General features: G+C 37.5%; 2 pseudogenes; both read right to left on the bottom strand.

Moving 5' to 3' along the window:
- Positions 1–86,180: 86,180 nt before the first annotated feature.
- On the bottom strand, positions 86,181–87,111 carry LOC149221768 (ubiquitin-conjugating enzyme E2 35-like; annotated as a pseudogene).
- A 619-nt stretch (positions 87,112–87,730) lies between these two features.
- LOC149221767 (uncharacterized) lies at positions 87,731–134,799 on the bottom strand (annotated as a pseudogene).
- Positions 134,800–144,179: the final 9,380 nt, after the last annotated feature.

The following is a 144,179-nucleotide window of genomic DNA, read 5'->3' as shown; positions in this document are numbered from 1 at the left end:
GTTTGGTGACAATTGACCCAAAGTTAATACCCAGAAACCGGCTGAAGACTTTCAATGTGGTTTGATCAATTGTTAGGCAAAGGATTTCCTAACCCAGGTGAATAAAAGTGTCATGTTCAAGAGTGGTTACAAAGTATGACAAACAGGCTCATTTTTCTCTCTTTTCCCCCACCATTTCTGGCAACTACCTCTTTATTTTTAACAAGCTTGAGGAGGATAACATTTGCTTGATTATAAGCTCATCCTTCGGATGAGTCCAACTTAGTTTAAATTCGAACCCTAAGAAGGAGTGGTTCATTCCTGTTTGTAATTGAACAAGTCCTTTACTGTTAAATTTTAACGAGTCCAGTATAGGAGAAACTCGGCGTTTTTCAATTTTAGAGAGTCTGAAAAAACTTAAGAAGACTCCATGGTTGACCTTTTTCGTAAATTTGTGTCTCCCAAGCCCGAAAAAGTATAAAATAATACCTGAGAGAACCGCTTGACCATTACGACCAAGGAGTAATTTTCGTAATTAGTGCCTCTGATATGAAAAAGTAAAAAAGCAATCAATGACACGTCGTTTTATAACCAATATCGAATTTGAAACGACAAAAATCCGGAAATATTTTCATGTTTTTACATTCAGGAAAAGAGCTGTAAGTGGACCGTCTTTTTTAGTTCCGTTTTAACGAGCTTAAAAAAGAAAAACTCAGCAATATTTTCATGTTTTAGGAGTCAGAAAAGAGCTTAAAGGTGACTCTATTGACCGTAATTAGTCAACGTATACCTTTTTCGTAAATAGTCCACTTCAGTCCGTAAAAGGGGTAAACTTATACTGAAAGGACGATTATTCATTTACTTTAACGAGTTCGAATAATCAAGTACTCGGCAATCTTTTCATGTTTAGAGAGTCTGAAAAGGGCTTAAAAGAGAACTCCAAGGTTTCACTTTTTCGTAAGTTTTAACGAGTTCAAAAAAGGGACAAAAATGTACTCATATGGCCGACTTTCAATTTAATTTACGAGAAGGAAAAGACGGAAAGAACTCGGCATTTTCATTTGTTTTACGAGAATGAAAGATAACAAAATAATCTCGGGATTTTGATGAGTTTAACGAGTCTTGAAAATGACCGAAATTGACTCGAGATAGATTTCATTTTTACAAAAGCTTGAAACAGAGAAAAACTATGCTTCAAAGTAGTTTCATTTTTACACAAGCTTGAAACAGAGAGAAAACTGTGCTTGATGCCCCCTAAGCGTAACTGCTAGAGCGCATGCCCCCCAGATTCATTTCATTCAACTAAGTACACTTATGGTAATTATTAGCTGGATGGAATGAAGGTTCAGTTACGAGATCATTTGAAAGACTCGACCTAAAACTGTAAGAAAATTATGCAAAAAAACTGAAATAACTAACCTAAATATACAACTTAACATTTATGAGATCTAGTCAAACTCTCGACTCAATTAGAGGAGGATTTGCTTCATTTTTTAACGAGCTTGACACAGGAAAAGAACTATGCTCGGATTCGGTTTCATGTTTACGCAAGCTTGAAATGGAAAACTATGCTTGTTATAAGTTCACATGCCCCCAGCATAATGACACAAATCAAGGTACATGCCCCCCAAGCTTCATTGCATTCAACCAAGTGAATGAAATGAAGGTTTACTTTTGAAATCTTGGAAAGACTCATGGGAGTTGTTTCATTTTTTAGTGAGGTTGACACAGGAAAAGAACTATCCTCAAAACCCTGTTTCATTTTTTAAACGAGCTTGACACAAGATAAGGAACTATGCTCATAACTACTCTCTACAATCTACCTATATAACCTATCCTTGTTTCATTTTTTTAACGAGGTTGACACAAGACAAGGAACTATCCTCGATTTTGACAAGTTTCACTCTCTTCCCAATGAAGCCAAAAAGGTATGTGATCTCTCCTCTCAAGCTCAACTAGGAAGTCTCAATTCCACCAGCATTTACCCTAAAAAATGTTTAGCTTCTAACCTCCATAGAAACCAGCCCAATGCCTTAATTTATAGTGCAATGGAGGGAAGTTACTAGGTCCACCTTCAAAGGGATAAAGCCCTCCTTCAAAGGGATAAGCTCCTCTCATCAAGGGATTAGCTCCTTCAGTTTTGGGATGCATAAACCACCTAGGAGCAAACCATCCACATGTCAAGATTCCTTCTAGAATCATCTAGAATTAACCCAAAGTGAGTTTTTAAGAATAAACTTGCGCCTTTTTGACTTTCATAGCGGTCCGCACCCACTCCTTTAGAGACAGAGCGGGCAGGTCCACAGGTAACATGAACAAAGGGTGCGGGACCACAAGCAACAGTGAGAGAAAGTGCGGAACCAGAGCTTTATTGATTTTTAAGGTCTTTCTCTCATTTTCAAAGCTTGACATGAAGAGCTGAGTTTTGAGACTTGCTTAGGAGGAGAGTATAAGTGATGATAGACCCATACTGACTGCAAATAGTCATGGTGACGATATTTTTGTGTAACACAACTGATGACGAATTGATCATGATTTATTCACATAATTTTCATATTTTCATGACATCAAAGGTTTCAGAAGAAGGAAGCTCCAGCACTCAGGAAAGCAAAAGCACACTTGTAATGGTAAAGGTAAAATCTGTCTTCAAAAAGTGAAATCAGTTCACAAAGGAGGGTTGGTTTCTTTTATTTTTTTGAAAAAGTGAAGAAATTATCCCTATATAAACTCAAAAAGACTCATAACCTTTTCATTCATATCCCATTCACTCCTCATCATGGAGCTCACTCGCCCAAAAAAGAAAAAAACTTGTTTCCCTAGGAGAAATTGGCAAAAAATTGAAGGCGATGTGCGTAGAAACACTACGTTGCACTTAGGAGGCAGGTGCTGCGCGTAGGTGAACTGCGTTGCGCTTTGGCGCTGTGCATAGGAGAACTGCGCTATGCGCAGGACAGAGTACCCGAAACTCACCCAAATTTTCCCAAATTCCAAATTTTTTCTTACAAGCTCGGTCAAATTGCTTTCTAAAGCTAAGAAACAAGTAAGTACATCATCTCCCTCTATATTTTCTTTCTCAATTCCATTCCATGTCAATAATTTCTCAAGCTAGGGTTTGTAGCAAAATTTCCATGGGAAATGTTAGGGTAGAAATGGTCATCATAACTTTTCATCTCCAAAACATGTAAATTGATATTCTACACCTACATACATGTCTGATGAGTCATTTTGACTAGTTTATCCACCTCCAAACAAAGTTTAAACACTAAAAAAACAAAACCTAGCTCATTCCTAGAGTTATTTTGGGCAAATCTCATCATAAACCTTCTTGGTCTCACTTACAAGAAGCCACATTTGTTCACTATTTTCCTCACTCATTTCCATTAGTTTTTCAAAGCCATCTCATCTTTCATAAAACCCTCCCATCATTTTGTCGAAATCTCTCACATATCATGGAGGTTGAATCTTCACCAGAAAGAAAGACACAACACAAAGGAGGGAGGATTCTCAGATATGAACCATCAGATTGCAACCAAATCAACTCCTATCCTTTCATCAAGCAATGCTTTGAGGATGTTCACTGTTTGGAGTTTTGTAAAAGAGTAGGTGAAGCAGAGTTTTATGAGCAGCTGACAGATTGGGTAGATACACAACTGAAAGGAGAGATTGCTGTCATTGCTGGTATTGAGTTTAGCTTCTCAGTGGCATCCATCTCACTAGCAACTGGTTTACCAGACAATGGCGAATATTGGTTCAAGCGAATGATTCTAGATCTTGAAAACTACAAGCCCTTCTTAAAGACTCCATACAGAGATACACATACTCACCTCATGCCTTTCAGATATTTTCTTGAGAAGTATGCCCCTTTAATGAAAACCATCACGAGGTTCTTTACCTGTGAAGGTAGATTCTCCAGGTTGTATGCCTATCATATTCGCCTCTTGATGCACTTCACATCTCAAAAGCCACTCAACATGTATAATTACCTGTTCAGGAGCATTTCAAAAATGTCTAAAAATTTATAGTTAAAGGACAAAGAGCACTCTCCAAGCTTGTTTCATCACAATCTCATCAAAATCATTGTCCTTCATCAGCTGGTAGAGAGGGGCATGGCTTGGGAAGCCTTTTTAGAAACAAATTTAATATGGCATGAGGAAAATGCAACATCTCAGTCCCCAAGTGCACCAAAACAATAAACAGAGATGGGGTCATCTAGCAAAACAACAGAGAAGATTCAGCTACCTAAGCCAAAGGTGACCAAAGTGTATAAGAAAGGGCAGAGGCTTGTGTTTTCTTCTCACAAAGAGAAAGGGGCCAAGACTTCTTCATCGACAAGGCAGGAATCGAAAATAAAGGATAAGGAGACAGTTGAGCACGAATTTGAGCTTATTGATTTAGAGGAGGAAGACGAGACTTCAATTATGAGACAGACTATCAGGGACAAGGAATACTAAATCAAGGAGCTGGCAATAAATATGGAAAGGGCAAAGTATATTATATCATTCCTTGAACAGGAAAACAATCAAATCAAAGCAAAAGAGTTGATCCTAGAAAAGGAAAAAACTAAGTTAATGCAAAAAATTGGCAAAGGTAAGGAGGTTGTGACATCAAGCGAGCCTGAAGCATCATAGGTGAAAGGGAAAAGGAAAAGACCAAGAACCAGAGGTATCAAGGAAGCTTTGCAAGAGGAACAAAAACAAATATTGCTTAATGAAGACCTTGACCTAGAAGAAAGGATTGCCCTATAGGTACATAAAGATAAAGAATATTGGTTCAACAAGGTAAATGAACACTTAGAGAAGCTCCTGGAGAAGGAAAAAAGAGATAATCAAATGCTCAGACACATGGCACATCATTATCAAGCTCAAAACATGATCACCAATGTCAAAGTGAAACAACTTAAAAACAAGCTCAAGGAGGCCAAAAAGTATCAAAAGGATGAGGGAAACTTGGAGATGCTTTCTGAAGCATCCATGAAGCTATAACAAACTCATTTTTACACCTTCCCTCCAATTTTGAGCTAATTCTAAGCATTTTGAGTTTTTTGGAAAATTTTGGTCTAAATTCAGAAATTTGGCCTTTCCAAAAGGTGCTGCGCCTTTTCCTTAGGCCTCCATTTGAGGAAAGGTCTACATTTTTGGAAAGGTATTGGCATCCTCTAAAAACCCATTTCCTTATATTTTGTAGAGGTGGCTTAGTTTTGGAGAAAAGTGCAAAAAAGTGGCGAAAAAATAGCATTCTGGACCATTTTTTGACAGGCGTTGCGCTTTTGGAGTGACCTTGGGATTATGGAGTTTTGAAGGTCTTCCCATGCTCCAAATTTAGAAATTAAAACTATTATGGAAACTAGACTTTAAGGACTAGTTTACTGTTCTCTCAGATTTGAATTTTGACCCCTGGAAGACACCTAAAAATCATCTCAAAGTCGGCGTTGTGCTTCTGCACTTTCTATGTTTTTATTTGTAAAAATTCATTGTGTAAAATTTCTAGTTTCTAGTCTGACTTGGTTAAAGTCAAGATTCTCTATGTAATGGCACAAGTTACGTGGCTAGGTGATGTAGGCATGAATAAATGTATATCATAGGTTGTTTTTGATGTTTATTAGGCCTCATAAAAGAAACAAACTCCTAAACAAACTCTTCATGAGGTGTTTGAGTTGCACCTTCTCACTCTCACCTGTTGGTTGAGAGAATCTTGGAGTCAGTTCCTCCACCAAGGAATTCGACTCCTGAAGGTGGGAAAGTGGTATAGGAGAGTCTATAAGTACTATTTCGCTTCAGGAGAAGAAGGTTGAACTTTTTGTAAAGGAGGCTTGCATTGTAATCATCTTTCAACTAATACAGATACAAGTTGCAACTATTTTCAAGGAACTCTAGCCCAATGAGTTCATGGTGCTTGTACTTAATTTTCTCATGGTCTGAACATATTTATCTACATTATATCTCTTCTTTCTATGAATGCCTTGTGATAAAATACTCAGAATTCTTGTTTTCCAAGCTCTGTTATCTGGTTTTCATAGTCATGTGTTTTGTCTTCCTAAGCTAATGAAATCATGTTTATTTATTCTCAATAGTTTCTTCCACACTATATCCTCTATACTACACTGGAAAATACTCAAAATTACACCATGGCTTCTAACATCTAGCTCCTTCTTATGTTTTCTCCTGTATTCCCACTGCCTAGACCTACTTTGTGGCTCCAAACCCTAAGTTCCACAAATCCTTAAAAAACCAAATTTTCACAAAAAAATACACATATCTAGCCTAAAATTCATTTTCTTTAAAGTCATATCACTGATAAGAGACTTAGAGAGATCCCTCTCATGCTCAGTAGGGATAGCTACTAAGCTGAAGTGGTTTGAGGTTACCCTTGTCGATTTCCTTTTCAGCCTAGGAGATTGTAAGGACTAACAAGGTCAGCGCTAATAGAAAAATGGACACCCATGGAAGCCTATAAATAAAAGTGACCTCAAGCTCATTTGGACATCACCAAGCATCTTCTTCTTCTTTTCTTCATTGATTGGTTTGCACAGGTCTGAGGTTGAGTTGAGGAAATTGTTTTCTAAATGTTTGAGATTGCAGGGTCTGAAGCTCACACATGTGTTAGGGCTTTGATTTTTGACCACATGCTTGACACAAGTAATTTTTGGCTCTAAATGTAGTGAGGCAGGCACATCCATGTGGTCGGAAGCTCTCAACCGCATGCACACCTCTTCCTTTATGCAGTTGGGCTCTAGGGTTACATATTGGCATTTGACTATAGTTGACCGCCAACAAGAAAAGGTGTCTCTGATCTGGATTGATGTTGGGAACATATTTTTGAATGTCGTTGGGATAATTTTGTTGGATGATTTTGTATTAGGCTCATTTTACTCTTTGCTAAGCATTTTATGACAATCTAATAGAAGAAGAATTACAAAGGGTTTTCCCTATATTGGGTTTTTCCTTGGTCATTGACCAAAATTCTAGTGTCTCTTGTTGATGTGTTGATTGTATCCTTTGTCATTGCATTTACTATTCTATTTTTAGTTACTATTGATAATTGGATATATTAATTATTGATGAAATATTGCTAATTGAAGAATTTAATTAGGCTAAAGTAATTGAAACAACATAGAGCAATTTGAAATTTAACATAGAGAGTCTTATTATAAAGGCCATTTCTAGATATGGGAGGATACATCTAGACATTTAGGGCTATGAGAAGCTAGGCTTGATGGCATGTGAGTTGGGTAGATACAAGTCATATATAGATTTGATGACATGTGAACCAACTGATTACAAGTCATGCAAAAGTTTCATGCTCAATTATAAGCTTTTCCTAACTCACTAAGAACCTTCTTCTCAATTATGAGTTTTTTTTCTCAATTATTGTAATTATTATTTAAAAATTATAAATTTGTGACAAAATTATGAGAAAGTACTTAATTATGTAATTTGAACCCTATAACATCTATAACTTCCTTAGAAGATCCATATGAGAAAAAACAAGGGTGAAAGGGGATGCATTCTATCAAACATTGTAGGTAAGTTGAACTAGGGTCTCTCTCACTAAAATAAAGTTGCAAATAGGGCTATAATATATGCCTCATAATGCATGAGGCTAGAAGAGAAACTGATGGCTGAAATTCATTACAATCAAGTATAAAATTACAAGGAAGGAGTCACGATTAAGGTATCAGAGCAAAGAAACTCTGACAAGTCAAGTCTCAATCACAAATATATCATTCCTAAAGTAGAAATACCCATGCTTAGCATAAAGAATAGCTGAACATGGTATCCAACTTAGACACTGTAGATCCATGACATGAAATGCTAGTACATGGCCATGAGAAATATATAGTGGCTCCATGCAACAAACCAAAATATCATAGCCACCAACATATACATCGTGGATATATGTCATAATATACATTAGTAGGACAATGGACACATAAAAGAGTGGTGCCATAGAGTAGTCCTTAAAGTACATGAGATGGTAAAAACTCCAACAGAACTTGGGATGGGTACCATATAGGAGTGAGATGTCAGTAAACCCAAAGTATTCTACTCAACCTAGATGGTACAAATCCATAATAGGAAAATAAATGAGCTTATGTCAAGCATGGTAGAAATCATCTTATTACTAGTTATTGAGGTATACCAATAACAGATGCAAGGGGACCCAACGATGATGAAAATTGACCCCAAAGTACCTAGCACAACCCATAGAGCGTGAATAAATATGTTGATGTTGAACACTTATGGATTTGACTAATTAGGATTCAATGAGGTAAATCCCCTGTCGACCATGAGGAAGCCTGCCAATGAGGACTACAAGCTCCAAGGTACTATTGGTTCATAGATCAATCTCTTGGATAATGAGTTCATGAGGTTGTCAGGAGAAGATATATTGAAGGAGGGCCTTAACGTATCACCCATCATTTGACACATAATATATTGAGAGATGATGTGAGTGGATGAAGTTACCAAGTACAACTAACACAAATATGGCCGACACAAAAATGTCAACAAGGACTACACATGGCTGATGAAGGTTTAGAATTCCCTTAAAGATATAGTGGCATGACACAAACATGAATTGGTAGCATTGATTAATGAGCACCAAGTGATATCATGCAACAACATAGGAGGCATTGAAGCATGCTCCACAGTGACTAGAGATTAACCAACTGGAGAAGTAGAAAGACTCATATGTATGGTTTGAATCCTAATAAGCTAAATCCCATTTGTAAGAAACTGACTCAAATAGGTGCCATGTTTAAGGGATGCACGACTAATGTTTCCATATTGAATTATAAATGATTAAGATGATTCCCCTCCTATCTTTTTATTAGTTGGTATCTCGTTTATAGTTTAGGGAGATTGGGATAAAATACAAGTATGCTTGATAGTGTATTTTTTGTTTAGTTTTAATGAGCCTGAAAAAAGGTAAAATTATACTTGATAGGATGACTTCTTCATGGTTCAATGAGCTTGAAGAAGAGGTGGTAGTATGATTGATATAATGTGTCTTTTTTGTGAGGTTTTAATGAGACTAAAAAAGATAAAAGGATGCTTGATACCCTTTAATGTTTAAAGGGCATGAGAAGATAATAAGGAATCTCGCCCTAAAGAAACACATGATATAAAAGGTAGCAACTTGTTTTAAGCTGAAGAAACTACCATAAGCAAAGTGAAGTAGAAAAGCTAACAAAAGAAGCACACTCATCATTAGTGGCCTCTCCAGGAAGGGCAAGAACATGAAGAAAAATATAGCGGTAGGACCAAGGGTAATGTGATCACAATGACAAGAAACTAGGCCAAGGCATATCAACATGCATAAGTGAATAGGGCAATGCATATCAATGATCACAAGGTAGATTTTTTTTGAAATCCTCCTGGGGTATAGCTAGAATGTGATGGAGAAGAGAAAATGAGGCTTAGATTTAGAGTCATGGCAAGTCAAATGGAGGGATTTCAAGTATGTAAAGAGATGTAGCATGGACACCAACACAAAAAATAGGTGCTAAACTAGGGCATCCATGTAAAGGAAGGCTCTACCATGCAAATTATGATGTGAAAATAAAAAAGGTTTGATGTTGCAACCCGATAGGATAAGACCTAATTTGCAATGAAGATGAAAATGCCAATTAATAATGCATCAAAGATGACAGGGAAAGACCTATCCCTACATGCCAAGGTCAAGAGGAACACTATAACACCCTTCTCCCACATCTACACAAGTAACCATGCCAACCGGGGTAAATATGAGATGAGAGGCTACTATGATGAGGTTCAACCTCCTATGTGATCTTAAGGAAGTGGAATCAATGAAAACATCACACATGGTCATCCAACATCAGCTTCAGACCCCTTAGGAGACATGTTATCCACTCAGAAAACCTATCCTTGGGTCCCACTATTTTGTTGGATCTCTTAGGATATAGTCGCTCTCATGCTATGGCAAAGGGAGCGACAGAAAACCCAAAGTCACTCTCACAGGCTTGCCTCCCAGCGACCATAGACCAAAATTGCTAGTTTTGTGCCAGTAACCTCGAGATTTAAGCCACTTTTTCAGGCCCAGAGCCCAAGTCACTGCCCATAATGGAGTGATAGCTTAAAATCAGTAAAAGTACAGGGAAACAATGATGCAAAAGCAATAAGCTGAACAAGACCATAGATAGACCCCTACTAACCATGACAAACATTTCGTCAAACATATCATCAACATGTACCCTATAGGTGTAAACAACATAATTAAGTGTAGGGATCTCATACTTATCTGAGAATCACTATGAACCATTGTTCCCTCATGTCAATTATTGCATTATCATCTATTAGGTCATAGACACATTATCCATTCATATACAAGTAAAAACATGTTGAGAGTCATGTACAACTACTGTCATAAAATATACATATAACCAACATAATAGGAACATAAATACCATAAACATATTAGCCAACAAAATCCACATATATATCAATACATTTACATATGAAAATCAAGGGAATGAATTTCTCATTAATGAATGCAATGAATCAACCAGAGATGGGACTACCACGTTCCACCCGACCATAGAATCGCTGAGCCAAGTCTCTCTTAAGCCAATCACCCCTATGCCATATTCCAAGCATGAATGTGGGACTCAAACCAAAAGAACCAACTAGGGCATACTGAGGCTAAACCACCTCACCCTCATCTCCTGCAGGACACCTCAAGCACCATACATCCATAAAACAGTAGCACCAGCTCACTTCTCATAGATCTCCCAAGTTATTTGCAACATTTCGCCAATCTGCCCTAATTTCTGCGTTTTTTTCATAAATTTCCCTCTTACCATTTGAACAACTCCAACCATCGTGTTATTTCTTGATCTTCCTTGACAAGCTCCAGACACCTCAACACCTTCACCTAGCCTTTAGTTACCCTTTCCCATCATTTTTCCACCTTCAAAACTCCAAAAATAGCTCTCGGCCTCCTCTTGTAGATCCTCTTGTAGATCCCCTGCAGCCTCCTGTAGAATTTCTTGTGAGTGATTTTTCGAAGTCCGATCACTATGAAAGTCTTCATAAGGGTACTAGGAGCTTCTTAGGACCTCTCCACACCTTCCTCACCATATACAAAAGCCAACTCCATCATCCTTCGGCACCAAACCTCTGCACAGTCACAACCGGATAAATCACAAGAATAATAATTTCACATAAAAACACTCAAAAGCACAAAAAGATATTTCCTTCTCATTTCTTTTCAGAAGTAGCTTGAATAAATTGACCTTCTTAGTAGTCAATGGTACTCATTTCATCAGTTTTCATCTCTTTTCTTGCAAAAGTAGGGTTAGTAGGTAAATTAGGGTTTGCTAGGGCTTGCATTACATTTCAGTTTTCCTTCTTTTTCTGCAAATAAAATAGTCCTTGTAGAGTTAGCCTTATTTCATCATAGTTAAAATCTTCTTCTGAGAATTCATAGAAGTTGGCTTAAGCTCCTAGCGAACTTGCGTCAGTTGACCAAGTGACAGCCAGTAGTAAGAGCTAGTACTTGTGCATACATCATCGTCACTTCCAAGTTTGTTACGAACTACCGGGTTGATAAAAGTAAAGTAGGAAGCCCCAGGAGTTGCAACATTATTGCTGCAATACTGGTGCTCACCACTTTTTGGCACCGTTTCCAGGGAAGTGTCAGAGTATTTTGTGGTTACTGCTTTCTTCTATTTTCTACTGCAACATTCTGCTAAGTAGTTTATTTCAACAAAAGTAGAGTAGTTGTTTCATTTCAATTCTGCAAAAGTAGATTAAGAATTTCCTACTTTCATTTCAATTCTGAAATTTCCATTTCAACAAAGTAGATTAGGCATTTCTTTCTTTCATTTCAATTATGCAATTTCCATTTCAACAAACTAGATTAGGCATTTCCTGCTTTCATTTCAAATTCTGCAATTTCATTTCAGCAAGTTCATTTCAGTTAGTTGCAATTTGTTGTTCAATCCATTTCAGTTTTGCATGTGCAAGTAGAAAAAAAAAATGACACAAAAAGAGATTTCCTTTCATGCCTCGTAGGAATAGAGATAATTCAGGAAAATTCCTACCCAACACCCCCACCACATCACAAAGTCACCCTTCTCTCTTCTTCGGTGGCAGTGATCCAGAAGAACCTATAGGTGTACCACCAGAGATATATGAAGATCCTATAGTAGAAGAAGGGCAAGAAACCATCCCTCCTGAGACCATGGCTGAAAACATAAATGTTAGAGGGAATGGGAAAGAGTAGAGGGTACCTTTCCCATCCGAGAGACCAATGGGGACACTAAAATGAAAAACATAAGTCCTTCAGCCTTACCTCACTTCCATGGGCTGACTACAGAAGATCCTGATAGCTTTTTGTTTGAATTCGCTGTTATCTGTCGAACCTATGACTATGCAGAAGATGAACAGAAGTTGGAACTGTTTCCTTCTACCCTCAAGGATGTAGCATTGCGCTGGTTCATGGGGTTACCTAGAAACAACATCACAACTTGGGCTTAGATGCAGCAAGCCTTTAACAACAAATACCGGGACTACTGCAAGTTAAAGGATACCAAGGAAGAAATCTTCCGAATGACCATGTGAAGAGATGAATCCTTAGAAGACTATGAAGAGAGGTTTCAGCTCAGTTATAAAAGGGCCAAGTGCACACTTGACCCTGAATCTCTAAAGTTGGTCCTACTCAGAGGGGTCCCATAAGACCTTCTAGATACCCTCCATTTGCTGGCTGGGGGGGGACATCTACCAACTACCTTACGATGACATAAAGATTGTGTTTAGAAACCATTCTAGGGCAACCAAAAAGAGAGGTAGGGTAAGTCAAACCTTAGCCAGTACATCCTCATCCAATTCATCCCTCAGAGGTGAATTTGAAAATTTGCTGGAAGATTTCAAGATCAAGATGAGGCAGACTCTTGCCATGCAAATGGATACCTTGCACATCAAAAGAAAGCAAGAAGAAGCATAGAGGGCTTTGGCCATATTTTGTCTTAGGTGCACCAGAAGGCATCCTAGGAACGAATGTCCATTGAACTCTATAGAAGTGTGTTCAGTTTGTGAAGAAAACCATTCTATGAATCAGTGCCCTTCCTTGCCCAGACTTAAAGCTGCATACCAAGGGGCCAAAGGAGCCACTGAACCACTCTATTTCATGAACCAAAGGAGGCCACATGGGCCCAAACCTTACCAGCAGGGAATGCAAGGGACATCCCAGACATATTACAACCCCAATAAAGCCACTTCCATGCATTCTTGGGGTCTCCCTGCTCATCCTTCCTGGTCCGCACCCCCTCCTTGATCATATCCATCTCAATACCATGCTAAACCAGCTGCTCATTCATTTCACTCTTATGCTCAGCCACAGCCTCAGTGGAATGCACCTCATCAGGGGTGGAGGCCCCAGTACAACTCTCCTCCTGCTCTTTTTCCTCCATCACATGCTCAACCACAACCATTGCCTCTTGCTCCACCAAGGTAACCCCAAATACCTGCTCAAACGAACCCGAACCCGAATAACAGACAGGCCCAACAGGTATATAGTGGGGAAACATCATGCCCGACCTATGTTGTGGATATTCAGGAGATTAACCTATGATCTAGAAAGGTTCTCCCAGATAACCAACCTCCCCTTAAGGAGGATGAGGAAGAAAAAGAGGAAAGTGAACCAAAAGCCACTCCACCCTTTCCTGAGAGATTAATTGGAACAACACAGCCTACCCCAGAAGAAACTGAACTTCTGGGAGAATTGAAACAATTATGTGTAAATATACCACTTCTCCAAGCCATAAAGGATGTGCCTATATACAACAAGATGATCAAGGAGAAGTGCTTCAGGCACCCAGGCAGGCACAGGAGAGATGCTCCAACTATCAATGTCATAGGACAACTGTCTGACCTGATGTTGGGGTAGGTAATCTGTCCAAAATATCTAGACCCTGGAAGTCCTATAGTCGATGTCCACATAAATGGCACCATAATCCCCCATACCCTGATTGATCTAGGGTCTGCCATTAATGTGATGACCAAGGACACTATGCTCAAGCTCAACCTTCAAGGCTCCTTGAGAAAGACCACTACAGTACTACAGTTAGCAGACCGCTCCACTGTGACCCTTGAGGGGATTGTGGAAGATGTAATGGTCTCCATCGATTCTTGGAAGTACCCTGCTGATTTCCTGGTTCTCCAACCAAAGGCAAAGCTCACTGGGTATCCTCTCATCCTGGGAATACCCTGGTTGGCTACTGCATATGCCTACATTAGTTATCGAGCTGGGAACATGACAATCAAGAATGGGCATATGTCCAAATATCTAGTTCTATATCCTCATGCCCAACTTTTGTTAGAACATGATTTACCTCTCTGGTTGGAGGAGGAAGATGAGGATGAAGTCTATTCCACACCACTGTGTGCAGTAGAAGCTACCATGGGGGGGCCCCACAAACCAAGGACGATCTTATTGAAAACTTGATCCAGAATCCACCCCCCAGTGTGTTGCCATTAGAAGAGCTGGTGGAAGAAACCCAAGCCAATCCTTTAGTTGATCTTTGTGTGGCTGATCCAACCTCTCTCCAAGATAAGAATGTGGAATTTGGCCCAGAAAGAATCTTGAAGATCAACTCATCCTTATCCACCTCTCAGGAGAAAGAACTGTGTAGCTTATTGAGAAACCACTTGGATGCCTTTGCTTGGAGCTATAAGGAGATGAAGGTAGTGCACCATTCAGTCTGTACTCATCACAATTACATTAAGGAAGGTTGCAAACTAGTCAGGCAGCCTCAAAGGAGGATGAATCCAACCCTTAAGGACATTGTTAAAGAAGAACTGAAAAAGTTACTGGATGCAAGATTCATCTATCCTATCTCTGACAGCGAATGGGTCTCTCCTTTGGTGCTAGTGCCAAAGAAAAATGGGAAGTGGAGAATCTGTGTCAATTATCGGGAACTAAACAAGGTCACTAAGAAGGACCATTTTACTTTGCCTTTCATAGATAAAGTGTTAGATGGCCTGGCAGGGAAGAATTTTTTCTCCTTCCTAGATGGGTTTAGCGGGTACTGTTAGCGCCTAGATTTACCTCAGGCTGAGAAAGGTAGGATCCAGGGCCAACATCAAACCACGCTTAACCTAGTAGCTAGCCCTACCAGGTCGGGAGAGGGCTCTCTCTGGGTCAATCTCAGCAAATTATAATCAATGAGTGCTCGAGATGACTGATAGAAATACTGATCTTAGGCTAGGTATAGGTGTGAAAAAGTTTGATTGAATAAAATAATGTTTTTTTTTTTCGCTCAGATGGAAAGGTTGATTTTGGGTGCAGGGATTGAGGCTCAGTCTCGCAGAGGTCTCAATGGGGCAAGGTAGGCAATTGTTTTTGGCACTTAAAATTGAATGAGATGGAAAGAATAGACAGGTGAGGTGTTGAAGAGGGTAAGAGAAATCATGGATCCTCTCCAAACAGCTAAAAACATCAAGAAACTAAAGAAAACCTCAAGTAGAGCACTGCAATTTCAATGGATTCTACTTACACTCTTGTTTGTTTAGTTCAGAAGAAACAAGATAGAGAATGGCATACATGACATATAAGAAAATTCACAATTACAAAGAAAATCACTGTACCAAGACAAATTTCCACATGGATCCCAAAGAGTGCTGCAAATCCTGGTCTCAATTCCTTAGCCAAAATGCTGATATGAGTGTACAATGAAGCTCAAAGCTTTTTCAAAAGTCCAACCATGCTAATGACTAAAAAACCACATAATATAGACAAACCATAGCTCATCCTAGCCTCTAGGTGTCGAGCTCACATGTTTAGGAGCTGTTCCAACTAATTCTAAACTGAGAACTAGAAATTAGGCATTGGAACAACATGCCTCTAGAAACAAGGGAACTGATTCATTCAGTTTCAAACAACTTTTTAATAGATGAATCTACCCCCACAAGTGAAAATTTTACATATTTACATCATGATCCATAAATGTATATTAAATTATATCGCAATTTGACATTAAGAAGATGAAAAAGTCAAACTGGCCAAAGCTGGGCGAAAAACAGAGTAATACTTGGTCAAACTGGCAAAATTTCCTCTATGCGCCGCGCCTGATTCTCTATGCATAGCGCCTATTTGGACCCACTTTTGGAGGCCTTCCTGGTGTCCAAATTCACTACAAGTGTGCTTGTTGGAAAGGTATGCCTGTCTAATTTCCAACCCAAGTGGAATTTTTCAATTTTGCCTCCATTTTCCCCTCCAAAATTTAGTTCTCCCAACACTACTTCCTGTGTGTCAAAATAGGGGCAGTAAGGTCATTTTTTGAGTGTTTTTGACCCTTTTGAGGGCTCAAAACCAGCCCAAATTTCTTGGCCATTGGTATGAAAACATATATTTTCATGCCAAATCCAAAAATACTGAGTTTTTGTGCTTTGGAGGCTCCTAGAAGAAGCGAGCGCCACGTGGTGCGGCACATAGGGCAGAAAATTATGTGTTAAAAATTTATATGCGTAGCGCCATTTTGGAGACCAGTTTTGAGGGCCTTCACAGTGTCCAAATTGGGTGAAAAATAGTGCGTTGGAAAATTTCCAACCCAACTAGAATTTTTCAATTTGGAGTTCATTTACCCTATCAAAAATCAAATCTCCCAAGACTGGTCAAAATGTGCAAAGTGAGGCTGCGTAAAGGCAGAGCGCTATCGCAGTCAACTTTTTAAAGTCTTCCTTAACTCCAAATTGAGCTCATGATAGCTCATTGAAAAGATATTTGTGTCTAGTTATCATTTGACTCATCAAGAAAGTAATTAGGCCAACCAAGCTAGAAGAAATCTTTATTTTCCCAAGGTCACTTCAGAGGTGCATCAATTCTCCTGAGGCAACTGTACTTTTGGCATTTCTCTAAAACCATGAAACCTGTGTAAAAAGTGAAGGAGTGTTTTCTTCCTTGGCCTATTATGGACAAAAACCTCTCTCAGTTTTTCCAAATTCATCTTTCCTTGCTCATAAACATCATTTGAGTAAAACCTACGCCGATGTGTGGAACAATGGATTTGTCGAAATGAAGGGAAATGAAGGAGATAAGGGGATTCTAAATTCTTGAGGAAATTTTGGGAAGTAGGGAGGGATGTTAGGAAGTATGGGAAAGTGGAATTTCAAATATTGAGTGAGGGGAAGAAGACCAAAAGGGCAAAACACAGGCCTAGCCTAGAAAATTGTCAAGTTGTAGCAAGAAACTAGGGTTTGTGCGAAAATGAGGAATTTGAGGGATATCAGTGATGGGAAGTGTTTGATAAGGTACATTAATTATAGGGGAAGGTGTATGAACATCAGGATACAAGTTTTTCTGATGATTTGACCATCCAAGAGAAATTAGCTTCAAAACCCTAGGAGGGGGAAATGAACCTTACCTAGGCACAAATGAAGCATGAACAAGGTGTAAAATGACCCATTGGAACCTGACATGATGATGAAAACCCTCTGAATGATGGTACACACAGTTTAATGGTGATATGAAGCTCTTGGGACAATAATTAGGGTTTGGGGATTTATAGTTAGGATTTGGGAAAAATGGGAATTGGGGATAGGGATGACTGAATATGGAAGTTGGGGAATGGGGGAATACGGTGAGAAAATGAGTGAAGGAGTGAAAAGGTGAGGGAATGGGAGAATGGACTTGGCAGCCAAAATAACCAATGCAAACCCTAGGCAATAGTTTCTTGAGAAATGGCAAGAATGTAGGGTTTGATTTTTCTTTTACATAACCACCATAAATTGTATGAAAAACTCCTTCACTAGCAAGGAAGAGGCTTAACTTACTTGCAAATTAGAAGACTTAAGTGATTTTGGCAATTTGAGGGAAATTTTAAGAAAATCAGGCTTGGCAGCTCTATGCGCCGTGCCTCAAACCTAATGCGCCGCGCCTGCTCTATGTGCCGCGCTAGTACAAAATAACACTGAAAATTGCGGCCTTATGCGCCGCACCTCTTGTATGCGCCACGCCTCTTACCCAATGTGCCGCGCCTCCAAAACTGGAACTCTTTGCTGCGATTTTTCTTCCTTTCTCCAAAATGACCTTCACTTTGCTCAATCTTTCTTCTTTGAGTGCTAATGAGCTTTTGGATTGTAAAGATGATTTATATACAAGAGCTTTTGATTTTTCCTTCATAAAACCCACTTTTACAATGTTTGCAATGTGACTTACTTTTCAAACTTTGTTTTTGGGCAGTTTGCTTTATTTTTGCCTGTGATGAACTGAATGCTTTGATTGTTTGTTTGACTTGCAGGTGATGGAGATGCTGAAGCTTGGCAAGGTGACCACGGTTGCCACTAAAGTTATTACATATGGAAAAACTGAAATTACATCAAATTTATATAGTAAAAACCTAAAATACTTTGTTTTTCCTCAAAACTCTGTTTTGAGGAAAAATACATTTTTAAGTGAAATTTATTGGTACTGGAACTTTATTCAACCACCTCATGCGCCTACTGACTGTTATTGGACATTTTGGAGACCTTTTTGATGAAACCGTAATGAAACCCTAGACTTAATGACAATGAAACCCTAGAAAAGACCCTTGCAAACTTTAAAGACAAAAAGGTGACTGTATATGATTTTGATGAATAAACATGGGCCAGCAGGTAAAGGACATGAGGGAAAATGTAGGAGAAGCCACTACCGTCAGATGATCCATGCTCCTAATGGAATGCAGCTGACTGGGCGGGACACTTAATATGCAATGCAACAAGAGGATTTGATCTCTGAGAGAGGGATGAAGATACCGACACTAACAGGTACAACCAGATCCAAATCAGCCCGGAAGACCAAGATAAGACCACTTTCACTTATCCTTGGGGTACCTTTGCATATCGGGTCCTTCCTTTCGGACTGTGCAATGCTCCCACCACTTTCCACAGAGCAGTATTGAGTATATTTGCTGAAATGGTTCATGATGCAGTGGAAATCTATATGGATGACTTTACCCCTTATGGCTCTAACTTCTAGGAAGCTTTGTCTAACCTGGGAAAAGCTTTGGACAAGTGTATTGAAATGAACCTGTCCCTCAATCCTGAAAAATGTGAAGTCTTGATGACTGAAGGGACTGTGCTAGGTCATGCAATTTCTTAACAAGGATTATAGGTGGACCCCAACAAAATTGCCATCATCCAAAGGGTCCCACCTGCTCAAAAGGTAAGAGATGTTCGAAGTTTCCTAGGTTTAGCAAGGTATTATAGAAGACTCATTAAGGATTTTAGTAAGCTAGCCTCTCCATTGTTTGGTATTTTGGGAAAATATGCTGAGTTCATATGGACTGACAACTGTCAAGAGGCTCTGGATACTTTGAAAAGTAAATTGGTGACTGCCCCAATTTTGAGAGGTCGAAACTGGGCCCTACCCTTCCACATCCATATAGATGCCTCGAACAAAGCGATAGGAGCAGCCTTAGGGAAAATTGATGAGAAGCTGCCTTATGCCATATATTTTGTAAGTAAAAACTTGTCGAAGGCAGAATTAAACTACACTGTAACCGAAAAGGAGCTCCTAGCTGTAGTCCATTCCCTAAATAAGTTCAGACACTACATCATCGGCTATCAAACATTTGTACACACTGATCATGCTGCAATTAGGTATTTAATGAACAAACCAGATGTAAATGCTCGTATTATTAGATGGTTACTTTTATTGCAACAATTTGATTTAACCATTGTTGATAAGCCAGGTAAGGAAAATGTTGTTGCTGATTTTTTGTCTAGAATAGATCTGCCTGCAGGTGAAGAAGGAATGGTGGATGATCAAATGCCAGACAAACACCTATTTTCTATCTCAGTACTCTCTCCATGGTTTGCTGATATAACAAATTACTTGGTTTCAACATAGTTCCTGCCACACTTGTCCTCAAAAGAGAAGAGCAAGATCGTGAGGAAAAGTGCCCAATTCACTTGGATTGGGGGCAATCTCTTCAAACTTGGCCCAGATTATATTTTGAGGAGATGTGTCAGGGAGGAGGAAGTTTTTGACATTCTCCTAACTTGTCATGATGGGCCCTGTGGGGGCCATTTTGCAGCAAAGAGGACTGTCTACAAAATTCTACAAGCAGGTTACTATTGGCCCACTCTTCATCAAGATGTAAGGAGATATATTAGCGAATGTGATCGATGTCAAAGGATGGGGAAACCTACTCCAAGGGATGAGATGCCCCTGCAACCTCAAGTGACTTTCGAGCCATTTGAGAAGTGGGGCATGGACTTTGTGGGTCCTGTCAACCCTCCTTCAAAGCAGAAATCTTACATCATCGTGTGCACTGATTATCTGACAAAATGGGTAGAAACAAAGGCAATCAAGGCAGAAACAGAAGAAAAAGTAGTTGAGTTTTTGAGAGAGAATATATTCTACAAGTTTGGATATCCAAGAGAATTAGTCACAGATCAAGGGAGTCAATTTACCTCCAATCTGATTGAAGACCTGCTCACACATCACAAAATTAAGCACAGAACTTCTACCCCTTATCATCCGCAAGCAAATGGATAGGTGGAAGTCACTAACAGAGCCTTGGAAGGGATTTTGACCAAGGTAGTGAGCAACAACAGAAAATATTGGGTAGATCAATTGGTTGAGGCCACCTGGGCCTATAACAACACCTGGAAGACCACCACAGGGTTCACACCCTATGAGTTGGTCTATGGGAAGAAGAATTTGCTGTCAATAGAATTTGAATATAACACACTAAGGCTGGTAGCTCAGCTGGACCTAGATCTCAGCCATGCACAAAAGAAAAGGTTACTTCAGCTAAATGGATTGGATGAACAAAGATTGTAGGCCCTTCTCCACTCATAGGTAGTCCAGCTTCAAAGGAAAATATGGCATGATAGACACTTCAAATAGAAACAATTACAGGAAGGAGATTGAGAACTGCTGTATGATTCAAGGCATTAGGATTTCAAGGGCAAACTAAGGACAAGATGGCTGGGACTGTACATAGTAGAAAGGTGCAATGCTAATGGCTCAGTTTTGATCAGGACCATCAATGGAGAAGACATCCCCATGCTTGTCAATGGGCATAAGTTGAAGATCTATAGTAAGCCCCTCTCCAAGAAGAATTCATTGAGAATATGAGTAAAACAGTGTTGGTAGTGGATCAAGCCTCTGTCTCCACTCCAACCACACCCTAAAAAAAAAAAAAAAAAACAGAAAAAAAAAAATGAGGAGAATAAAAGATCCTTGGGTGAAAACCTCCCCTTGGAGGCGCCCAAGGTAGGCAGTGAGGGTGAAAACCTTTTGGAGGTGCCCCAAATGTCTCATAAAAAAAAAAAAAAAAAAAGAGAAAAAAGAAAAAACAGAGAAAAAAGGAAAAAATAGGAACATAAAATTAACTTCTTTTTGAATGCATTGCGGATTGCAGGAGGGCCACAGAAGAAAAAGGGACACGGCCAAGCTGAATACACCTCTGATATATCATTTCTCCATCGCCATTGTCTTTTCCCAGTCCCTAGTCTCGCTTGTTTTGGAAATTATGCATCCTACAGGAGGCTCTGTGCATTCTACAGGAGGCTCCTATAGAAATCACAGAGAGCTCGAAATCAAGTCCAGAAAAGGATCAGAGGGCTAGAAACTTGTTCAGAAGACCTGTGGACCCCCCTGCCACCATTCATCCTCCTAACTCTCCATTCCATACCTGCACCATTGCATTTCCACTCGCTTCTTTCTTCCCTACACAAAAAACACAGAAATCCTGTTTCTTTTGTTTAAAAAAAATGAAGAATAAAACAAAAACATCCTTAACTTATTTCTTACCTAGTGCATACCAGTTACTTTTCCTTGACCGACAGAACCTTCCTCAGCTACCTCTCTAGTCCCTTCTCAAGCCTTAGCTAAAAGTTTTAGAGGGAGAAGTAGATACAAGAAATCCTGCAGGATTCCTGTAACAACTGATCCCCTTAAAAATCGAGCTCCAGAGGCAGGGCCAGTGCAGCCACAGGTGTATAAAACGCTCAAGGAGCTGGTCCTGATTAAAGATCACCAGCATGAGGTATTCAAGCCACCAATTCAGAAGCCACGAGTGCAAGCAACATCAATCCATGAACAGAATGCCAAAGTCTGAGCACACAACAACACGATAGCAACTAACAGGTAAGTGACTAAACCCGTTCCTCTATTGCATGAGTATAATTTAGAAACTGCATGGGCAAGTGAGATGGTTGCGATTAAATGAGATTGGTGGCCAACTAATTGGCCACCCTCATCCAGTTCAAACAACACCCCTTGTCCAGTTCAAACAACGCCTCATCCAGTTCAAACATCGTTTAGTGGGGGCAGTCGGCACGTGTGTTCAGTCAACTCGGGAAGAAAACTCAAAACAGGTAGTAGTGGCGGCGTGTAACGGGAATGATGGAAGTGATTGTGGGCAGGCGGCATGAAGATTCATAATGGCACTGAAGTAGGAACCAATGGTCTGGATGGGGATAATGTACCCTTCCTGCCACCTCACCTTGGCACCGCATAACACTCCCGTAAGCTTAAGTACGTTGCAGTTTAAGCCTCCACCACCTTTTTTTTCATTTGCATTGATGAGTTCTCGACTGTAGCGACCTACCTACCACCTCCAGAGCCTCAAAACAATTGCTCTCTATCAGTTTCAGAACCCTTCCACTTATCGGGCTCTACAGGAGCATTATCACACTCTACAGGAGCGGAAACATAGTCCTATAGGAGGGCCAGTGAATAGCACCGCAGGGGGAAATTTGGGATTTTATGAAAAATTCGAGCTCGAAAGGTAGGCTCAGTAACACCCACTTTGCATTTCCATATATCTACAAAAGGTGGTGGGATTTTAAGCGAAGAATTGAGTTGAGAAGAAGGGAAAAGTGAGAACAAAGTCTGCTTGTGTTTTTTTAAAAAATATATACAGTTTCTCCATTTGCTCTTTGCACCAAAAAATTGTCTCTTTCTCCTCCATGGTATTCTCCTGTGTAAAGAGATGATGCAACCCTGGGAAATTAAGCTTGTAAAAGAGTGAATTTGCATTGGGTAGTCTGCTTATTTTGTGAAAGAAAAAAAACTGTTTTGTATACTCTCTGTATTTTTAAGATATTGTTTTCCTCAAACAGACTGAGGAGTAAATTAAGTTTAAGAACAAAGTTTGAAGGGAAGGAAAGTTGCAATTTGTTTTTGTTAAATAGAAAAACTCTCTCTCTGGTTCCTAAAAAGAAAACCTCAGATGTTCCTCTGTTTTCAGGTTTGAATTTTTCTGCCTTCCTCCTCACCTGAAACATTCCAACAGTCTCCAAACATCATGACAGGGGGTTTTATGAGGAAGGAGCCTCTGAATTCAACTAAACTGCATGAACACCTAGAAGTGGTAGCCCTCTTTACCAGGGCAAATTGGATGCGTTTCTTTGAAAAATTACATGGGTATGATGAGGAAGTCACAGAGGAACTTTTATTGTCTTTAAAACCTCACTCAAAAACCCATGCCACAGTCAGTTTCAGGGGTCTAACCATAGAACTTACACTGGAGTTTATCAGCAGGATTACAAGCCTCCCACTTGGACTCCCCTGGAGCAAAGAAGAAAAACCACTAGGACAAGTTGCTAAGAAGACCTTTAACTAGCCTGATGAACATCCTGTGGAAGATAAGAATGGCATCAAGAGGACAAGTATACCTTATCCATGGGGTGAGGTCAGCTATCAAATCATGAAATATATCTCCCGTGAAGGAAGATACAACATAGTCTATGGGTATCATTTCAGACTGTTACATAACTAAGATATGGCATGGACCTTCTTGTATCCGAAAAATCATTTTTCCATATTTTCTCCTCTAATCCCTAATAGAATCTAGCACCAAACTGAAGACAGGGGTTCCAGACCAATTGGCCCACCATGGGATAATTAAATTGCTAGTGGAGGATGCTCTCCACACTTACACAATCCCCATAGCTTGGGATATTTTCAGGAACATGACTAAAGAGGATGATATAAAAACTCTCACTGAGGACCTTAGTCCATCTGGAAGTGAAGAGGAGGAACAAAAAGGGAAAGCTGAGAAGGAAATCCATGAAGAAGAACAGAACATTCAACTGGAAGAAGAGGAAACCCACACAGAAAAAGAAGAAAAACAAAGAGGAGAGGAGAAACATGACACCACCAAAGATGAGCCTAAAGTAGAAGAGAAGACAGAGTCAAAAGCAGAAAAAGGGAAAACCACAGAAAAGAAAAAGAAGAGGACAAGAACTGAAAAGAAGGAGCCTAAGTCAGCTCAGAAAAAGGTTGCCACAGGAAAGGTAGAAACTCAGCAAGTAGAGGAGAAAACAGAGTCAGAGACAGTAGACACAAAACCAGCAGAAACATGCAAAACATTAGATGAAGAAGAAGAAACATAGCAAGAAGAAGTGTCTCCTAAGACACTAGCAAGAGAAGTAGTAACTGTTCTTGCTGCACTTAGTACTCCAGCCAAGCCTAAAGGGAAAAGGAAGAGACAACCATCTATGTACTTCAAGGCTCGAAAGAGCACCAGAATCAAGATGGGGAAGCCTCATCCACCTTCAAAGGAGCCCATCATCATTGAGGAAGTCCCTACTACAAAAAGGGAGGAATCTCCCTCCAAAACCCCCATCATTTACGAAAGAGGAAGTCCTAATACCTCTACTTGGAAAGAAAGGATCAAACTAATGGACTCTAAAACAGTCCTACAGGAGGCGTAGACCTCTCTACAAGAGACATTGGAAAAGCTCCAAGAGACTGAAAAACTTGAAAAGAAGGTAGAAGAATATACCAAGGAGGAAGACAAGGAAAAAGAGATACCAATGCCTGGACCTTAGCCTAACTTAGGTTCTTACTACAACCTTCTGGAAGGTGGGAAGATCATCCCACAAAAGTTTGCAGTCCCTCTTTTCTTCGAGATGGAAAAGGAAAGATTCAGGACCCATACATGGATGCAGATTGAAAAATCAAAAGAGGTGGAAGACATTGGGCACATGGAAAACAAATTGAGGGAGATGGGCAAAGAATTGAGCATGGTCAAGCATACAAAAGGCATTAGAAGAGCTCAATTAGAGGCAGAAAATGAAATGTTGAAGAAGCAGCTGCAAGAAAGGGAACCTCAAGGAGGAAATGACCTGTCAATCTTAGAAAGACAGTAACAGGTAGAGGAACCCCAGGCAGATAGTGAGACATTGATAAAACAGCAACAGGAAAGGGAATCCCAGGCAGAAAATGAGGTGTTGATTTTGAGAAGGTAGCTACAGGAAAAGGAAGCCCAGTTAGCCTGCATGGCTAGTTGGGCTATGGAGGCATTACAGTGCAGGCAGCCAGCCAAATCATATGCAGTGTACCTTAAGGATCAGTGGCTCCAATTTCAGATCAAGACACTGGCCCAGAGGGGCACAATACCTTTTCAGGATTATGGCCAATTCATGCATCTATGTGATCACAGTTCAGCTGAGGACAAAGTGAAGCTAACAGAGTTTTACTTGCACAACATGGCACTTACTGACATGAACTTATGGGATCCAAATGCTACCTTGGGAGACTTGCAGCTGATGGCCATGGCATATTGGATGAGCCATGAAGAGAAAAGGGCAGTGGAAATCCATAAAATTATGGCAAAAGAGCAAGATGAACCCCTGATGATTAGAGCAGAAACGGAATAACCCATGGCCCTCATCTATGCCCACCAACACCTTGTAGCTAATCCTCAAGTTGTCCTTGACTATGTTGACAAGCAAGCCCATGCTATTGCTCATTTCGAGGACATGGAGAGATTGTTTGGAGATGACTGCATTCATGCCTGCATGAGAAGGTGGAATACGTTGCCACACAGCCTACGGATCAGGGAGTGTCACTCCCCAAATAGGATGAGGGAAGCCATGAGGAGAGTGCCCCTGTATAAGCACTCAATGCAAAGTTTGAAGGCCAATTGGACTGGCCTTAAATTCAGTCCTCCACTGCTACTAGGACTGCTGGAAGGAGTAAAAGAGGAGGAAGAATAGAAACAGTGGGAAGAAGTGGATAGAAAGGTAGGTTTCCATGATAAAGAGGAAGATATCACATCAGAGGCATGGGATGTCAGAGAATCTTTCAAAGCCATCAAGGATGAAGAGTTAGACTAATTGCTCCGAGGATGAGCAACCCATTCAATAGGGGGCGATGATGAGCCCCAGAAATGGGTAATTATATGGGATCATTTTTCCTCTTATTTCAACTTAATCCACCATTCTAATTAGGTTATTGCATGTTTTTGAATATATTTATGCTAATAGAGTGAATTGGGTTAGTCATTTTGCCATGTAGTCTAGTGTGTGCTTTATGCAGATGTTTTGGTCAATTTTGGACAAAGTCAAGGGATTTATGAGCAAAAGGAAACCAAAACTTGAGGAAAACAGGGAAGAGGATTTGTAGGGGGGTGTCTCCTTCATTTATGACCCTTTTCCTTGAATCTTCCATCAGCAACTCGGAGCACAAAGGTCCACATTCCAAGGGGCAACCGAGTAAGTAAAGAAGGATTGCTGTTATCTCCAGTTCTAGGAAGCCGAGTTCCTTGATTTTAGGAGGACTGTTGGAGGAGTCCATTGTATAAATAAGGGGGCTTAGAGAATCAGTAGGTTAGCTAGTCATTAGTATAATTTTCACACTTTTGTGCAGCACTTGTTCAGCTCATTTTCGAGCTTCCTTTTTGAGAATAGTTTAAGTAATGTGACTTTTACTTTTGATAATGGAGATGAAAAAGTTTTTGAGCCAGCACTGATCCCTTTCAGAGGGCTGAAGCTCTTGGGTTAGGGCCCAACCCAATTTGCCCAACACCTCTTACTGTGTACTTATATGTTTTTTCTTTAGTTCATGAGTTAATTTCTGTTGCATAGATTCATTTTACTTTGTTAGATTAGGTTGCTTTTGATGGTTTGCATAGCTGTTTTTGTTCCAGTTGCTCAAGTAGGTTACTGTAGTGAAAAAATAAGATTCAAAAAGGGCAACAACAAGCCCTGATCTCCTTTCTCCCTTCCTGGGACTATGATTTGAGGTCAAGGCACTACTATTGCCACCAAAAACACAGTTTTTGCTCTTCCATGCAATTGCTAGTGTGATAACTTGGTTTGGAAAGATTGATATATTGGTTCAGATTCAGTTGACTAGATCATTTCTTTTTCTTTTACCATAGATCTCTCTGCATGCTTTTCTATTCAAAGGTTACTGTTCAACATTCTTCTGTTGTAGGTAAAAAATTAGGTCAAGCTAGAGAAATTTCTGTTTTCATGGCATAGTTAGTTATTTCTTTGATAAGTTTTTGTAAGTAGATGTGCATATCTCCTGCAAGACACCTCAGCTCACCATACATCCATAAAATAGTAGCACCCACTCACTTCTCATAGATATCCCAAGTTATTTGCAACATTTTGCCAATCTGCCCTAATTTTTGCGCTTTTTTCATAAGCTACCCTCTTACCATTTGAACAACTCCAACCATTGTGTTCTTTCTTGATCTTTCTTGATAAGCTCCAGACACCTCAACACCTTCATCTAGCCTTCAGTTACCCTTTCCCATCATTTTTACACCTTCAAAACTCCAAAAATAGCTCTCAGCCTCCTCATGTAGATCCCCTGCAGCCTCCTGTAGAATTTCCTGTGAGTGATTTTTCGAAGTCTGATCACTATGAAAGTCTTCAGAAGGGTACTAGGGGCTTCTTAGGACCTCTCCACACCTTCCTCACCCTATGAAAAAGCCAACTCCATCCTCCTTCGCCACCAAACCTCTGCACAGTCACAACCGGCTAAATCACAAGCATAATAATTTCACATAAAAACACTCAAAAGCACAAAAAGATGTTTCCTTCTCATTTCTTTTCAGAAGTAGCTTGAATAAATGCAATTTACCTTTTCAGTAGTCAATGGCACTCATTTCATTAGTTTTTATTTCTTTTCTTGCAAAAGTAGGGTTAGTAGGTAAATTAGGGTTTGCTAGGGTTTGCTAGGGCTTGCGTTACATTTCAGTTTTCCTTCTCTTTCTGCAAGTAGAATAGTCCTTGTCGAGTTAGCCTTATTTCATCACAATTAAAAGCTTCTTCTAAGAATTGATAGAAGTTGGCTTAAGCTCCTAGAGGACTTGCGCTAGCTGACCAAGTAATAGCCTGCAATAAGAGCTAGTACTTGTGCATACAACACCGTCACTTCCAAGTTTGTGACGAACTACCAGGTTGATAAAATTAAAGTGTCTATCTTAAAACTTCTTATTTCTATCTTAAAACTTATCAAAGTGTCTGCTATGTGAGGGGAGTACTCATCACTATGCTACTCATCTGATATGTAGGGAGAGTCTCGTGAACTGTAGTCTACCATCTTGCTTGTCATATTTGATATTCTTTCTGCAAACATACCATGGGTTCAATTTACTGAGTAAATTAAAACATGTATTTTCTTATCAATCCAGGTTGGTAGACTTAGAAGAAAACTAAAGTTTATGGAAGCTTAGATTAACTAGTGTAGGAATTAGTTGCTCAAATGAAAATAATGGAAATACATATTTCAAATATAAATTACTTGAAAAGAAACTATGAAAATTTAATCTAGAAGCAAGAGTTTGTTAGTTCTAGTCTTCGCAGCCTGTCACCAGAGATCAACATGAGCTCTTACTCTATCTGGTTTTGTTAGATGTTTTGCACATGATGTTCAACACAAAACATGTCACAAGTGTGTCCATCAGAAGAAGCCCGGAAAAATGTTTCCAACGGTATATCATACTCCCGTAACCGGATCCCGAATTAGAAGATATGATCGAAATGAATGAGTGATTCTTGGTTATGCATGTTTTGAGGTCAGTTGTTGCACACAATGAAAAGTTTAGTACAAAATCAGTTTCTGAAAACACGGTAAGAAAATTTTCAAAAGTGAAAGAGGTTTTTGTTCATCACATATCAAATAACAAAAACCTCCTTTAGTTTATGCACAGGTGCTACTTTGTGAGAGATATACATTGATATTTGGAGCTTACATTTAAACAAAGCAAAATTTTCATATTTTTTACTATTTTAGTCATTTTAGTGCGGGGCCATTTTACAACATATGGAAAGTAATTTTGAAAAACCCAAGGAGTTTTTTGTTAAGAACGATCCATATAACAAAAACCTCTTTCATTTTATTCACAGGTGTCATGGATTGGGATATGTGACTAGATTTTTACAGCTCATTTTCACAGATTTAAATTTTTAATGATTTTATGTTTTAGAGATGATTTTGTGGAACATATTTCGAGCTACTGGAAACTAATTTACCATATTTGAGAGAGGTTTTTCTCCAACATGATCTTGTCTACAAAAACCTCTTTCCGTTTTGTAACAGGTTCTATGGTTTAGGAGATACAAGTTCATCTTCAACACCTATTTTCAGAAATTCGGCCCAAGTTTAATGTAACTAATTCTATTTTGAAGAAAATGGTTGAGCTCAATCCCTTAGTAAAAGGATGAGAAAATGTATATGTTTTATGAGTTTCATAGTGTAGGGGTTGGATTTTGGTAGAAGGTTGGACACTTGGGATTGCTTGGCACTCCATTGTACATTTGATTTCTGCATTTTTGGCAAAGGAAAGACCAGGGTTTGCAACACTTTTTGGGATCCTTGTGGCTCTGTGTTTTGATGGTGTTCTTCTCTATGTAATTTGTGACTTCACTAATATATATGTGTACCATTTCCTTTCTCTTTTGCTTCTGAAATTAAACAAATGAGTGACAAAGGTAGAATTCATTAGCTTGCTGTGCTCTTCCTTTTAATTTTGTTTAATTTTCAATGTTTTCTTTAGTTTGAAGAGGATTCTTGATACCCTCTTGCCCTCTTCAGCTTCTCACGAGTCTGAACCCTCAATATTTAAAAATCAAAGCATCAAAACGATTTCCTTTCTTGCCCCAATCAGAACTCTACAAAACTGGCCTTCATCCCCGGACCCAAATTTGCCTTTCCCTTGATTCCAACAAAACCCTCCCCCCCAAAAAAAAATCAAATCAAATCCTTGCACTTCATACCTAGCCTAAAATTAGTTTTTATTTCAGTAATTTCAAGCCCCATCGATTATTTTTTGCTGAGATTGACCCAAAGAGAGCCCTCTCCTGTCCTCGTAGGGCTAGCTATGAGGCTGAGCGTGGTTTGATCTTACCCTGAATTCTGCCTTCTTTCAGCTTGAGGTAGATTTAGGCTCTAACAGAGTGCAATGAGTCTTTGTGGAGCATAGGAAATGAGGGAGAGGCTCTAACTTAGAGGTCCTATTTGTCCTCCATCATCATTCATATCCCAACAAGATCAGTTCACCACAAATCATATCAAAAACCAAAGCAATAAAAGATTAAATGCATAAACAAAATTTACAATTTAGTTCTTAATCTAAAAGGAAGAGGATCTAAATTAGATGCCCTGGTTGTCCTTCCTTTCTTAAACTAATTATGGAAATGAAATAATTCAAAAACATAAATGAACATGGAATGTAATGAATCTATTCATAAACTATTCACAAGAACTGCAAAGAAAACAACTATCCAAAATATTCACAATTATGCATAAAATTACACTACTGTGTACTTAGCTCAAAATGGGGGCCCTCCACCCTTGCTTGGTACACTTGAAACTTTCACCTACTGTAGATTTAAAAATCACATTCCATAGCAAGAACAACAAGAAACTCTTCAAATGATATTCAGAAGTAAAGTAGTCTCAATAGTCATAATACATGTTCGTAAGTGCTGAATGTTGTGCTTAAATAAGCTAAAAATATAACAAACTTATCTAAAATAGATATAACATCCTATAGGATTCCTAATCCATATACTGAGGTTTAACTCATCCTTTTGGTTGCACAAAATATGGAAAATTCCCACGAAATCAGAAAATTTCCGCCTTTTAGTTGGGGATTTCTGGGTGATTGGTCAAGTTTCACTAGCATTGACCGTGTCTATTCTGACTCAATTGGACTATGCCAATAGGAGTCCTTCAATCCTTGGTTCCCAATATTCTCAAATATAGCTTCAGTTTCCATCCAGGTGTCCTACACATACGACTTCAAAGGAGCCATTACGGGAAATTCTATTCTAGTCAAAATAATTTTTAATACCAAATTTTTACTAAAATTTCTAAAATTTAAAAGACATAACTATTTTTACCTTAAAGTGCAATAAGAGGAAAAAATGTGGGAAAATGACCATGATATGATAGAAAAGGATGATGGATAGATGGAAAATGTATGTGGAAAAAGACCAAAAATGGAGAGCCAACATCTCCCCCTTGCTAAGTCTCAAGCATGTCCTCATGCTTGCCTTTGTCTCTTTGACCTTCTGCCTTTGTATGATGACTATCCTGTTGATGTACCTGTGGCTCTTCCCCATGATGTTGAATCTTCCTGCTGAGCTGCCTGCAAAAGGACATCAATGCCCTCATGTCCTTTTCCCTCTTCCTTGTAGATGGCATTCTTCACTTTTTGTTTCTCATATTTATATTGCCAAAGTTTCTTTTCTCTCAACCACCTATATGCTTGTTTTGAAATCAACATATTTATGTCTCTAACTTCTTCATTTGTCAATATTTTGTTTTCTTTCACTATCTTATTGTTTTGTTCTTTGTACATCTTGTTTTCCTTCTTAAGGTGTCTTTCCATTATTTCACTAACTTTAAGTTGAGTGGTTAAGTCTTTTAATTTCTTGGCATATTCTTCATTGTGACCTTCCTGAGAAGCTTCTTCAATCTATTTTACATATGATGATGATCTTCCTTCAATGTCTTCATAGCATGAATCATTCTCTAACTCTTCAAGTTTTTCTTGTGCCTCCTTTTCAAGTTTTTCAATGATTTCCTGAGGTGATTGTTCATGTGTATTAGGAGGCACTTCTTCTAGGATCTCTACTTCAACATTCTCATATGATTCTTCCATTTTTTTCCTTCTTGGCTTCCTTGGAATGGATATGAGAGATATTTCCTTCTCAGTGGCTATTTCTTCTTGTTTCTTCTTAGACCTTGTTCTTGGATACAAGGGTGATTGCATAAGATTCTTTGAAAGATGCAATCTCTCAAGTGTTTCCTCATTTTTGGTTGATTGTTCTTCCTTATAGATTTCTGCAAAGTGGTGTTTGTCCAAGAAACTATCCCATGTTTCTCCCCTATTCTTAAACTGATACTCAATCAAAATCTTAATTAGACCTTGATGGTAGTAACTAACTTCTATGTTCTTTGTTTTTCCATTCTGCCCTTCAATCATTTTTATCAAACTTTTTGCAAGGAAATAAGGAAGATTTACTGTGAAATCTCCTTTGATGTGTTGAAGTAATTTAATGTGATATAAGTGTACAATACTATATCTCCCATCACATGTAAGGTATTTTTGAGCAATAAGGGCCAATTCTACCCAAGGTTCTCTGATCCAATCCATAGGAATTCCCTTAGACTTATCAAATGCTTATTTTCTCTATTTTTCTAAAAAGAAATTCCACCCTTTCTCCCTAAAATGCTGCCCCTTGTGGTATTATTCTCTTGTGAGTGGCAAATTTGTGGCTTGGGCAATGTATTCTGGAGTAATATGAGTGAAAATATCTCCTACTCTGGTTTTCTCATTGTCAAAGTTAGCTATAAATTCCTCTGTTAATTTTCCACTGTGCCCATTAATTTCTCTTAGAAATTCTAATAGCCCTGCTTGGTAGAGTCTTTCTATTGTTTCTTTGCTCCAGTTTTCCAATTGAAACCCATTTGGTTCAATCCTACTTCCTATAGCGAAATATGGGTGCCTTTGTTCCTTTTGGTTTATGTACCAATGTAAATAACCCTATAATGTAAATAATCTCATGTCATAACAATAACTGTGTGTGTGTGTGTTTTTTTTTTTTTTTTTTTTTTTTAATATTTTTTTTTGTATTTTGTTTGCAAGTTTAATAGAACAGAGAGATCATATTTATAACCATGAGATAAATATTTTTCTTGGTATATGTATTGAAAAACAAGGTTTGCTTTCAAAAATCACAAGAATGTGACTTATCAAGACTTTATCTGGACTTTTGAATACTTTTTGTGATGAGAGAAAGGAGAAATATATTGAGTTTGGCTTTGAAAATACCCTTTCAGGAAGATACTCTGTCAAAATGCCTTTGAGAACACTCTTTCTGGAAGATGCTCTGTCAAAATTCCTTTGAGAACACTCTTCTTATCCCTTTTTTTTCAGAAGGAAAAAATCGGCATATTATATATTGAGAAAGATATATTGATCGATTACATTGTGGATCATATGCATTGGAGACGCATATGTATTTAATAACTGATAGTATAACAGAATGTGCCTGATACATAGACTGCACATGGGGCGACATGGAGCATATGCTTGGAGACGCATATGTATTTGGTAACTGATAGTATAACAGAATGAGCCTGATATAGACTGCACATGGGACGACATGGATCATATGCTTGGAGAGGCGCATATGTGTATGATAACTGTTAGAAAACGCTGAGAAAAAAGAGCATAAAGCCGACGTGAAGTCAGAAGGATATAAAGCGTCTGCAGCAGCAGAAAACGTGAAGGAGCATTATACAAAAACTATATCCGCCATATAGATGGCATGTTTGAGACATATACAGATGTGCAGAAACCTGTGCATGCATGGGCAAGAAGCGGCGGTCAGTCAGCCTGTGGGGGTATTGATCCCATGATAAGGGGCAGAATAGAGAGCAAAGGCAGGCAGGAGGCCTGAAAGATGCATCTGTTGCGCCATGTCCAAATATTCCAGCAAGTGAGGCAGAAAAGAGCTTGTCTGTGGGAGCTTTGGTCCGCCCACCATAAAAAGGCATCCTGAACGGAGGAGAAAGAACAGAGGGGAAAACAGAGATGAGTGGAGAGATCAAACCAGATTGCTTGAGCAGCAGGGCATTGAAGAAACATATGTAAGTTGGATTCATTCTCCAGGAGGCAGAGTACACATCTGCCAGGCCCGTACCATCCTTTCCTCTGTAAAACATCCCAGGAGAGGTTTTTGTCGAAGAAGAGAAGCCAAGAGAAAAGGATGGCTTTTAGAGGGCAAGGGGCCTTCCAGAGCTTAGCAGGAAAGAAGGAGGGGAGAGGGGGGAGATCAGCAATGGAGGAGCAGTATATTTTTCTGACAGAGACATGATGGATATTGGAGTCAGTGGACCAGATAAGGGAGTCTGTGTTGCCGAGTTGGACAATCCCCTGGTGAGAGAAATGGGAGGTGAATGATAGCCATAGGGGGCGGAGAGGGGGAGGGATGGCGAGTTGGAGGTCAGATTTCCAAATGGGATTAAGGGATGACCAGGAGTCAATGAGGGAGTTCCACGTGAATAAGCCTCTGGAGTGGAAGAAGAGGAGGAGAGAAGGGGGGATCATAGATTCCAGGTTGTAGAGGGTGGGGTCATAGCCAATAAGGATAGAGGATCCAGTAGAAAGAGTCCATTTGAGGTGTTTCCTGAAGAAGGGGAGAACCTTTTTGAAACAGAGCCAGATGGGGGAACCTGAGCGAATGCCAAGAGAGGATCGGTGGAACCAGAAAGCCAGAGGCCGGCCTTTTAGGTACTTCTGTTTCATCAAGAGGCTCCACGGTCCGCTTCCAAAGAAACCCCTGTGTATTGATTTGCATATGAGCGCTTTGCCAAAATGTTGCATGTCGAGGAGGCCCCATCCGCTATTTTCTTTGGGCCGAGAGATGGAGCTCATCTTAACCAGATGGAGTTTTATTGGTGTCGAACGTCCGCTCCACAAGAAAGTAGCAGCAATGGAGGTCAGTTGCTTGATAATGTAAGATGGAAGAACAAAAAGGTGGCACCAATAAACAGACAGTTGTGTGAGGACAGACCGAATGAGGATGTATCTGCCTGCAAGAGAGAGGAGGCGCATCTCCCATTTGGATATCTTTTGGAGGAAGCGGTCCACCAGCCAGCCCCAATCTAGACATTGCGTTCCCATAGCTTTGAGGCGGAAGCCTAGGTAGATGAATCCGTCTTTTAAGAGGGCAGAGCTGATTCCAAAGCGGTCAGCTATCCATTGGGCGAGAGCAGGATCCGAATTATTGTGATACAAAACTGATTTTCCACAGTTAATGGAAAGACCGGTGGCTGCTTGGAACCTTTTGAAGAGCAAGAAAAGAAAGATCCATGATTGCTTACAGAGCATGGCGAAGAGGAGGATATCGTCTACAAAGAAGTTGTGGGAGAGGGAGATGTCTCGGCATATGCGGACCGGCTTGAATCTATCTTCACCCATGGCATGGTTGATGTGTGAGCTGAGGCAGTTCATAACCATTATAAAGAGTAGCGGGGAGAGGGGGCATCCCTGACGGAGGCCACGTTCAGCATGGAAGAAAGTGGATGGAATCCCATTTATGATAACCGAGAACTGGACGGATTCTACACATGACATAATCCATTTAATAGCCTGGGGCCTCAATCCGATTTTAGAGAGGAGAATGTTGAGAAAACTCCAATCAACGCAGTCGAAGGCCTTTTTAAGGTCAATTTTGAGAGCGGCAGCGTTGATATTCTTGGAGCATATAGAGTGGATACATTCCTGGGTCATGGCAACAGCATCCATTATGAGCCTGTCTTTGAGGAAGGCGTGCTGCTCTTTGGATATAAAAGAGTTGAGGACCTTCTTCAGCCTGTCAGCAACAATTTTTGAGATGATCTTATACAGAGAGTTACACAAAGAAATCGGCCGATAGTCGCCAAAAGTGGAAGGATGTTCAGACTTTGGGATTAAGGCGATAAAAGTGGCTAATAGAGCACTGTTGATGTTCCCGGATAGGCGGGACATATCGACCATACAGAGGAGGTCTTTTTTAAAAAGCTCGAAGAAATGTGCAAAAAATTCCATCGGCCATCCATCAGGGCCGGGGCATTTATCATTGCTGAAAGACTTGATGGCAGCTGAAAGCTCCTCCTCCGAAACAGACCTGTAGAAAGCATCGTTAGCCTCATCGTTGAACATGGTTGGAAGATGTTCAACCGCCCAAAACGAGGCATTGAGATCGGTGTTTTGTCTTGAGTATTGGTGCTTAAAGAAGCGAGTAGCCTCGGCGGCGATGTCGTGGTGGGCGGAGAGGTTCTGTCCTTGGTCGTCTTGGATATTCCATATGGAGTTTTTAAGCCGGCGACCATTAGCGAAAGAGTGGAAGAAACGAGAGTTGCTGTCACCCTGTTTGAGCCAGATGGCCCGGCTTTTAAGCCGCCATGTGGCCTCTTCTTTAAGGAGTAATGCCCGTTTTTTCCTCTCTAGGGAGCATAATGAGGAGGCCTTTTCAAGAGTTCTTCCACTGATATGAATGGAGGAGACGATTCGCTCAATTTCCGAGTTGACGCGGATGAGGTCCTGTGCATCCGAAGTCGTTTTTGAATGCTGCCATGACTTAGTTTTGGCCCTTAAGAGTTGGATCTTATCTCGAAAGGTTAAGAGGAAGGCGTCTTGCGAGTTAATGATCTCGTCCCAGCTTTTCTTAATAAATTCATTAAATGACTCGTCTTGGAGATGTATAGCGTTGAATTTAAAAGAATAGCCAAGTCGTCGGTCCGCCTGAGCCCATTCGAGGAGGATGGGCCTGTGATCGGAGGTGAGCTCCCCGCCTGTCGATGCCTTTGGCATCCCCCATTGACGAATGATACTATGATGGAGGAGGAAACGGTCTAACCTTTTCGCTATATAGGCAGATTCCAGTCTACCATTGTCCCAGGTGGGGACCATGACAGCCGGGGTGATGTCGACCAAGTTTCGGTTGAATAATTCCATCTTCATTCGAACAGCCAGTCTATCGATAGGAATACCGTGGCCCCAACATTCCTCTGTGCCTAAGGTAAGGTTGAGATCGCCAGCGACGAGCAATGAGTGCATGTCCATGATGCCTGAGGAGAAAAGGGAGTCCCAAAAGGGGGCTCTGTGCCTGTAAGGGGCATATATGTTCAGCATTTTGATTGAGTTCGGACGCCCACGGATAGATACATTGAGAAGGATGCCTGCAATGCACTTGAAAGCCCTTGCCTTTATCAATGAAGGATCCCACATGGAGACCAAGCCGCCCGAGAGGCCATCCGCATCGGTAGCAACAATATGCCAGGATGGAAACATTTTACGGAAGAATGCAAGGGAGACCGAGCCAGGGTGCATAGTCTCTTGAATAAAGATAATGGAAGGTCGAGCAGAGAGAAAAGAGCCCTTTAGAGCCAAGAACTTGGGGCCGGCTCCAAGGCCCCTGATATTGTAAGAGATGAGGAAGGTCATATGGGCGACTGTCCAGCCGGGCTTGCTCTAAGGGGCTGAGGGGGAGGCGATTCAAAGATTGGGACGTCAATGAGGGGGAGGAATGATAAATCTGATTCCGAGGTGATTGTCCGACCTTTATAGTGGCGACTCCCACCACGAGTCTTTTTTCTAACAGTGATATTTTTAGCCGAGTTGGGGCTGATAGAGGGGAAGATTGGTTTATGTATAGTCAGTGGTTCCAATACAGGAGGGTTGCAGCTAAGGAGTCGGTCAATATCACTGTCAGGGATGTTGACCGGGGAATCTGATGGGGAGTTGAACGGGGTAGGGGAGTGGAGTGGGCCTTTTCCTTTTTGGGAAGCAGAGGGAGGGGAAGAGGAGATGGTGATAGGATGAGAGCCGACGACAAAGTCTGATACATTCATGGGTGAAGGGGCAGAGACGGGTGCCTCTTCGAGCTGTTCATTGACAGGGGAGCTAAAAAAATCTTCCCTTGTGTTGTTGGGAGAAGATGGGATCAGCTCAGTAGCCCCCGATCCCGGAGTGCTTCGGAAACCTGTGAATGAAGGCGATTCTGGCCTGGACTGTAAGGCCTCTTTAGAACATCTATATTCTGTCGATTTGAAAGAGAAAAGATCTTCCATGGGTCCTTCTTTTTCGGAGAGAGAGGGGGATCCATCATTGTTCTTGTTGGCCCGAGAGATGGGGCGGAGCCTGCGTCTGCGGAAATGGCAGTCTTTGACTAAATGGCCTGTGCGGTGGCATGCAGAACAGCGGAATGGAATGCCCCAATAATCTAACCTTTGGATGATCTTTGCTCCTTCCCATGTGATCTCTATTTGATCTGGGTAGCCCCCTTTGTATGGTCTTTCTACAAGAATCCAAGCAATACGCTTATCCTTTTCACCGCGGACCCATGGGTCTACATAAACACTCTTCTTATCCCTACTCTTCTTTATGACTGAGTTCTGGACACCTCCAGGTTTGATTTTAACCTTCTCTACCTTTAATCGACACCATACTTGTTTTTAGAAATCGAATCTTACTCTACCTTTAGAAATCATCAAATTCTGAAATGAATAATCCTCTCCGTTTCTTTAAAAATCGAATTTGGAAAATACTGCTCTCTGTGCTTCAAAAATCGAAATTGATTTTATGAAATACACTTTTTCTCTGTTCCTCAAAATCGATTTTGGAAATGAATACTGCTGTCTTTGTCTCTCAAAAATCGATTTTGGAAATGCACTCTTCTCTGTCCCTCAAAATTCAATTTTGGAAATGCACTCTTCTGTGTCCCTAAAAATTCGATTTTGGAAATGCACTCTTCTCTATCCCTCAAAAATCAATTTTGTAAATGAATAATGCTATCTCCATCTCTCAAAAATCGATTTTGGAAATGCACTCTTCTCTGTCCCTCAAAAACGATTTTGGAAAAGATTTTCTCTCCTGGAGAAATCGAAATTGGAAATGTACCAATTATCCACTGTATGCAACATAACCATTCATTCATTTTTAGCCTTTGAGAAATCGAATTTTTGGAGATAGGAATGAAAATAAGTCATAGGTCAATCACAATTTTTCTTAGCTGTATAATCCTCCTCAAAGTCAAAATTGTAAAAATAATAAGCAACCTTCTTTGCCTTCGACTTTCAAGATATATTTTTGGGAATTAATGAATAATTTCCTTCACATTAACCCTATTTGTCTTCTTTAGAAATCTGAAATCGAATTCTGGAAATAAACCTGAACAAGTGCTTTCAATTTTACCTTCTTTTCTTCCTCAGGAATCAAAATCGAATTTCCTATGTCTCCTCAGAATCTGAAATTGAATTCTGGAAATGATTAATTAACCTTCTTCTCTTTCAGAAATCGAAATTGATCTCTTCCCCGCCTTTTAGAACTTGAAATCGGATATGGAGATGAGTTATTAACTCTTTGTTCTTCCAGAAATCAAAATCGATTTCTTCTCTTTCTTCTTAGCACTTGTGTTCACTGCTTCTTGAGAAATCAAATCTTGGAGGAAATAAATTTCTGGGGTTTGAATGCAGACTTTTAATGCCATACGTAGTTGGAAAATCAGATTTTCCACCAACCTTTTCCTTGCTTGGAGTTTGTAGCATTGTTTAACTAGAGTTTATATGCAGTAATCTCACACCTGGAGCTTGAATAATGCCACTACACAATTGTAACTTGGATTGCCTTCAACGTTCACTACTCAAAGCTTAATTCAACTGCCACATTGCTTGGTTTCCTTCGACTACCAACATTTAACTCAATCTCAGAATTTAGATCCAAACTACCTGTAATGAAATCCTACTCGCACTTGACTGCAAAATTATTTGGATATGGTTGGAGATCTCAACATTTTTAATGGGATTCTAATCACTCGACATTCTCCTTAACTTTCTACTATTAAAACTTACACATACCCTATTCCTCTGTTTCTATCTCGAAGGGTTGTGTTCCTACTTGAGCTGAGGTGTTACAATCTCGTTGAGTTTTTTTGTTTGTTTTTTTTTGTTTTTGTGTGAAGGTACCCTTCGTATCTGCTACTCTATTCTACGCAGATGATGAATTTATTTCTCCCCTCTACGTGAAGGTGTTGGCTCTGTATCTCCATTCTTTGCTTTGCGTTGATGATGACCATTGCTTATGTTCTTTCATGGATGTTTGATCGGGTTTGAATCCTGTCCGTGGTAGCCTCACACCTCTTTTGTCGTTTATATTACCATTTCCTTGCATCATTTGTATACCTCAAATCAATTTTTGAAATCAAAATCAATTTGTTATTTCCATTCATTTGTATTATTGTTTCTGCCATATACTTTGTTAAAATATTTTTAAATTTATGCACCCACCATGGTTTTTAATTATATTCACCCTCTTTGAATTATATGCATACATTGTATTTTTCATCATTGAAACCATTGTGCACCTTCATTACATACTCATATGCATTAAAATCATACTCATGCACAATTTAATGATTCTCGCAAAGTCTTCTTGGTCATAATTTATTCTTCCTCCTTGTCCTTTTGATGCATGTTTTTCCTTTCATGATGCTCACTTTTTCTCATGATGCATTTATTACTCTTTTGAAATGATTTTGAGGTATCTCTTTTGAAATGACAATTTTCAAGGTCATTTCAATTCTTAGAGTAAAAATACATCATTGAACCATACATCATTCTCTTTTGTTTTTCTTTTATGATACTAACCCCTGCTTGTTTGTTTTGCAGAGAATGGTTTGTAGTAAAAAGACATGTCTTGAATAGGTTGTAGGGTGTAAGATGGTGTAATTTTCTTTTTTGTATGAAAGAGGGATATCGGATTTTATATGGAAGAGGGATATCGGATTTTATATGGAAGAGAGATATAGGATTCTATGAATAGAGAAAATGTACATGGAATGAAGGATTTTCTCTCTTATACATTTAAGGTTTAATTAGTATTCTAAATTAAGAAAATTTTCAAAATCAAATGGTATTAAAAATAATTTGTAACTTACAGTACTTTCCTTGATTGAGTGGCTCTTTTCAGTTGATGATGATCTTAAATAGTCTTGAATAGTGAGTCTTGATTAGTACAGGTCCCTTTTTGAATAATGAACTTTGAATGAATACATGTCCCTTCTAATGTTGATCTTTGTATATAAGTCCATTGTGACAAAAATTTCTATGTTGATCCTCAGGTCCCTTTGTATGTTGTTCATGTGATGCTGCTCTTATTCAGGGCCCTTATGACAAATTTGATGTTTGAATTTTCAGGTCCCTCAGAAGTAAAATTTTCAAGTTCTACAAGTCCTTCATATTTTCCCTCTGAAGTAAAATTTGCAATTTCCATAGATCCTTCATATTTTGAGTTGCTTCCATATGAAGTTGAGAAGTTTGTTGAGTTACTCAACTTTTTAAAACAAATGCATTTGTTTTATTTTTTCACCCCCCCTTGCTTATTTGGAGACTTGTCCTCAAGTTTGGGAATTGGAGGATAGAATGTCAACTTGAAACATAAACTGCATTGAAATGAAAGGAATTCATATTAGTCAAGTGACTTGGTTTTCCAATATGAATTCAAATTTGTACTATGCTAGAAGTTTGGATTTTCATAGCCAATTTTTTTTTATTATTTTTGATCATTTTCTATTTTTTTCTTCTATTTTTATTATTATTTTTATTATTTCATTTTTTTTTATTTTGCAAGTAAGGAAGGCATATGACTATGCTTTTCCAAAACTTGCATGTTTTCTTCTGCTGAAAGTTTCTTCAGAAAATCTTCCTTATTCACTAGTTTATTATACACTTTTAGTCTATGCCCATTGACTAAGAATGATGTTGTAGCTTCATCTATTGTTTTAATTGTCACTGATCCATTGTCAAAGATTTCTTCTATTTCATATGGGTCTAGCCAATGAGTGGTAGATTTTGCTTTGAAATCTTTGTATTTTGAATCAAATAGACTTGCCCAGTCCCCTATATGAAAAATTTTATTCTTAATAAATTTGTCATGCCATTTCATTCTTTGCTGCTACACTAGTGATGTATGTTCCACAAATTCCATTTTGAGTTCATCTAGATCATTTAGATTCAAGGTTGTTTGTTGTTGTGCTTCTGATATGTCCAATCCTAGTTTGGCTGCAAGTCTATATGTATGGATCTCAAACTCTATTGGTAGTAGAATTTGTTTACCATAGACAAGCCGATAGGGGCTAAATCTAGTGGTATTCTTCCATGTTATTCTATAAGCCCATAATGATTCATTAAATTTCTCTGACCAATCCTTCCTTTGCATCTTCACTGTCTTTGTCATGATGTTCTCAAGAACTTTGTTTGTTGATTCCACTTGTCCATTCGCCTGAGGGTGATATGGAGTTGATTTCCTATGCTTGATTTTATATTTCTCTGTAAGGTCTCGAACAAGCTTGGAAGTGAACTGTGCTCCTTGGTCTATGACAATCTACCTTGGAACTCAAAATCTTACAAATATCTCTTCAAAAAGAAAAGATACCACTGCATCTTTTGTTGCTTTTGACATTGCTTTTGCTTCCACCCATTTTGTTACATAATCAATACATACTAGGATGTACTTCTTGCCATTAGAGGGTGGATTGATAGGACCCACAAAGTCAAGAGCCCATTGCTCAAATGGCTCTATAAGTACTTGTGGTTTCAATGGAATTTCATCAGATACTACAGGCCTGCCTATCCTTTGGCAACTATCACACTTTTTAACATAAGTCTTTGAGTCTTTGAATATTGATGGCCAAAAATAGCCTAGATTCAACACCTTGTATGCTGTTCTTTTGTCTGCAAAATGACCACCACAAGGTTCATCATGACATGCTTTTAAAATATCTAGAATTTCATCTTCTCTTATGCATTTTCTAATTAAAAGATCAGCTCCAGTATAGAAAAGGTCACCATTAACCCAACTACATCTAGCACTAAATCTAATTATTTTTTAAAATGAGAAGGTAATTTTCCAGATGATAAATAATTGGCAATCAACAAACCATGGAGTTTTGACTGTTATAGAAAATAAATGTTCATTTGGAAAATTATCAGAAACTGGAACAATGTCACCAGAAAGATGAAGTCTTGACAGGAAGTCTTCCACTTGATTGTCTTTTCCTGGTCGATCTAAAACAATAATGTTAAATTCTTGCATTAATAACAACCATCTAGTGATTCTTCCATTAGTGATTGGTTTATTCATTAGATATTTTATGGCTGAATGATCAGTATGAATGAACACTTGATATCCTGTTATGTAATGTCTGAATTTATTTACTGCATGCACAACAACTAGCATTTCTTTTTCAGTTACTGTATAATTTAACTCAACTGGAGTTAGATTTTTGCTGATGAAATAGATAGCATAGTTAAATTGATTTTCTTTCTATCCTAGAGATGCTCCTATTGCTGTATCTGATGCATCAATGGATATATGAAATGGTAATGACCAATTTGGTCCTTTGAGAATTGGTGCTATGGACAATTTGTGTTTGAGTTTATCGAATGCATGTTGACAATCAATATTCCATTGAAACTCTATATCTTTTGTAAGCAGTTTAAATAATGGAAAAGCTATTTTACTGAAATTTTCAATGAATCTCTAATAATAGCCTGCATAACCCAAAAAACTTCTTACTTATTTTTGAGTTGTTGGTGGTAATAGGTTTACAATGATTTGTATCTTTGCTGGATCCACTTTTATTCCAGATGATGAAATATGGTGTCCCAACACTATCCCTTCAGTTAGCATCATAAAACATTTCTCATTGCTGAGAGATAGATTTTTCTCAATGCATATTTGTAAAAATCTTTCCAAGTTGTTTAAACAATCATCAAATATATTTCCATAAATAGTAAAATCATCCATGTAAACCTCTACACATTCATGTATAAGATCAACAAAGATAGCCAAACTACTCTTTGGAAAGTAGCAGGTGCATTACATAATCCAAAAGGTAACACATTGTAAGCATATGTACCCCATGGACAAGTAAATGTAGTTTTGTCCTGATCCTCTAATGCTATCTTGACTTGATTATAACTACTAAATTCATCAAGAAAATAAAATAACTTTTTCCCTGCTAACGAATCTAGGACTTGATCGATGAATGGTAGTGGAAAATGATACTTTAGTGTTGATTTATTTAATTCCCTCTAGTCTACACAGATTCTCCATTTTCCATTTTTATTAGGAACCAAAACTAAGGGAGAAACCCACTTATTATCAGAGATGGGGTAGATAAATCCTACTTGTAATAGTTTATGCAATTCTTCTTTTACTATCTCCTTCATCATTGGATTCATTCTTCTTTGTGGTTGTCTTATAGGTTTGATAGTTTCATCTGTGTAAATATGGTGGATACATGTTTTTGGATGAATTCCCTACATATCTATATAATCCCAAGCAAAATCTTTTGAGTATTTCTTTAATAGTGCAATTACTTGTTCTTCCTGTGATGATTGTAAATTGTTACCAATGTTAAGATTCTTTCTAGGGCTGATTTGAATCACTTTACTTTGAGAATTTGTAATTGAGTTAACAGGAAAGATTGCTTCAAATGATGTTTGTAATGAATTAATAGTGCAATTTTCCTAAAAACATTGATCTAAAAGTTGATTTGCAACTTCATATTGGATGGTTCTTAGCTGCTCTGAAATATCAGGTTCTGAAATGAAAAGATCTATTAAGTCCTGATTATCTTCTTCTCTAAAATCGAAAGCTTGATTAATGCTTAGAATAGGCTGAATTTCTTCCTTTTGTTCATCAGGCCAAGATAATAAAGAAGGATATTGAGCAAGAGGATAGAGTGTTATGTGCTTTCTTTCATTTCCATGTGATATGATCATACTTCTTGATCTACATCCAATAAAGGCATCACTGTGGCTAACCATGGCCTGCCAAGAATTAAGGGATGGCCTCCTAAGTTTGACTTTGGTTGTAGAACTAGGAAGTCTACAGGATATTCCTAAGAATCCAAAGAAACAATGATATCTTCAAGTACTCCTTCTGGCACTACTTTGGATCTATCAGCTAGTTCCAAAATTGTAGTGGTCGGTCGGATATTTGGCAAGTTCAAACATTTCATGGTTTCTGTTGTCATGACATTGATAACAGCTCCTAAGTCAATTAGAGTTTTAGAAACTGAAAAATTGTTGATTGAAATTGTTACCATAGGTATTCCGGGATCAACATATTTTTCAATTGTGGTATTTGTTGACATAAGACTAGCTAATTTCCCAATGACATGAATCGTAGGTGGATCTTGTTTTCTTTTTTCCAATTTTTTTGTGCACAATTCCTTAATTGCCTTTGTATAAATAGGAATATCTTTAATAGTGCACAATAAAGGAATTTTGACATAAGAATTTTTCAATTCATCTAAAATATCAAATTCAGGAAGAGATATTAAATATTTTTCTCTACTAACCTTTCTGGAAAATGAGGTGTTTGAGTTGTTATTATTCTATTCTTTTGAATTTGATGTTCTACATTAAGTTTTTCAAGATTTCTCTCCTCCTCAATTTGTTCTTCTATAATCATAGGAAAGTCCTTTTGTAATATTTTTCTAGACCTTAAGTGGATGTTTTGAATAGGAAGAATTGAATATGAAGTTCCTTCTTCAATATTGTAAATTGGTCTTTCCACTTTGTTACTTGGATTTCTACCGGCTAGGTTGTTCATTGAGTTGGTCTAGGTGGTGTTTGGTTAGATGGTAGCCGAAGTTGCTGAGGTTGAGTTACTGCAGGTAATGATTGTTGTGGAAATGGATTTGATTGAGGGAGTTGCTGGAATTGCTAATATGGAAATGGTTGTTGAGGATATGGCCGTTGATATTACTGTTGAGGATAAGATTGATATTGTTATTGAGGATAAAATTGTTGGGGAGGTTGGGTTCCATAAGCATATCCTCGCCAACTTTGTGAAGGTTGGTTTTGGTTTTGTTGAGGATGCTAAGCCTGCCATGGCATAGGAGAATTCCATGAAGTTTGAGTAGGATATTGATAATTTTGAGGAATTTGTTGAGTAAATTGCTGAGGTAAATTTTAAGGCATACCTATAAACTGTGGTTGCCAAGGTCTTCTTGGTGCCAAATAGTAGAGAGAGTCAATCCATTGACCTTCTTCTATTGAATTTGCTTGTAATTCCCTTAGTTTTGGACAATTATTAGTTGAATGATTTTCAATACAAAGTCCACAAATCTGAATACCATCTAAAGGACATTCCCTTAGTGGATGCTTCTTTCTACATTTAGGAAAAAAAATTGATAGTACCTGATCTTGTTCATCTTGTTTTTTCTTAGCCTTAAGTACATCAACTTGTGTTCCTAATGTGCTCAAGATATCAATTTTAAAATTCTCAAACAAATTCCCTAATTCAGCTCTTGTTATGCTTCCGTTGCTGATTTAGTAACTTTTGAATTTGCATCTCTTTTTCCACTTTTAGCTCTCCCTCTGGAATAATTTTGACATAATTATTCAATTTAATCAAATGGAAAATATGAAATGTCTCATTTTCCCATCACATTAAGAATATCAAGATAATCATCTCGTATACCTTTGAGAAAAAATGTTCGAATGATATCAAGATTTAAAGAATGTTGTTTATATTTTTGTAAGTTATAGAGAAATCTTTCTAAGTATTCCTCCAAACCCTCATCTTCTTGTTGAGACATTTTAAAAACATCATCCTTCGAATCTCTAGGTGTACATATGCTTGATACTTCTTAAGAAAAATCTTCCTCATGTCTTCCCAACTGCTAATAGTATGTTCACCTAATCCCATGAAACACTTTAATGTTTATGCTTTCAAAGTGGCAGGAAAAAGACAAAGCTTATGTGTATCATCAGTATAACCATTAATACAAATAGAATATCAAATTTAAACAAAAATGAGACAGGATCTTCAGAAGACATACCATAGAAATTTGGTAAAATAGAAGGTGGAACATTTTTCATTTTGACTTCTTCTCCCAAGATTGGTCTAGTGTCTAAGATTGGAAATCCAAAAGTAGCTTCTTGGTCATTATCTACTTCTCCATATTCTCTTCTTTTATTTTCATTTTCTCTTTTAGCATCTTCTTCTCTTTTCTTACCTTCTTCTCTTCTTGCCCATTCTCTTCGTTGTATTTCATATTATTGTCATTGTTGTGGAGTTATTCCAGGAATATTGGATCCTTGTCCTTCTTTTTCCATTTCTTTCTCAACTGTTTCAAATGTTTCAATAACAATTTGAGATTGTATGTCTTCAATTTGTTTTATTTGTTCAAGGATATATTGTTCAATTAGTTTCTCAAGAATAGGTTGAACAATTGGTTTTCTTGTTTCTCTTTGTTTTCCTATAGAATATGTTTCTGATTGTGTTTGTTTTCTCTTCTCTTCATAAGCCAACAAAATTTGTCTTTCAACAAGCGTTAACCTTTGTCCTGAATATTGTTTTTCCTCTAACTCTGCAAAAGTTGGTTTTCCAGCAATTGGTGTAGTTAATTCGAATGTAGGTGGTCATGATCCCACCAATGGTTTAGTAGTTGCTGGGTCTTGTTTTGTATATCTACCCTTTTCGTCTCTTTGTCTAGGCATAAATAACCATAATGAAAAATCCTAGAATTTTTATTTTTTGATGATTTGATGTTTTTTTTTTAATGTTTTCTAATCAATATTTCTAATTAGTTATATATAAGTATGCTTCCCTGAAAATGGTGCCAAAATGTGGGTTAAATTTACTGGGTAAATTAAAACATGTATTTTCTTATCAATCCTAGTTGGTAGACTTAGAAGCAAACCAAAGTTTATGGAAGCTTAGATTAACTAGTGTAGGAAGTAGTTGTTCAAAAAAAAATAATGGAAATGCATATTACAAATATAAATTACTTGAAAAGAAACTATACAAATTTAATCGAGAAGCAAGAGTGCAATGAGTCATTGTGGAGCATAGGAAATGAGGGACATGCTCTAACTTAGAGGTCCTGTTTTTCCTTCCTCATCATTCTTATCCCAACAAGATCAGTTCACCATAAAACATGTAAAAAACCAAAGCAATAAAATATCAAATGCATAAACACAATTTACAATTAAATTCTTAATCTAGAAGGAAGAGGGTCTAACTTAGATGCCTTGGTTGTCCTTCCTTTCTTACACTAATTACTGAAATGAAATCATTCGAAAACATAATGAATATGGCATGTAATGAATCTATTTAGAAAATATTCACAAGAACTACAAAGAAAACAACTATCTAAAATATTCACAATTATGCATAAAATTACATTGCAATGTACTTAGCTCAGAATGGGGGCCCTCCACCCTTTCTTGGTACACTTGAAAATTTCAGCTACTATAGATCAACAATCACATTCCATAGCAAGAACAACAAGAAAATGGAAAACAAGCTCTTCAAATTATATTCAGAAGTAAAGTAGTCTCAATAGTCATAATACATGTTCATAAGTGCTGAATGTTGTGCTTAAATAAGCCAAAAATATAAAAAACTTAGCTAAAATAGCTATAAAAGCCTATAAGAGTCCTAATCCATCTACTCAGGTCGAAATCATTGTTTTGGTTGCAAAAAAAATGGAAAAATCCCACTACATCACAAAACTACCCCTTTTAGTTAGGGATTTCTGGGTGACTGGTCAAGTTTGACCAACGTTGACCAAGCCTGTTTTGAATCATTTGGACTGTGCCAATAGGAGTCCATCAATCCTTGATTCCCAAGCTTCTCAAATATAGCTTCAGTTTCCACCCAATTGTCCTACACATACGACTTCAAAGGAGCCATTATGGGAAATTATATTCTAGTCAAAATAATTTTTAATACCAATTTTTTACTAAAATTTCTAAATTTTAAAAGACATAACTATTTTTACCTTAAAGTGTAATAAGAGGCAAAAATGTGGGAAAATGACCATGATATGATAGAAAAGGATGATGGATATATGGAAAATGTATGTGGAGAAAGACCAAAAATGGAGAGCCAACACATACCATGTAAACTAAACCAAAATATAAAAATAATCAACATACCTCAACGAAGTTCAGGGGAGGTTGTCTCGTTTGAAAAATAAGTCTAGATTAACATGATATGTATGTATAATCATATTCATAACAATATATCGAAATCATGTCAATCATCATCCCAATTACCATACATGATAATACCATCCACATACCATGACATCATGCATGAAAACCATGACCATAAGAATGCATGCATAACAAAAACATTCAACCCATCCAATCTAAGCATTGAACCATGCTCTGATGCCAATCTGTAATTCCACCTCTAATATCTACCCACTTTCGTCGGTCTACTAGGATAAACATGAGCTGAGGGCTACTATGATATGACTCAATCGCCTATATCACCTTATGGAAGTGGAATTGACAAAACCAAAAGCTTACTGATTTCCCTCGGGTGCTACAAGACTCCCAAGGGCTAAACCATCCTTCTAGGTGCCCAAACCCTGACTTAAGCCTCTTTTTAAATGTCCTGGACTCCTAGACGCTGACACAACACTGCAAAAATTGGACTGTAACCCTCTAGTCGCATGCATAATCCTGCAAGGGAGTGACTATAGTATTTTTCACCCAGTTATATGCTTGTGACCATGAGATCTGAGGCACTTTTGCAGGGCTAGTCTTCATACCAATGCCCATAACTTAATGAAACTTTCTAGAATAACAATTGACATGAGAAAAAATCCTTCCATACAAAACTTAGACAAGAAATTGACCTAGTAAGGCCTAAGCATGACAAAAATTCCATCAAACACATCATGAACATGTAATACACAAGTCATAATTACATATCTGAACATAGGTATCTCATACTTATATGAGAATCGTCAATAAGGTTTGATGCCCTCTCATAATAGCTGCATTATCATATATCAGGTCATACATTCATTAACCATACATTTACTAATCAAAACGTGATGAGAGCCATAACTAAAGTTTGTCATGAAACCATGCTTATAACCAACATATAACCAGAAGAATAATAATGGTAGAACAACTATTAATCCACATAATAACAACTATAAACACTTATGAAAAAACAAGAGGAAAAGAATACTTATTAACATATTCAAAATCTAACCAAGTTAGGGACTTCCACGTACCACCTGAGCATAGATTGGGCTGAACCAAATCTTTCTTTCAGCCAATCACCCCCATGCCATATTCTAAGCATGAATGTGAGACTCACAACAAAACCAACCAGGTTTCCTCAGGCTTTATCACATATCCTGCCATTACCAGTCAAGGGATTTCTAGGCCCAAAACCCTCATCTATATAACTAAGATTTACCACAATCCCACCATTATCAACCAAGGGATTCCTAGGCCAAACAATAAACATAACCTACTAGGATTTACAACAATCCTACCAAAACTGGTCAAGGGATCACTAGGCCCTAAACAAGCATGGATGCCACCAAATTTCTTCACAAATACCTTGAGGAATTTTCTTGTCTCCACCTTCAGGATTTATTGTGTATCTCGCCATTACCGATAAAGGGATTCATAGGCCCTTTGGAATTTTCCTGAGACCACCTCACCCAGTTCCAAACCCATCCGACAATCCAAATCAACAAATGAAAGAACCTCATCACACCATGGCTATCCAAAAATGACAAGGAAATGGTGAAAACCACTATCAAACCTAGCAAAACCCATGCCAATTACAATGAGAGAACCATATACACACATGCATATACCATGCATCCTAAAACTGGCAAGGAAATCATACATGCAACTCGATACTTGCAAGTAATCCCATTGTAGCCGCTTGATCCTACTCTCCCTTGCTTGATCCTTTATTTCCTTTGCTTTCTTGTCCTTCCTTTTCCTTCCTTTCTCCAATGCTATAGTGGTCCAAGAATGCTCTAAGCGTGTCAGAGTATGAGAGAGAGATTAGAGAGAGAGCTCCAAAAATAAACTGACAAAAGTTGTGAACTGATCCTCATAAGCCCTTTTATTAAAAAGGCTTCTATTTTCTTCAATTTCCTCAATTTCCTTCAATCTCCCCCTCACATGCAACCTGTGACCTTTCACCTTCCTTTTCTCCTAATTTCCATTATTTTCATAAATAAAATGCCAATTAATTCCTCTTTGCCTTTGCCATTTCCTTTGCCAATTTCCTTAGCCATATTAAACCAAATGAACACCCACTAGGATGTTTTTCCCAACATTCAACTTGGAATACGTGTTCCATGACCTTGGTATTATTTTTCCTTTATTAACTTTATTACATGAACTTTTAACAAAGGTTGCTAGTTTGACCCTTTCGTGAATTGGATAAATCAATTTGGAACAATTAGTTGTGAATCAACCAAATTAGTCTACATTGGTTGGTTCAGTGCTTTGATCTAGTTCAACCACTGATTTAAAAGATAAATCTCTTACATATGTGCCTTGTTCTTAATTTTATTTATGTTTATGCATTATCGCTTGATGATCTATTTTTTGTGCAATAAAGTGTAATTTCTGCACGAATATGTTAAATCTTTAATATCTATGCATTAATTAAGTAATGATCTACTTTTGCGAAGATAGTAACTAATCTATTATGGTCTCTATTCAAATCGGGTAGATCTATGCAAAGGCAGAACTAGGGTCATTATTTACTACGCGGAAGTTGTGAGTCTGCTTCTTTTAGGTTTGAAAAGTCTAACCGTAGACCTCTGCAAAGGCCTAGAAGCCATTTGGATAGAGTGAACTAGATTACATATCACACAGTCTCTGGATGTAGAAACTTGGTTCTAGCATCCCCCAATACTGCTTCGGGTGAGACTGCAGCCTGTGTAATGCAAGTTGTTTCTGAAAGGACCAACATTTAGGGTTTTTTTGTTGTTGGTGTGATTAACTCTAAACCTAGGTCAGGCCCCATTAAGCCAATAAATGATTTCGTTTCTAGAACTAGGATCTGTCTAAGAGATGTGTGATAAATGGTTTCCTACAACGAAAGAGATTGAGAAGTGGATTGACCAAAAAGTGCATGCATTTGTGACTCAAGAGAACAGGAGCCCTAAATTATCCAAGGAGCAGTGGCTGTAGAGATATTTATACTTAGACGAGACTGAAGCCTTCTTTTGTTTCTTCCCTGACAAACTACACAAATGGTTGTCTAAATTGGCCGATAGTCAAGGGACATGGAGGCTTGACGGCCCCATAGTGTGGACTCTGGAACTGGTGCGACGTTTGGAAGCATCAAGAAGAAATATTGCAAGGGCCATGGATCATTGGATTGATCACATGCTTGGAAGTTTTGTGATTGAGTTTGCGATAGAAATATCAGCTATAGCGAAGCAGAACATAGGCTCTTTAAGGGACGGTGAGGTAAGTATTTTAAATCATTAAAGACTTGGATTAAAATTTTGTTATGTGAGAAGAGGGTTATGCAATTACCTTGATGTTTGGGGCTACATGAAGTGGGAGATTATTTAGATGAAATGAAGGATCGAGATCAAAGTACAGTCCACTCATCAACCCCCCCCAAGTGATGACGAAGGGATGGTGTTGACTACACCGCAAAGTGAAGTTCAGTTAATTAAGCAGGGTATCCCGAGTATACCTCATCTGTCCACTCCACCTCCACCTCCATCGCCACCTCATACACCTACACCTTCACCTCCACCTCCACCTCCACCTCCACTTCCACCATTCAACATGGCGAATGCGATGAAGATGTCGATTTTTAAAGGGGTAGGGAGTGAAGATCCCGAACAATTTTGGTTTGTTGCATGAGCTTTATGGACGGAACAACAGATTACAGATGATAGCATCAAGAAAGAGTAGTTGGTCACAACCTTACAAGATCGAGCATTGACATGGTACATTAAGTACTGCACTGATAACCCCACCGCGATGCTAGCATAAACCCAGCAACCTCTGAACAAGGAGTTTAGAAAGCCTAAGTCATAAGTGAAGTTAGAGCCTGAGTTTAAATAAATTTGACAAAATATAGATGAGACACCTTGGGATTTCAATCAAATGTTGAAATACTTGATCAGGTAAGCCAATATGGTGATTACAGATTGCCAGCATCGCGACTGGTATATAGCCTCACTCTTGCTGCACTTAAGAGTGTTGTTGTCACAACAAAAGATAGCAACAGAAGTAGAAGCCTTATAAATTTCAATGAGGTTGGATGCCTCGCCCATATAGGATACAAACCTTGGAGTGCAACAGATTCACTCATAGTTGGAAATCCTCCACTTGGAGTTGCAGAGCCTAAAGAAAGGAAAGGAAGCACAGCTGGAGGTGTGCATTGAAGTCTAGTGCTTGAAGTGCAAGAGCCATGGCCACGATAAGGACCATTGCTCAGTTTATAAGAACTATCTTATTGGGGAAGGACATGTTCCACTTAAACCAGAGAATAACGTTGGTCCGAGCGTGGTAGTTGTGCCTTGGTGCGCTATCTGTCAGGTTACAGGATAGCGTGCGACTGATAATTTCCATTTACTATAGAAGTTTGTACATACCCCTCAGTAGTTGTTTTTCAATTTCTGTAAATATGTAGGTCATGACGAACGCCATTTTAGGAGTTATGAGTTGATGATGGATAGAACCCCTACATATCGAATGCAAGCAGAAAACTAGCCTCGGGATCAGGGCACGGGAGCAGCGCGTAGAGGATTCCAAGGCTAAGGATGAGGAAGAGGGGGCAGAACTGGTCGAGGACGTGGGAAAATAATTTGTTATGATTGTGGCAAAGCAGGACACTTCGCGCGAGATTGCACAAACCCCACACATTCGTCATGTCAGTATTGTAGATAGCTTGACCATGTGATAGAGGAATGTCTGATCCTTATGGAAAATATGTAAGAAAAGTGGACCAGGTAATATTGGATCTAGGATCTGATGCAAATTTCCTACCTAAGAAGACATGGGAAAGGATGGGGAGACCTACACAGCAGCGGTATCCTATTCAATTGTGCATGGAAAAGCAACAGAATATTATTCTGATGGGGCACTTATATGGTGTAACGGTAGATATTGAGGTCGAAAGCATGCTAGCTGACTTTAAGGTCATTTAAATAGTGGATGATAGTAACCCATACCCCGCGCTACCAGGAATTAGTTGGGATTTTGATATGGACACATTAATCAACTTGAAGAAGCGAAAAATGACATTTGAAAGGAAGTTGCTCATGGTTGTAGTACCACTAGACCCTACTGAAGGAGCGGGTTATACTAAACCTGTTCATGACTTTGTGGAAGAAAATGATGACCTGGACCAAATATACAAGATCATAGTGTGAAATGAAGATTGGATCAATCCTACGACCGATGGATGAATTGTGTGGGACAGGTATAGTTCCTGCACCTCAGACTCGGATGAAGAGCTCAAACACTGGCAGAATTAGTTGCATGAAGTATTTACACTCCGTTGCAATATCATCACCAAATCACTACGATGTGTATCAACTAAGGTAAGGAAGATTCCACATTATGATGGATTGACTGATGTGGATTTGTTTTTGATGAATTTGAAAGGGAAGTACCAAAAGAACATCACTTTCTAGCACTGGAGTTGGCACTGCGTGCTACGCCTGCCAGTTGGTGGGGTATGCACAAGGAGAGCTTCACTGGATGGAAGGAATATATAAGAATGATGAGATTAAGGTTTGGGTATGCTAATATCCGGATGACAGAAAAGTACAATGGGAAGGATGATCCATGCGATCATTTGACATGACGAACTAAGGCTTGGGGAGAAGAACCACAACTAGAATGGGTGCACATAATTTTTCATATTTTAGATACAATCCCGATGAACTGGTATTTGGAAATGGAGCTTCACCATGGGACAATTGAATGGGACATCTTAAGAGAGATTTTCTTATTGAATTTAAGCTTTGAGGACAGGTTTGAATGCATTAAAGAAGCGCAATAAGGAGACAATTGTCGGGCCAAGAAAGAAGCACAAATTAGATAAACAAGCGCGCATTGACCCAATGATCCTCACAGAAGGGGATATCGACAAAATTGGGGACAAGACACCACAACGGAGCTATGGCATAAATTTGAGCAAAAATACATGCAGATGCTAGGGAGCATCCAAAAGGATCTGCGTGAGCTGTAGATCCAAACAGGTAGGTTTCAAGTGAGTGTAGGGCAAGCGAGTAGGGTGCAAGTGAGCCTAGCACAAGGGAGCGATAAAGTTTTCGAGATGGAAAGGACTTTGGACCTCAAAGTCATCTCCTTACCAGAAGGATTAGTCTGCGCAGAAACAGAGGAAGACTTCTCTATTGAGCATGATCAAAGACATAGGGATCAACTTAGCCACACTGCTACTTCAGACTCTCCATGAGTTGCATCAGGGGGCCTCGGACGAGCTGAGAATTAGAGAGTAGTGCACACTAGCAGTAATCAGTGAGGTTAAGGTAAACAACCAGAAGAGATTCGCTAAGAAAGCTCAGGATTTGAAAGAAAAGGAAGAGTTGGAAGCATGAAGTCAGAGCCTGGAAACAACGATAACACAAGCATGAAATTCAGTCCCATAGTTAAATATTCTAGAAGATGCCGCAGCTACAATGAAGATGTTAGGTCCCTATACTACTAGTGTAACCCCTTATTATTATTAGTACAACCCCCTTATTATATTTTTGTGCCCATGTAGTCCCCATATTGTTATTATTGTGCCCCATAGAAGCCCAATATTGTTATTATTGTTCCCTTACATTATTATTGTTATGTCGACTCTAATTATATTATGACCCCTTAGACTCCTATATATAGAAAGGAGGTCTTGTCATTTGTATCATCCAAGAATTGTTCATTTGTGTAATGTAAAGGAGGTTGCCCCTCTGAAGAGGCTTATTTCTAAGGCATTTATCTATCTTTTCTATCTTTTTGTGATCTGGTTTCATAACATTTGGTATTCAGAGCTTTGGATTCTAGGGTTTTGCTGCTCCAAACAGGTCATCGTGGCATTTTCACTATAAATTTTTCGCTATGAATTTTTAGAAGCTAAAAAAAACCCATTTGAGAAGAAACCGATCTGAACCTCGGGTCCAAATTTTAGATCTTGTCTCGCTATATTTTCGGAGATATGATCTGAGGAAGTTAGGGTTTTTGCAAGCTCCATAATTTCATCTCAAACAAGTCATCGTGGAATTTTCACTATAATATTTTTTCTACGAACGTTAAGACTATGAAATTAAAACCCATTTGAACAGAAATCTTGATGAAGCTTGGATCCAAATTTGAGATCTTGTCTCGCTATATTTTCGGAGATATAATCTGAGGAAGTTAGGGTTTTTGTAGGCTCCCAAATTCCATTCTAAACAGGCGACCTTGGGAAAATCGTCATAACTTTTTCTCTGAGCATCAGATTGAAATTTCATAAGAAGTTATAGAAAGAGGACTGACCTTAGTTTTCTGTGTATATTTTTTAGATCGTAAGGTTGAAACAATTACACGTGACACTTCTTACAAGTGAACTCTACTGAACCAGTCTATAATCAGGTCATCGTGGGCGATTTGACATCTCTTCCTTGCATAATCCAATCTTGATCAAACTTGTGGGGCTAGAAAGAGAATGTAGAGGGCTACTGCATGACGTAATTTCAGAACTTGGAGATCTGAAATTACTAAGTTACAGTCATTTCAAGATCAAGATCCTAAAATCAAGAAAAGGCGATATGAGAAAGTTTGATGGCAAGGATCCGGTAAATTGGATACTACAGATGAAGCAATATTTTGATCTAAATGAGGTTCAACTGTTACAAAAGGTGCATATTTCATATTTACATTTAGAACCAGATTAATTTTTATGGTAAAAAGGGCTTTGTTTTCGTAAAGAACTTGTCACTTGGTCAATTTGCACGGAAGAAATGATAGCACATTATGAGGATACAAAGAGTAACACCTTCTTTAGCCAATTGATAAATCTCGAACAAAAGGGTTCAATGACATATCACATTGAGGACTTTAAAAAATTGAATATAAGGGTAAATGATATTCCAAAGAAGCAAAGGATTGATGTCTTCATAGGGACTTTAAAGGATAACATTCAACATGAGGTTCGTCTTTGGGAACCTGATTCATTGGAGAAGGCATTCATGTTGGAAAGAAAAATTGAAAGCGAAATTATGGAAACAAGGAATCCCACCACTCACAACTATAAAGATGGAAGTGTTGTTTCTCCTAGCCTTCCACAAGCTACAAGGTTGACACCACAAAATTTGGAATAAAAAAGAGCAAAAGGGCTTTGTTACAATTGTGATAACAAATACATTAAAGGTCATGAGTGTGCTGAGAAGAAATTATTTTACATAGATTGTGAAGAGGGGGAAGAAAAGGATCAATAAACATCAAAATAAGAGGATATACACCAGGAACCAACCCCATAGAAAGAAGAAATGAGTCCAACCATATCTTGTAAAGCATTGGAAAGAATTACCACTCCTTAAACTCTCAAGATAGAAGGACATATCAAGAAGAAAAAGGTTCAAGAAGTGAAAGATCACATCAAGAAAGAAGAAAAAGGTTCTTTATTAGATTTAGCGCTCAAATTACAGACTCTTCCACCCTGCGCACCCAGCTGGAGGGGCCCGCGCACTTAGCTGCAGACTTTCCAAGGTCTCTGTGCACTCAGCTACAGACTTACCAAGGTCTCTGCACACTCAGCTGCAAAAGCCTTCCCCTTTCGCCTGAGTATAGGGAACAGAGCTTTCCTACCTTAGCACTTGCCCTTACACTTGTTCTTCCCCCAAGAAAATTATATCTCTAGACTCACTATGACTTAATTATTTATAGCCTTTATATTATAATACCATGGCCCGAAGCCTATGGGTGAGTCTCAAAACTGACCAATCACTTACCCATACAAGGGGCTAAAGCCCCTTTGACTCCTACTTGGCAGCGCACTTCACTTCCACAGTTCACAGAGACTTTACATTCTTTACAAGATTCTATTCAAAAATTGATTAAACTAACCTAAAATTGACCCTAGGGACCCTATCCCAACAGGAGGCATATAGATAAATCTTGAAGAATTGAGCCAATCAGAGTGGCACGATGGAATCATGAAGAAAGTAGGAAAATACATGAATCAACTTAAAGAGAATTGTAGGAGATAGAGATGAAGAGGAGTTTCCCTGTCAAAGAGTTGAAGAGGAACAGGAGGGTCACTAGATCGAGTACAAAGGGACATTATAATGTGGAGGAGAAAAGAATTTCAAAAGGGACTTAGTCACAAAACACAGCTGGAGGATGAAAACAAAACTGGAAGAATTCATGTCTATAGACAGATCTAGAAGCCATGTGGAAGGATTTAACTGGTTTGGATGAAAAGGACAACCCTAGAGAATACCAATGAGCCAACCTCATAAGCTCGACAGAGTGGAACCTTGTAACTCATTTGCAATTAGCGTTGGGATCTAGGATTTTTCAAGTGATAGTGTCGAGATACGATAATAAATAGAGTTAGGAGACAGAAATGGAGAGTGCTTGGTCGAGATATTGGAAGTTGAGAGTCTCGTAAGTTATTTTAATAAAGTCCCAAGATCCGAATTGTCAAGTGATGACGAAAGAAAATATTTTCATTCCTTGAGCCCATCCAGTGTTATGGCACGATTCCTTATAACATGGAGTGGGGCCATATCAGAGGCTGAAACTTCAGGAACTTCATTTAAGTTGAATTCACTAAATAGCCAAGGACCCAAGATCCTAAAGACTCGAGGTCCCAAGATTATGAGAAAGTTGATGTTCCGAGGTCGCTAAAAGTTGAGAACCTGAGATTTAAGAGGCCCTAAAACTTGAGAACCAAATATTTGGGAGGTGCTAACAATGTTTCGAGGTATGAAATTCCCTTCGAGGGTTATTGGAATTAAAGGAAGGACTTGGAATGATAGGAGGAATTAAGTGTTGAGAGGAAGAAAATTAAGGTCTAAGACTGAAAATGAATTGGGCTTGTACCTTGGGGACTATATAAGGCTTAGAATTAAATCGGTGGTTTTTGAGAAGGGTCATATACCCTAAAGACTCTTCCCATTGAGCTTTAAGGAGAGATTTATTTCCCTAATTTTAGGTTTGAAGGAAGTGTCTGTTGACATAGAGGACTGGTTCGTGTGGGTTCTAAGAGAATCAACACTGGGATATGAGGCTGGTTTGCATCAGGTGGTATCTGGGCATGAATTTTGATTCCTTCTCAGAAGATTTATATAATAAAGGAGAGCTAATAGAGGCTTAAATTTCTGAAAAAAAAATGGTGTCACTACAGCTCCACAAGGTAGAGTTGGATTTGATTGAGGTAAAATTTTATCTTTTAAACTTGAATTTATAATTGAGAATGAAATGTTGTGAAGACAGGGAGGATGACTACTTGTGAAGAAGTAGAGAAAAATTGCCCTAAGAAAAATGTTTTGAGAACAGATGAGCAGGGAGAATGAATTCAGATAATTGATTGAGGAAATATTGGAACATGTATGGAATTTTTGTGAGTTTTCTTGTAAGAAATAAACAGAGGAGAAGTGGCAGCAATATAGTATAAGTTTTTAGGGAGGCTTTTGATGGAACCCAATAGCACAATGGATTCTTGAAGAGAAGGTGAGGACAATATAATTTCTCTAGGAGAAGTAAGAAAGGAAATTCCAACAACTAGACAGCTAGGAAAGTTAAGGAGAAGATGTAGGAAGAGAAAAAGAAGGTTCTATTGTAGCAAACAAAAAGGAGAAGTGAGGCTTCCAACAAGAAATAGTTGGGTAGAAGTTGTCAGAGAAGGTAGTTCCATAGTGAGTGTGGGAAAAATTGCCAGAAGAAGTTTCAGAAAGGGGACTAGGAATACCAAAAGGTTGAGCTTTGGAGGAAGCTTAGTGAGGTATTGATAATAGGTGTAGGACTTGCTGCAAGAGGAAGAGAGGAGGCTTGTTTCATATCACAAGAAGTGGACAAGAAGTGTTCATAGAAAAAGAAGAAGGAATGGCTACTGATAGTCATGTATAGGGTTCAGAGAAGAGAAATCACAATCAGTCAAAGAAAAATGCCAAAGCAATTGGCATAAGGAGGATGAGTGATGAAGAGTTTGAGAGGGAGATGATTGAGTTAAAGGAAGAATTCAATCATTTGAGACAGCTATTACGAGACCAGGGATATGGCTGGATGATGAAGAAGAAGAAGGTAAGATGGCCTTCACTACAGAGGAAATTGAAAGAGAGGATGTGTGCCAGGATGAAGGAAGAATTCAGAATAGCTGAGTACCAGATGGAAGTTTATTATGAACCTGAACAGGGAGTGATCCTTGGAGAGGATGAAAGTGATAGAGATGATGAAGAGAGATATTTTGAGGCTAGGGAGTTTTTTATTTTTCACTGATGATTGGTGTGTGAATGTAGGAAGTTTTGCAGATGATGTGCAAAACATTGGAAATTTTCCTTGCAAAAAGGAAGAACAACCATCAAACACTGTTAAAGAAGAGGAGAGGAAGACATAATTATCTTATAAATACAGTTGAAATGGAGAGTGTAAGAAATTTATAAATGAAGTCATGAAAGAATACCCTGAGATAGAGGGATTTTATTTTTGGATGAGATGTATGAGATGGAGACATTTACCTTTTCCAATGAAGTTGACAAGGATGTTGTAGCTTTGATCAAATTTGAGTGTTCTAACATTGAACCGAAAGAAGAAGAAGTTATGGTGGTGCAGGCAGATGAGGACCTAATAAATGGTTTCATGTTTCCACTTATACATGAAAACGAAATGATGGGGGCATCCAAAGAGGTTGTAAAGTCTCATGCTTTTAAAATTGATAAATGTTTTGTGATTGCAGGAAAAGGTGAATGCTAAGATAGGAAGATTTACAATTCTGTCATGAAAGTAGCAGCATAGTAGATCAATTGACCTACTGCAAGTCAAAATTTGGGATCCAGGAGGATTACATCAGCTTATGAAAGCACATGGTCAGGAGACCATGAATCTTTTGAACCTTGGGAGTATGATGTAGGAGCATCTTACCTCCAAGTCAAAATGTATTTTGACTAGACCTAGGGGTTTTCATTTACCAAGGGAGTTGGTTCCCTAAGATTGATTTCATTCTTTATTTTAATGTATAAACCTATGTTTTTATGAGAATTCTATGAATGTGAGGAATATTCTAATGAAATATTCTAGTTAAGAGATATTTCATGAATAATGTGTGAGTTAGAGAGAATATTGGGTTAGTTAGAATATGGAGAGATGCAACAACCCTAAATTAGAGGGTCTAGGTGAGGCTTTTGTGGATCTAGGAGGAATTCTTGGATCTGAAACCAAAAGTGGTTTCAATCCCTTTTTGTATAAAATATTTTATGTAATTAGAGTAGAGAGAATAAAGTAGAGGAGCTTGAAAGAAGACGAGTGAGAGGCTTGTAAAGGCCAAGAATGGGCTTATTGTAAATCAGGTCAAGAGGGTCTTTTAAACATCTCTCTCTCTCTCTCTCTATATATATATATATATATACAACTTTAGTGGACCTAATGGTTAAGAGCATGTGTTTCCTACTAAGAGGTCACAAGTTCAAAACTAGAGGGGGGTAGAGTATGTATGCCTTCACAGAATTAGTAGTCAGATTGCTGCACGGAGGTGGGTATCTTCTACCGCAAACAAGGTGGTATCATACACCAATTTGGTGTCTAGCTTGGACGTGACCTTAAAATTATATATATATATATATATATATATATATATATATATATATATATATATATATATATATATATATATATATATATATATATATATATATATATATATATATATATATATATATATATCTATATATATATATATATATATATATATATATATATATATATATATCTATATATATATATATCTATATATATATATCTATATCTATATATCTATATATAGATATATTCTATGAATTGAACATCGAATGGATTTTACGTGGAGGGCTTTGTTCCTTTAATCATATGTGGATGAATTTTTATGGAATAAAACAAGTGGACATATGTGTGTATGAGCACATATAGAACAATGTTAAGACCATAGAGAGAGAGGGCTTATAAAGGTTTGACTTAAAGCTCAGGAGGGATAGAAGCCTGCAGTTCACAGAGAATCGCATTGAACTATGTCAACAGTTTAGGAGGATAGCCTTACCTATATGCAAAAGGCATACAACAATGGTTTCATAGAGAAGCCTTGAAGGATGAACCTGATTAGAGAGATGCAGTGGAAGCATGGGGAGAATTTGTGAAGGATTGAGATTGGTTATATTGGCATAGTGGAGGCGTATAGATAAGTCTTAAAGAACTTAGCCGATCATAGTGGCGCAACGGAAGCATGTAGAAAACAAGCAGATACATAGATCAACTTAAAGAGAATCATGAGATAGAGATGAAGAGGAGCTTCCCTATCATAGAGTTGTAGAGGAACAAGAGGGTCATTAGATTGAGTATAGAGAGACATTACAATGCAGAGGAGAAAAGCTTTTCAAAAGGGACTTAGTCACAAAAAAGAGGTGGAGGGTGAAAACATAATCGAAAGAATACCATTCTATAAACAAATATGGAAGCCACGTGGAAGTATTTAACTGGTTTGGATGAAAAGGATAACCCAAGAGAATACTAGTGAGCTGATGTCAGAAGATCGGAAGATGAGAATCCCCTAACTCATTTTCAATTAGCGTCGGGCTCTGGGATTTGTCATTTGATAGTGCCAAGATAAAATAATCAACATGGTTGGGAGACAAAAATGGAGAGCGCTTGGTTAGGATCTCAGAAGCTAGGAGTTTCTTAAGTTATTTTAATAAAGTCCCGAGATTCGAAATGTCAAGTGATGGCGATATAAGATATTTCCGTTCCTTTGGCCCATCAAGTGTTGTGGCATGATTCCTTATAACGTGGAGTGGACCATATTAGAGGCTGACTTCAGGAACTTCATTTAAATTGAATTCCACTAAAAAACCGAGGACCTAAGATCCCGAAGACCCAAGGTCTCAATATTAGGAGAAAGTTGATGTTCTGAGGTTGCTAAAAGCTAAGAACTCGAGATCTTAGAGGCGCCAACAATGTTTCGAGGTATGAACTTTCATTCAAGGGCTATTGGAATTAACGTAAAGGCTTGGAACGATATAAGGAATTAAGCATCGAGAGGAAGAAAATTAAGGGCCAAGATTGAAAATTAATTGGTCTCGCACTCCAGGGACTATATAAGGCTTAAACTTGAACTCGATGGTTTTTGAGAAGGGTTGTATACCCTGAAGATTCATCCCATTGATATTTAAGAAGGGATTTATTTCCCTGATTTTAGGATTGAAGGAAGTGCTTGTTGACATAGAGGACTTGTCTGTGTGGGTTTTAAGTGAACCTGCACTCAGATACGAGGCTGGGTTTGCATCACTCCACATTCTCAATTCCCATATGGTTATCCTTGAAAAATGGCGTTGAAGAATCTATAATGGTAATTTTGGTTGCCTATGTCCAATACTCAAGTTAATCAATGGTTATGATCTTGAATTCTTGGGGTAAGTGAAGAATGCGAAAAATTGACATAATGATAGTCATAAAAAAGAACCAACTATGTCAAAGGCATAAATTATACTGAAGAAGGGAATCAACAACTTTGACAACAACAACAATGGTCTTGACCCCTAGCTCGAAGGAAAAAATAGGGAGAACTCCTTGAGGTGAAAATATTGGACCCTAGAACATTCTTCAAAGTTTTCATATAACAAGCTACATTTACATGAGTAACAAAGGTTGATGTGGCACATTTTCGAGCCATGGTGGTCAATCATGATAAATTAACTTGTAGGAGGCATGACATTTGCATCCAAACTCTGATTTTTATACTTCTTTCACCATTGGAAAGATATATGAGTGCAGAACAAAATCAAATGTTCTAGTACTTAAGTGAGAAAGTTCCCCCCCCAAAAAAATGTCATTGAAGACCTCAAAATTGCACTTGAAAGTTTTATATCCCAATTCTCCAAATTGGGTTCCACTGATAAAACTATTCTTTTAAATGGGTTCCTCCGATATTTTAGCTCTGAAAAGCATTGATATGGATGGAAAATTTTATGGTGATCCAATCCAGATCATACCTCCCATTTTTGGGAGGATTTTGGTATCCAAAATATTTTCTCAATAAGGTGAAGAAGTTTTTCATCTACCTTCTCCTTGGATTATCATTTTTCTTTGCTTGGAAGTTGTCCATTCAACTCTATTTACCAAAGGTTATGCTGCCTTATCTTGTACTTATTGACCTCTTTTGCAAAAATGTATCCAATGTCAAATTTACTTGGGCATATGAAGCTAATTCATCTATGGTATGTATGACTTTTTCCTATTCTTGATCCCACATGGAAGGTTCATAAATTTTGATATTTTTGACATTCATAATTGAATAAATTCACATGTATGGGGGTAGACTGAGTCTGTAGGAATTATCTCCCACCTTTTCTAGTATCTTAAAAGGATCATACCTTAAAGTCCTTATTTACTTACGAGGACCCTATAACTTCTCTATGTTCAACTATAACCATAGTCTATCTCCCGCTCTATTTTTTTTTTCTATTCTATGTTGATCATGCTTGACCTTATACTTTTCTCGTGACTTGTTCAATGTCTCCTATACTTCCAAATGGATCATCCTAATTTTCTCAATAATTTTTTCTACTATCTAATCATTCCTCATGATATCCTCCCTCACACCTCTTTATTTCCCATAAAAATCATCCAAAGGTGAAGGTGGAAAATACCCAAAACAAGTTTCAAATGGGGACTTACGGATAGAATTGTTGATTATTGTATTATAGGATTGTTGCATATATAAAAAATTTTCAGCACAGGTCTTTGGGTGCTTCTTATTGTAACCCCTCAAAAGTTGCACCTGAGTCTTGTTGATGACTTATGTTTTCCCATGGGTCTATGAATGGAATGTTGTAGACCTCATCAACTTCATGTTCATCTTCTCCCATGATGTAGTCCAAAATCCACTAAGAAATATGGCATCCATATAGGAGATGATGCTCCTTAGTATCTCAAATTGCACCCAGACTTAATCAAAGAACATTTTCTCTAATTCTTGTCCTCTGATGGTCTTTTATAGGGAATGAGAACACACATCCTGTTAAACTTGTTAACTACCATGAATAGGTAGTCATGTCCCTTTCTAGTTTTAGTAAACCTCCCTTAAAGAACATGGAAATGATTTCCCAAGGATGAGTGGTTACATGTAAGGGATGATATATATCCTATTTCCCATTACTAGGTTTACTAGTAAATAAAGCATACCTCCTCAAATGAATCTAGCCACATCTTCTTGCATTCTAGGAAAACTTAAATACCTGCATATGTTGGCCATTGTCTTCCCTACACCAAAATGCCTTGAGAAATTATATGTGTGAGCATCTATGATTAATTGTTGGTTCTTACCTTTAGGAACACATAACTTTTCTAACCTATAAAGTAACCCATTATGTAGATGATAGTCAATTGTGTTATATCCATTGTTTGCATGACTCTAGCTCTGTAATTGCTAAAACACCTCCTTGAAGTCATCATTCTTTAAATATGCTTCTCTGTATGCATCATGGCTGAAATGCTTGATGTGTATTAGAGTTCCCAAAGATGTAATTTTGATGTGGGTGGCCTTGAAAACATGTCATCTAACTTGTTTATGCTACCCTTATTATACTCGATTACTAAATGAAACTATTGTAAGCCTATAGTGTCTAGTTTGTTGTAGCTTAGTATGGGCCTAATAAATACCTTTAACAACTTGTGATCTATGTGGATGATGGTCTTATTACCCATAAGATAATGCTTCCACATTTTTACTTCTTGCACTAGAGCATATTTCCTTTCCATAGGTAGGGTAGCTTAGAACTACCCCATGAAGGACTTTAAAATTGTAGCATACATGCCTTCCTTCCTACATCAATATTACTCCCATAGCATATGCATGTGCATTCATCTCCACTTCGAAGGGCCACTACAAGTTTGGTAATCTAAGAACTGGTGCTTGAATAGTTTTCTCTTTCAACTTTTCAATGGCCTTCTGTTAAACCTTTCCCCATTGGAAACTCTTTCCATGACATTGATATAGTGTGGGTTTGTGCATCTACTATTGAAAATGAAACTATGAACTCCATAGGTATTGTGATGTCCCAACAAAGCTCTTGACTTTAGAGACATTTGTAGGCATTGACCACTTCATGTTGGCCTCCATATTTGTAGTGTTTAGCTTGAGCTTTCCTCCACCAATCACATAGCTTAAATATACCAAATATTTTGATGCAATCTCATATTTATTGATATTTTCTAACCACTGGCGCAAACCTTTTTTGGTTTTGAAGTCGGTTTGTAGGTGTCATCTTCTTTGACATAAAATTGGTGATAACCTGATTTTATATATAGTTTGGTGAAATATTTTGCTTGTTGTAATTTATCTAGCAATTCATCAATCCTAGGCAGGGGTTACTTGTTCCCTAGCACAATCTTGTTTAACACTGTGTGATTTATGCACATTCACTAAGTCCCACCTTTCTTTGGAAGAATTCTAATGGGTGACCCATAAGGTGAGGTACTTGATCGAATCACACCCTACTCCAACGTCTGCTACAACTACTTTTTTACTTTTCCTACTTCCAAAATAGCCTACTTGTGAAACCTTATACTTGAAATGGATAGTTTGACAACAATTGGATCTCATGATTTTATTCCATCTTATTTGTAGTCCTTTTGGTCCTTGTAACACTCCTCTATATGCTTGTAGAAACCCTTCCAGTAACTGTCTCTGTTCTTTAGTACAAACCTCCAAATATACCCTTGATCTTATTGACTCCTCACAAGATATATTTTATATTAAAATCAATAAAACATATATCTTGCCAGAACTGATCAATTTCTTGGCTTGTTTAGCACTTACCAATGAAATATTGGACATGCCTTCATGGGAATTGATGATGATTTATTTCCCATCCTTAATGAGGTGGTACTAGTTGGCTCTATAAAGGAAGATTGCATCTGACACACAAACACACACACACACACATAGTGGTTGCTAAACACTAACATAGATCCATCTTAAGCATGAATCTAACATGAGCAGAGAGGGATCAAATTTACTTATTTTAGAGTGCAAAAAACAATGTGTAATTTTTTATCGTTTAAATTGTATTTTTTAATTTTATAGAGATTACATAGCATGTGTATTGAGTCATTTTATTAGCGCACATTAAATTGGTTTTTTTTGTTATTAATATATTTATACTTATACACCAATATTAATTCATATTAAAATATTTGGTTCATAACTCACATTGTATATTTTATTCCATACAACATTAAAATATTTTCTTTTAACATTTTTTTCTACATATAAATATATATGAAGTTGATATCACATATTGAAGTATTTTTGAAAAATATAAGGTTTGAAAACCTTATTCACATATTTATTTTTACTTCTAATTACTTTACATGAAATTATATTAGGTCATATGGACAACTAATTTAATATGTATAGCATATTTTTTTCTTTCTTTTTTATTATAACCGACATTTGTTTCTATTTAGAGAATATTATTTATTTATTTTTATTTTAAGAGGGACAAACATGCTTACACATCGCCTTCACACTACACTGTGGAATGATCCTCTCGGCTCAACAACTCCATATACATCAAGTATAAATACATTTGGTTCTACTTCATTAATAAAATCGACACTCATAACAACTTTTATTCTACACTATTTTCTTATCTTGATTTTTGCATTCTTATTTACCCATCCCAATAGACATGGGATATAATTATCATAATCCTCCAATTCCATTTTGTTGACTAGATCTACTGCTATGAGGTTAGCTTGTGAACCTGAGTTGAAAAGGGCATTGATATTTGTCTTCTTGCCTTGTATCTTAATGTGGAAGAGATTTGTCATCTCCTTTTCTTCATGATTATGAAATATACTTAGATTCACCTCCTTTTGAACTAAGGTACAAACAATATTCTCTTCCGCATTAGATTTTCTTTCCACATTATTGCTTGAATATATGGAAATACAATTCTTTTTCTTCCCATCCTTCTTCTAGTTCTTCAAGTCTAGCTCTAGATGCATTGTCCTATGCTTCAACTTTGTGTGGCCATTAATGTTGTAATGATTGCAATGATTGGTAAGATCCTTGCGTTGATGTGCACTAGCTATTGCCTTCTTTTTCTTTCTCCCTTCCACTTCTTCTTCCCTTCCTTGGAATCTTCAATGCTCTTACTATTTCGAACCACTCGACTACCCTTTATTTTGACTTATGTTTTTTAGGTATTGTGCTTGTACACAAGCCTCATCCACTAGTGTTGGCTTGAATAACATCACTTATTTTCATAAAAGCCTATGTAGAACCGCCAGATACTTAAGGAGTACATTTCGACACTTGAAATAGATACCCAACATGATTTCCATCTTCTTGAATTTGATGGTGTACTCCTATACACTCGATCCTTGCCTCTACCCAAAGTAGTTCCATTATATCCATTGGTCCTCTACATTATTGATAGTGTATAATTGGAACTTTATGAGGTTTTAAATTCCTCCCACTTAGTTACTTGGAGATCACACTCCAACCTAAGTGTCCATGTATGAATTTCCCACTAGGTTAGGGCATGTCCCTATTACTTCAACCTAGCAAATGATATTTTATATTCCTTATCTATGTAGTGAATGCTAAAGTAAAATTCTAGCTATTGCAACAAGTGGTTTAATTTTATAGCATCAATCTCATCTTGATACAACTTGATGTTGACCTTCATTTCCATTTTGAACAAGGATTGTGAATGGGTAATGAAACTTGAACTCGATTGCTCTTTTTTGGGTTCTTTCTTAGACTCCTTCTTTGGATCTTCCTAATCCATTAACATTCCCTATAATATTTCCTCTAAGTTAGAACCTCCATCATCTTCGATCATCCCAAGCTTATTGTTTAGGGCCAGCATGAGGAGGTTCACATTGTGACTATATGGAGCTTATGTTTCTAGCAACAAATATCTCTCCTTTGCCAGAAATGAAGGATTGTTATGAATAGATTCATTGACCATATCTAGGGTTTTATGCATAGTTCCTTAAGATGATTCTTGGATACCCTACAACTTTCCACAAAATACCTAAAGAAACTTTCTTTGATACCAATTTGATATGATATTCCAATGGACAACTCATGACAATAGATCTGATAAAAATATATTGAAATATATAGTATGAGGATTAATTTCCTTAGATTCTAGATTTATTAATTACTATTTTATGCTTATGCATGTAATAGATTAAATGTAAAAAAGTAGAGAACAATAAAATATTACCACAAACCAACCATAATAACACAAGATATGTCATAGGGAAATCCTTATGGGAGAAAACCAAGATAGAAGGTGAGGTTGTTCTATTCTCTATTTCTTTGAAATGGAAATAATGCAAGTACAAAGAAGGAACTCTCTGTGGAGTTATCTAAGACCTTTGGCTTGAGAGGCTGCTATAAACACTAAACCGCCTTTTCTAGCTCTATCATTCTAACTCTTTTCTTCTTTGCTCTAAATTGGGATAAGAAATAATTGAAAATGAATGGAACCCCATTTTCATCCTAATTAGCCATTTATCACATATCCCAATAACCAAATAGGGGTTGGGTTGACTCTTCAAATCTCAACTAGAAATGCAAATTTGATCCTTCTACAACTTTCTTCAAATTTTTCACATGGTTATCCCCTTTCGCATGAGCACTGATGTGGCATCCTCTTGAACCATGATGGTCAATCATGATATTTTAACTTGTGAGAGGTATAAAATTTTCATCCGAACTCTAATTGACATGATTCTTACACTGTTGGTAAGGTATACAAGTATATAATGGCATCATGAGGTCTAGAAGTTGTATAAGAAAATCTTATCCCCCAAAAAGTCATTTAAGGCATCAAAATGGCTTCGAATGGTTTTAGATCCTAACTCTCCAAGTTGTTTCCCATCGATAAAAATGATCTTATAAGTTAATTTATCCAAAATTTGTTCCACTCTAAAATCATTGACATGGGTGGAAAATTATACAGTGATCCAATCTCGATCAAAAGAATCATGTAATTACCAAAATTATAACTCTCACTAGATGAGGAATTGTAAATGGAGGCTGTCCCTTAGCTATCTCAATAATGATAATGCCCATCGAGCAAATGTATACTCGTATTATAGAAGCAAAAATCATAAAAATAACAAAATATGAGGATAATAGAAACCTAACAAACAAGTGAGAGAACACTAACATTTCTCACATTCCTTTTCCTTGTATCAATTTGAGTTTAAATAACCTATGGAGCCATCCAAAATGGAGTACAAATAAATGTCTAAAGAAACCACACACATTCAAATGATGAATGCAATACAATAATAAATTGAAGTTAGGACATAAGTTATGGTATTTGATGCAAAAATTTTGAGGGTTCAAGTTTCAACTAGCTTTAATGAATTTAAAAATAGAGACAAGCAAGTACTAATTTATAGTCATTAACAAAAAATATCATATGAGATGCCATAGTATAAATGCCATCTCCATGCTTAGCAAACAATCCCATCGACATAAAAAAAATAAAAAAATTTCAAAGAGAAGAAAAAAAATCAACCAAGGAAATATTCTGGTAATTCCATGATCAAATAATTATTCTTGTAATGGATTGTGTTATGAGAAACTTTCATCTTTTTGACATAATTTTTAAGTAAAATTTAGTGGACATAAAAAACAATATAAAATTTTGAACAAACAACATACAATTCATAACCCAAAACAAAACAAAGTGGCCTAGCTAGATACAAAGCAAGATATTCAACAAGCTGGGATCCATATTTCACATGACTATATGTAGAAATTTGTTACATGGTAGGTCAATTCACCTATAAACATTAAAAAATAGAAGCCATAAATTATTAAATCTGATTTAGTAAATGTTGAAGTAATCCCCTCCCACCATGATTATAGTAAATATTAGAACATATCAAAATATTAGAGAAGAAGAAATAGAAAATAGAAAATAGAAAATATAGTACCAATTAGAGAAGAGAAAGGAATCATTTAATTAATTGCATACACTAATCTGATGAATTTAGTTGAGAGTGAAGGAAAATGAATAGAGTTTGAAGTTACTTTCAACAATCCATGTTAGAACAAAAAACAAATTGAATCTATGTAAGGACTTGTGTATTGAGGCAATAAGAAATATAAGAAGTTAACAACTAACATTATTTCTTGTTAACCAGAAGAGAAATTAAGAAACTTTTTTAGATTCATTCCCACTTATTTATACAAACACATCCAAAGATTGTTTCACATATCTTGAAGAAAAGTCTGCCCACATTTGCGCCTAATATCAGACACCAAATTTCTAGTGTTAAAACTTATCTTTTTAAAACTATCATGATAAAATAAAGATGTTGGTAAATTCAACAAAAACTACTTGATACAAATTTTATCATGCAATTCAACTAAAATATTTTAATACTTATCAGAAATATACTGTACTTAAAATATAAGAGACATCCATAGTAATGGATTTTAATATACTTATGAAAATAAAGACTAATGGAATTGTAAAATTACTCTTTACTCTAATGTTTATTTGGTTAATGAGGTTCACATGGAATATTTAACAACAAACCAATTGAAGACTTAAATTTACTTTCCATTCTATTCTTCACATCTCCAAATGGATGATGTTAGTAATCACTAGTTGAATTAATGACTAGTAACATAGTAGGACTTAATCCAATGACCTCTTGGTTGATTACGCCTTGAGTAATCAATATTTAAATAGACGATAAATTTTATGGATCAACAGACAAATAAGAATTAAAATACTCAATTATATAACATTAGACCTAAGCTAAGTGAAATAGACAAAGAAAAAAAAACATCTTCCTAGGAGCAACCTCCTTTTACAATATATCAAATCCACAAGATAATTTGACCCTTCAAATGAGTGTGCTTGATGTATATATATGAGAGAAATAGGGATAGAAAGAAATAATAATAATCCAACATAACTATAATCAAAGTTATCATAACTAGAAACATAACCAAAATGAGAATGAAACCACCTTGTGAACAAATTTTCAAACTAGTCTACTACAAAACACATAAAATATGCAAAAGTTTACACACACACACACACACACACATGTGTGTGTGGGTGAATGTATTAATAGCCTTTCAATTCAGAATCAACCATCTTGTTAGACCTAGCATAAATATTTCTAGGCTTTACTATATCACTACTTCAATACCTTTAAGCTTTAAGGATGCACTTATAACTGGATTTGAGGCCCCTTTGCATAATGGTCTAGTATTGACATAATTTTTTCCCAAAATTTTCCTTAGCTTGTGTGACCCACATATTAACTTTTACATAGAAGCCTATATCCATGACTTAAATTATTTCAACATGGAAAGTTAGTTCCATGTCTCCTAACTCTAGACATTTTTTTGCCTCAGGCATGTCACCACCACAATACCTCCTTTGATTAGATCTGTTTCCCAACAAAAATGAAACCATGGTGGCAGGAGAAGGCAACATGAATTCCATAATCCATTTACTTTCACCAATCGCACTATTACCTAAATGGAATTAGGAGTATAGAAGCATGGAAATTAGTAACATTCCTAAATAAACCAAGAAAATAACTATTAGAACATCTATATCTGGGAAGGAAGTTATAAGATTATTTAGATTTCTCTCTACAACTAGTCCATTCTCCTCTAGACCAATAAACATATATGTTGGAGAAAGGTGTGATCATCAAGGAAGTGTAATAAACTACAAAAATGCAAAAAACAAATCCTTGATATAAGAATGGATCAATAGAGACACCAACAAGGTTACTCCATAAATGAGAAAGAGAAAATTACTGGCTTTGAATCAAATAGTAGACCCATTTTTGACTATAAATATTGTATAGAGTCTTTGACCTAGTAATCAATATAATTCACCCATCACTCAATGGAAAATGAGCCTAGTATTAGTCATAAGAATCTTTCAGAAAGAGGAATACCTCCTAATAATACTCATTTCATGATGTTTGACCATAACATGATAAAAAAGATATAATTCCTTTCCTATAAAAAGAAATGGGTGGACTATATCTCATTGGTGTAAAAACAACTAAATTACTACAATTACGAATCATATTGTCTGCGCCAAAATGTTGACGATTTACCTATATATATTAATATTGAAATACCATATATCTACTATTCATGAAGGAATGTAGAAAAGTAAATTATCATGGTTATTTAGTGAAGATGGAACTGATACCATGTTCACTTATTGACTTTCTCTAATTATCTAAATAGAATTAGTTATTGCTGACATTAAAGACCATGTGATACATCCTCCTATTCCATTTGTGTATAGAGATGATGAGCATAGCCCTAGAAAATTTTGGATGGAAAAAATAAGGTTCAACAAACTTAGTCCTTAAGGTTGTAAATGTTGAATAGTGTATGGAAAGTGAAATTAACCTCTTAGAATTCACAAAAAAACAAGCTCAAGTAGCCAAGCAAAAAAAGGTTGTGTTTGCATTACAGTAGAAGTGGACGGACATAAAAGAACAAATCCTAGATATTAGGGTCATAAAAAAAAGCATTATGACCAGAGCAATTATATAGAAGAATATATAGGCTACTAGTTCACTCCATCAACCTATAATAAAATACAAATCCCACCTCCAAAGCCTATTTATACTACAAAATATCCCAGCATTTCAACTCTCAGTGACTCGAGCCCTATATCTTACTTCAACTATAAATCCCCCACAAAAATCATGATGGAACTGCATGCATGGGAAGGATGGGAAATAACCCAGAGGTATCCATCCAATAATAAGTTATCCTTTAGCGAGTTAGCTATAAGACTACCTTGGGGATTCATAGGTTACTTGGCACATTAGTTGACACACAAACCATGAAAGCATAGATATAATATCCTCAGAGAAGGTGCAGGGACATGAGACCACTACCCCTAATAAGCCTGTTAAAGGCCACTAATACATAATTTTATGTTGATATGAAATTAGATAAAGGCTAATATGATGATATATTTTTTCCCAAAGATTATGTGATCTCTCCTTAAGGCATGGATACAAATGCATGATGCAATAATTTGTATACAAATATGGGGACAGGGAAGATATTGTATTTAAAAGATAATCTGTTTCATCATGGCCAAATATTATCCTTGAACTTTTAAGGACGAGATTTGAAGAGCGAGGGAAATGTTTGAATATTACTCGCTTATAGGTCTACATCGAAATAGAGAAAACTTTGTTGGATGCATGTGCAAATTTCAAGGATTCTAAACAACTTAAGAAGCATTCAAAATTTATTGACCAACCTCTTTGTAATTAATTTAGATAAACTTATGATTATGTTTATTTTAATCCAAATCCAAAGCAAGCATCTATTTCTAATAATTGTTCATGCACTTCAGGGAAAGTAAAGAAAAAATAGTTCTCTAAATCTTTCCATCCTTTCAAGAAAAAAATTTCATTTAAGAAATGAACCAATCCAAAGAAAATGAGTAAATGATACATTTGTGGCAAGCTAGGCCACTAGGATAATAATTTCCCTAAAAAAAATTAAGGAAAAGGTATGGAACTATTAGAACTATTTTTGTTACAAATTGATCCAACATACTTTGACCTTTGTTTTGATTCTAATTCAAAATTTGTACGTAGTATTGAATATTCTAATTCTAACTTTTCTAATGAATGATCATCCTTGCACATTCCACCTCAATTTTTAATTTAGAATTCTTATGTATAAATACACTAACAATGTCTTCTTTTGATATTTATTATGAAATTATTGAAGTCCATAGATAATTAGCTAGCACAATTGTCTTGGATATTCATAGGAGAAGATATCTCTCTGATCAAATTCATTGTCTTTCTTCCCAATGCCCTTGTGAAACCATAGTGAGTTCCTTGTAATCTCTCTCATCAATTATCCCCCTCTCATTATTACTCCACCCTGAATAGACCATCCTTGCTTCTTCCAACCACCCTTTCATTCCTAAACACTCCTAATATTCCTCTAGAGAGTAGACCCAGTAGCATGACAATCAATATAATAGCAAAAGGAACTAAAGACAACACCAAATAATCCAACTGTAACAACATATAAAAGATAAAATATATACATTAATAAATCTTGCAAAAGAGCTTATTAAAGACAAAGAGATATTGCAAATTTTGTAGTTAGAGGAAGGGCATCATCAAATGAGGAATTCATACAAACACTTTCTAAAGTAGATACTGAAGTTGAATCTCAAGAGGAACCCAGGGAACAAAGTTAGTGTCTGATTCAATATGTTGTCCTATGCCAAGAAATAAAGGGCATCATAAATCGAGTAATTATTCCCATAAAAATTAGCCCCAAAGGATACAAAGCCTATAAATGACCAAATATAGATAAGGGCTATGGTTTCTTGTGTTAAGTCTAGAGAAATCCCATGCTACTATTGGGAACATGCACAAAGAAGGTTAAGGGATATAAATGGAGAAATCCTTTTTATTAATAAGTTCACTAAATATTTCCCAATATATGTTAATGTATTGCAATGCATTATAGATTTTATTGATAAAATATTAGTTTGAACATTCTCCTTGGTCAAGATTTTGTGTAAAACCACCTTCAATTCAATCCAGAAAAAATGAAGTCAACATGATCGTTGGATATATTCTCACTGAAGTTCCTAGAAAGAATGCTTACCAAATTAGGATTCTAGATATTGTTATATGAATTAATGAACTAGTGAATCAATTGATGAAATTATGAAAAAAAAGTGGCTAGAAATGTAGATCTACACGAAAACCGGGTGTTAGATCCAAATGTGTAGAAAATACAAGCTCAAGAAAGAATCCCACAAGAGAAGTTTCTACAAACTCAATATTTATCAAAGTCATTTTAGCAAAGAAAAGGGGAAGCAAGTTGTAGAAGAAACATCTTATCCAACAAGTGAGATCAACTGAGCCGATTAAAGGGAGTGTGGCAAAAGAACTTGAGTGTAATTTATGTTGGAATTTCTTTGTATAAATAATATAAAAATATCCAAAGCTGAGTATAATTTTAGAAATATGGTGAAATAATTATGATTCAGAACACAATTATAGGTATTTTTCTAAGAGTAGAGACTTTGTAATCCATCTATGAGAACATGAGCCATATATAGGCCAGACAATAACATAATGTTTAGATAATAACTAGGATTATGGTGATCCTCGTGAGATATATCACACCTCTAATTTGATGCCATTTTCATTGAAAGTGATCTATTTTAACATATATTAATCCTCCATTTTACCATATTATCATTCCTTTTACCATTTTATTTTTGATGTAAAGGTCACTTGAGAACTGCAAGGTAATTACAATGTTAGTTTAATAGATTTTTCATTGTTTTTGGTGAACTGGGGGGATTACATAGTTGCTTTGTTATTAATGATGGTTGATTAGTTAAGGTATTGTAGCTTCCATAAGGATCTTATAACCCACTGGTTATTTGGCATATTTGCGGGCTTTTAGAAGAGAAACTAAAACATGGGTTTTTCCCCTAGATGCCTTGAGATGCTTCCATGTTCATTGAAGTTATTATGGCATGGAAAGGGTAAGCACCAACCTCTATTTGAACACATGACCAAATTGTGCCAAGAATAGAGTGTCTAACTAACAAATCAAGGATTCTGTTGCCTCATTCAATCTCTTCATGGTCCATCCTTGTGGAGAAAATTACCAAACTATTCTTTCTTTGCTTATTGTGATATCTATTCAATGTAAACAATGCATGGAACATAGGATATCATTAGATTATATATATAGACACACACATCAATATCATCAAATTATCCATTCTTTACTTAACGTATTCAATGATATATAAATTATCTATATTGTCATCCATGGGGTCTTGGATAGACGGTGATCGGGTGCTCTGTTAAGGCACTCCTTGATGTGAAGTCACCGGTTCAATTGCTTACCCCGATTGGGGTGATATATTAGACATGATGAAAATGTAGTCTTGCCAAGCTTACAATTTTTTTTTTCTCTATTATCATGTGATAATATATATATATATATATATATATATATATATATATATATATATATATATATACATATACATATTTTTTGAAACTATATGATTTTGTAAAAAACATATTATTCATTGGTTTGGATTTAATTTAAATGTTTGTATGGCCAAAATTGATGAACCATACCTTTAGTATTAATGGCTCAATGGTTAGTCTCAAACTTTGAATGACTCTAAACTTTTTTGATTTTGTTTTATTTATTTAAAAATATTTTTAACATAAAATCAAAATAAATATTATTTTATTTTATTAAGGTAAATAGATAAAATTAGAAGATATTTTTATATTACTAACATCAATTTTACTTACACTAAATTAAATTGTAGCAGGATACCAATTCATTAATTTACAACTTGACTTTTACAATTTTATTCTTAAGTGTTACACAAACACACACACTTGCACATGTGTATATAAACACACACACACACACACACACGTGTATGTGCGTGTGTCTATATGTACATGCATATATAACTGTATGTGTCTCTATATGCGTGTGTATCTATGAGTACACACACATACATATGTATATGTATATGTTTGTGTGAGTACACACACACAAAAATACATATACAAACACACACATATGTATATATAAATACATACATATACATACACATACATAGATAAATATATACACATGTAGATACATCCACATACACATGTAGATACATACACACACACTTGTATATATGTGTGTGTATGTGTCTTATAAAGTGTGATTATATGACACTAAGATATATGAACAAAATTGTCAAAGTCAAGGTGTAATTGTCTCTTACTCCAATTTAAATTAAATTAATTTCGTGTATCATACATTTATATTCCTTATGTACTATAAGTAAATTTGATGCTATTAATATAAAAACCTCGATTTTATATTCATCTAAATAAAATAAATTAATATAAATTGCTATTTTACCTTATATGTGTGTACACACATATATATGTATATTTGTGTTTGTACACACAAATATATGTGTGTGTGCATACACAAGTGTATGTGTATGTTGTACACACACATATATGTATGTGTGTGTGTTTGTGCACACAGACATGTAAACACACATATGTGTGTGTACTTGTGTATATAAATAAACACACTCATCGATATATGTGTGCATACACACATATACTTGTGTGCATACACACATATACTTGTGTGTTTATATGTGTGTATGTGGGTACACACAAATTATATTATACATATATACATACAAAAATACATACACATGTTATTTTTATTATATTTTGATAATCAAAATAATTATTTTTTAAAGATATTTTAAAATACTACATTACTAAAATATACAAAATATTTTTATAAATTTCTAAGTTATATGATTTTGTAAAATACATATTATTTATTAGTTTGGATATAATTTCTATGTTTATATGGCCAAAATTGATAAACCCTTTAGTATTAATGTCTCAGTGGGAAGTGGCAAACTTTGAATGACTCTCGACTTTCTTGATATTCTATTATTTATTTGAAAATATTTTTAAATAAAATGGATTATATATATTGATTTATTTTATTTGAATGACTCTCGACTTTCTTGATATTCTATTATTTATTTGAAAATATTTTTAAATAAAATGGATTATATATATTGATTTATTTTATTTAGGTAAACAAATAAAACGAAGAGATATTTTTATATTAATAAAATTAATGTTACTTATAATAAATAATAATAGTTTAAATTAAATTGAAGTAGAAGACAATTTATTAATTTACATCTTGACTTCCACAATTTTATTCCTATCTTACATTCTCTTTCTTTCTCACAAACACGCACGAGTGTATGTATCTATATGTATATGTGAGTGTATGTTTTTTATATTGTGTTTGTGTGTATGTGTGAGAGCCCACACACATGTATTTGTGTGTGTATATATATACACAAACACTCACAAAAACATGTCTGTATGTGTTACACACACAAATACATTTATACTATACGTGCATTTATATTTATGTACATGTATGTGTGTGTATATATAATATAAAGTGAAAATATTTATTTAAAATATATAACTATGTGAATGTATGTGCGTGCACACATACACACACATATATATGCTTGTATACACACATATGTATATGTGTATACACATATATTAATATATATACATATACATAAAAAAATACATATATAGATATAGATACATTTATATCTATATATGTATCTATATTTAAATGTTTGTATATATATGTGCATACACACACACAAAGATATATATACTTGTGTTTATATATTTGCACACACACACAAACATATATACATATTTTGTGTGTGTGGACACATACACACACACATATATATTTGTGTCTATATTTATATAATAAATATAAATACATATACATATACACATGCACAAACACACATCTTTATGTGTGTATACACACATATACATATATATGTGTGTGTATGTGCATACATACAGACATATATTATATACATAAATGCATGTGTATGTAAATATATAGATATATAAACATACACATACATATACATACATAGATCCACAAAAAAAAAAATAAATAAATATATATATCTGTGTATGTATATATATATTTATCTATATTTGTATTTGTGTGTCTGTGTGTGCACATATAAATACATACACACAAATCTCTTTGTTGGAGTGTATATGAAAACACAAACGCATGCACATACACACATATATCTACCCACATCGATATATATATGTATTTGTGTGTTCATACATATCAATGCATATATATACACCTATTTTTGTATACATAAACACACATATGTAAACATATGTGTATATGTGTTTATACACACAAATATATGTGTGTGAGAGTGAGTACATGTATATATATCAACGCATATCTATGTGTGTTTTCACATGTGCATATTCTTAAACATAGATACATACATATATATCTGTGTGTGTGTGTGTGTGTGTTTGTGTGTGTATTTGTGTATACAAATATGTATACATATACACAATATAAATAAATGTATATGTATATATGTATTTGTAACACATATACACATGTATATTTATATATATGTATAAATGTATATATATGAATATGCATATATGTATGTGTGTATAAATATTGTGAGGACCATACCCAGACTGTATACATTTTTTTTTTTTTTTACAGCACATACAACCAAAAAGAAACGCATTGAGATTCAAATTTATTTAGCACACACATTCCTAACACTCATTTCAGGAACATACCATAACATTTTCATACCTTTAACTAAGATCAATAGTAATGAAATACATATGTACCGTTCACCAGAAGGCGAGACTCCGCTAGCTCTGCTGTTGCTGGTATTCCCTTGTAGCTGGTCACCTCCGCGAGTGAATGATGACGCACTTGATCTGAATGCGAAGACTCACCGGTTAACCTCCCAACCTACTCCTTGGGTACTCTTCTTCCCCGCGGACCCCCGAGCTGCAATGGGGTTGTACAATGGAGACAAGCACTAGTTGGTAGAGGAGAGCACACCTTGGCTCAAGAGTCCCCTCTCTAAATCCTCTATCTCACCAAAATCACTATAGCTTCGTAATCACTGCTCTCACAACATCTCATCTATCCAACCATAGGGTTCCCAAAAAGTCCCCTCTTCCATGGCTTGCCCCTTCTTTTATAGAAGTCCTCATAGGTGACACTTGTCAAGTCATGCATAATTAATTATTTTTATTTTTATTTTTTATAATTCAATAGCTTTATTATTCATCCACCCATGTGTCATTCTCACATCAAGGGTCTCCCAAAATTATTTACTTAAATTTTTATTTAAAGCTAATATTTTCCTCACCTCAACAAGATTCCTATTTCTTCTCCTAGTTGTCTCTTTATTCCCTCCTTTTATTCCTTAATTTGTGTTCATTACTTGAAGTCAATTAATGAGTCAAGATTTTATCCCCAATCTACTCCCTAATTTAACTCAGGTTATCTCCTAGATGGATATTCTTATGTTGGTTGTTGACACTTGGAGCTTCTCTACATTTCTCTAAATTTAATTTATTATTTTCATTTTAATTCACCTGCCCCTTTTCTTAATTAGGTTTAAATTAGTTTATGATTAATCTTTATCCTTACCATTATGTTTGTCTTTCCCCTTTTCCTAATTAAACCACGTAATCTTCCTAGTATTTTCCAAAATGGGAAGGGTAGAGTTTTTAAGGTACTCTATTTTAGTTCTTCCTGTGATCCTCCTTATTCCAAGTTTTATTTTTGATTTAATTATATTGGTTTCTAATCATCATTTACCCTTGATGTAAATTTACCTAGTTTTCATTCCTTGCTTATATTTATTTATTATTATTTCTTTTTAATGATTCCAAGGATGCCAAGTTTGGTTGTGCCCTTCAAGAACTTCCCTAGAAGTTCAAGGGTGCCACACCTAATAGTTTATTTGTGATGCCAAGGGTGCCAATTTGGTTGTGCCCTTCAAGAACTTCCCTAGAAGTTCCAAGGGTGCCACACCTAATAGTTTATTTGTGATGTCAGGGGTGCCAGTTTGGTTGTGCCCTTCAAGAACTTCCCTAGAAGTTCCAAGGGTGCCACACCTAATAGTTTATTTGTGATGCCAAGGGTGCCAAGTTGGTCGTGCCCTTCAAGAAATTCCCTTGAAGTTCCAAGGGTGCCACACCACTTGCCCTTCAAGCATCCAGTGATTACGAGGGGAAAGTATAGTGCAACGTCATAGACCACTGTCATCTCTTATGTTGCCTGCTATAGTGAGACTAATGGTGTCGGGGATCAAGGAATCCGCCTTGATGCGTGCCCCCGGTAAAGTCCTCATGAGCGAACCAACTTTGGAACCTGCCCTCATGGCATCGTGATCTTCAAGGCGAAGGTGTTTCAACCCTTCCAGCCCAAGTCACGACAGGAGTGCTAGTGGGTGAGATCAGGGACTCTGTCTCACCCCTCCCATGTAGATTCCATCCACTTGTACAACCCCATCACCCATATGTGAGTCATTTGGTCAAGCAACTAATCTGTGCCTGCAACCATTAATATATCATCAGAATATAGTTAAACATATATGGCAGATTCCAAGATCGACATAGACTTTCATAGATAAAGTAATATAAATTTTCATCAAACCAGGTGTCATTGACATGTCATACGCGAGTGCCTCTGATGGTTTCCTGCCATACTCAATAATCATCAATAACAAGGTTTCTCAATGTTAGTCAATTATCATAATAGCATCATTAACAATTCCTGGTCATTCACATCATTATCCATTGTAAGTTTGAACTAGAGGAAGTAGGTAACATAGGGGACACATCCCTCATGGCTATCATCAATAATCATCAATGGAAACATACACATTCATTAAGCTATCAACATCGTAACATCGTAGAAATATACCTATCCATAAAATTTATCCTCATTATGTTTTTAGTAGAGCACATACATATTCTTTACTAACTTGATCATAATTTCAAATAGAGACCAACTTAACTATTTAATATTGCAATCATCAGAATACTTATAGATAAGATACATAACCATTCATGCTACCATAATATCATTGGAAAGCATTCTTAAACATCACAACCATGAATATCTCAATCGCTAATAATAGTGTCATGGGTCCAGATCCTCAATCTGAGGTCCTCGAAGAATAGAGTGTCTAAGATAATGTCGTATTAGGGTCAGGAAACTAGAGTGGGCACTACATACACCCCCTCTTAACAATGGACTTCGTCCCGAAGTCCTTAGAACATACAGGAGGGATGGCGACACATAATCTTAGGAACCCTTCCTGAAACTCTTGCCAACCTTCTGGTGGGCAGGTTAAAATTTTCCCAAGGTATCTATAACACGAATTCCGTTATAACTGAAGGACTATATCTGGGGAACATTGCAACCCACTTTTTGTATAAATGTACAAAACATGCATTATAGATATTATTAAAATTAATAGTTACAGGAAGCGTCATTCATAAACTTTTCCAACAAAATCATCATAATCAAAATCACAACTATTTAAAGCAACAATTAATAACACCCACCTTCCTTCAAATGACAAATTGACTAATTTAGGAGAAATCTCTCTAGTTTTATTCCTTCAATCATGCAATTGAGATAGCAATAATTTTGTATTAACTCAAATTCATAGGGGATGCCTATGCCTTTTCCATAGGAGGAACTACCCACCTTAAGCTTGGACTTCAATATTTGTAATGGTCAATAATAATTGTGTTAATTATTGTTTGATATTTTCACCTATGACGTAATCCACCTTTGTTTACCATGTTCTAAATCTTCAATTTTGTTAGGAACTACAATTAGTACTTTGAAAATAACATATGCCACTGCTTGCTAGGGGGACATAACAATGCCTACTACCCTTCTTAGAGACTTGATTTACCTTCATGATCCATGTTCTAAAAGTTCAATGTTGTACAACTACCATTTGCACTTTAAAATAAGTGCATACCACTCCTTTCTAGTGGATACCTAAGAGTACACACTATCTAGAGATAAAAAGATGCTAACTACATAGAACGTAATCATCACTTGCAATGAATGAGTAGTCCAAACCTTCATCCCTTCAAACCCAGCTACCCTACTTCCTTTCGCTAGGGTAAGCGAGTGAGGCTATCTGGGGCCTATCTTCATTTAATCCTACTTAATCTAATGATATGTAATACAAGGCTTGTACCAATCATTAAAAAAAAATCCGAATTCATCCATAATTGAATCCTCAAAGATAAAAGAGATATCTAGACCAATTTGCATCTCAATAGAAGTTTAAATTTTGAGACAACATGCCAGAAGAAGAGAGCAGACTAGAATAAAGCTGCATTCCTTACCCAATATATATAAGATATTTCTAATCAGAAATTGAATATATTAGGAACGTAACCTACTTAACAGAACTTCAGATAGAATGGGTGGTCAGAGAATTCAGTCAAATCAGTAAGTTTACCTGGCATAAATGCAGGGCTGTGTCATCAGGAGCTTCTATTGTTAAACGAAGATCCCTTGAACAACCAAATCTGCAGTATTTCCTTTTGTTCATGGTGTATTTATTCCACATTTGGAACCTTGAACCATAACCATGTATCACTTTATTTATCCTCATTCAATAAAGTTAAACATACTACTCAGTACATACCAACAAAATATTTCATAAACATAACTTTTGCGTAGCCTTTCCATGTAACATCACTTCTTGTGTTTGATTAGTCACTGAAAGCAGATCAAAAATATTGATCATCGTTTTTTGTTCACCTCTAAGTGGAAATTTTTTTTTTTTGCATGGGAGTCTTTGTAATTTTCCAAAAGCTAGTTCCAAGGCTCATTATCATCAGGAAAACTGATATATATTTATTATTACTTCAAAAACAGCACCCATCACACAAAAGAAAATATGTACTAGAAGATGAATATTATAGGGCAACAACTGCTCATAGAAGATTTAAAATCTGTCCAGCAAGTTTAAAATTCAATCTGCAACATTCCACCTGATTTACAGGGCCATTGCATCCGACATTCAGCCTAGATATAACTCAGGTATCACCACATATTAATGACTCTGTAAAATTTAAATACAAAGCTAAAAGCCATTAATGAAATTACCTCTAAACACTATTTAATGAGGCACCAGTATTCCTGTTTGGGAGTATAACATCCCCTCTAAGACTCCCAATGATGTTCCATCCAAAATCTTCTCCAAACATTACTCAATATTTATCGAGAAGATTATTTTTAAATGGCAGCTAAAACATGTTCTGATTGATTAATCCAGGCTATCTGTCAATAGGTTCTCTATTTATCAATATCTAGCATTTAATAAAATTGTGGAAAGAGGAGATAGTTCTCACATACCAAAGCTAAAGAAACTACAAGAGTAATACCTTCAATCAAAAGAAACTTTACAGTTTATTGTATCATATTGGAGGGAAAGGCTAAAGAGAATACTTGGAGATTTTGTCAACACAGACCACAGACATCAACACTGAAATAAGAACAGAAGCAATACTTAGATAAAATAATCAATATACATCAAATATAAACATGCCTTACAAACTCTGGTTCTCACAATTCCTGCAAAGGGATAAAAGCTAAAGAAAACACACAGACAATAATGAGGCCATCTAGCTTCCTCTTGCAGCAGAATATCTGAAATGAAATGACAAGTCTTGATCTCTACATACAGTCTTCCTAAAAGCAAAATGAAGTTTTAATCTCTACATACAGTCTTCCAAAAAGCAAGACAAGTGTTGTATCTCCTCCCCATATAATGTGAGAAAAATAAGTGTCAAAAACCTTGCACAAAAACGAGCTGTGATTTTCAGTAAAAGAGAGAAGATGAGATAATTGAAATTCTATTAGTGTTCACGAGAAACCAAAATAGTGCAATGAGAATAGTCTTTTAAAAAAACAAGACAAGTGCTATATCTTCTCCCCTTATAATGTGAGAAAAGTAAAAGTCAAAAAGCTTGCACAAAAACTACCTATGATTTTCAGTAAAAGAGAGAAGATGAGATAAAGTGACCAAAAGAGATCAATGGGACTAAAAAGTACAAACAATTCACAATCATAATGTAGCAGTACCAAGGCAACTCCTAAGTGCCAAAAATAAACAAATGCAAATGAAAATGAAGTAGAAAGTAGGAAGGTGTAAAGCAAGAGAATAAACCATAGCAAAGAGAAAAGAACCACTCAGCACTAGAGGTAGAAATAAGATGTAGAGATGGAAGAACAACTATTGATGTCATCATCGATAGTTGTGAATGCCCCAATGCACAAAAGCTCTCCTCGCATCTGAGATCAAAGAGAAAGATGTAATATCGGAAGCTTGATCTGGACTAGAAAGCACTCTCACACTGGAATAAACTGGAATAAGTACTTCTCTGTGGCTTCATGTAAGTGGGTCATCTGCAAGATGGCCCACTCATTCAAGGCCTGTTAATTCGCACAAATGCCTTGAAGTGAGCAATGATTAAAATGGTTACTGTATAACGTTGACAAGTATTTAACATATAAAATAAGCCCACTGAGAAATAAGCTAATAAACTCTCATCAACGTGTCCCTTTCCCCATAAGAATAGAATAACTTGAAAGTTGAAAGGTTTTAGTTTGGCCAATTCAGTTTTTTGAAAGAAGGAAGAAAAAATAGGTCCAGCAGTGTAAAAACTCGTGACATATTTTCATGGGACACAACATCGACAGAAAACAAGCATTCCAAGGAAAACAGGAAAAGGACAAGAGGGAAATACCACTGGAAACAAACATTTTAACTAACATGAGAAACAAAATCCAATCATCCAAAGTACTACCTCTTCTTCAAATTTGGAACAGTACCCATTGGTAAACTTATTCCAGATTTTGTATTTTAAATACCACACTATAGCGATAACAGATATTCTGCTCTTGTATTCCCTTCCCTCATATCATGTTATAAATATTTGAGCTTCTGTAATGTCAACACTTTGGTTCGCTATGATTTTTTTATGAAGTAAACAAGCATACAAAACAGCACGGAATTCAAAACCCTTACATGTCTATAGATTGAGCTTGCTAGGTTAGACAGAAAATTTGAATCACTTGTAACTTACACATTAGAACAGTACTATTGAATGAATTGATGTAGAATGTCAGGCCCCACTTACATACAGCCTTGTCCATTCTTTTGCTGTAGAAGAAAAGGATTACTCAACGTGATTTAGAAATATTATTAATTAATCTATCAATTATTATACACATTAGTGAGAAAACTTTCCAGAGTATTAAAAGCCAATTTATGAACAAGCATAATCCTATTCAAGTATGCAGAAATTTGAGAGTAATGAGAACTTGATATCATAGACGAATTATTCATCGAAAATGTGTAATTTGTAACCAAAAGTGCGCACTATCACCTGTTTCCATAGCCTCAATTTCATTTGTCTTCCAGTGTTTTGCAACATTTTCAGAAAGAGGGTCATCTGGATTTGGTGCACTTAACAGTGCTTGTATACTCAATAAAACTGTTCGAATTTGCAATGCTGGACTCCACTTGTCCTTGAGAATATCAAGGCATATGCGTCCAAGCTTATCAATATTTGGGTGGTAAATCTTTGTCAAAAACGAATCTTTGGTGCTGCCATTAGATACTCAGGCAGAAATAACTCCAACTTGAAAACACCCCCTTCATATGGAGACTGAGATGGACCAAGAATCATCACATTAAAATACCGTAAATTGTCCTCAGATGGAGAAGCACTTATACCAAGTGCTGGTTCAGTAAGCAAGCATTGAGTTTCCTTTATGATTCTGCGAGGCAAATTACTGTTCGACATAGCTGCAGGGTAGAAGAAAGAAAGCCCTTCAAAAGAGAATTGATCTGAACCTTATCGTTCATTTGAAGCTTGATGGACCAAACCTCAGGCTCTATTTATGAAGAAACCCTCATTCTGTCACAGCAAGAGTGAAACCCAACGATAATAATTAAATGCATAAAATAATGGTAAAATGGTCCAGGAATTCCATATATCTAGATGAAGTGCAGATCTCGGGTTCTCATGAAGTTTCGAACGACTGTCACAGGAAAGGATCTCGGATACCACAGTGATGAATTTTTGGAAGTCTGTCCATGGTGCAGTATGTGGATACCTCTGTAATTTAAGTGGATGATCACAATATTTCGGATCTTTGAGATCTTAGTGATCTAGTACATCAGAAGATCTCAGATCACCCATGTTTCGATAAAAACTACAATCAAAGGTTACAAGATCACAATTCCTTTGGAGAAGGGAAATTGGATCCGTCTTGAATGTAGATAACTGATCAATAAAGCATCTCTATGATTCAATGCGAGAAAAAGCTGCCTAAGGAAAGCGGAGACAAGAAGGGAAAGAAGAGGCATAAGAAGAACGTTGAGACCTACAAGATCTATATTTTTAGGGTCTTGAAGCAGGTTCATCCTGATATCGGAATTTCCAGCAAGGCCATGGGAACCATGAACTCCTTCATTAATGATATTTTGAGAAATTGTCGAGCGAGGTATCGAAGCTCGTCCGCTACAACAAGAAGCCTGCTATTACCTCTCGGGAGATTCAGACCGTCGTAAGGCTTGCTCTTCCAGGGGAGCTCGCGAAGCACGCTGTTTCAAAGGGTACAAAGGTTGTTACCAAGTTTACCAGCACTTAAATTTGGTATTTTTCTGTGAATTGAATTTATTGGTGTCTTTTGACGCCACCTATTGTATTGAATTTCAAACAAGCTATTGACTCTCAGAGTTTGATGGATACATTTGGTGTTGCAGAAATCATATATGACAAGATTTGATAATTGTTTTTTTTTTCTAATGTCATTCACAGATCCAAGCACGGATTATCCTTAAACGATTGATGTAAACTGATTGAAAATTGATTATGTAGGACTCACCAAAGCACAAGTAGTATTAGGCATAAATACAACCAGCCAAGGAAGAAACCCAAGTGATGTGTACCTGATAGAATTCCTAATACTTCGAGGTGGAGATGAGTCAGCCTTGCAAAAGTACCACTGTGAAATAGTACCACTAATAATGTACACCTGCTTCTATCATCATTGTCAGAGACCATAACATTGTGATGATAGCTAATGCATAGTACGCCGGAACCCATCCATCCTCTTTCCATAAGCAACACTCCACACCAGTGCTTCCTCCACACGCATACCCAGATTCTTCAACTTTGGGATTAGGTATGATCCTGCCATTTAGGCGTGCAAACACCAAAAAGACTATGATGGGTATATAGTAGACAAAGAGACCAACTATTAAGCTAGGCAAAACCAACATCAGTCTCATGTTTCTCGCAAGGCCTTTCGAAGCTGTGCCTATGATTCTGATTGTGAGTTCTATACGGTGCCAGTTTATAATAATGATCCAGACAATTATCCCGCATAGTACAAAAATAAAAAGAAGAATGAAATTCCTCAGTGCTAGGCTTATTTCATCCCCGCAATCCTTACTCATAGTGCAAGCCACGAACCAGAGGACATTGATGAAAACAGGAATGAGAACAAAGAAGGGGAGACAGGAATACACTATCTATTTTGTGTAATGCCTAAGGAGCCAGAGAAGACCAAATAAGAAGGGGATACTCAGAATCAGTGTTATTACAAGTGTCCAAACCATGTCCTTCAAAAGATGCTTGCTGCTCCCAGGCACTACAAGATTTGGGTAATATTCCAATTTTATTACACGAATTGGGTGATAGCCCAAATGTTCATATGCTCCATCAAAACCTAATCCTTGATCCCTTATGTTAACACTAAGTGAAGATTTTGTACAAGTGCTGTAATTTGTATCATAGACATAAGAGGAAACATTTCCGTAATTTCTGTTGCGGTGGACAATTGAAAATATTCCAAACGCAAAGGTTGCCAATACCAAAATGACAAATACGATTAGAAAGGTTATGTTCTGGAAATACCTGCGACCACTGTTATATCTGATTGGATGGTAGTCTTCCTATTGAGAAGAAGATATTTCCATCTCTGTCAAGCCAGATTTATTCAGCAGAGGCTCTGAAGATTCAATATAAGAATCCAATGAACCTCATCCTCTGCATGTCTATGCGCTGTGCGTTTTTGTCTAAATGCCTGTATGTATATTTTGTGTATGCTGTTTTATGTGTTTTGAAAAGAAACCACAAGAAGAAATTAAAGAGCAATCGTAGCTGCCGTGAAGCAACGTGCGAGGGCAATTTTAAAAATTTCAAAACAGGGTTGTTCGAAAGGGTCTTTTAAAGAGAAGCCGATACATGCATGGGTCCATAGGCCTCAAGGGTTCAACATGGCTCTGATACCAAGTTTGAGGACCATACCCAGACTGTATACATTTTTTTTTTTTTTTTTTTTTTACAGCACATACAACCAAAAAGAAACGCATTGAGATTCAAATTTATTTAGCACACACATTCCTAACACTCATTTCAGGAACATACCATAACATTTTCATACCTTTAAATAAGATCAATAGTAATGAAATACATATGTACCGTTCACCAGAAGGCGAGAATCCGCTAGCTCTGCTGTTGCTGGTATTCCCTTGTAGCTGGTCACCTCTGCGAGTGAATGATGATGCACTTGATCTGAATGCGAAGACTCACGGTTAATACCAAGTGTGAGGACCATACCCAGACTGTATACTTTTTTTTTTTTTTTTACAGCACATACAACTAAAAAGAAACGCATTGAGATTCAAATTTATTTAGCACACACATTCCTAACACTCATTTCAGGAACATACCATAACATTTTCATACCTTTAACTAAGATCAATAGTAATGAAATACATATGTACCGTTCACCAGAAGGCGAGACTCCGCTAGCTCTGCTATTGCTGGTATTCCCTTGTAGCTGGTCACCTCCGCGAGTGAATGATGACGCACTTGATCTGAATGCGAAGACTCACCGGTTAACCTCCCAACCTACTCCTTGGGTACTCTTCTTCCCCGCGGACCCCCGAGCTGCAATGGGGTTGTACAATGGAGACAAGCACTAGCTGGTAGAGGAGAGCACACCTTGGCTCAAGAGTCCCCTCTCTAAATCCTCTACCTCACCAAACTCACTATAGCTTCGTAATCACTGCTCTCACAACATCTCATCCATCCAACCATAGGGTTCCCAAAAAGTCCCCTCTTCCATGGCTTGCCCCTTCTTTTATAGAAGTCCTCATAGGTGACACTTGTCATGTCATGCATAATTAATTATTTTTATTTTTATTTTTTATAATTCAATAGCTTGATTATTCACCCACCCATGTGTCATTCTCACATCAAGGGTCTCCCAAAATTATTTACTTAAATTTTTATTTAAAGCTAATATTTTCCTCACCTCAACAAGATTCCTATTTCTTCTCCTAGTTGTCTCTTTATTCCCTCCTTTTATTCCTTAATTTGTGTTCATTACTTGAAGTCAATTAATGAGTCAAGATTTTATCCCCAATCTACTCCCTAATTTAACTCAGGTTATCTCCTATATGGATATTCTTATGTTGGTTGTTGACACTTGGAGCTTCTCTACATTTCTCTAAATTTAATTTATTATTTTCATTTTAATTCACCTGCCCCTTTTCTTAATTAGGTTTAAATTAGTTTACGATTAATCTTTATCCTTACCATTATGTTTGTCTTTCCCCTTTTCCTAATTAAACCACATAATCTTCCTAGTATTTTCCAAAATTGGAAGGGTAGAGTTTTTAAGGTACTCTATTTTAATTCTTCCTATGAACCTCCTTATTCCAAGTTTTATTTTTGATTTAATTATATTGGTTTCTACTCATCATTTACCCTTGATGTAAATTTACCTAGTTTTCATTCCTTGCTTATATTTATTTATTATTATTTCTTTTTAATGATTCCAAGGATGCCAATTTTGGTTGTGCCCTTCAAGAACTTCCCTAGAAGTTCCAAGGGTGCCACACCTAATAGTTTATTTGTGATGCCAAGGGTGCCAGTTTGGTTGTGCCCTTCAAGAAATTCCCTAGAAGTTCCAAGGGTGCCACACCTAATAGTTTATTTGTGATGTCAGGGGTGCCAGTTTGGTTGTGCCCTTCAAGAACTTCCTTAGAAGTTCCAAGGGTGCCACACCTAATAGTTTATTTGTGATGCCAAGGGTGCCAAGTTGGTCGTGCCCTTCAAGAAATTCCCTTGAAGTTCCAAGGGTGCCACACCACTTGCCCTTCAAGCATCCAGTGATTACGAGGGGAAAGTATAGTGCAACGTCATAGACCACTGTCATCTCTTATGTTGCCTGCTATAGTGAGACTAATGGTGTCGGGGATCAAGGAATCTGCCTTGATGCGCGCCCCCCGGTAAAGTCCTCATGAGCGAACCAACTTTGGAACCTGCCCTCATGGCATCGTGATCTTCAAGGCGAAGGTGTTTCAACCCTTCCAGCCCAAGTCACGGCGGGAGTGCTAGTGGGTGAGATCAGGGACTCTGTCTCACCCCTCCCATGTAGATTCCATCCACTTGTACAACCCCATCACCCATATGTGAGTCATTCGGTCAAGCAACTAATCTGTGCCTGCAACCATTAATATATCATCAGAATATAGTTAAACATATATGGCAGATTCCAAGATCGACTTAGACTTTCACAGATAAAGTAATATAAATTTTCATCAAACCAGGTGTCATCGACATGTCATATGCGAGTGCCTCTGATGGTTTCCTGCCATACTCAATAATCATCAATAACAAGGTTTCTCAATGTTAGTCAATTATCATAATAGCATCATTAACAATTCCTGGTCATTCACATCATTGTCCATTGTAAGTTTGAACTAGAGGAAGTAGGTAACATAGGGGACACATCCCTCATGGCTATCATCAATAATCATCAATGGAAACATACATATTCATTAAGCTATCAACATCGTAACATCATAGAAATATACCTATCCATAAAATTTATCCTCATTATGTTTTTAGTAGAGCGCATACATATTCTTTACTACCCTCATCATAATTTCAAATAGAGACCAACTTAACTATTTAATATTGCAATCATCAGAATACTGATAGATAAGATACATAACCATTCATGCTACCATAATATCATTGGAAAGCATTCTTAAACATCACAACCATGAATATCTCAATCGCTAATAATAGTTTCATGGGTCCAGATCCTCAATCTGAGGTCCTCGAAGAATAGAGTGTCTAAGATAATTTCGTATTAGGGTCAGGAAACTAGAGTGGGCACTACAAATATATACATTTAAATAAAGATATATGTGTGTATATACACATATACAACAAATTTAAAAATAATGAAGGAAAGTAGATAATAGACTAAATTATAAGAGACAATTCATTAATTTACACCTTGACTTTACGTTTTTATTCAGATATCTTAGTGTAATACATATAGGCATATTTGTGTGTAGACACACACACACACACATTTCTGTTTGTACACTCACACATGGACACACACACATATGCATGTGTGTATGTATGTATGTATGATATATCTGTGTATGTATATATGTATCACACACACATATATATATGTGCGTGTACATATGTCTTATTTATGTGTATATAGTTACTGATCAGTCACTATGTATATATGTGTGTGAGTGTATCAGTGTACGCTCACGCACACACATACATAAGTATATGTACATACACACACAAACACATGTATATGTACATACACACACATATATATCTGTGCATGTATATACACATATGTATATGTGTGTACATATATATTAACATATATACATATACACAAAAAACATATGTACATAGATATAGATACATTTATATCTATATATGTATTTATCTTTAAATGTATATATGTGTGTATACACACACACATATATGTTTGTGTTTACTTATCTACACACATAAACCTATTCTATGTGTGTACACATAGACCTATATAGTTATAGATGTATCTATATGTACACATATATATATATGTATTTATGTGCGTATCTATATACTCATTTTTGTGTGTTTATACGCACATATACATAGATATATGTGTGTGTATGTGCATACACACATAGAAATATATTATACACATAAAGACTTGTGTGTGTAAGTATTTGTATGTGTATATATATCTAAATATATAAATATATATACATACACAAACATATAGATATATATAGAACCTCACACATAGAAATATGTGTATATATGTCTATATATATGTGTGTGTATGTATATATATCTATATCTATATTTTTATTTGTGTGTGTTTGCATGTATGTACATATAGATACACATACACACAAATAAAGCTATATCCATGTCAAGGAAAATTTTAAGGATGGAAAAATTTCTTGAAGTTTAAAAACATTGGCGAATCTCACTAATCCCTAATATGCAAACTATAAAACATTTATTGATATATTTGTAAAATTATTCAAATTTATAATGATTTTATATATAGCCTCTATACAATGTTGGCGATTTTAAAGGTAAAATAATTTTATATTCTAAAATTTGGGCGAATCGTCTTTTATAAAATTGGAAATTGGCGAATCTTTTTTGTGGAAAAATCATGGAAAATTAGCCCACTGGGCGAACATTAGCCCCTAAAATTTTCCATGATCCATGTGTATATGAAAACATGAACACACACACAAACACATATATATACCCACATGTATATATATGTGTGTGTGTATGTATATGTAGTTATATTTGTGTGTATATATATATATATATATGTATAAACATTTATTTGTGTGTGTACATATATCAATGTATATGTATACTTGCTTTTATACACACAAGTACACATATCTATATGTGTTTATACACACACAAATATATGTGTGTGAGAGAGAGAAAGTACATGTATATATATCCACACATTTCAGACACACATATCTATCTGTGTTTTCATGTGTGCATAGTTTTAAAAATAGATACATATAAACATATACATGTATCTATGAATATGTATATATATGTATGTATGTGTATATACATACATACATACAAATACATACATACATATATGTGTGTATGTATACACAAATATACATATATATACAATAAAAATACATGTATATGTATATATGTATTTGTAAAGCATACACACATGTATATTTATATATGTATAAATGTATCTACATGAATATGCATATATGTATATCCGTGTATAACTATACATACACTTTATAGATATATATGTGAGTGTATGTACACACATATACATATACATGTATCTATATTTATCAAAGGTACTTTTATGTTAATAACATCAAATTTAATGATAAAAATAAGAAATGATAGTAGATAGTAAACTAAATTAAATTAAACTAAATTATAAGAGACAATTCATTAATTTACACCTTGACTTCGACATTTTTAGTCAAATATCTTAGTGTCATAAATATACAAATATATCTATATGTGCACACACTCACACAAGTGTTTGTACACTTACACATGCACACACACATATGCATGTGTGTACACACATATGCATGTGCGTGTACACACATACAAGTAACACATTTGTGTATGTATGTATATGTCACACACACATGTATGTGTGCGTGTACATGTCTTGTCTATGCATGTATAGTTACTAATTAGTAACTCTGTATATATGTGTATGAGTGTATCAGTCTACATACACACAAACATAAATACATACATACAGACAGACACATACATATATTTACATGTATATGTATATGTGCATATATACACACAAATTTATTTGTGTTTATGTATATATTAACATATATACATATACACAAATAGATATATATATATATATATATATATATATATATATATATATATACATAAGTATAGATACATTTATACCTATATATGTATCTATCTTTAAATGTATATATGTGTGTATACACATAAATCTATACATACTTGTGTTTACTTATCTACACATACATAAAGATATATACATATTCTCTGTGTGTTTACACATAGACATATATAATTATAAATGTATATATATGTATTTATGTGTGTGTCTATACACACACACACACACACACTTTTGTGTGTATATACACATATACACATAGATATATGTGTGTCTGTGTGTATACATATATATGGATCCACACACAAAAATATATGTGTATATGTGTGTCTAAATATATATATATATATATATATATATATATATAATTGTGTGTGTATGTATATATATCTATATCTATATTTGTATTTATATGTGTTTGTGTATATGCACATATAGACAGAGACACACGTAAAGATCTCAGTATCTGTGTGTATGCAAACACAAACACATACACATACACTTATATATGCACACATCAATATACATATATTTGTGTGTATGTATATATAAATATATCTATATCTATATATATCTATGTATATACATGTATTTTTGTGTACATATATATCAATGTATATATATGCCTGTTTTTGTATACACACGTACACATATGTGTATGTGTGTTTATATACACACAAATATATGTTTCTGTGAGAGTGAGTAAACGCATATATATCCGCACGTCAAACACACATATCTATCTGTATTTTCAAGTGTGCATATTTTGAAACATAGATACATATAAACATATATAGGTATCTATAGATATATACATATATGTATCTATGTGTACATGTATATATATTTATATATAAATACATGCACACATACATATATATACCCACACAAATACATACAAACATATATACATATGCGTGTGTATACACGCATATACACATATATACAATATAAAACATGTATATGTATATATGTATTTGTAACACATACACATGTATATTTATATATGTATAAATGTATCTATGAATATGCATATATATATGTGTGTGTATAAATATACACACTCACATAGAGAGGTGTGTATATACACACAAATACCTATATAGATATACATGTATCTATATTTACGTATATATATAAATAAATATATATATACAAACACACAGAAATATATATAACATAAAATTGAAATATTTGTTTCATATCTATATATATATATATATATATATATATATATATATATCATTTTATTTTCTTTAGGTAAATAAATAAAATCAAACATATTTTTAGATTAACAACATCAAATTTAATGTGTCTGTGCACACACATATATACATGTGTGTACACACATACACATAACACCGATATATCTTTGTATGTATAATATATCTACTTATGTACGTATGTGTCACACACAAATAAATATGTGTGTGTACACATGTCTTGTTTATGTGTGTATAGTCACTGATCAATAACGATGTGTATATGTGTGTGAGTGTACCAGTGTACACACACACTCATATATATAGTTGTATATATATATATATATATATATATATATATATATTTGTGTATACATATATACGAACATATATACATATACACAAATAAACACACACACATATATTTTTAAATGTATATATGTGTGTATAAACACACAAAGATATATATGATTGTGTTTACTTATCTACACACATAAACATATATACATATTTTGTGTGCGTGTATACAAAGACACATATAATTATAAATGTATCTATATTTACATATATATGTATTTATGCGTATATATATATATATATATATATATATATATATATATATATATATATGCACACGCACACACATCTTTGTGTGTGTATGCACACATATAAATAGATATGTATGTGTATGTGCATACACACATACATATATTATATACATAAATATATATGTGTGTGTGTAAGTATTTGTATGTCTATATATATCTAAATAAATATATCTATATATCTATATACATACATACATACATACATACATACATACACACACACACACACACACACACACACATATATATATATATATAAACACAAACACAAAGATATGTGTATGTGTGTATATGTGTGTGTGTCTTTGTGCATGCACATTTAGACACACACATAGATCTTTATGTCCGTGTGTATATGCAAACATAAACACACAAACACATATATATACACACATCGATATATATATATATATTTGTGTATGTATATGTAGATATATTTGTATCTATACATATCTATGTATATACATGTATTTGTGTGTTTGTACTTAGATACATATATACATATATCAATGTACATATATGCCAATTTTTTTGTGTATATATATATATATATATATATATGCATTTGTGTGTGTTTATACTCACACATGCATGTGTGTATATGAGTACGTACATGCATATATATACACACATGTCACACACACATATCTATCTGTGTGTGTATGTGTGTATACACATACAAACACATATAAGAAAAATACATGTAAATGTATGTACAAATTTGTAATAATTCCCTCTTAATAATCATCATAACATATGTTAAGAGGAAGTGGTTACTATATTGACTCAATATCCAAGGTGTTGTTATGGAAATGGCGTCTAAATTTTTTGATTTTTTCAACTCACTTAGAGCTTTGGTTTAACATCACCATTGCATTCATCTCATCAAGATGATTCTAATGATATAAAACTTTACCTCAATTCGACTTCCGGATCAAGAGATGTGACCATTATAATTCTGGAAAATTAGGGAGCACCACATTAACAACTTGGCCATGTCGCTGCCATGTAGCTATACCCACCTAGATAATCTACCAATGACACTTGGAAATTAATTATTGGCTTCTAACCTATTCAAGGGTTTGGGTTCCACAACCCCGTGCTATGCTTCTAGGCAACTCTGCTTCATACACTCAGGGAATAACCTTCGATGCACCCCGCTTCATTCATTTGAAGAATAACCTGTAGCGCACCCCACATCATTCATTTGGGGAATAACATATGGTGCACCCTGCTTCATTCATCTGGGGAGTAACCTCTAATGCACCCCACTTCATTCATCTAGGGAATAACCTCTAGTACACCTCGCTGCATTCATCTGGGGAGTAACCTCTAGTGCACTCCGATTCATTCATCTGGGCAGTAACCTCCACTATATCCCGCTTCATTCATATGCAGAGTAACCTCTGGTGCACCCCACTTAATTCATCTTGAGAGTAACCTCCAGTGCACCCCGCTTCATTCATCTAGGGAATAACCTTTGTAGCACCCTGCTTCATGTGTCTGGGAAAGAGCATCTGATATAGATCTTATGGGATGGATACCTTGGCCCCATTTCCCCGGTTCCTTATTAACGAGCACCCCACTTCATGCATTTGAGAATGAGACCTCTAGGATGACGTCATCCCAAGTCTCTCTTCAACCTTCGATCTCTCCTAATCAATCTCAGCCATTGGTCTATCTTATTAATTATTTTCCAACCAATATGAAAAATTCGCATTTGGTCACGTGTCATGATCTTATGGCTTAGTAGTCCATCCTTGGAGCTAGCCATTACTCGGTCTGATAAATCCCATCGCGACCACGGGCAAGGTTTGAAGGGGTTAAAGATAAGGCTTCTACTTGCACCATTGTAAAGGGGATTTGACCATGGCTCAACCACGATGGTTTTATAAGATTTTTGATCTGCAATAGAGTCTAATTCTCTCCCTTAGGATCCTATGAAGCACACACGATACTATCTCTCTCGAACTTCTCGTAAGAATACCATCTCATGGTTCTTTATGATAGAAATACAATGAAATGTTCAAGGACTTGCCCATTTAGTCTCTTTGATCCTTTTAGTCCCTTGGGTCCTCCATGTCATGTTATAACATATCGAGCCTGGATCTGATATCTATAGGTTTCCTTTGAGAAATAAACAATGAAATGAGCTTATAATTACAGGTAGAAAACATGGAGTGCCAAGAAGGTTACCAAGAAATCAAAATTCCATGAAATGACTTGGAATCCCTCTTAACAATCCTATTACAAGCATAAACCATATGTACAGGCACATAATCAACATCATTATAAGTCTATAAGAATTTTGTTCTTAAGGAAAATAATTCCAAGCTTGAATTCACACAATGAGCATAAAATAACATTAACATATACCATATGCCATACGATGAGAATTCAATGCTCATACCACATACATAAATGCTTCTCAGTGCACACAACACTCATAAACATAGTTGTATATGTGTATTTTTTACATCAAGAGCATTAGTGCAATAAAATAGCATCACAATACATATTCATCGAAAATTTTCCATTCTAATCACAGTGAACCATGAATCTCTCACACAATTGCATGAAAAAGGCTCATAAATAGAATCATAGCAATATTCAAGTAATTCCATCAGCAAGGCTCATGCAAGATTTACATAGAATTTTTTCTTTAAATTCACAACTTTCGACTTAGATATTTTTCATTTACAAATTTAGAAAAGAAAGGAACTGGAAATGGGAATTTGATTTTCCACCCAACCGTAGACCTACTGTAGCCCAAATTATTTACAACAATCACTCTCGAGCCAAATCCATGATCTAAGGGGAATTTCTCTTTCAGAAGCCTTGTAGAAAACCTCCTTCAAGACACAAAGGTTGGGAAATTATGATAGTGGATGGTTTATCATATAGTCATGCACAACAAAATCCATAGTAAGGGTGGTTTATCAGCTAATTTAAGCACTCCAAGAGTGGTTTATAAGCCCCTAGCAAGCACCCAGGGTGGTTTATCAATTGTGTCAAGCACTCAAAGAGTTTTTTGTCAACCCACATCTAGCACTCTTCTGCATGTGGTTTATTAGCCCTAGCAAGAACCTTGAGTGGTTTATCATCTATGTCAAGTACTCCATGAGTGGTTTATTAACTCACAACAAGTACTCAATCCCATTTCCTCTTGGTCTTCCAGTCACAATTATTTATATCAAGGAAATCCTATTCCCTCAGCTCATAACTTATTATAACTTTGCTCATGAGCTCCACCAAGAAGAGTTCCAACCCCATATTGTTGTGCATTCTTCTTTTTATTTTCTCCAGGGATCTCTTCATATTCCTCTTGGACTCTTACTCTTTTTTTTTTCCCATTATTTTCACCCTAAAATTAATTTAAGGTGCCAACTAATCTCACATGGGTTCATCTTTCCTCTTAACTCTTAGATCATGGATCTATGGTCCCACACTTCAGACCATTACATTACTACATTACAAAAATTAGGGGAACAAGTACTAGGGGTGTCACAAACCCCAACCCATTAAAGGGAAATCACCCTCGTGTTCTTACTAAAATAAAAAAAATAAAACTGAGCTTTATATATAACTCTTGCACCACTTTATTCAACAAACAAAAGATGAGTACTGTTCTTGTATTTTATCAGCCATCTCCCAAGTGATTTCATCAGGTTCAAAGTGCTCCCATTGAACCTTGATCTACTTTGTTGTTCTATTCCAGAGTGTGATCTGCCTCCAGTCCAGGATGCATAATGGTTTTGGTTGGAAATCTCCCTTTGGTTCCACCTATATAATATATTTGTCAATGACATGATTAGTATCATGAACATATTTCTTAAGGAAGGAAACATGAAAAACATTATGAACTTTCACTATGGGTGGCAAGGCCAATCTATAGGCCATTGACCCCACTCTTTCCAAAATATGAAATGGTCCACTATATCTGGGTTCTAGTTTGGCACATGAACCCATTTTCAATGAGATTCTCTTTGGCTTAATACAAAGATAAACATGCTCTCCCACTTGAAACTCTTTGTGTAGTATCTGTTGGTCCACATAAATTTTCTGCCTATACTGTAAAATCTTTAAATTTTTCATGATCTTGATCATTTCTTGCTCCATTTATTTTAGAAAATATGGCCCAAAAAGTACTATTTTCACTGGATCATCCCAACTAACAGGGGTGTTTCATTTCCTTTCGTAAAATGCCTCAAGAAGGATCATTCCCAATGAATCTTGGTAGCCATTGTTGTATGAAAATTCTACTAGTGGAAGGTAGTCTTCCCAATTTCTTGGCTGATGCATCACATACATCCTTACCATGTACTCCAATATTCTATTCACCTTTTCTTTTTGACCATCGGTTTGAGGATGGTAAGCACCGAGTTCCAAATCCATCAAACAATGTCTTCCAAAATTTTGAAGTGAAATTGGTATCTTTCTTTGATATTATCTTTTTGGGAACTCCATGCAACATGATTATATCCTTTATGAATATTTGGGCTATATTGTTGGGAACGGGATCCCCCAAAGGGCAGTTTTGGGGCTAAAAGCCCATGTTTGAGTCAAATTTTGTAATAAACTTGTAAAGACTCCGCATTTTGTGGTCGTGGAGTGTGTAGGTGTTATAAGTCATAAAGGGTTGTCCGCCCTTAGTTTTTAAAAGTTAGTCGGCTGTAAGAGATCCACCCATGGTTCGCAGACCATGGGATTGTATAAAAAGAGCTAAGATTTAAGTAGTTAGAGTAATTGATCATGTAGGAGGGTCATAGCTTTGAAGTAATAAGTCTAAGTTTCGGGTCGTATTGTAGGTAGAGGCTTTGCAACTGAGTGCACAGAGGCCTAGGGTAGAAGTCCGTAGCTGAGTGCCCAGACCCCTGTAGCTGTGTGTGCAGGGTGGATAGAGTCTGTAATCACTTGGAAGAGATTAATAAAGAGAAGTATTCTACAATTTCTGTGACTTTGTTTCGATTAATGTATCTTATCATTTTATGTATGAATTTTCTTTATAATGCTTATGTGATGCATGAATGTGTATGATTATGTTGGATAACTGAAAGCATATAAGAATATCTGTTTATGTGGTGCTAACTATGAGTATCTAATAAGATAAGTAAGATACTTGGACTAGTTTAGGAATTTGCATGGTACGTTGCCTTAGCAGCACGAAAGTGTTTAGATCAAGGGTTAGGGCTGCGGGAAGGTTAACCGTACCCTTTTGCGGAGGTATTGAAGGAAAGAAGAGAAGGCTCATCTGCCAAGCCCTAGAGTGAAGTGACCTACGTGAAGGTAGGAATAAAGGGAATAAAATGACATCACAACCATCTTAGGGTGCAGAAACTTGGTTCCAGCATCCCCCCATACTACTTTGGGTGAGACTTCAGTTCGCGCTCCATGGGCTGATACCGAAAGGGCCAGCAGTATAGGGATTTGTTTAGCTAATTAATGCTGAACCTGGGTTAGGCCCCCTTAAGCCAACAATGGTTCCGTTGCCGGGATTGGAATCTGCATAAGAGATGTGTGATGTCGTATCACCAAAATCCGACTAAGAAAGAGATTGGAGACTGGTTGGATAGAAAGATCCATGAATTCACGGCGCAGGAGTAAAGAAACCCATGAATGACAAAGGAACAATGGCTGGACAGGTACCTATATACAGAGATCCACAAGATCTTTTTCTCCTCCTTTCCGATTGAGCTACATGAGTGGATCGCGAAGCTAGCAGATAGCCAAGGAAGGTGGAAACTAGACGATCCTATTGTGTGGACCCCAGAGTTAGTGTGAAGGTTGGAAGCATTGGAGGATAAGATCGCTCGTGCTGTCGACCATTAGATCAATCATGTCATAGGATGATTTGTAACTAAATTTGCGGTCGACACCTCAGTCAGCTACAATGAGGTGAAGTGACTCTTTTTCAAAGGACCGCAAGGTAAGTACGTGAAATATTTGAATACCTTGATTAAAAGGTTATTGTGAAAAAAATGGGTTATGCAACTAACATGATGTTCAGGGCTAAACGAAGTGGAAAAAATTACAGAAACGAAGGAAAAAAGGGTCCTGAATATAGTCCGTTGATTTCACCTCCACAAGGTGACGAAGAGGGAATAATATAGGTTTCTCCACGAAGTTCTATTCAGTTAATAAGGCAAGGATTCCTGCGAATACCACCTCCACCCACACCACCTCCAACTTCACCCCCATCACCTGTGACTTAACCCGTACCACCTCCGCCTCCACCACAGTTCAATATGGAAAATTTAGTGAAGCTGCCTTTTTTCAAAGGCTTGGGGAATGAGGTCCCAAACCAATTCTGGTTCATTGTAAAAGTTGTATGGGACGCTTAGGGCATTACAGATGATAACATGAAAAAGGCAACATTGGTTAGTGCTTTGTAGGATCACGCGCTAACTTGGTATATCAAGTATGCTAATGATAACCCAAATGCTAGAGTGGCAGACATCCAAACAACACTGAATAGAGAATTCAGTAGGCCTAAATCTGAAGCACAATCGATTGTAGGGTTCAAAGAAATCGTGATACAACCAAACGAGACACCTTGGGAACTAGATCAGAGGTTGAAGTGTACAATCCATGAAGCTAACATGAACCTAACAGACGGACAACATCGTGAGTGGTTTGTGGCTTCACTCCTGCCACACTTAAGGGTTGCGCTATCGTAACCGAAGATAAAAACTCTAGTAGAGGCCTTGGAGATCACAATGGAGCTACATGAAACACCGATGTAGGATCCAAATCTGGGGGTTCAGCAGATCCATGTGCAGTTGAAAAATCTTTGTCTTGAAATGCAAAGCTTGAAACAGGACAGAACAGTTCGACCAGAGGTGCGCGAAGAGGTATGGTGTCTGAAATGCAAGAGTCAGGGGCATGACTAAGACCATTGTCTTGTCTTTGTGAACTACCTTATAGGGGGAGGACTGATGCATTTAAGGCCGGAAGCTCAAGTAGGACCGAGTGTAGGGCCTACATTGTGGTGTGCTATATATTAGGTAGCATGAAAACATGCCATGTATAACTGTCATTTGCTGCAGTTTGTAGAGATGTCACAACAACTGTTCTGCAACTTTTGTAGGTCGATAGGGAATGGTGAGCATAATTTCAGGAGTTATGAATTGATGATGGATAGAACTCCTGCCTATAGTGTTCAGGCCGAAACACAGCCCCCTGACTAGAGCGCAAGGATGGCGCGGACAGGATTTCAGGGGTGTGTACGAAGCCGAGATGGAGGAGGACTTGGAAGAGGTTGGGGATAGTTGATTTGCTACAATTAGAGAGGGCTAGGACACTATGCCCTTGATTTCACTAACCCAACATGTCTGTTGTGCAAGTATTGCACTCTGTTTGATCATGAAATGAAAGATTGTCCTATGCTAATAGCTAGGATATGTGACAAAGGGGCGCTACCACCTTCGTTCACTCAAAACCTGTAGATGATGAGATCTAAGCCAAGTGAAGAGGATCAAAACTTGAATATAGTGCTCCGAAGTGGATTCGTAATAGGAGATGACAAGGGGAAACAACCTAAAGACATACATGGGTACGCAAAGCTCCAATGAAGGAGGCTGAGTTCAATTTGGAGCACACACATGAAACCTTCATGGAAGTGAAGAAGAGCTTCACTGAGGTCTCCACCTTAAGAAGCAAGGATAAAACCTGACTAGGAGATGGACCCTTCTATGCTCACAACCTTCCTAGAGACTTGTATGAAGTTACTACGTGGTAGTAAGGCTATGAAGGGGTTATAAGAGCTCATCAATAGATGCACTAGAATCACCATGGGTGAGCCACACATAGTGTGAAAGATAGGTAAGCATAAAATAAGGATGGGACGGGAGATGAGACTGACCACCCAAATGGGAGAGTACGAGATGGATTAGGTTATCTTAGACTTGGGGTCAGATGCGAATGTCCTACCAAAACAGACTTGGGAATCGATGGAAAGACCCGCACTACAATGGTCTCCGATTCAGCTGAGGATGGTGAATTAGCAAAAGATCATCCCCATGGGCAGTTGTAGGGGGTGACTGTAGATATTGAGGGTGCGAGCGCTAGATGACTTTGATGTGATAGAGACATTGGATGACAACAACCCCTATCCCACGCTCCTGGGAATTGATTGGGCTACTGATATGAATAGGGTAATTAATCTAAAGAAGCGAAAGATGATATTTGAGAAGAAATCACTATGTGTAATAGTACCCCTAGATCCTGCTAAAGGATTGTGCTATATTGAACCATTCCGTGATTATGGGAGAGATGATGATCTGGACTGTATCTATAAGATAACAGTGTGAGACCAAGATTAGGTGAATCCAATGGCAGATGGATGAATTACATGGGATCGCAAGAGTTCATGCACCTCAAACTCTGATGAAGAACTAGAACACTGGGAGAATCGGTTACACGAAGTAACTACGCAGAGCTATAACATGATGACTGGGTTGCTGTGCTGTGTGTCATTAGAGGTAAGGAATGTGCCTACTTATGATGTAGATATTTTTCTAGATGCATTTGAGAGGGAGGTACTAGAAAAGTAGCACTTTTAGGCATTGGACTGGGCACCGCGTGCTACACACAAGGTGGTGGGGTACACACAAGGGAATCTTTGATGATTGGTGCAAATGTAGGAGAATGATGAGAACTCGCTTTAGGAAGCTGAAGATGTGAATGAAAGACAAGTATGATGGGCAGGATGATCTGTGTGTGCACTTGGCCAAGTGGGCTCAGGATTATGGAGAGAAGCCCCAACTTGAATGGGTGCACTTGTTCTGTCACACACTAGATATTGTTCCGACGAATTGGTATGTAGAAACATAGCTCTACTATGGTACAGGTGAATGGGATATTCTGTGCGAAGGATTCATGATGACATTCAGTTTTGAAGACGGTTCTTACAGTACGATGAAGCGCTACAAGAGGTGACAACAATAATCTTTAGGATACTACAGGATCCTTTAGACACATTCAACCTGAATGGGCTAATCAGTTGAGTCACATGCTAGAATGTTATAATGTAATTGCTGAAGAAGAGGACGAGGATCCGCCAAAGATTAACATCCCTGAAATAGAAGGTCACTGTGAGGTTGAAGGACTGCAGGTTGAGAATCCAAATATAACCGCGTCGCTGAAAATGAAACAAGTAAACATTGGTACGAAGGCATAACCCAAATTTGCGAAGATTGGAGATTACTGGGATGACACTAGATAAGGTCGCTGAATTGCTCCATGAATACCAGGATTTATTCCCTACCAAGATTATAGATCTAAAAGGGATAATCAGGGACCTATTTGTTATGAAGATCACGTTGAAGCCCGTCGCGAAGCCATTTAAGCAAAGGCCTTACCATCTCAATTTGAAGTATAAAGAAAAGGTACACTTGGAGCTAGATTAGATGCTTGTGCTAGGCATTATTGAGCCTATGGAAGAATTTGACTGGGTAAGCCCAATGGTGGTACAGGAGAAGAAGCAGAAGGATGAAATAAGGATATGCGTGGACCTCAAAAAGTTGAATGACGCTTGCGTACATGATCCTTTCCTGACTCCATTCACTGATGAAGTATTGGATAATGTAGGTGTCCAGGAAGCATATTCCTTCACTGATGGGTTCTTAGGGTACCACCAGATCAAAATTGCACTGGAGGATAGGAGAAAAACGACCTTTGTGACTGAGTGGGGTTGTTTTCAGTACACTATATTGCTATTTGGATTGAAGAATGCGCCTGCAATCTTCTCACGCATAGACTTGGAAGGTCCCCTCAGGAGTTGAAGAAGGCCCCCTCAAGCCAAGATATATTTATTACTTTATGAGTAGACTTGACAATGATAAATTAAGCCACCTTGCTCAAATTATCTACTATCACCATGATAACATCATGCTGTTTAGTTGTCCTGAGCAATCCTATAATGAATAACATGGATATAAAATCTCATTTCCATTCCAGAATTAGAACTTGTTGTAGCACTCCAGCTGGGTGCCTACACTCCACCTTCACTTGTTGGCATTCCAAGAATTTGATAAGGTACTTTGCAATATCATTCTTCATTCTTGGACAAAAGTATGTCCTCTTCATGGTTGTCATCATCTTTTGATATCTAGGGTGACCTAAGTAAGGTATTTTATGGAATTAATCCATGATGAGTTTCCTTAATTCCTTGACATTGGGCACATACTTCCTATTCTTAAATGTTAAGATCCCATCATCATTGAGATTATAACTTCTACTCATTGATATATCTAGTTGTTTTTTTCCAGCAATTCTTCAAAAATTGATAATTCTCATAGTTCATTAGCGCTTCTTTAATTATCTCTCTGAGTTCAAATGAGAAAGTGCTTATGGATGCCAAGCGAACCTCTTGCAAAATTCTGCTAAGTGAATCTACCACTTTATTTTCTTTTCCTTTAATGTACTTGATTCCAAAATCGATTTCACTAATTAAATCCAACCACCTAGCCTATCTGGCATTTAGTTTAGCTTGGTTAAACAAATATTCCAGACCATCATGGTCAATCAGTAATGTAAAATTTTTCCCCAATAGGTAATGTCTCCACTTTTTTAATGTGTGCACAATGGCTTCTAGCTCTAAATCATTAGTGACATAGTTCCTTTCATGCTCATTCAACTTCCTGGATTCATAACAAATCACATGCCCTTCCTACACCAAGACTCCACTAATTTCTTCCTAACATGCATAAGTGCAAGCAATAAAATCCCTTTCTAGGTCAACTATTCTTAAGATAGGTGCATAGGTGAGTAATTTTTTTTTTTTTTATTTATTTATTTTTATTTATTTATTTATTTTTTTTTTTTTTTTTTTCAGTTGTTCAAAACTAGTTGCACATTCAGATGTCCACTAAAATTTTACTCCTTTTCTCTGCAACATAGTGAGGGGATGCCCAATTTTTGAGAAGTTTCAAATGAATCTTCGATAGTAACCAACCAATCCCATAAATGATCTGACCTCTATCACATTTTGGGGTGTGGACCAATCCACTATTGCTTTTATCTTCTCTAGATCCATAACCACTCCCTCCTTTGAGATTACGTGACCCAAGTAGTGAACCTAGGTTTGGAAAAACTCACTCTTGTTGAGCTTGGCATATAATTTATGTTATATGAATAATTGTATAACATCCTTTAGGTGGTCCTCATTTTAATTTTCATTCTTTGAATACACTAGGATATCATATACAAATACCAACACAAATTTAACCAAGAATGGCCTAAGAACTGTTGGCATTATGATTCAAGTGTTGTCCTTGATGGAAACTCACTCAGAGGATCGTACAGGTGCTCAGAGGTTGGTACAGGTGATGGCAACTTAATCAGAAGACAGATCTCAGTACAACATACCAAGGAAGCTCATACACGCCGTTTCGTTAAGCCCAAGTCGCGTGTACACGCAAGTTCGATTCATAAAAAGCGCGTGTATGTGGAAAGGTTCCTTTGGTCCATGGTGGTTAGTCCTTGGAAGTTGTGCCTATGATTTCGGACCATTGTGTCTCGACGGGCGTGTCGATCCCTAGTTTTGAAGTTGATGGTATTGTGTTACTATGGTTTTGGCTCTTGGTATTGAGCTAGGCCTAAGACTATATAAGGAGAAGAAGATCATTAGGCAAAATCATCTTTTCGACAAGGCTTGAATATCTAAGAGAGAAAGAGATCTGATATGCAGGTTCTGGGTTGCTTGATCTAAGCCAAGGAGAGATCACATCGGTTGATGGAAGACTAGATCTAAGGATAGATCGGGATCTAATGGTTTGAAATGCACTATCATGATATGGTTGATTATGCGTATTTCTAGATCTGCATATTGTCGCAATGTTACGTTTTGGATCTAACTAATGTCTGGTACAGCTGCAAATTGAGAAAGTTTATTTTTAGATCTGTACGCAGGTTGGCTTCGGTAAAAGAGCGTGTATACGTGGGTTTTGCTCATTGAAGTAGCGTATATCTTTTGAAGCTTGATTTTGGGTTTACAGTGGGGTCTGACTGTTATTGCAGAGTTCTGTAGTCTGCTCTGTGTTCTGGTAACTGGTGATTGACAGAGTTCAGTGGTTCAGTGATTCAAAGTTTGGTTGTTTTATGCTTCAATGATCTGTTGTGGAAATTGAATGATTTGTGGTCTTCAGATTGTAATGTTGTGCTTCAGGAATATCCAAGTCTGAAAATGTATGAAAAGTGATATCTGAAAGAAGGAAGATTGTAGGTCAGCACCTACGTACTAGTATCTTGGCTAGTACAAGAGCAAAGGGGGTTGGAGCTCCCTTCCAAGGAAGTTTGGAGAACGAGAGAAGGTTGAAGCCTTCTGCAGGTTGTAGCCTGCGTACTGGTATAAGGCTGCACCAGTACAAAAGATTGTAAACTGAAGTTTCATATTAAAGAAAGATAGAGACAACTTGCAGCAGGTGGTTTTCACCCACATTGGGTTTCCACCTTATATCTTGGTGTTCATGTGTGTGGCTTTTTATCTGTTCTGTTTTACTGCACATGTTTACTGTTAATGTGATGAATAATGTCCTGATGCACTTAATTGAAGAATAAGCTAACTAAATTGTGAGTTTTCTCCCTATACGCTGTTTTACTTCGTCACAGTAGCGTGTACACGCTGGTTCACTTAACTGAAGTAGCGTATATGTTTCTGAGCATTTAAAAAGTTTGATTAATCAGATAATACTGATTCACCCCCCCTCTCAGTATTATTTCCAACAATTGGTATCAGAGCAGGTCCTTCAGAGAAGCTTGATCGCTTGAAGGAAGATCATTCATCATGAGCAACTACGAGAAAGAAGCATCAATCAGGCCACCGGTTTTTGATGGAACAAATTTCAATTATTGGAAGGTAAGAGTTACTGCATATCTTCAATCTCTTGGTACAGAAGTTTGGGACATTGTAGAAACAGGCTATGCTTTTCCTTCAGCTACTCCTACAGATCCAGCTGAGAAAAAGGCATATGAAACAAATGCAAAAGCAGTCAGTACTCTATTAGGAAGTATATCTCAAACAGAATTCATGAAGGTCATGCACTTCAAATCAGCAAAAGAGATATGGGACAAAATGATCACTAGCTATGAAGGAGATGAACAGGTAAAGCAAGCTAAACTTCAAACTCTCAGGATTCAATATGAGACCCTCAAGATGTATAATGATGAAAGTGTGGCTAATTATTTTCTTCGGGTAGATGAGATTGTTAATTGTATGAAAAATCTGGGTGAAGAAATAAAAGAGACTATAGTAGTTCAAAAGATTCTAAGATCATTATCCCCCAAGTTTGAATCTAAAGTATCTGCAATAGAAGAAAAGGAAAATCTCAAAGTTCTCACTATGTCTCAGCTACATGGAATTCTAACTGCTTATGAAATGAGAAAGGGAGGTCCATCAGACAGAAGGGAAGCTGCTTTTAAGGCATCAAGAAAAGAAGATTACTATGAAGCAAGCCATGTTCCAGAAGAAGAGGAAGAAGAATCAAACTTTGTCAGAAATCTTCAAAGGGGTGCTGGAAGGTTCAGAGGTAAGCTACCTTTCAAATGCTTTGCTTGTGGAAGAGTAGGTCATTATGCTGCAAAATGTCCTAATAAGGATAAAGGAAAAGAACCTGCTAGATGGAATAAGAAACAAAGTGCAAATAAGAAAAGCTACTACACCCATGAAGATAGTGATGGCTTATCAAACAGTGATGAAGATGAACAAGGTAATAAATATAAGCTATTAATGGCATTTGAAGATGATGATTATGAGGATGCTGTAGATGTGGATAATCTCTATAATGAAATTACTAGACTCAAGAGATGCATAGAAGAAAAGAGTGTGATCATTGATACTTTGCAATTTCAAATTGATGAAAAGGAAAAACATCTTGAAAAACTAGAAGGTGAAATTGTTGGTCTCAGAAAAGAAATTGAGAAAACAAAAACTATTAATCTTAAGTTTGTCAAAGGATCTGAAACTTTGGATGAGATTATCAATGTGCAGCGGTCTCCTCTAAACAAGACAGGTTTGGGCTATAATGGAGAAACCTCTCAAGCATCCACCTCAAAAAGTTATCTTGATGCAGCAAGAAGAAATGAGCAGAAGAACAATGAAGATAATCAGGTAAAGCAGGGACGAATTACAAACAGAAACTATCAGGGACAATCCTTCTTAAGGGTGAACAAAAGCTACAACCAACCACAGGTAAAATCTTCTCAGTTTGGCACAAGAATAGATGAAAATAGAAATTACAATCAGTTGGCTGGTAGATTCAATAACCGCAGAAGCTTCTTCAATGGACAATGCTTTTCTTGCCATAACTTTGGTCACAAAGCAGCTCAATGTGTTGCATATAAAACAATCATGACTAGGGAAGCTCAAAAACAAAGAAGTATGACAGGGATTACAAAGAGGACCTATAACAACTTTTCAGTTCTTGAAAATGAAGTTGAATGTTCTATTTGCAATAATTTTGGTCATAAAGAGTCTGAATGCAGGAGCAGGTTTCAGGAGAAAAAGGAACAAGCCACGAGCACCAAAAAATGGAGAATAAAAGAACCTCAGACAGAAAGATGTGGGATAGCGTTTTATGCAGAAGGACAGGAAAATCTATGGTACATTGACAGTGGATGTTCGAAACATATGACAGGTGATAAAGAAAAACTTGAATCTTATTCTACTTTAGAAAAGGGAAAGAAAGTTTCTTTTGGAAATGATACTCCTGCAACTATAAAAGGAAAAGGTATTGCTCCTTTGAAAGAAAAGGTCAAGGCTGGAAATGTTTTGTATGTTGATGGATTGAAGCATAATCTTCTAAGTGTCAGCCAGATGTGTGATCAAAAAACCGAGGTTATTTTCAGATCGAATGGATGTCTTGTTCGTGATCTTGATACAGGTAAAACAGTTCTCAAAGGCAAAAGAACTCCAAATAATCTGTACATATTTGAAGAAGGACAACAACAATGCTATCTTAGCAAGGATGAAGAGCACTGGTTATGGCATCGAAGGTTGGGACATCTAAGCTTCTCACAAATAAGGAAAGCATGCAAATATCAGGCAGTTCGCGATCTCCCAGATATCAAAATTCCAGACAACACCATATGCAAATCTTGTCAGTTTGGAAAGCAAACCAGAACTAACTTTCCAGAGAAGGAAGGATCAGCTAGCTTGCCTCTTGAGCTAGTCCATACAGATGTATGTGGTCCATTTAGGAAAAGGACACCTCGAGGAGAAGAATATCTGATATTATTCATTGATGATTTCTCAAGGTTTGTTTGGTTAGGGCTTATGAAGCACAAAGATGAAGCATTCGAAAAATTCAAATCCTTCAAAGCATTGGCTGAAAATGAATCAGGACACAAAATTAAGTGCCTCAGATCTGACAGAGGTGGGGAGTTCACATCAAATGAATTTTTCGATTTCTGCGATGAACATGGGATAAGAAGAGAATTCTCTACAGCTAGAACTCCTCAGCAAAATGGGGTTGTGGAAAGAATGAACAGAACTATCCAACAAATGGCTCGTGCTATGCTCGATGAATCAGGTACTCCTGCAACCTTCTGGGGTGAAGCTGCACATGCTGCTGTTATCATTCTTAACAAAACAAATGTCCGAGTAAACAGCACTCAAACACCTCATGAGCTTTGGAGTGGTAAAACTCCTTCCGTGAAGCATTTCAAAATCTTTGGGAGCAAATGTTATATTAAGAACACTGATGAGCAACTTGGCAAACTTGAACCTAGAGCAGATGAGGGCATTCTTCTTGGTTATTCTCCACATAGCAAAGCATACAAGTGCTACAATAAAAGACTTGGCAGAATTGTTGACAGTATTGATATAGTGGTTGATGAGAAGGGATATATTCCTAGGCAAGTTCATCATGAAGACATTGAAGAAGATGAAGGTTACTCTCAAAGGCGAAATGATGAAGAAGAAGAACCTCAAGAAGAAGAAGAATCTCAAGAAGAACCAGTGGAGCAGACAAGAATAGAAGAGAAGACTCCATCCAGATATGTCCAAAAGAATCATCCAGAAACTCAGATTGTGGGGCAGAAAGAAGCAGGAGTACAAACAAGAAGGACACTTGCAGAAGCTTCAAGCTACTTGGCTCTACTCTCCTCCATTGAACCACAAAATGTGAAAGAAGCATGCAAAGATGAATGTTGGGTCAAAGCAATGGATGAAGAACTTGAGCAAATCGAAAGGAACAACACTTGGGAATTAGTTCCTAGACCAAAAGATAAGAATGTAATAGGAACAAAATGGGTCTTCAAGAATAAGTTAAATGAAAATGGAGAAGTAATTAGAAACAAGGCCAGACTTGTTTGTAAAGGGTATGCACAGCAAGAAGGAATAGATTTTGAAGAGACCTTTGCTCCTGTGGCAAGACTAGAGGCCATCCGAATGTTCCTTGCTCTCTCAAGCTTTCAAAACTTCAAGGTATTTCAAATGGACGTAAAATCAGCCTTCCTGAATGGAGACTTAGAAGAAGAAGTATATATTGAGCAGCCAGATGGGTTCATTCTTGGAAATGATCCAAACCTTGTATGCAGATTGAAAAAGGCACTCTATGGGCTCAAACAAGCTCCAAGGGTTTGGTACTATCGGTTGGACAAATATCTTCACCAACAAGGCTTTTCAAAAGGATCAGCAGATAGCAATCTCTATATAAAAGTTGAAAATAACAAATTGCTAATTCTTGTTGTTTATGTAGATGATATTATTTTTGGCAGCAATGAAGAGACCATGAGTCAAAACTTTGCCTTGGTTATGCAGAAAGAATTCGAAATGTCACTTCTTGGAGAATTGACATATTTTCTTGGATTGCAAATCCAACAAAGTGAAGGAGGTATCTTCTTGTCTCAAACCAAATACCTCAAGCAGATCTTGAAGAAGTATGGCATGGAAGAGTCAAAGCCAGTATGTACACCCATGGTTACAGGATGCAGCCTCAGTGCAAATGATGAATCAGCAGCAGTCCACCAACCCACTTATAGATCCATGATTGGGAGTTTGCTTTATTTGACAGGTACTCGACCAGATATTACACATGCAGTAGGAATGGTTGGAAGATTTCAAGCCAACCCAAAGGAAACTCATCTTCAGGCAGTCAAAAGAATCTTCAAATATCTTCAAGGGACCCAAAACTATGGCTTATGGTATCCTAGAAATACTGATCTCACTCTTCATGCTTACACAGATGCAGATTGGGCTGGAAGTGTGGATGATAGGAAAAGCACAAGTGGAGGTGCTTTCTTCATGGGTTCCAGATTAGTATCTTGGTTCAGCAAGAAACAAAGTTCGATTGCCTTATCTACAGCTGAAGCAGAATATGTGGCTGCAGCATCTTGTTGCACACAACTTCTTTGGATGATGCAGACCTTGCAGGACTTTCAAATCACTTGCACTCCACCTGTCTCTATCTTATGTGATAATACAAGTGCAATCAGCATTTCAAAGAATCCTGTCATGCACTCAAAGACCAAGCACATACCAATCAAGTACCATTTTCTTCGGGAACAAGTGCTTGAGCAGAAGGTCAAGTTGGAGTATGTTCCTTCTAAAGAGCAAGTTGCTGATATTCTCACAAAACCACTGCCCAGGGAAACTTTTGAATATCTCAGACAAAAGCTGGGAGTAGTTGATGCTTCATCCTGTTGTTGAAGTTTGTTTGTTCTACAGAAAAGTTGGTATACGCAGGTTACGGAAGAGATATGTGCGTATACACGCGGATTCATGCTGGGTAAGTCGCGTGTATGCTGGACGCTTGTTGCAGAAAGAATATCCGCGTACATACGCTGTTTTGTACAGGATAAAACGCGTATATGAAGTTCTGAACAGCAAGGGAAAACTCTGAAGTTCTGAACAGAAATAGGAATGTCAGAATTCTTCAGGCACAGTTTCAGGGAGTGCAACATGCACAGGTTCAGGGGGAGCAGCTCAAAAGTCTCATAAAGCATTGTTGGCATTCAGATGTTTTGGTTGTTGGTTTCAGGAGAAGGAGCTCAGAAAGAAATTCTGGTTGCCGATCTAACAAGATGTTTAATCAGATGCTGCTGGTGTCTTTCCTAAGTCTTGGTCTAGATCTGTTGTCTCTATGTCATGTATCTCTCTTGTCATATCTCTTTTATGGTATCAAGGTCATGTAACGGCCTTTGTTGGTTTCCCCACTATGCCTGGGATGAATGCTGTAATATAATTGGTTGTTTCTGTTATGTCCCCTCTTGGTAGGGAGTATGGATGTATGTATTGAGTCTTTTGGTGATAGGAAGGTCCCTTATGGTGTATAAGGCTTGGTTCTTGTTGAAGAACATCTTTTGCAGATCTGGCCTTCGGTCAGGGGGAGCACAAGTCAGCACAGCCAAACAGAGATATCAGCATGTCCTCAGGGGGAGCACAGCCCTTTGCCCTTGATGTCAAAGGGGGAGAGTGACTTGGTGTGATGGTTGCCATCAAGTCCAAAGGGGGAGATTGTTGGCATTATGATTCAAGTGTTGTCCTTGATGGCAACTCACTCAGAGGATGGTACAGGTGCTCAGAGGTTGGTACAGGTGATGGCAACTTAATCAGAAGACAGATCTCAGTACAGCATACCAAGGAAGCTCATACACGCCGTTTCGTTAAGCCCAAGTCGCGTGTACACGCAAGTTCGATTCATAAAAAGCGCGTGTATGTGGAAAGGTTCCTTTGGTCCATGGTGGTTAGTCCTTGGAAGTTGTGCCTATGATTTCGGACCATTGTGTCTCGACGGGCGTGTCGATCCCTAGTTTTGAAGTTGATGGTATTGTGTTACTATGGTTTTGGCTCTTGGTATTGAGCTAGGCCTAAGACTATATAAGGAGAAGAAGATCATTAGGCAAAATCATCTTTTCGACAAGGCTTGAATATCTAAGAGAGAAAGAGATCTGATATGCAGGTTCTGGGTTGCTTGATCTAAGCCAAGGAGAGATCACATCGGTTGATGGAAGACTAGATCTAAGGATAGATCGGGATCTAATGGTTTGAAATGCACTATCATGATATGGTTGATTATGCGTATTTCTAGATCTGCATATTGTCGCAATGTTACGTTTTGGATCTAACTAATGTCTGGTACAGCTGCAAATTGAGAAAGTTTATTTTTAGATCTGTACGCAGGTTGGCTTCGGTAAAAGAGCGTGTATACGCGGGTTTTGCTCATTGAAGTAGCGTATATCTTTTGAAGCTTGATTTTGGGTTTACAGTGGGGTCTGACTGTTATTGCAGAGTTCTGTAGTCTGCTCTGTGTTCTGGTAACTGGTGATTGACAGAGTTCAGTGGTTCAGTGATTCAAAGTTTGGTTGTTTTATGCTTCAATGATCTGTTGTGGAAATTGAATGATTTGTGGTCTTCAGATTGTAATGTTGTGCTTCAGGAATATCCAAGTCTGAAAATGTATGAAAAGTGATATCTGAAAGAAGGAAGATTGTAGGTCAGCACCTACGTACTAGTATCTTGGCTAGTACAAGAGCAAAGGGGGTTGGAGCTCCCTTCCAAGGAAGTTTGGAGAACGAGAGAAGGTTGAAGCCTTCTGCAGGTTGTAGCCTGCGTACTGGTATAAGGCTGCACCAGTACAAAAGATTGTAAACTGAAGTTTCATATTAAAGAAAGATAGAGACAACTTGCAGCAGGTGGTTTTCACCCACATTGGGTTTCCACCTTATATCTTGGTGTTCATGTGTGTGGCTTTTTATCTGTTCTGTTTTACTGCACATGTTTACTGTTAATGTGATGAATAATGTCCCGATGCACTTAATTGAAGAATAAGCTAACTAAATTGTGAGTTTTCTCCCTATACGCTGTTTTACTTCGTCACAGTAGCGTGTACACGCTGGTTCACTTAACTGAAGTAGCGTATATGTTTCTGAGCATTTAAAAAGTTTGATTAATCAGATAATACTGATTCACCCCCCCTCTCAGTATTATTTCCAACAAGAACATTGTTCATAAGGCACATAAAAGTTGTTGGAGTGTTTATGAGTCCAAATGGAACCACTGTGAATTCATAGTGACCATACCTCATTCTAAATGCAGTCTTGTGAATGTATTCCTCCTTGATTCTGACCTGGTGGTAACCTGACCTTAAATCAATTTTAGAAAACACTGCATCTCCTCTTAACTGATAAAAAAAATCATCAATCCTGCCACTGTGACAACCCCTAGAAATTCCCCTATTGTAAATAATGTAGCCATTCTTGTTAAAATTAATTTGGCTAAGATATTGGGACACAAATGTCAGAGCTTAGGGACAGAGATTGCTTGGGAAGTTGGTTATTAATGCTAGTCACGGGAAGTTGATTGGTGTGCCTTAAATGAGATAAATGTACCTTGACTTTAGTTGGAGAAAGAAAGGACGAGAACCATACCTCTTGGAAAAATTTGCAAGGTAAAGAGGACAAAAAATAAATTATGGTGGACCGTGCTGGTAGGGTGTTTTCACTGGTTAGGTGCATGACCACACAACTAGCATATGGTTGCAATTGTGGTAGTGCGAGGCCATAAAGAAAACTTTTGAACAAAGTAAGGAATTTTTCATGGATTTAGAGGGAGGATCATGGGGGATTTAGTCATCGAGGGAGAAAATTTATTCATGAGAAGAGGGACAAGAAAATAAGATGTAGAGAGAGTTCGAAAAAGAGGGAATCACTCTAGTGGTAGCCCAAATGAGGAACCAGAGAGGACGTATTGGTAGAGAATCATAGAGTAGTGGTTTTCCTTATGAATGATTTACCCACTGGGGAATCTTGTTGGATTTATGAGCTCACTGTCCAGGAGAGAGACACACAGGTATTTGTGGGGCTAATGAACCACCATGTGTAGCCATGGGGTTGATAACATTGGTGCTTGAACTCATTGATGAACTACTTGGAGATTTGGTCTCTATACTATTACAATAACTTATCCAACTAATGAACCCTTTTGTACTAAAATGAAACTCCCCTCCTAGAACTGAGCTAAGACTCTTTGTGCTTGCAAGAACCTCGCGTTGATGATTATAGAGTTAAAGGCCTTATTATGTAACAACATAAAATTTTTGAGAACACGTAAGAGAAACAAGTCCCTGTTCCATGCATTTTGACTTCCTAAATAGTTGGTGCATGGAGGTGGTGTAGCCTCTGTATTCAATTTTTTAGCTTGAATTCTTGATTAGCTAGTGCTTAGAGGTGGTGTAACCTCTGTATTCCAACTTTCATCTTGACTTCTTGATTAGCTGGTGGGTGGAGATGGTGAAGCCACTGTAATCCCTATTTCAACTAGTAACATTGGTTTTATTCATTTAAGAACTCTTCCTCAAGCTCTAAAATATAGCTCATGGGTGACTAGTTGCAAGAAAGGTTGTAGCATAGGCTAATCTAAGGTTGGATGGAGAGTTGAAGTCCCAATCTCAGTTCCCAAGCTTCCTTATAAGATAAGTCTTTACTGATGTTTTCTATTCTTGTGATGTTATTTCATTGAACCAAAGAATATGGTCTTGTGGAAAGCATTGCTATTATATATATTTTATGCTATATGTATGTTAGCTATAAGGAATAAACATGGTTTTTGGGCATGTAATGCTGCTATTTATATTCTATGCTCTGTATTTGTAAGGAATGGACAAAATTAGAGGTACAACTGCCTACAAGTAAATTAGGAGTTGACTAAGCTTCCTTGTAACCTTGTGGTTTACGTTCACAAATTTATGTTCATATGCATGATATCTATGTATTTTAATGGGTAAATGCAATGGTCTAAGATTTTAGTGAAGTCTAGGGAAAAATAATTCATTATGCATCTCAACAAGTAAAGATGATGGATAGGTGTGAAATATTGAAGTTTTCATGTCTAAGATATGATGGATGTGATCTGGATGATCTTGGATTTTCAATCCATGAACTCATAAAGGATGAGGAAAATGTTGAAAATGCAACAAGAAAATCCTAATTTAATTTTGTCCTCAAATTAAATTATAATTCTAATTATCATAGTAAATTGTAATAGTTAACTAAGTTAATTTAACTTAGTTGGCTCAGTTAATTCGAGTAGGGAGTCTATCTAGAGTCATGTAGAGTTGTTCCTAAATTTTAGGGGGGCAGGTTGAGTTCTTTTGAGTTGTAATTATTTAATTTAGTTTAATTGAGTTAAATTTAGTTAAACTAGTTCCAATTGATGGAGGAATTAGTGGGGGATCTAGTAGTAGGGTGTAACCTGGAGCAGTGGGGTATAACCAACATTGCTCAACCAGTAAACTGAATGTTCACTCATAATTAACTCATGCATGTCAGGTTAGAGGAAAACCTAGTTGATATTGGAGTTTAGGGATAGTGTACTATCATTTATATAATCATTTGAATTGTACAGGTGATGCGTGCAATAAGAGGAAGGCCATGATGGATTACACAGTTATGGATGAGGAATTTCCCAAATAAATAAGGTCTAATTCCCTAGGAAAATGTGCAAGGAAATAAGATCTTGGTAGGAAACATATGTGGATAAGTATAGGGTGGATCTTGTTTGTGAAGCTATGGGATAGATTGAGATAGTGCAGAGGTTTCTTGGGCTTGAGAACATCATTGTAATCTTCTCATATTTTCTGATTAATACAATATATAGATAGAGGGGTTATTTAGCTATGGATTTCCAAAGTAAATTATTGTGTTATGTGTGATTGAATTCTTTATCTTTTATGCTTCATGATTTCATCGATCATTTATTGTTTCTGCTGATGAGTAGAGTAGATTCATTTCAATTGTTTTAGAATATTACAGTCTGCATTTTGAATTTACAAGGAATTTCTACATGGTATTAGAGATGAAATAACTATATAAGAGGAGAATAGGAGTTTGTGTTTTGTAGGAGAAATTGCATTTGCAGTGTCATACTTCAAAGCCAGTAGGATTTTGTTTTATGGATTGAGACTTGAATATGCCTTGAGGGTAGTTCAAACCATATTACCTGGAAGGATAGGATGGAGGTACTGTTGGAAGATAATGAGCTTAAGGAATTCGTAGAAAATGATATTCCTAAGCTAGATGATGCTCAGGATCTGGAAGAATGGAGAAAGTGTGTGGAAAAGTTGAGAAGGATTATTCTAGAAGGAGTTTAAGATCATATTGTCTCAAACCTCCATGGTAAGGAAACTCCATTTGCAATGTGATAGGCCTTGACAAGCCTATTTCAAAACAACAATGACCACAGGAAGTTGGAACTTAAGGACAAGATCAGAAAGATCAAGATGGAGAAGGGCAACACAATACTAAAGTACTTGACCAAGTTTACCCAATGTCAGGATGATATTGGAAGTGTTGGTTTTATAGTTTCTAAAGATGATCTAGTGAGCCTATCACTTCCAGGACTTCCTAAGAGCTTGCACAACTACCAATACTCAGTTAATGGGAGGGAGAAGCTACCACAGTGGGAGCGACTGTGGTCAAACTTTGTACAATAAGAGATTTGATGGAACACCAGAGATGGATCCTCCTCCAATCATGATGATGAGGAGAATTGTGCCTTAGCTAGAAAGGTGAAGAAAGAAAAGGGAAATTCATCCCATTCCAAATTAGATTCCAGTTAGGGTGGTAAGAAGAAGGACATGTTGAAGATTAAATGTTTTCACTATCACGAGCTGGGACACTATGCCATAAAGTATCTGCACAAGAAGGTTGGTAAGAATCCCTTAGGAGGAGTGGTAGGTGAAGCTCTTACTTCACAATTCGAATTGGATTTCACCTTCATTTCTTGCATGGTGACATCGGTGATGGGTAGTGTGTGGTACCTAGATAGTGGAGCCTCATTCCATATGACCAAAAATAAAGAGCTATTTAGTGACTTGGAGGAGAAGGACCTCTAGATGCACATCGAGATGGGAAATGATGGGAGGTATAACGTGACCAACATCAATACTGCTACCTTTAAGAGGAAGACTAGTTCTCACCTCACATTAAAAGATGTCATGTATGTTCTAGGTTTGAAGAATAATTTTGTGTCAGTTGCCATGTTGGAGGACCATGGCTATGATGTGATGTTTAGCAAGGGAAAGGATTTCCTTTGTCACATAACCTCAGGATAGGTGAAGCGGATTTGGGTTTAGGTGAAGAAACTCTACAAATTGGATGTATAAGACTATGCTTCTTTGAGCACTAAAGCAGAGAAGATGTAGAGCCGAGACATCAGTGAGTTGTGGCATAGAAGATTGGGTCACTTGCACCACAAAGCTTTGAATATCATGCAACAAATTTCTATAGGACTTCCCAAGGGTACACTGAGCAGAGAGACACATGCAAAGGATGTACATTAGGGAAGTACACCAAAGATTTCTTTCATGATAAAGATAGTCAAGCATAAGTGATTCTTGATAGAGTTCACTCAGATGTGTGTGGACTATTCTCGACAACATCCAAAGACAAACATAGGTATTATGTAATATTTGTTGATGATTTTTCTTGTAAGTGTTGGATTTTCTTCATGCAGAAGAAAGATCAGACATTTGTTAAATTTTTTGAATTTAAAGCACTTGTCGAGAAAGATACTAGCAAGAAAGTTAAAGCTCTCAAAAGCGATAATGATGGAGAATATGTGTCGAATGAATTCAAGAACTTTTGTGCATCAGAAGGCATTCAACAAGAGTTAATAGTACCTCATACTCCACAACAAAATGGGGTGGCTGAAAGGAAGAACATAAGTATTGTGGGAGAAACACATATGGTGTTACATGATTAGGGCCTACCATTGCACTTGTGGGATGAAGCATGAAACACAACTATTTATTTGCAGAACATAAGACCTCATCTAATTCTCGGGATGAGGACACCAGAAGAAGATTTTTAATATAAGAAACTAGATGTGGCACACTTCAGGATATTTGGTTCATTAGTCTACTGTCATGTTACCAAAGATGCATGGAAAAAGCTAGAGCCAACAACTGAGTTGGGCATATTTTTGGGGTACACTAATACACCTCACAACTATCAGGTGTACCTGCAATCTAACAGGATGAAAATGGTTCAGAGAGATGTGAAGTTTGATGAAGAGAAGGACATGAGATGTTCCCTTGAGAGGGAGCTTCAATTACATGCAGATGAGGATATTTCAACTCCAAAAGAGGAACCTCAGAATGATTTGGAGCAACCACATGTAGAGGAACAGAGAGTGGAAGCACTCACTCATGTAGATAATTCCAGAGATGGAAGGAAGCATACTAAAGAGGCTGAAAAATTGATGCATGATGCTAGAGAGAATGTGGGAGCACCCACATCATAGCATAGGCAGAGGAGGTCACCAGATCAGTACACTAGCTACATGGCTCTAATGAGCGAGAGTGTAGAGGTTGATCCATCCTCATTTGAGGAAGAAGTGAAACAAATAGTATGCATTGTTGCCGTGGTTGAGGAGTATGACTCCATTATTAGAAACAATGTTAGGGAAGTGGTCCCAAGACTAGCAGATAAGTAAGTGGTGAGTTCTAGATGGATTTACAAGGTAAACCAAGAAACAGATGGGAGTGTGGAGAAACACAAGGGTAGATTTGTGGCCAGAGGATTATCTCAGGTGGAGGGAATTGATTACAAGGAGACCTTTGCTCCAATAGAAAGGTACTTTTTAATCATATCTATTCTAGCACTGCCAACACATATGAGGTGGAAGATACATCATATGGATGTGAAGACAACATTCCTCAATGATATGATTGAGGAAGATGTGTATATTGAGCATCCTGAAGGATTTAAGACCTTCAACAGAGAGTCCCATGTGTGTAGACTCAAGTGAGCACTGTACAGATTGAAGCAAGTACCCCATGCTTGGTACACCAAGATTGACAACTATTTCACCAGGTTGGGCTTCACCAAAATTGAAGTAAATGTGAACCTTTACCATATTGTGGTTGAAGGTAAATTGTTGATTATAGTGTTATATATTGATGATTTAATTCTAACAGGTGTTGAGAAGCTGATCAAATCTTACAAGAGAATTTGAGATGAAGGACCTGGGGCTCATGCATTAATTTCTTGGTATGGAAGTATGGAAAGGAGATGAGGAACTATTTGTCTCTGAGGGAAATTATGCCAATGAGATACTGAAGAAGTTCCACATGGAGAGAAGCAAACCCATGGAGACTCCTATAGAAGCTAACTGGAGGAAGGAAGATGCTACTTTAGGTAAGGTAGTGGAGGATACTATTTATAAACATCTTGTGGGTTCACTTATGTATTTGGTGAACACGTGACTGGACATGTGTTTTGCAGTTAACTAACTTAGTCAAACCATGGTTAAGCCAACTAAAATTTATTGGAAGGCAGATAAACATGTGTTGAGATACCTCAGAGGTACCACTCAATTTGGTATTTGGTATAGACATACAAAGGGAGTGAATATTCAAGGCTTCACAAATGCATATTGGGTAGGGATTCCATTTGACATGAAGAGCACATCAGGGGGAATCTTCAATATTGGGTTAGCAACATTTTATTGGTACAACAAGAAGTAGAGATTAGTTACACTTAGTTCAACAGAAGCAGAGTACATGGCTGATAGTCAAGCAACTTGTGAGGCTATCTGGATGAGGAAGATCCTTGTTGGGTTCTTTAGTAAGCAAATGGATCCTAGAGTGATTACTGTGACAATCAGAGTTGTATCAAAATCTCTAAGAATATAGTTTTTCATGATTGGTCCAAGAATATCGACATTCGATATCACCATCTACAATATTGTGTGCAAAGGAGAATCATGTTGCTAAAGTACATTACTACCGAGGAGTAGGATGCAGATATTTAGACAAAGGCACTACCAAGATGAAAATTCATGTTTCACAGAGTCAGGACCAGGGTAACAGATAATCCCTTTCTTGTTGAGAGGGAGTGTTTAAAATGCATAAAGAAAATCCCAATTTAATTTTGTCCTTAAATTAAATTAGGAATTCAATTGTAATTCTAATTCTCATAGCAACTTGTAATAGTTAACTAAGTTAATTTTACGTAGTTGGCTCATTTAATTTGAGTTGGGAGTCTATCTAGAGTCATGTAGAGTGGTTCCTAAATTTTAGGGGCCCAAGTTGAGTTCTTTTGATTTGTAATTATTTGATTCAGTTTAACTAAGTTAAATTTAGTTAAACTAGTTCCAACTGATGGAGGAATTAGTGGGAGATCCAGTAGTGGGGTGTAACCAACACTACTCAACTAGTAAACTGAAGATTCACTCATAATTAACTCATGCATGTTAGATGAGAGGAAGACCCATTTGAGATTGGACTTTAGGGACAATGTACTATCAGCTGTATAATCATTCGAATTACACAGGTGGTGCATGCAATCAGAGGAAGGCCTATGATAGATTGCGAAGTTATGGATGAGGAATTTCCCAATTAAACATGGACTAATTCCCTAGGAAAGTGCGCAAGGAAATAGGATCATGGAAAGAAACATATTTGGTTAAGTATTGGTTGGAGCTTATTTGTGAAGCAATGAGATAGATTAAGGTTTCTCGAGCTTGAGAAAAGCATTTTAATCTTCTCATTTTTATGATTAATGAAATATATAGATAACAGGGGTTTGTAGATGTGGCTTTCCCCATAAAATTATTGTGTTATGTGTGATTATATTATTTCTCTTTTATGCTTCATGATCTTATCGATCATTTATTGTTTTCGTTGACGAGTAGAGTAGATTCAAGTCAATTGTTTTAACATATTACAATGCACAGTTTGAATCTACAAGGAATTTCTACAACAAAGTTCTATAACCACGAATCAAATTTGAAAATGTAGGTCTGCATGGTTGGAAATAATTTCACAAAGAAAATTATAAGTCTGAGAACTTCATGAAAACAGAGCCATGCTTGCGTTGGTAGTCAGCGAGGTTGGAAGTTGGGAAAGTCACCTCAGAAGCGATGTGTAGGTGAAGTTTAGATCCAAGTTGGTTGGGGCACAACTGAGTTGAGAGTCGACCAGGTTGGGGCCCAGCTGAGTTGAGAGTCGACCAGGTTGGGGCCCAACTGAGTTGAGAGTTGACTAGGTTGGGGGTGGGTATTCAAACTCAGTAAAGTAGTTCATCGGTTGTGGCAATGTGGACTGACCCTAACTACATTGTAATCTACATGTGATTCTGTCATTCCATGTGGACTCATCTAGGAGTGGGGGAGTGACCTCATGGGAACCATGTAGAATACAACATAGGTGTCACTAGAAGACCCTAATGAGGTGGTAAGGTTTGATGTGACAAAATTATAATGGCCATAACTTTTGATCTATAAGTAAAATTTGGGTCAAACTTATATTGTTGGAAAGGTCTTTATGAGCCTGGCATGATGATGGTACTTTTTTTTGTTTTAAAGTAGTTGAGAAAGGAGAAATTTTGTGACCCCGTTTCCATGATAGGATTATGGAGGTTGGGTCAAATATAAGTAACACCTCTCATGGATTTGGAGAATCCAAAGAGAGGAACATTATAGAGTGGTATGGGAGGGAACACTACATAGTGGTATTAGAGCTAAAGTTTCAACACTTGGACCTTTGGGAATAAATATTGGAGCTCTATTATATGGCATCAATGTTAAAGGTTCGACACTATACCTTTGAGAATAGACCTAGAACTCTATTATTGAGACATCAATGTTAATGAGATTAGTAGGTTCAACAATGGACCTCTAAAAGAAAAGTTAAGTATTTTGTACAATACATTAGGGTTTAAAGCATTAATAAAGTATTTAGATATGATTTATACTATATATTGTTGTGGCATTAAAGCATGTATTATATATTGATGTCTACTGTGTCATGGGAACTCATTTGTCAAAATTGATGTTTCAGATACTAATCATCATGTGTTTATGTTATGATTTCTAAGGTAACGATGAATAAATATATTTGATATATTGATGCGCTAATGGTTATGTGTGTATTACAACATATAAGAAGACACAAAACAAAAAAAGGAATAAGCAATAGAATGGTGCAATATAGCACTAATAGGTCACAACATAGACATGAGGTGGAAGAATCAATTGAGAAGATAGGAGAGGTAATCTATCTTGATTGGATGTATACCTTGAGAAGTTAATGGGCTAAAATAAGGAGGTTCAAAGATGATAATGAGAGGCTAGTTAGGGCATAGGAAAAGCAAGCTGAAGTGAATGCAGTTATACTACAAGGTTTCTCAGACCTATAAAGGCAAAAGAAACATGTGTTGCGAGCTAGCCATAAGATCATGCAAATCTCATCAGAACAAAGAAAACATGAAGAAAGGATTAATGGAGCATATGGAAGTAGATCTAGGAAAATGCATCGACTAGCAAGTGAAGATACAGTAAAGGAAGTACCCCATTGATTTCTCTAGAAAGAAGGAAAATAACCTTTGAGAAATAATCCAATGATACTCACATGGGACACCATTATCATAGGAGAAGGAGAGAAGATGAACACGTACTAGAGGAGTTTAAGAAAGCCAAGCATCCTACATTTGATAGTGAGGTAAAGAAGGTAGAAGATTCAAAAGCATGGATGCTTGGGATGAATAAGTTCTTTGGAGTCCACGACTACTCCGAGAACATGAAGGAAAATGTGGGTACCTTTAGCTTAAAGGGAAAGGCTAACAACTAGTGGGACGATTTGAAGAATGTGAAGGATATAAGGGAGGAAGAGTTATCTTAGAAGGAGTTTGAGAAATAATTTAGGGACAAGTACCTATTTGAAAGATACTTTGACAACAAAGCCAATGAGTTCTATGAACTCAAGATGGGGAAAATGTCAGATGAAGAATACATCACGAAATTCTTATATTTGTTGAGGTACATACCCTACCTAAAGAATGAAAAGGAAAAAATTCATAGGTATATCAATGGAAGTCCATATTCATATAAATACCAGATTAAGTTTGATGAACCACCGAATCTTGATGATTCCATTAGGTAACTAAAACACTGTTATGAGTAGTTTAGATGTAGACTAGAGTTTAGGATGGAAAGCAAAAGACAATGTCAAATTTAAAGGAAAGAGGCAAGGAATTATGGGGCAACGATGAGTGTAAAATACAATAAGTTTCACCACCATGAACAAATTTGAGACTCAATAGAAGTTCAAGCCTACTAATAAAGGCTGATCTATTCAAATTATAGGAGAAGAGGTCAAAGGATACAAGGGATGAGCCTTAAAGTATTTTATTTGTGGGGAGAATCCACTAAGGATGGATTTCCTAGATCGTAAGAACAATGGCTCAAGGTTGTATAATGTTCAAGAAGCTGAGACAATTCAGATGTGGCTCAACATGTTCCCAAAATATATGCTATTGTGGATAATAGACAAATCAATCACTAGGAATCCATTATTGAGATGGAAGGTATAATCTCTAATCAAAACATTTCTATTTTAATTAATCCAAGGTCAAATTTTAGTTATATCATCCTAACAATCATTGAGAAATGTGCCTTAGCCAAAGAAACACATAAAGAACCATGGCTGGTTCAGATAGCCACATGACCCAAAAGAAGAGTGGAACATATTATTAGATCATTCCCTTTAACATTGAAAGGCATGATCGCAACACTTTATTTTAATATATATCCATTGGGGGCATATGATGCATTGCTTGGAATGGATTGGTTGACCCAACACAAAACCAAGATTAATTTATTTGAGAATCAATCAAATGCCTCAACGAGAACGGTGAAAGAATAATGTTGTAAGGAAAAATAATACCCACATTAGTTGTCCCGGTGGCATAGATGCAGGTTAAGAGTTGTAAAAAAGGATGCGAGTTATTTGTTGTTTAAGTGATCAGTAATTATGAGAATAATGGTGGAAATAACTTATTGGAACACCTAGTTTTAAAACAATATGAAGACAAGTTCTAGAGGAGATCCTTGAATTACCTCCACACACAGAAGTAGATTTCTCCATTGAGATTTTACCAGGAACAATTCTAGCATATAAAGCTCTGTATCGAATGAGTAATCTAGAGATCATGTACTTCAAATTATAGATCAAGGAAATGTTAGACAATGGGTACATTAGGCCAAGCGTGTCACCATGGGGAGCACCGGTTTTATTTGTGAAGAAGAAGGAAGACACACTTAGATTGTGTATAGATTATAGGTAGCTCAATAAAGCTAGCATAAAGAACAGGTACCCTTTAGCACGAATTGATGACTTGTTCAATCAATTGTGGGGAGTAGCGGTGTTATCAAAAATTGATTTGAGGTCTAGGTATCACTAGGTGCATATCAAGGATGAAGACATCCATAAAACTATTTTCCATATGAGATATGGCCATTATGAATGTGTAGCTGTGCCTTTTGGACTTATCGATGCACTGATAACCATAATGTTCTTGATGAACAATGTATTGAGTCCATTATTGGAGAAATTTGTATTAGTATTTGTTGGCGACATTTTGGTTTACTCAAGAAACTAGGAGGAGCATGAAGGACACTTAACTGTGGTGTTATAGCTATTAAGGGGACACAAGTTATATGCAAAAATTAACAAATGTGAATTCTTTTAGTATGAAATTCAATATTTGGGACATGTTGTCTCAAAGGAGGGCATAACAATTGACCCAAAAAATATTAAAGCCATCATGGACTAGACAAGACCAAGAAATGTGGTTGGTATTCGATCATTTATGGGGATGGAAAGTATCATAGAAGATTAATCAAAGGCTTCTCCAAGATTAGTTATCCAATCACAACATTTCAAAAGAAAGAGAAGAAATTTAAATGGACAACTGAATTTGTTGCAAGCTTTAAGCAGCTGAAGCATTGGCTTACCCATGCACCAATATTAAGGACAACATACCCAAAAAATGATTTTATGGTTTTCACATATGCCTACAAAGAGGGACTTGGTGGAGTCTTGATGTAGGAAAGCCAAGTGGTGTGTTATGAATCTAGAAAATTGAATGAGCATGAGAAAAACTATGTGACTCATGATTTGGAATTGGTAGCCACTGTTCATGCATTGAAGATGTGGAGACATTATCTCCTTGGAAGAAAATTAATATTGAAGATAGATCATGGAGGTTTGAAATATTTATTTGATTATCCAAAATTAAATGCCAGGTAGGATATATGGCTGGCCATGATTAGTGAGTTTGAATTCAAAATTAAATACATCAAAGGGAAGGAAAATCAAGTTTCTAATGCACTCAACAAGTGAGTTCAAATAGCCCATGTTGCAGCCATAAGTTCCTATGGGACTGATCTCAACAAAAGAATTAAAATTGTCAGACAAAAAGATGAAAAATGTCAACGAATAAAAGAAAAGCTACAACAAGAGTTTGAAGGTGAGAAAGACAAGAAATTTTATCTCACAGAATATGGATAGATCAAATTCAAAAATATAATATAAGTGAAAAACATGAGCGACTTGAAGAATCTCATATTAAATCAGTTTCACAAAAACCATATTTTGGTCACCTAGATTATTAGAAAATACTAATTTCCATTAAGAAAATTTATTATTGGCTCAAAATGAAGAAAGGGGTAGCTAATTTTATCTCTAAATGCATTGAATGTCAACAAGTAAAGGCTAAATGAAAGCATCGAAGAGGATTATTGCATACCGTCCCCATTCCATAATGGAAATGGGAAGTAATCTCTATGTATTTTATCACAAGGCTGCCATAAAAAGCTAAGAAACACAATGCCATCATGACCGTGGTAGAAAAATTGAGTAAGGATGCTCACTTTTTGGTTATTAAATTGACTTAAACAATAAGTGATGTAGCCTAGGTATTCATATAGGAGGTCATGAGATTGCATGGAGTACCCAATAAAATAATCTCATATTGAGATGCAAATTTTACTTCCAAGTTTTGAACAAGATTGTTTGCTGGCCTAGGGACAAAGTTGGCATTTAGCCCGACATAGCATCTACAAATAGATGAATAGAAAAGGAGGAAAAATATAATATTAGAGGAAATACTTTGAATGTATGTCATGCACCAGCCAAGGAAGTGGGAGGAGTTTCTTCCACTAGTTGAAAATCTGCTTACAATAATGGGTACCATGATTCATTAAAGATGAGTCGATTTGAGGCTCTTTATGGGAGAAAACGTAATAATCTCATTAGATGGAGTGATCCAGGGAATAGGGTCCTCATTGGGCCTGATATGCTCAAGGAGAGAAAGAAATAATGACAATTTTTTTATTTTTAAAGGTGGCCCATGACAGGAAAAAGAGTTATGTAGACCGACATAGGGAACACAAGGAATTTAAAGTGTGTTGGCTTGATGGGCCTTGACCCAGGTTTAGCATTAGCGAACCAAGCAAATCATTACACTACTAGTCATTTCGGCATCAATCCATGGAGTGCGGACTGAAGTCTCACCTAAAGTAGTATGGGGGGACGCAGGAACCAAGTTTCCGCACCCTGAGATAGTCGTGATGTCGATCTTACACCCTAACCACTACCTTCGCATAGATCAATAAGCCTTTAGGGCTTATTGATGTACTTCTTCTTCCATCTTTCGGAACCTCTACAAAGGTATCCATCCATCCTTCACGCAACACTAAATGATGATTCAGGAACTTACGTGCCTCTGTAACAAGGGTACTATCTTGTTCCCAAAATTATCTTAAGTATTAGCCAATCTTTACCATGCAATTAAGATTATCCTTGCATAAATATATATTATGACTTAAGTTCATATAATAGATGGAAACATATATTTTCGTGCATCAACTTAACATCATATCTTAAACCCAACATTCAACATAGCATAATCACAACATTTATAATAGAAGTAAAATAATGCTTACACAGATGGAAAGTACACAGTAAGTTCATAACACTTCTCCTTATTGATGATTTAGATTTTCAATACAGACTTTAACTGCCCTGTGCACACATTTGCAGACTTCTACCCTAGGCCTCTGCACACTCAGCTGCAGAGCCTCTTTCCCCACTAAGACTCTCACTCTTAGCTCTCACAAACCTATTACATCAATGAATCCTAATTACTGAACTACCTTAGACTCTCTAAGACTCTCCTTTTTATACAGTCCCATGGTCCATAAACCAAGGTCGGATCTCCAAAACCAACACAACCTATCTAGACTAAGGGTGGAAAACCCTCTTTGACTTAAGATATCTTCGTGCTTTGTGACCACAAAATGCAGAGAATTTACATTCTTTACACAAAATTCGGGCCTTCTGCCCCAAAAATTGGGTTTCTAACCCCAAAATTGACCCCCAGGGGACCCGTTCCCAACAGGCACCCAAAACAAACATGGTGACTCACCCTCAAGTCACTCGGCTGGTGCGAAGATATTGTCGCAAAGACCTCCTAGCTCGACTTGGATAACTTCTACCTCGGCAGCGCACTGTGTTGCTGCCTGCTTCATCTCTTCAACAAACTGCTCTGTCACTAGCCCTGCACTATGAGCCTGCAACTTTTGCTAAGTCTCCTGCAGACTAGCCAACTTGCCTTCAATGGTGGTCGTGATCACGTAGGCCTTGTCCAACCAAGGCTTCAAGTGAGCCTTTAGCATGGCTTCCTTGTGCTAAGGTGCGTCTACCTATTCTTTAAATGCCTTGGCCTCCTACAGCTTTGCGAGTCTCTGTGTGATGTCTCTTTAACCTCATCGTAGCACTGCTGTAGTTCCCGCGCTTTTGTCTCCAGCCTCTGCAAAGTGGGGTCTTCTTGTAGGCTGGTGAATGCCTCAAGTGACTGCTCAAAAAGTGTTATGCATTCCATCATTGCGCTTGCTACTACCACTAATGCATCTGTCACAACAATCATGCACTGCTCCCTGGAGTTCGGTGGAGATGAAGGCTGGTCCTTGAACTGTAATTCTACAATTTTGAGGTTCAATTCTAGTTGAACCTTTGCTAACTTTGTGTGTGCATCGCACACTCCCGCAGCAAGTTTTTGAACCCGTACATCTACTGACTCAGCCTTAGGAATGGCCAGCTTCGGGGCTGTTCTCCATGCCTCATCCCCAACCTTGATTATGCGTTGATTCTTGTCTGTTAGGTCTATCACAAATTGAACAACGGAGTCTCTCTTGCTCCCTTGGTAGCACATCTCTCTACACGCTATTATGGACTATGTAACGTTCCCTCGTTCCGTGTAGTTCTCTCCTTGCACATCTCTCCAACCTGGGCAGTGTAGTTTATTGTCCTGTGCCTCCTTTCAGCTGCCTGGAGTGCTAAGACTATGCTTCCCTCATATAGTTACCTAGCTGGATCACCAGTGTATGGCTTCAATTGGCTGCCATTCACCTTCCCTGGGAAGGGTTCTCCATTCAATTTAACTAGCTGAACTACTCCACTATCGGTAATATCCTTGATGACATATGGTCTTAGCTAGTGCATCCAAAATTTCCTTGGAAATTTATCAAATTTACTGTCATATAACAAGACCAGATCATTTACCTTAAAGGTGCACAATTTGATGTGCCGATCGTGCCATACCTTTTCATGATCCTTTTGAACTTGTTGATGAAATCCAACGAGAAATTGATCCTCCTCAAGCTCTGCTAGATGTTTGAGCCTCTCCTCTAGGGATTCATGATCCACCATTCCTGTGAGTACCACTATGTGCAGACTAGGTACAATGTATTCCATTGGCATCACAGATTCTGCGCCATACGCAAGTCTGAAAGGCATTTTCCCAGTCAGCTTCTTGCAAGTCATTCTATAGGCCCATAGAACTATTGTTACATGCACATCCCAGTCATTTTGCTGAGCATTGCAAACCTTTTTCAGCACACTCTCCAGTATCTTATTGAATGCTTCCACCATCCCATTGGCCTGCGGATGATAAGGCGTACTTTTCTGATGACACACCTAAAATTATTCTGTCAACACGCTGATTGTTTCATTAAGAAAGTGCGTACCGCGATCACTCATCAAGATCTTTGGACAACCAAATCTTGTCAATACATATTCAAAAATAAAAAAATTTGCTATCGCACCTGTATAATTCTTCACAGGCTGCGCCTCCGTCCACCTGTTTAAGTACTCAGTCACAGTGATGATGTACCATGCACCTATCTTCTTTCCTTGAGGCTGAATTGGACCCACAAAGTCAATTTACCATTTCTTGAATGGTTGTAACGTCACCTGTGGTATAAAAGGTAGTTCATCCCTCCGTAATGGCCTACCAGTCCTATGACATTCGTCACATGCCCTACAATATGCTTTCGAATCCTTATGCAGGATTGGCCACCACAACCCAGCATGTAGAACCTTCTATCCTGTTGCTTTCCCTGCATAATGTTCTCCTGCAGCTCCTCCATGAGCCTTTGTGAGAATGCTGCTTCATTCAAAGTCAGGTACATAACGTTGCAATATTTTTTCTAACCCCATTTTGTACAAGTGCCATACAATGACGAAGAATTCTACCGCACACACCACTATCTCCTTCTTCTGCTGGCTTGTATACCTTTCTGGAGCAGTTCCCGTCATCAAGAAATGTATGATATCTTCAAAGTAACTGTTCGCGATGTGCACTGCAAAGAGCTGCGTGTCAGGTAGCCCCTCCTCCAAATTAGTAGGTTCCTCTCCCATTTCAATGCACGGCAGATGATTAGATCCCGCATTCAATCGTTGTGGCTTCACAATAAATTAAAAGTCATACTCTTGGAACAACAACAACCATTTGTAGATCTTCTCCCCCAACATAGGCTTATTTACCAGGCATTTCAATGGAGAATGATCCGTATACATATTAAAATGTCCACCCAGCAAATAGTGCCTAAAGTTTTGGAGCATGTACACCATGGCTAGTCCTTCGCGCTCTGTGGTGGAATAGTTCTTCTTAGCCTTGGACAACTTCCTACTCACGAATTCTATAGGATGGTCCAATTCTCCCTCGCTAGCTTGTGTTAGCACAACCCCCAGCACAATACATGATGCGTCCACATACACATGAAATTCCTTCTTCCAGTCCGGGAAGACAAGGATTAGCGTGGTGACCATTTTCTCTTTCAACACGTCCAAGCTCTTCTGGCATTCATTATTCCAACAGAACATAACATCATTTTTCAACAATTTCTCCATAGGTGCGGTGATCTGGGCATAACTATTGATGAAATTCCTATAGAACTGGTATGCCCTAGAGTTGCGCGCAACTGTTTCACATTCCTCGACACCTCTAAGTTGATTATCGCCGCAATATTCATGGGGTCTACCATCAATCCTTGTCGGTATACCACATGAACTAGCAGGATCCCAAAAGGGACACAAAATAGACACTTCTTCAGATTGAGCGTGATTTGGTATCTTCGATAGGTATCCAGCATCAAGCATAGACTTGTCACATGGTGCTTGACCAACCCAAACATTGTCAAATCGTCGAAGTATACCTCCAGAAATTTATGAATGAAGTCTTTGAATGCCACAATGACTACGCGTGAAAAGATTGCTGGCGCATTCTTCAAACCAAAAGGCATTACGGTATACTGAAAACATCTCCAGTCAGTCACAAAGGTCATATTGCTTCTATCCTTAGGCGCGATTTTGATCTAATGGTACCCAGAGAACCCATCAGTGAAAGAGTATACTTCTTAGCTACTTACATTATCCAAGACCTCATTGGTGAATGGAGTTAGGAAAGGATCATGCACGCAGGCATCATTCAACTTCTGGAGATCCACACATATCCTTATTTCTTCTTTCTGTTTCTTTTCCTGAACCACTATCAGGCTTACCAAATCAGATTCTTCTACTCGTTCAATAATTCCTGCTGCGAGCATCTTATCTAACTTAGCACAGACCCTTTCCTTATACTTCGGATTAAGGCGGTAAGGTGTTTGTTTTACAAGTTTCGCGTCTGGTTTCAGGGTCATCTTCATGACACCCAGGTCTCCTATGATTCCCTTCAGATCAGAAAACTTCGCGGGGAACAAATCCTGATATTCGCAGAGGAGCTCAGTGAGCTTGTCTACTGTCACATCATCCCAAGAGTCCCCAATATTTGCAAATTTCGGCGCCTCTAGTGCCATTGTTCACCTGCCTAGATTTTCAGTGATGCAGTTATGTCTGGATCCTCTATCTATGGACCTTCAACCTCACGGTGACCCTCAGTTTTTGGAATATTAATATTTCTGGGATCCTCGTCTTCTTCTTCAGTGGTCACATTATAGCATTCCAGCGCGTGGCTCAAATGGGTAGTCCAATCAGGTTGGATCCGGTCCAAAGGGTCTTTCAGTGTCCTAAATATTGTTGCTTTAACCTCCTGTAGCGCCGCGTCAATACATTCAAACCCATCCTCAAAGCTGAACGTCATTTTAAACCCCTAACGTAAGATGTTCCATTCTTCAATGCCATGGTGGAGCTTTGTTTCCAAGTACTAATTCATTGGTATGACATCTACGGAATGACAAAATAGATGCACCCATTCAAGCTGGAGCCTTGCTCCATAAGCCTTAGTCCATTTGGCTAGGTGATCATGCAGATCATCCCTTCCATCATACTTGTTTGTCATCTGCACTTTTGGCTGTCCAAAACATATTCTCATCATCCTCTAATAGTCATGCCAATCATCAAAATTATCCCTGTGCATACCCCACCATCTTGTGGGCGTAGCGCGCAGTACCCAGTCTAAGGCCTGGAAGCGATGTTTCTCTGACACTTCTCTCTCAAATGCATCCAAAAAGTGATCAACATTAGTTAGGTCATCATAGTGAGGCAGATCCCTTACTTCTGATGACATGTAGTGAATTGACTTGGTCATCATATTACAACGCAATGTAGATACTTCTTGCAACCGGTTCTGCCAGTGTTCTAATTCCTCGCCCGAATCTGATGTGCAAGACCTCTCGTGGTCCCATGCGATATGCCCATCTACTGTCGGATTAACCCAATCCTACTCTCGTTCCATTATCTTGTAAATCTAGTCCAAATCATCATCACTTTCATAATCACGAACTGGTTCTGTATAGCGCGGTCCTTCTATAGGATCCAGCAACACCACTACACAGAGCGACTTCTTTTCAAATATGATTTCCCACTTCTTCAGGTTTGTTGGGTAGGGAATCCCCCCGCGACATGTTTTGGGGCTCAAAGCCCAAGTTTTGAGTTGATATTCTTGTAAAGCTTTGTGAATTGCAGGTGTGAAATGTATGATAGAGTCATAGGGCTGTTCGCCCTAAGTTTTGAATGTAATGTTGGCCTACCCATGGTCCGCGGACCATGGGATTGTATAAATAGAGCAAGGCTCTAAGTTGTAAAGATATCTAATGGGATGGAATAGAGTATGGACATGAAGAGTCTTAGAGATTAAGTAAAAGTGCGAAGTGTGTCTTGGGTCATAGAGTAGGAAAAGGCTCTGCAGCTGAGTGCGCAGAGGCCTAGTAGAATCTGTAGCTGAGTGCGCAGACCCATGCAGCTGAGTGCGTAGGGTGGAGTCAAGTCTGTAATCGGAGAAGAGAATAATGAAACAAGTTTATTCCAAATTCTGTGTATTTGTTCTTGAGTTATTACATGGTTGATATCAATTGCTAATGTACTCTTTATTTACTACATTCACTTGTATGAATGATTTATATTGCTAAGTATACTTTACACATGCAAGTAAGCTAAGTTAATCAACTAATATTGGATTACTAGTAATGACTTGGGTAATAACACTATTTGGCCATTGAGTAGGGTTGCGCAAAGGCAACATCACAGGCCGCAAGGTACGGGTAAGTGCACATAGTGACATGTGCGCAGGGTCAAACCGCAGATGACTTGAACCCATTAGACATCTCTAGGGTGTGGAAACCTAGTTCTAGCACCCTCCCATACTACTTCGGGTGAGACCTCAGTCCTCTCTCTATGGACTGTTGCCAAAAGGGCTAGTAGTACTAGGATTCGTTTAGCTAAATCACCTTTAAACCTGGGTCAAGCCCCAACAAGCCAACAAATGGTTCTGTTGCTAGGATCGGGATCTACATAAGGGATGTCTAATGTCTTGTCACTGGAATCTGATGAAGAAAGAAATTGAAGGGTGGTTGGATAGAAATATTCACGAGTTCGCGGTGTAGGAAAACAGGAACCCGTGAGTATCAAAGGAACAGTGGTTAGAGTGCTACTTGTATAAGGAAATCCATGAAATTTTCTTTGCATCCTTCCCCTCTGAGTTGTATGAGTGGATCACGAAGCTAGCAAACAGTCAGGGTAGGTGTAGGCTCGACAAATCGATTGTGTGGACTCCAAAATTGGTGCGCAGACTAGAAGCATCGAAAGATAAGATCGCTCACACTGTGGACCATTGGCTTGACCGAATTATAGGAGGGTTTATCACTGAATTTACGGTAGATACTTCAGTCAGCTACAGTGAGGCAGAATGATGCTTCCTCAAAGGACCGCGAGGTAAGTACATTAAATCTTTGAACAATTGAATTAAAATGCTATTGTGTGAAAAGCAGGTTACGCGAATAAATTGATGCTTAGGGCTACACAGAGTGGGAGGATATATAGAAACGAAGGTAGTGCAAAAATAGAAAATGTCCCTATTTCTCCTCAGTGAGAAAGCGAGGAATAGCTCACGAAAGTTTCATGAAGAAGTGCGATCAGTCTGATGACGCAGCGAATTCCGTGCATACCACCTCCACCTACACCACCACTAGTTTCACCATCTTCACGCCCATCTCTGCCCACACCACCTTCATCACCACCACAGTTCAATATGGCAAGCACGATAAAATTTTCGGTATTCAAAGGAGTAGGAAACGAAGATCCGGACCAATTTTGGTTCGTGGTAATAGTTTTATGGGAAGCACAAGGAGTCGTGGATGACAATATAAAGAAGGAAATGCAAGTAAGCACATTTTAGGATCGTGCACTAACATGGTACAATAAGCATTCTAATGATCATCCAAATGCAGGGATCACATATTTCCATGCTGCACTAAACAGGGAATTTAGCAGGTCAAAATCAGAGACAAAATCTATTATCGGGTTTAAGGAAATCATGATGCTTCCAGGCAATACCCCATGGGATCTGGATCAGAGACTGAAGAGTATGATTCACGAAGCCAACATGACCTTGACAGATGGACAACACTGCGCATGGTTTGTAGCATCACTAACGCCACATTTAAGGACAACGCTGTCACAACAGAAGTTATCCACTTAGCCCGAAGCTTTGGAGATTACAATGAGACTACACAAGACCCCAATACAAGATCCTAGCCTAGGAGTCCAAAAAATCCATGCGCAACTAAAACATTTGTGTCTAGAAATGCAGAGTTTGAAACAGGATAGGGCAACTCGGCCAGAGGTGCGTGAGGAGGTATGGTGCATAAAGTGAAAGGGATAGAGACACGACAAGGACCATTGTCCAGTCTTCACAAACTACTTGGCGGCAGGAGGGCCAATTCCATTAAGACCAGAGGCACAAGCTAGACCAAGCGCGGTGCCTGCATTATGGTGCACGATCTGTCAGATAGGAGGAAAACATTGTACGGATAATTATCATCTCTTGCAGAAGTATACATAGATGTCTTAGCAGTTGTTCTATAATTTCTGCAGATCAGTAGGCCATGATGAGCACACCTACAGAAGTTATGAGCTGATGATGGATCAAACTCCTGCCTATAGAGGGCAGACTGAAATGCGAGCCCTCGATCCAAATGCAGGGATGGCGCACACTGGATTTGAGGGGCGCGGATGAGGTCGAGGTGGAATGGGACTAGGAAGGGGTCGCGGATAGCTGATTTGTTACAATTGCGGAGGGCTAGGACATTATGCCCATGATTGTACAAATCCGATAAGAGAATCATGTTTATATTGTACTCAGTTTGATCATGAGACGGAGGACTGCCCTACACTGATAGCGAGGTTGCACAATAAAGGAATACTCTAGCCTCCCTCGACTCAAAACTTACAAATGATGAGATTTGAGCCGTGCGAAGAGGACTCAATGTAAACATTGTTTTCCGAAGTGGTATCATGATAGGAGATGATAAGGGAAAGTAGCCTGAAGAAAGTGTGTGGGTTTGCATGGCTCCCACAAAGGAACCTGAATTTGATTTAGAGTGCGCAAAAGATACATTCATGGAAACTAAGAAGAGCTTCACGGAGGCCTCCACTTCACGTAGTAAGGATCAACTAGAGCAGGAGATGGATCCTTCAATGCTCACTACCTTTCTGGAGACATGCATGAAGTTGTTGTGCGATAGCAAGGCTGTGAAGGGACTACAGGAACTCATCACTAGGTGCGTTGGGTCAGGAGAATCGTGCATAGTCCGAAAGCTCGGGAAGCACACATCACAAATAGGAAGGGAAATGAGATTGATTGCACAAATCAGAGAGTATGAAATTGATCAAGTGATTATGGATCTAGGATTGGATGTGAATGTACTGCCAAAGTAGACATGGGAGCGCATGGGCAGGCCCATGTTGCAATGGTCCCCTATTCAATTGTGAATGGCGAACCAGCAGAAGGTCCTACTAATGGGAAGATTGTAGGGAATAACGGGAGACATCGAGGGTGTAAGCACACTTGTAGATTTCGAAGTGATAGAGATTGTCGATGACAACAATCCCTATCCTATGCTATTGGGATTTGATTGGGCCACTGACATGAATATAGTGATAAACCTGAAGAAGTGCAAAATGATCTTTGAGAAAAAGTCATTGCGTGTGGTGGTACCTTTAGACCCTTTGGAAGGATTGCGCTACACAGAGCCAGTGTGCGACGATGAGCTAGACTGTATCTACAAGATAACTACTTGGGAACATGATTGGGTTAATCCTACAGTGGATGACAGGATTTCATGGAAGCCTGAAAGCTCTTGCACATCAGATTCGGATGAGGAAACAAAACGATTGTAGAACTGGTTACACGAGGTAACCACGCTTAACTGCAACATGATGGTAAGATCATTGCGCTGCATGACAAAAGAGGTAAGGGTTTGCCTACGTATGATGGGTTGAGAGTGGTGGATGAATTCCTGAACAAATTTGAAAGAGAAGTGCCAGAACAACAACGTTTTGATGCTATGAAATGGGCACTACATGCTACGCCTGCAAGATGGTGGGGTACGCATCAAAGAAGTTTTAAGAATTGGCGTGAATGTAGAACAGTGATGCTTATACAGTTTGGAAAGCCTCCACTATGGATGGAACCGGGTATGATTGATGAAACAACCTGCGCATCCACCTCTCCAGATGGGTACAAGCGTATGGTACGCAACTTGCACGAACGCACACCGTCCTCACGATAGAAAACATGAACAACAAGCAGGAGAGGGCAAGACAAGGGCACGAACAACGAAGTTGGACAAGACCAAGCATGCTAACAATGATCCTTGTAGAAGCTTTTGACAAGGTGTGCGAAGTACTGAACACGGTCCACCATGTGGGACGCACTGACTGGGACCTGCACATACCAGTGGTTCTATGGGCTTATAGGACCATGTGAAAGACCCTAACCACACGAGCAATTTCAAAGCTAAAGTATGAAGCAAGCACTGTAAATGTCTATGGAGCATGCGAAGCCTAGTTTTCTCATAGCAGCATCTGTAGATACGACGATCCGCGACGCCTAGAATGAAGGAATCACACAACCGCAAGAAACATAACACATAAGACTCGAGGAAGAAATCCAATAGGGAAACCTTAGACTTCGTGAGATCGAAAAAGACTAGGTATGACTACGGGCGAAAAGTGCTTTGATGGATGCAGAGGCCAAAAAGCTGGAAGACGGAATAAAGGAAGCATTTCTCATCAAAAAACCGAGGGTACGATCATACTGACAAATGGGAGAACTATCACAGTGAATTGGTTACCCTACTACCTTGGCTTAGACCGCATCTTTCCAAATGTAGTGACCAGGGTAGCACGTTTTAAATAGTAGAGTGTGCGATGCCAACCATAACTATGGAAGTTGGGGATTCTCCACGAACCATGGTGAAGGACGGGATGGAGCTCCAAATGGGTGGTGCGACCACCTGAATAGCCATAGGAAGGACGGTATTAGCGCTCCAGGTAGTTGAAAGGAAGTGCAGGACTATAAACTATTATGCTTGGAAGTTGCGCGATATTGGGGATGCGCACAGAAGCAGAGCGTCATAGGGTCTGCGACCACGCACAGAGGGCTGCGCTGCCATGCGGATTGGCTAGAAAGTGACCGTTGGTGTCACTATTCATGATGGGATGTTAGATTTTAGGCCAAATGGAGTGGGCAGCGGCCATTTAAGATGTGATTTATGGGCCAGATTTGGGAAAATCTGCTGCCAAGAAAGCATTAATGGCCTGAAATTGGGGGGAACAATTGAATTCGAATTCGAAAGGGGCTATAAAACACACTGGGTTGGCCAGCGAACAAAACTTGGTCATTTGAGAATTGAGTGCTTGAGCAGAGCACTGAGCATTGAGAGTTGAGCAATAATTGAGCCCTTAAGTTCGCAAGTGACATAATACAACCTAGCTATGATGACAACCACTAAGGATGGTTTAGGGATTGAAGAGGTAACTACCGGTGAGGACGCGTAGACCCAAATGATGGAGGGTGTACTAGAAGGCACCAGGGTTGTGACAGAAATTCCCAAATCACTGCAAACATCGAGGCCCAAGAAGGATAAACAGGCAATGGGTCCAGTATGCGTGTCCTTGAGGAATTTGTGGCACAACAAACTTTCCATGGCAGAAAAGGGGAAAGCAGTCACAATAGAAATGAATGAGGAAGAAGAAGACTTGTAGGCCCTGATCGCCACAGAAGAAGAAGAAGAAGACATGGAGGAGGATATCCAACTGTTACACTATGTAACAAAACTGCCCACATATGTCCCTCCGTGGAAAGGGAAAACCAAAGTGCTGAAGGACTTGGATGAAACAAAGAGTTCACTCCAGATCTCGCTCCTCCCAGATGGCATTGTGTTCTAGGGCACACACCTAGGCCGGGTGCCAACCATGAAGTTTGAATACTGGGACCTTGCTGAATGCGAGAACTTCCTGCACCTAGAGACTGGGAACCTAATGAAGCATAATACTGAGGGGGCGATGATAATGTTAGAGCTGTGGAAATGGCTGTGCGATGTGGAAAAGGCCGGGTTGCTGCACTTATTATGGATACCACATTTCCACTGCGTTCCCATCACCATTTTCATCATCAGGAAGCTGCTCTTCTTGGTGCATGATGGGTATCTATGGCTGGAGGAGCTTATTCCCATCACGATAGACCTCATTCACCACATTTCTTAGCTCCCTTGTAAAGAAAAGGACCCCACAACCATAGTAGAAGGAAAGGGTAGCGATTTGGCTCTCGTAAAAGCCATGAAGGAAAAATACAAGCTAGAGAAGAAGAAGAGGGGCTACGCCATCTCCAGCATCAAGGACAAAGCGGTACGTGTAGAAACCCAACTCCTGGCTGAAAACATTATGAGCAAGTGCCGTGCCGATGAGGTATCAGTGCCGGTGGTTGCATTGGCCAAGCAGTGTGCGGAAGGGGTCCAGTTCAATTGGTCTAAATTCCTCTGCGAGGAATTTTTGAAAAACTATCACAAAGCCCAGGAGCAAGGTAAAACCTTCCACTACGCGTGGTTGTTGTTATCCATCATGCTAGTAGCAGGGGAACTACTAGAAGACAATCAATTCCCCAACATTGATAGAGACTTATCGGAGGCCTCGAAGTACGATTCACTCTGGGCCACGAAGGACACAAAACAGATTCGCGACACCAAAATTTTCTAGGTGCTCATGGAGGCGAACAGACAGATGTGGATCAATCGGAGGCCGCGCCTATCACCTACGGTATACAATAGTCTATAAAGTTTTGCAGAGTTTAAAGATGACATGCATAATGTCTACATCAGGGTGCGCAAGGATACAATGAAGCAGTGGACGAAGCTCCCATTTACAGCTATCGACGACGCTATCTTCACTGTCTTGGAGAAATGGCCTCCGGAATGGCACACCTCGGATTTATCAGAGCTAGAGAAGGCGGCAGTACAGAAGAAAAAGGACGATGCCAAGCTACACGTTACTCAATTGGCAAAGAAAAGGCACAAGGAAAAAGTAACAGCTGAGGTAGGGGTAGCGCGAGAAGTAGCACAGAAAGTCGTGGAGCAGAAGAAGGCCGCAGAAGTAGCAACAACAGCATAGGCAGTAGAGGCAGTAACAAAATAGGAAGACGAGGGCCAAGCAACGTCCTCGCAAGGGCAGGAGGTAGAGGAAATAGAAACAACAGAAGGGAGTGCGGACCCAGGGACTGCATCCACATAGTTGAAGCGACTGCACATCGCAGAGAGAGTAGGACCAAGGAAGAAGGTCAAGGCCTCGAGGTTGGCCATTAACCCAATCACCTTAACTGAAGGTGATCTCCATGACATCAGCGAGACGGTCCGCGATGTCACAAATTAAGTGCTTAGGATTTTATTTAGGAGCATTAGACTGTGTTGGGGGCACTCATGACATATTTGTAGGAATCACAGGTGCAACCCCCTTAGGTGGGTACCCTTTCTACCCACCTCGCAGCAGGATCCTCAGAAATATTGTAGCATTTTTTGGTTTTGATAAGATAGAATATTTGAAAAAATGTTAAGTTATGATATGGACATAACAATATTGAATAAATTGTTTTTGAAAATATCTTGATGATGATGTCCATATCAAAGAAAATTTTAGGTTAGATGTCCTAAAAAATCAAGACAAAAAGAAAATGTTAGGTTAGAAAGAAAAGAAAACAAATAAACTCTAGAAGTGAGTAAGTCTAAATTCCACTACTATTTTTTTTGCAAAATAATGGTTGTGTGCAGCTTGTCATAAATGCCACAACCCTTGACAGTCAAATTGTTTAATCTTGACTGCTTCATGCTTTAAATTTGATGTTATAGTTAGAGAATAAAGATCTGGCCAAACTGTTTAATCTTGGCAGATCAGTAGTTAGGTAGAGAATAATAAGGTGCTCATCAGTTTAATCTGAGCCCTTGGATGTTATAAGGTTAGAATTAGATATTTTTATTTTGTAAAATAAAAAGAAAGGAAAAGGGTTTGCTAGCTTAAATGCACCCATTAAGTGAAGAGAAAATGATAGAATAAGCAAAGGGTAAGTAGAAGAAAGGTTGCAGAAGTATGATGTTTCTATGTCCATGAGGCAACTACAAAAGGAAAATGAAGGTCTACAAGATCAATTAATTTAGTTCCCTCATCCCCATTCATCCCTACATTTACTAATTTCCCCTTCCCACCTTCATACAGTTCATATTCATCCATTTTCATAAAAACCCCTTTTCCTAAGGTCAAAATCCTTTTTGCCTAGGAAAAGTGAAAACCCCATGCTAAATCCCCTTTTACCCAAAAACCCACAAAAGGTTGTTTAGCCTAAGTATTGATGCATATATGTAAAAAGAAAATAACTTATGAAAAAACTTTATACTTAGCATATTTCCCCTTT

The sequence above is a fragment of the Pinus tabuliformis genome, chromosome Q (assembly GCF_031772625.1).
Source record: "Pinus tabuliformis cultivar Carrire ecotype Pingquan chromosome Q, CPIR1, whole genome shotgun sequence".
NCBI classification, from domain to species: domain Eukaryota; kingdom Viridiplantae; phylum Streptophyta; class Pinopsida; order Pinales; family Pinaceae; genus Pinus; species Pinus tabuliformis.
The sequence above is the reverse complement of the archived record's forward strand: the minus strand, read 5'-3'. Positions and strand labels throughout refer to the sequence as shown.